Genomic DNA, 123241 nt, shown 5'->3' with positions numbered 1-123241 from the left:
TTCTGCGCGCATCTTGTATTGCTAGGTTATGATCTCCTGGTACATACGTAGAGCTATGGGTACCTTATTGGAATGGTAAATAAACTTAAATTAATGAATGCCCACAAACATCATCACGCATTTATCCCTAAAAGAAGTACAGAGGCGCAACCAAGGCACCCACTTTTCCCTAAGTATGTTCCGTCCCATGATGTGATAGGGGGTGAGCCTATCGCCATATCGGACACAAGTTTCAGACTCCAAGCTGATACTGAGCAAAAAAACCCAAATATCACTTAGCCCGACCTGGGATTTGAACCCAGGACCTCAGAGCGCTGTCATACCGATTAATGGAGGTAGATGTTAATTAAATGGTAGTCAGTAGCTAGACTATTTTTAATCAAATTATCTTCTAACACTGAAGTTTTTAGACAAGGCCTTTTTCGAAAGTTGAACTCTAAGCCACAAAGGACATTATTAGTTATTAACCCGTCATGACTTGTCAAAATTTTATTTTCAAATATGTACAGGTAGCTGAATGTTTGCCGCCAAACATTGACAGCTACGCGTGTGACGGAAAAATAACCTTATTATGTAGTATATAAGGTTATAATCCCGTGACACACGCAAATGTCATGTAGCTGTCTTGGCTCGCCGGCGAGCCACGAGAGACCAAGATGGTGAGTTCTACCTACAATTTGAACCATGAAACTCTTATGTTCAACTTATGAGTTTCTATGAATCTAGAGAAAAACACAGGTTTTTTAAACGTGTTCATAGTCGACCCAGTTTCCACAGTTTCCAGTTTGCAAGTGAAATATGGGTCGAGCAAAATTCCAGGAAATATCCACTTCTTATTTACTAAACTTTCCTTTGTTTCAAATTCTTAGAAGTGCATCCTGTATTATATTTAGTATTAAATAGTATCAAAAATATTTTAGTATATTTAGTTGTATACGAAAACTTGCAGACACCGAGATCATAGTCAGGTTTAAATCTATTAAAAATTTATTTTAAATCAATTTCAGTTTCGAAAAAATCAATGGGATTTTAGCTTTTGAGTAATAAAAAGTATATAAAAATTTCAGTCTTAGTTATAAACTTATTTTTGTGTTAAGAGGTGGTTGAGAATTGCTTAAATGGCTGTCAAAAACATCACCGCTTCCTGTTTATGTCAAATGTATACAAGTGGTTCGAAAAAATGATGGAAGGTACAAGGAATTGCCAACGGTTCCCTCTGACCATTATTTCTGGAGCTCCAACATCAATATTTTATCGACAAAACTCTTATTACTGACTAACGAGAGCAAACATTATAATTCTACTGTTATCTCAATTCTTAACTTTGCATTAAACCGTGATTCATATTATATATTTGAAAAATTCTTTAGTAAAGTTTATTCAAATTAATTTTCTTTTTTCGTAGTCAATGGTGTGTTTTTATTTTTTTTTAGTATGTAACTTGATATTTATTTTACAGTATTATACATTTTAATATTGTTTTACTTTGATATTAATTTTGAAAGAACTCTCCTAAATATTATATAGGTACCTCAAGTCTTAATTATAATCACAAAACACAGAGTTACTGGCGACCTCCAAATTTTCATTATCTTGGTAATTATTTTAGAAATGCATCAGTACTCTTCTGCAGTTTTAATTTATAAAATAAAACACAAACAAATATGGGAACTGACAAAAACAGAAACAAATACATATATAGATTATATATCAACTTTTCACAGTCTCAACTTCCGACAATGTTTTTTTTACATCCGCATCAACAACTACACCTATTTTATGTTCCATGTAGTAAGATCTTCCTTGCCCCCCTCTGTTTGTATGTAAACATGGCTATTACGGGGGAGTAACGCTTGATACGGTGGTTCAAATTAAGTTAGTGTTTAGATATAACGGTGGTAATGGGCTGGGGGTTGTTTTTGCTTTATGTCGCGTGAAATTTTATTGTCGCGCACGCGGCTGTCTGCGCCGCGCCGGCCCCTAACCATACTGTCGTCGACTTTCATGTTAGAATTGTAATAGTTTTGCTGTTCTGATTGCCTAATATAGCTTTTTAAACAAACACACATCACGCATTTATCCCCGAAAAGGTATGCAGAGGCGGAACCAGGGCATTCACTTTTCGCCAAGTATGTTCCGTCCCATGATGTGTGAGCCTATCGTCATATCAGGCACGAATTCCAGACTCCGGGCTGATACTGAGCAGATAAACGCAAATACCACTTTTCCCGACCCGGGATTCATGCATCTTATAAAAAAGATAATATGATTAATTATATTTCGTTTATGGATTTAACCAAGATATGGATTAAGATGTCCGTTTCAGGCGAAATCAAAATGCAAAGATGATGAAAACATAATTTATTTCATAATGAAAATAGACGGCATTAACTTCATTACAACAATGAATTTTATCCATGCCGCTTGCAGTAATACTGACAAAATCTCTTGTATTTGCTTAGCATTATCCAAATGAGACAGAAGCGGCTTCGCCGGACGTCTAACTTGGTAAATGAGAGCCGTACTAAGCAAACAGAGGAAGATACCGGAGGGCAAACATGTAACCTCCGCTCCGGACCGGACGCGTCCGGCTTGTCAACTGAGGGATCTATTTATTTAAGATTGTTATCTTTATTATTGCTAAATTGATGTCGGGATCATCTTTATTATAATGTAGTCGAGATGTTACAAACCTTTTTTTTATTCATTTTCTACTTTGTGTAATAAAGGTTGACAGTTGGTTAAAGTTCTGTACACGGAGTTACCTCCAATGAGTCTTTTGAAAACTTTCGAGGCTATTTAGGGTGAATATTTTGTAGTAGGTATGTGATCACAATGATTGTGATACTTTTTATAGAAATAAAGATGTGTTCTAGAATTACTGATTTGTCTCTTGGCTATTGATTCAATTCCTTTAATCAGAACATATTAAGGCATAAGGGTTATATACCCATATGTAGTACTATATTACATTATGCTTAACTATAAATTCGTTGAGGTTTTGCATTCGAAATTTTGTCGTAGAATAAATAAATGTCTGATCTGGAAAGAATCACATCTACCCGCGTTCAGTCGTGAATTACTTCAATATACTTATCATTTCAATAATGACGCAGCATCGTAGAAAATAGTTAGTTATCGCTAGCACTCGATTAGAAACGTTTCCCAGCACTCGCCCAAGGGACGCCGTTCCATCAACGTCCTGATCCTTGCAGCTTTGGATCAGCATTATGTGCGGAATTAAATGTCATTGTGCCGTGATTGCCAATGACTGGTGGGTTTTTTGCAGATAGAATAGCGAGTGTTTGGTTCGCGCTTGATTGCTTTTTGGTGTGCAAGTCAGATATAACATATTATATTGTTGGTGGTAGGATATATTTTATATCCGTCCGAATAGCCACCAACGTATACAAGGTGTTACACCCGCGATAGTGTCCAACGTAAGTGTGTCGCATTCCGAGATCAGCCTGTGTATAATAATATATAATAATATCAGCCCTGTATTATATACTTGCCCACTGGTGCACGGGCCTCCTCTACTACTGAGAGGGATTAGGCGTTAGTCCACCACGCTGGCCTAGTGCGGATTGGCTGACTTCACACACCTTCGAAATTCCTATAGAAAAATTCTCAGGTGTGCAGGTTTCCTCACGATGATTTCCTTCACCGTCAAAGCGAACGATAAATTCACAAAGAATACACACATGATTTTAGAAAAGTCAGAGGTGTGTGCCCTTGGGATTTGAAACTGCGGACATTCGTCTCGGCAGTCCGTTCCACACCCAACTAGGCTATCGTCGCTTCAGCCTGTGTATATCTGGTTCCAACATGCTAGCATAATTGTGTCGACTGTCGAAAGGCTCTCTCTCGTCAGTCGACATTCTATTGGACCCCACGTTACATACCATCGAGTAGGTACAGTGGGTCACTTTGTCGTGCCTGAATAAAAAAACCATTCTATTGGATACACTTACTATCAGGTGCAGTGCGGTCATAAAAAAAATTGGTCGGTTAATAAAAAAAACATGATTAGTAAATCCCTATTAAAAGTAAAAAGCTTTGATATTAAAGTGTAATATGTCGAAAAACGTTTATTTTGGAATAGTTTTGATTTCTATTGTGATACTCTATGCTATAAATTTATTAAATTTCTTACCCCCATAAAGATTTAACTTGAGCAATAATAATAAAGATCACGCAATAAAACTATGCCTGTTACAAGCACATCCAATTAACATTATGAATGCTGAACGTTGTTATGAACAATGAAGACGGCCAACCCGTCAGAGTTCTTGGCTAATTTCACACAAGAGCGAGCGTTCACTTCCCCTCGACTTATGGGAAAAACTTGTTCAATCAGCGTAAGTAGCGATTTTCCGACCGGACCCCACCTCGTTTAAGAAATTAACGTGGATGCGGTATTTTAATAATATTGATTTTAATTATAATTTATTTTTTAGGTTTTTGAACGTTAAAGGTTTACTAATTTGTGTTATATCAGGTTTATGTATATTTGGGCTAGAGATTAACTATTTTGCAGCATACACAATATATACTTTTATGTAGCTAGTTTCTTAATGAATAATGTATTGTGAGACTTCATATAAAATGTAGATCGTGATTTGCTAGGGTTGATCCCGAACTAAACAAATTGGTGTAAATAGTTTTTCATTTCTCTTAACATGTGAATTACTTTGTTATTATTCGACGAACTTCGTTGTCACTGCTAATTACTTACGCTGCCAGTAAAATGCAGTAAAATTAATATATAATATTATATGAATACATAATTATCTCTAGAACTTAAACGTGACTAAATAATACTTTGATCACTTACATACGTAGTACTAGTGGATAAATACTTAAGGCCATAACAAATGCTTAAATTTGCAACTAACACTGTTTAGATAGACAATTTAATAAGAAATATTTTTGTAGTTTAAAATTATCAAAAAGACCTAAAATGTTTTTAATTATTCGTAAATCTTTGCATATTCCTGTAAAACGTGCGCCGCGCTGCCAAATAAAAGAATGTATAATGCTGTTTGCTCGAGGATGGGCCTTAATCTCTCTTAATATTAGTAGTTGAGGCCTAAAAGCTGCAGTCTCCCCTGTATGTAATAGACTATTATTATATATTTATTTAAAATAGAAATAACGCATCCACAAAAACTAGTTTCTCAGTTCCTAGATACGCAGGAACTTATTGAATTAAACGGTTGTCTGGTCTCGGGGTGTAAATAGCAGAACTAGAAGAATGAGAATTAATATCCGCCCGTACAAGACCCAATGATGCGGAATACAACTTGATTTTATTATATTGAAACTTTTCTATTTGTAGGTACTTAAAGTATGTACCTAATATGTAGACAATAGTGCAATCAACTATCTTGCAGATGTTTTTTGCACACGATTGTTCCGGATCGACCAGGGCCCTTATTCTCTATGCCACACGTTACTTTGATAGTGCGTAACACGCACGTAACGCAACGCGTCACGTTTAGGACTATAGAATTTGGCATACAGAATACCATTTTAAGCACATTTCACGAAGATAACATGACACGGCCGCGTTACACGTTTATGCTGTCATACAGAATAAGGGCCCAGGTCGGTATGACTATCTCACGAAACAGGCGTAAAATTATATTTTGCTGTTGCGTTTCTACGATCAATAATTGTGGGAGGTGCGACAAACTTTATCGTCCTTTCCACCTCTGATTACTGGATGAGTTTTAGAGCAGTTGAAATTATCTACAAATGAGTGATTCACTTTACTTATTGGTAAACAATATATTTTTACATAAAAAAAAAAAATAAACTTTTACAATTACAAAATGTAACTGACTGACAATGATCAATATCTCAGTCAGCATGACGACCATGAATGCTTCAAAGTCTTCGAAACGCCGGAAGTAAATTAAAATATAAAAAACCGAGACAAAATCCGAAAACTGGTTTTATTTTGATGTCTTATATTCGCGTAAACATATAAATCATTAAATATTCTCATACCAGTCTAGGGCCTTATCCTCTATACGATATATTTGGACAATAAGTAACGAGCACATAGCACACCGCGTCGCGTTTAAGACAATAGAAATTGGCGAATAGAATACCTTTCCACGCTAATTTCACAAAGATAACGTAACACGGCCGTGTTACGAGTTTACACTGTCATAGAGAATAGGGTCCTTATGAAACCATTCAGGTCTACAATTTCTTTTCTACCCCCGCCAGTATCATTCTGTTCAGGCTATTCAGTTTTACTCTAAATGGTAAATTAATGTCCAGCATAAAAGTTCAAATAGGCTGTTCAATATTTTATGACGCTGTAAAAATTATAACAGCTGTAATGTGTGCATGTAATGGAATTACGTAAAATTATTTTATTTGCTCAAATTTAATTATAGCAGGAAATTATCCTGATATTTCATTTTTATTGCCTCATAAAGGCCTGGAGGCTAACGTAGTTCTAAATCATCTGCTAATATTTATATATAACACCACATGCGTGAATTTTGTTTTATGATAATGCATTATGGTAAAACTTCTTCAATTTGCTTGTTTGGCGTATTTCAAATGATTAATAATTGAAATTCTATAAAATACCTTAATTATTTGAAATCAAGTTTTATGTAAGTATTTATTAATACAAAGGATTATAAAATGTTCCTATATAGAGTATTATTTGATTTCGGGGGTATCAGCAGTGCAGTTGAAGCAGCATTCAGAACCTACAGAATATGACAAACTATAAATGTTCCCCATCACATCTAACAATACTCCAATCAATAGAAATTCAAAATACATGTTTTGGCGCATGACAAGGGGCCGAGGCGGATGTCTTAAGTGGCATGGAAAGGGCTGGGGCGGCCCAGGATATTTATATACCCAATACATCCGCCAACTTGCTAACTCGACAACTTTCTCAAGGGTTTCCGTCTTATGACGAGATCCTCTTGGGATGGTCACGGTATGTTTCACACGCGATGCCTTTTTGTTAACTCATTTTTTGTAAGGTTTGTCAAATGAATTATTCTATAATAGAAAGACAAGTTTTCTATAAATATATTTCCAGTATATTTTTGGTTTTAGTTAGAAAATGTATCTTCAATATAAAGTCATTTATACAGGGCATTTTGATTTGCTTTAATAAATGAAACCGTATACTCGACTCTACTTTTGGTAACAGCGATGCCAAAAATATCTAACGAATATTTTCGCCAAAATCCCGATTTTAATTTTTAATTTTTGGTCATTTTATAGTTTAGTGCGTATATAGCGTGTGTGTATTTTTGACGGGAAATGCGATGTTGCAACTGCGACAAATTCTTTTAGAGTAGTAGTGAGGCATTAGGTTGTGTAGAATTGAAATTAATTTTTATTGATATTAATTGTATTCATAAATTACCCTTTTTATTTTCAATCTACGGAGTGAGTAACTTATTGTAAAGTATTATTTTTAAGATATATGTGGTTTCATTTAGTACCGCATTGTTAAAATGACCTCGTATATTCTGGATATTTTTACATGGTAGATGTCAAGGAGCTACCATAACCATTGTCTGTTTTATGGAATTAACTAAAGGTCGTATTAATGAATGCAACTCAGTTTTACTCTCAAGTTCGACATCAGCTGAAAAGCTGTCAAACAAAGATTGGCGTCATAATATAGTCGCGATTAATAATTCCATATTAACATCACCTCAAATGATATTTTAAATCACAATATGTGACATATTTTAATAGTTGACTTTTGTTTACGTAGCGGCGCCGACTCAGCGAAGAACAATCTCTTAAGTGACAGTTTAAACCTGATTTCTTAAATAGTTCAATACATTAAATGTCTACTTGAAATCGTGCTCAAAGCTGAGATTGATTGATACGGTTCCTAAAGTCCGAGCAGTTGTAAGGCCCTAATCATACATACTATAAAATTACCGAATCTAAAATCCACTTTTGCCTTAAAATTTTCCTCGTTAAACTAAGTCCCCAGAACCATGTAGAGTTATAAATCAAGAAAGTCAAACGAACAGCATTCAACTAATTAATATAAGGTGTTTACACAGCATTAGTTGGGTATTACAACTGTCGTCGATAATTAGGAAACTACGTACGGCTAACTGGAGAATATAATGTTATAAGGGTATTCCTAAATTATGATTAACGAATATTTCCGAATATTAAGTACTCAGTTCTGTTAGTTTTATATCCATCAATATTATATTATTTAGTAAATTGATTAATATTGAAACCATTTTCTTATCAAACATTAAAATCCGTCCAGTCAGCCACTTAACTAACTGAACTAATGCAAAACTTAATATCGGTTACTTTTGTGGTTTTATTTGTTTTCCTCTTCCAAAAAAAATACAGAGGATTTACTTAAATTTGTGCAAAGAAAAATAATTAATTAAAATGAACGCGTAGGCCTACAAGCGATTTGAAGTTTTGATTTATTGAGCATTCATTTATTTAAATGAATTTGAATTTAGAATTTGATCAAAATTATCTTTTATAAATGTATCATTACTTTTACACAATCATTTACAGGTACAACCTGTAAGCGATTTCAATATAGATAGTTACTTGCTACTATATGTAATGTACATAGAGTCGATACCATATGAAGGGTACACGTGTTCGGAATGCAAAGCATGGCGCTTCGATCAACACCCTGGCATATTTGTGTACGGGGTGATCATATTGCACCATAACTGTATAGGTAGGTGTGCCGTGTTGGATTGACAGCTCCATTTAATAGTTTGTTGTATGTTATGGTGTGTTGGAAGAGTGAAGGTGTAGTGATTTTGATCATGAAATTGTACTCGAAGTTTCATGGTAGTGGAAAACGTGTACGTTTCGTTTACGTGTATATTGTTTTTCATATCATACCTAAAAATAATGGAAAGAAGTAATGGAAAATAAAATATTGTAAACCACTATTCAATCAACTTTATTATATTCGTCGCATTTGACAGATCTAAAAGAATTATTTTAAAATAGGTATTCCTTTTGAATTTGTTTTTCCTACTCGAATATGCCATCAGTTCCCCTAGAATTTAAACCGATATTTCCAAATTTTACAAAGTAATCTATACATTCTTATATTTCAGGAAGAAAGCTGTTATGACTCAAAAGCGAAATAACAAGCGATAGCTGCGAATGCGAAGTATCCGATGGCGAAGTTCGTCCGCAGCCGGCCTGCGTGTCGCGCCATGATCACGCTAATATCGTGTGTCGGACGCCTTACAATGCCACGATGTGGAATGTTAGTTTAAGTTTATTATATTTCGGATGCTTTGATCTTTGTATTTATTATTTTTGTTATAGTATTTATTATTGCTTGTAATGTGACTTTAAGTTATCATGTTTTTATTAATACATACATTCATAGATGAATACATAAGTTGTATTTGTATGTTGTTATCGTTGATCGTGTGTATTTTTAATCAAAAATTGAATTATCAATAAATATATATTTTTTAATTACTGACTTAGAGGCTGAAATGTAAGTAACTAAAAATTAATTGCAGACACTATGAAGCTAAAAACCATCGTCCAGTTGGTCGAAACCTTCATAAATACGTAGCAATAAACACCACAAACAATCGCTTTAAACTTTTCATTATAGCACGTATGTATAACTAAATATCTGAATACATTCATCAAGCGCCATCATGTAATTTGGCGACACAATAATCCGATAGGAATGCGATAATAATGATAATGGCATTGATGAGGCGACGCCGGCGACAGAATCCGGGGGCGCGTGCCTCCCGCCAGCTATCTTAGATATGCACCGAGCGCTACCGGGAATTCAGACGACGTGTCTTTGACTGTAGGTACGTTATGTTTTGTAATTGGTTGTTTTTGTTAGGTTTATGTTCTGCTTGTAGTAATTAGGCTGTAACATGTTTACACAATAAGTGTAGTAAGTGTACCTAAATTATATCGAAGAGGATCAGGGATAGTAGAAGAAGAAGTATTAAGTAATTACAAGAAGCGAGGTTTTTGTTATGAATAATTAAATTTTGTTCTTGTTTTACCATAATATAAAACAGCGCCGGGGATATAACTTGTACCAATTGCTTGTAACAGTTTTGGCGTGGTTTACGGTTGATATTGATTCTTGCAAAATTATTGACAAAAATAAATTATGTTTGCGAAAGTCCTTTAAATGAATGTATAGAAAATGTTCTATGATACGTTTTTACATGTTACTTAACGTAGAAAATCCGGTGGCAAGATTTCAAACTATATTACTATTTTTCGCAACCTCTTCAAAGTAAAACAAACTCCGTCCACGACCAACATGGTTAATTATTATTTCAGCTATTTCCATATAACCAGTTATACTTAGTTCACACATGCATTAGGCATTAAAATCCGTAGACATATGCATGAATATGCAGATGTCTGCACTGGACTGGTGTGAATAAATAATTAAAACGTAAGCAGGCTTAAGAGCTCACTGAGTTGGGCACCGGACCATTGCAGACGCCACCGAGAGCTGTCCAATGTTTCAGCCATTTATTGCTAGAATATGTCTTAATTATTACAGGGCTATAGAGGTATTTTTGATTAAAAGTGATACATAAGGTTTTGATACATTTCTTTTTGTTTAATTGAGTAACATTTCAATTCAAGGTACCTATTTCTAGAGAATTGAACCCGCCGAAGAAGATATTTGACGATATAGCGCATCGACGTCGAAGTCAGTAATATAACTTAGTTACTAAGTCTTATGTTAATGTACTAGTAATAAACTAAGGAATCATATTATGGAAAATTAAGGGCGTTATTAAGTTATGTTTTAATTATTGATTAACATTGGCAGTCATTTGCCACCATCATGATTAATTTTCTAATAGGCAATAAGTGACAAATGAATATAATTTACTTGAAAAGAAATAATAGGGTTAAATTCGCTATAGACTATTCCTTTTTATGTGCAATCTTGAAACTAATTTAGATTTTTTTATTGAAAACACCAGACGAGAATGTTTACAGTCTCCCAGACAGACAACCTTTTTATCCTCTAAGAAACCTTGAAGAAAAATGTAAAACAGTCCGTATACAGCCTTTCTTTACTTACGACGCAAAAAATCTAAAGAAAATCGCTTCCTTCCTTGATCCTATAAGAAGTAGATGCAAAAAACCTAAACTCCAAAGCTATGCAAATGTGCAAAGGTCTTGAGGGTCGGGCGGCCTGCCTCTAAGCGTAAAACGGGGGGGGGGGGGGGGGGGAGTGACTGGACATGAAGCAAGGAAATAAAATGTCGTTTTCACCCGACAATCCTTTAATAGCAATCGAACTATGTGAAACATTTTAAACATGTATCCGATATATTTTGTAAGGTTTTAAAACTTCGGTGTTGGTTTTTATGTTTTGGGAAACGTTAGGTTCGTAAATAAATTTATTTTTAACCAGTGTTAAAGTACTTTGTGAAGATGTATTTTTTATTTATATATTTTTAATACGAGCACGGCAATGTGTTGGTAAGTGGAGTGGAGTCCAATACAATGTCGACTGACGAGAGAGAGAGAGAGATTACTCCTCGACAGTCGTCACAATTATGCCGGCCTGTTGGAACCGGATATACACAGGCTGATACCGGAACATGACACTCTTACGTGGGCCATTATGGCGCATTTTAACACATTGTGTACGGTGGTTGCTGTTTTGGTTGTATTAAATGATACAAGGAAATACATCACATAATGTATAAACAATTTTCTTACTGATTCGAATAGTAACTACTCGATTATTACTATTATTAACAACTATAGTCTCGTAGAGCCATTATACATAATATTGCGTCACTGTATTTGAAACTGTAAAAGGATAAAGTAATATGAAACAATGTCTGTAAATTAATAAAATATTTCTAAATAGTTAAAATAAGTGTTTTATTTAGTTGCTGTGCATTTAAATAAGAATGATTATTTCCATTATTCATGATAAATAGTGGCCCGTAGTCACTATTTACTTATAAATATGAATAAAATTCTATACTATATAGAATCAATTCACACCAAATAAAAAACAATAACTTATAAATAATATTTGATAAGTTTCCCGTTGATGGTCCCTGAGCAACTACTCGCAAGCGTGCCGGGGCTAGGGCTGCCACGCACTAAATCATCCGAGGGACATAACTCACACGCATGCTTGGGTATTTATCATTTCTTTGTCAACCCTACTGATTTATGTGTAAGGTATGAGAGCCTTAAACCCCTGGGACGGTTAATCTTATCTCGTCGTCATATTTATTCGTCATTGGAGCGGTTTTAATTAACTTGTTTTGGGATAAATAAATGTCATTAAAATTAGTACTAAATGGTTTAGAAGATTACTGTGAAATATTTGCTAATAAATCCAATAAGGTCGTAATTGTAAAAGAAATCCCTCACAGGTATATATATTAAAGTTGTAGAATTTATTCTCTAATGAATTTTTATTTCCTTAATACTATGTATACCTAACCATTATTATATATACACAAATAACACAACTATGTAAAAACCACACATCACATTGTTAGATCACTAGCTATGTTACGAACTAGATCCTTATGTAATTTCATTGAGCAAAGGAGTTTGAAAATTCATCTCCTAGAAGGTGTAAATCGCATGGACAAACGGCTACTTCTTTATAAATTTTGTGTCAATGAATAATTAAAGCTGACCCCAGAACATGTCTGATTAAGGCGAATCTAAATTAATTATTTTTAAGCAAAGCAAGTTTATATAAACTTTTCTATTAATTAATGCTATAAGATCCCAGGTTCGGTTCGTAATTTAATACTTTGTTGTTCGATTAATTAGTAAGGGCTGATATGAAAAGTAGCTTCGCGAGTTTGTTGACTTTAATAAGCGAACTTCTGTGCGAAACGTCTTTTTGACTCAAACTTGGCCTCTTTGATGAGGGGCTGCGATTAGAAGAACGCCTTAGTAACGTATCTATTCATATTGCTATATTGAAAAGAGAAGATTTTCATTACGGTATAACGAAAACAGGTAGCTATAAATGATACAACGGAAATACATAAATAGTTGCGAAATGGTACGAACGATTTGCATTTTAGTTTGTAGTTGAGATACACTGAATTTAATTTCCAAGTAAAAATATTATGTTTATTAATTCTAATACATGATACACACGGCCAATGTAATTTTGACCCTCCAGATAAGGTTCTAGGTTTCTCGATATTTTATTCATAGACTGTATATTTACCTAACATTGGGTACAAATTACAATGTCGCGCTACTATGCCGTGCAAAACAATTTAGCATATGATAAAATTGTGACACACACAGTGATAGCTGAAAATAGGCTAGATTTATGTAAGAACGCTACGCAATGTATAAATTGCATTGCTTGAAGATAAGGCGTGTTCACATAGATGTGTATCGCGTGGTGTCAAGCGTTGTCCGAGAGATTGTGCGATACACGCGCTCTCACGACCCTAAGCTATTTTTTTACAGAAGACTTGAAATATATATCACGCTTTTGAATTTGTCTTATTCGTTTGGTTGAGTTGTTTAACATTTGCGCGTATTATCGTTAATGTTTTTCATCCCGATATAGCCAGCCTAATTATTTGGTTGTTAGAGAATAAATAATATGTCAATATTATAACGCATACTAACAAAATACATGAGTTTATGACGCAACAAGAACCTGACCTAACATAGAGATTTTATAACAGTATTAAAAAGTATCTGAGCGCATATTTAAACGGATAATGATTTTTCTTATCATGTCGTAGAGATCTTATCTCATCATACAATTTCAACAATATGTAAGTAGTTAAAATTTAACTTCAGTTAAATATTGCACACAAAATATTATTGCCTTCTGTACAAAATTATTTTGTAGGCACGCGGCCGGTCGCATAAATCATACGCGCCCCTTACATGCGCGCCCTCGGGCTCAACTGATCCCGTCTTAATATACTCGTGAAAAAGTAACCCGATCCTTCGCCGGACAACGAAATACACTTTACACGTTCGGAAGGACGCGGCGATTTTTCCCCTCGCTGTGGACGTACCTTTCCCTGAAGAGTTTTGTATTGATGAAAAAGTTTAGCATTCGCATTTTTAATATGATGGAGACAATAGTAAGCGCGAGCTATTGATAGTAAACGCGATTGTTTGTACTTCACAGTAGTAAACCTAGAGAGGACTTAAGTTTTGTCTTACTTATGTTTAGAGTTACACAGTAGTAAACCTAGAGCGGACTTAATTTTTTTCATACTTATATTCAGATGTCAAAGATTGATAATGTCTATTTAGTATTTCACTGGTTGTAATAGCCATCAAAGTGGACTATGGTTGGTGCTGCTGCGTGGCGGCAGAATTAGATATAGTAAAGATCTACCCAAACTTAGTTGGGTAAACGAGAGACCTATCTAGCGTATCAGTTTGTACACGTATACTAGACTTTGTCACATTACCTATGTACGTATATTTATATTTTCTATCAGCTTGTGCTCGTTTATCGTGGAAAAGATTTTCCAGGATAAAAGACCCGCTATATATTTTATCGTGATAAAAAGTAGCATGTGTATTATTCCTAGTTGCAAACTTCATTCAGATGCGTTTATTTGGACGAGATTATGTAACAAACATTCAAACTTTCACATTTAATGTTAGTATAGAGATTATAAATACGTAAATGTTTTGTATATACGTGAATTCAGTTTCTGTTATCATTTAACAATTTTCATAAAGCTCTCATTAAATTCACCGCTGGTCGGTTAAATTATTTAGATAGTTGTTATGAAGTAAATCCTGCAGAATTAATATCGGCCGTAATCGCTACTTCGGCGATTGCTATCAAATATGCACGTGGATATAATTATTGTGCAGCATTTAATAAATGACCTACTTTTACGAGGATTAATGCAGAATCATTAAATAGGGTAAAAACTTTGTTCATTTGAGATATACAAAACGCGTTAACTATTAAATAACGTTATGGTGGTTACCTTTTTGCCTTCTATAGACGAGAAAATAATATAATGAATTGAATTTCGAACACCAACGACACTAAAGATTATGATTGGAAGTAATATGTAGATATATGTACTTACATTAATACCCATATATTTAAAGGAAAGGATGAGATAAGTGAATCGCCCTATTGACCTCCAACATATGTTGCTATTAGGAAATGAATAGATGCAAATACTGATATTATTTTTAATTTTTTTTCATAAGGAGAACAAATATTCTATACTTTACCATTCAAGACACCTACCGTGAACAATCGATAAGTCAAACAATCTGCAACAAAAGAGTATTCCACAATCCTTTGCCACGACGTTTGTTACGCAGACTGCTCACCCGGAGGCGACAATAAATCAACTCTCGAGGAAATTGCCGACGGCGAGCGAGGGGCAAGAGGACGGGGGAGCGGCAGCAACTCCGGGGGGAGGCGATTTAATTAAATCTTGCATCGAACTCCTGAGGCCTGCCGCGTGGCCTAACGAACGACCATTGTATTTAAATAGTGTGGACGTTGACTTTTTGTTCCAATCTCGGATGAATAGGTCGGTCGAATTAGGCGTTGTACTATTGGATAAACATCTGGATTTTGTTTTGGAAATTTGTACGTTTAGGATGTTTATTGCAGTTGTGATATAGTACACGTTACAGATTTTAAATTATTTCCTTAGAATATTCATCATGATTTGGCAGAAACTCATGCCTGTATCCTTCATGAGGTAAGAAGATGAAGGAATATCGGTGCTAGATTTTGTTTGAGAACGGGAAGAAGATATTATAATTTTACGTTGATTAAGTTAGAATTTGAAATAAGATACAAGTAATGCTTTGTATATTTACTAGTGAAGCTTCTATTCTATTTTCAATGAACTTAAATCTTTTCTCAGTTAAAACGTCTTTTAATTGTATAAAGATATGGATGTTGCCGTCTTCTCTGTAGGATTAATAGGTATTTAAAGTGGCGATAGTTTACCTAGAACTGCCGAGATGGAGGTAAAACATTCAATCCCATTTCAAGGGCATAAAGCTTTAACTTTTACGTCGTTGCTTGAATATTTATTGTCATTTAACGTTAATGTTTTACGATAAATAAACTGCAAGTGTTAATGATAATGCATATCCATGAGTTATCTTTAAAACTATCGAAGGTGTGTCAATCATACCTCCGATAATATACCGTCCTCATTAAGCCATTACAAAATAAGTGCTTTAAGTTTCAACTTCTAAGTAGAGAATATATGTTTAATAAAATACAACAATACTGCTTCATTCTTCATGTTTATACAAAGGCTACTGGTTACGGCAGCGTGAACTCGCAAAATGTACAATGTATTTAAACAAGTTAATTGTTCAAGAATGAGACTCAAGCATAATGAAGCTCCTTTAGTCTTAAGCCTCAACCACACCTTCCATAATATATCATAATAAAATTATAATTGGTCCATAGAAATAAAGGTGGCTTTACAACCGCGCTAAACGCTCTCTTCAATTGCTCGTAATTCATTTGGGTGTAAATAAATAACACTTTATTACAACCTCCAAAATATAACTTCTTATTACTAATAAGGGGTGCGTTTGCGTGAAGCGAGAGGGTTAATTCTTACTCTTAATATAAATTATAACGCTAGTCATAAAAGATTGTGGGTAGGCGTTTGTAAGACCAGAGAAAATAGAATAATTTGTAGTACTTAGATATCCGTATCTATACTAATCTCGTATATAAAAATAGATTTTACAGGATCTATGATAATGGAATGGCTTACTAAACTAGTAGATTCAAATTACCGTGAATTAACGGGTTTTGGATTTGGGGTACCAAAAGACTAGAGTGTGTGGTATGGCGATAGTCTTTAAGGATATGAATTTGGAGACGTGTGGCTGCACAAGTTGCGTTTCTGACTCTATTTTGTATTCATAGTTCATAGTACGTACTCTCATTATTTTCATTCATAACGATGCAAACCTACAAAAGTGTTAGATTTGTTTTAATAGAAAAATTTAAGTATCAGATAATAAAAAAGGTATTGTCATACCAATTTCCTCCGCCAAACTATACAAATATTGCTTTGCTACATCGATATTCATAATTTATGGAGGAGTAAAAGGTAAATATGTACTAGAGAGGGCTGCCGCGGGTCCCTCTGTGCCCTCTAATGAATTGTTAATGCGCACTCAAATCACAATAAGAAAACGTTTGAATGTGGAATGTGAGTGCGTATGCGTTGTGCGGAAACGAAATGTTTTATATGAAGTCGATTAATAGAGAAAGTTCAAAATGCCAGATTTTAAAACAATTATCTGAGATTTAAAGATTTTTCTCATGTTTGCTCAGGGTTCGAGAATTGTATAAGTTGACGTATATAGTTATATTTGTGTTATTAGAACATTTACTAAACAGCTATTTAAAGTTGTTCTGAGGAAAAAATATTTTTCTCAGAACAACTTTAAATAGCTGTTTAGTATATTTATATATATATTTATTATAAACAGAAATATAATATTACTAAACAGCTATTTAAAGTTGTTCTGAGAAAAATATTTTCCGAGACAAAAGTAGCCTACAAAGCTCCGGAGTAATGTCGCACTCTTAATAAAATAATGACCTATTTCAAAATTGTTAATTTGTGGCAGTCGTCGGAAAACTAATTTTTGTATGCAAACTTTTTTTTTAAGTTGCTATAAAATTGAGCTTATTAAAGGTAGGTAAAAAATGAAACCTATAGCATGAAAAAAAAGAGAAAAAACTAAAAGGACGCAAACAGAAATTGGTTGTTTGACGATTCCCACAAAATGAAAATTTTGTAATGGGTCATTATTTTATTAAGAGTGCGATGTAGTTTCATAATAGTGAAAGAGTTGTCAAAATCGGTTTAGTAGTTCTAGAGATTACCCCTACAAACATACTCACAAACTTTTCCTCTTTATAATATTAGTATATATTACCTAGTCAACGTTATGCCTATATGCAAATAATATATTTAAGTTAATGTCCTGAATTTAATATTTAGACTAGTTTACTTTATGATTAGAGAATTGAAACGCTTTAATCTACTGTTTCTACAGAAATGGTTGGATAACATATCCAAACAAAAGTTCCACTTCAACGCTAAATATACTATTCTGCTCGATTGATATTGGTCTACATGCCTAATAAAAAATATTATCATGCTTATGTATCCGAAGGGGTAAGCACATCCGCAAAAAACAATTATAATATATTGCGTACTGTGTTTCACACCATTAGGTATATAATTTAAATATATTTTACAAAGATTTAAGATGTATCGTCGTAGTTACTCTATATCTTTAAATGCGCGGCATGAAAGGCGAACTTGTTTGACTATAAAAACTTAAATATTTATCCAAAGAGCTGGGATGTAGGTATATAAAACTTGAAGTTTAATAAAACTTTCATTTTATTTTTCATAACCCACCTTAGTTAAAAACTTGACTACGTAAATGGGTATCTCAACTAGGAATTTATACAAACCTTTCTAAGAATACCCGATTTACTTAATTTTACGAAAAATTTTGGCGGAAATACTAATGATAGACCTACTATATACCAACTTGATATTATTTTGATGGTTGTATATAGTTATAGTTTGTTCTTTATATTTACATAGAAATGTGACGCCGTATTGTAAAATATTACTTATTATTACTTTATTCTTAGTAAATTGTAATGTGATGTGATTAAAATTTCAATTCTACTAGTAGTGTACAGGGTCATTTTTACATTGCGTTACTGAATGAAACTACATATTCATCTTTATCTTTGCTAACATTGTGACAAAAATCATTCATGAATAATAAATACTTTCGCGAAATATGACGGTTTTAATTTTCTGATTTTTGTATCATTTTGTAGTTTAGTGATATGCGTGTAAGTGTATTTTTGAATGAAAATATGATGTTGCCGCTCCGTTAAATTCTCTTCACGTAGTAGAAGTGGCCTTAAAGCATATAAAATTAAAATTACTTTTAAATTTGTTCGTTATTTAAACTTCTTTATTTTACATCTATGGTTACAGCCTATGGTAAAGTTTTGTTTCTAGAACATAAGTATGAGTATATGGTTTCATTTATTTATTCAATGTCAAAATGACCTTAAAGCGCCGATAGCCTAGTTGGGTGTGGAACGGACTGCCGAGACGAATGTCCGCAGGTTCAAATCCCAAGGACACACCTCTGACTTTTCTTTGTGAATTATCGCTTGCTTTAACGGTGAAGGAAAACATCAGTCTACCAACCCGCACTAGGCCAGCGTGGTGGACTAAGGCCTATTCCCTCTCAGTAGTGGAGGAGGCCCGTGCCCAACAGTGGGACATTATAATACAGGGCTGATATTATATTATATAAAATGACCTTGTATTTTAGAAGCACCAGTGTAGTTGTTTCAAGTTCGACTCCCAGTCAGGTAAAGTAATATAGCATTTTCTTATAAGGTTAGCCTTTTACTTGGAAATTAACATAGCTCTGCTAAATGTGACCACGTCTGCCTATTCTTGAAATGAGAAAAAAAGTGATGCTTTATTCGATAGTTTTGTTAGAGGTTGTGATAAAATATAGCATTGGTGAAGGGTCCATATAACCCGATTTCTGCCAGCTTCCCTTTATGAAGAGTTTAATCAGTTCCCTTATATAAAAAAGCTTACCTTTCGTCACTGATAAATAGTTACTTTTTGATACAATATTTTTAATCTAATAAAACGAAGCTTGCACTCCGTATTTGTGAAGGTGTTTATTCCATAAAGAACAGTGACCGTGTTCTCGGAAGTGTCGAGTTTTTTCAGGTGTCCGACCGCCATCGATCCGCTGCGGTTTCAGACGCGCCACTTAATGAAATAGAAATTGGCGACCTCTCGAAGACAAACTTCTAACCCTCGCCCGTCCTTGTCCCTCGACGGGCATTCGCGCACTCAAGTGCCGCGAGAGAGGGACAAAATATATTTATACAAAGTCAAAGACGGCTGCCGAGTGGGACGGCTGTATTCATTATGAATATAATGCGGTCGCGGTTGTGTCCGTGCGTGTGGACCGCCGCGTCTGTGTGCACCTTCCATTACGCGGTCGAATCAATATTTCATCTTCGTCAATTGCGATGACCATCTAACTTTGCAAGTGCTTAATGTATTGTCAATTTCTTAACAGGTTCTGTTTTGGTTGATAAATAGTCCGTTAAAATTAAATTTAAATTTAGAACACTTTATATGTATAATGATGTTCAGCTACACTCGTACTACGTTGTGGCCAGTTTTGACCCGATGACGGTTTCTTAAATATAAATCGAAGCCGTCAACAATCATCAGTTGTTTTAAAAAAAGAACATCACGATCGATGACGTGAACGTAACGTCTCGCGTTGTGGTTGGCTTGCGGTTTTATGGGCGTGGTTTGTGGTCATATTTACGACCTGCCATTGGTCGAACACCTGACCTTTGCGGTTAGCTGTGCGGTTTCTAAGATTTTCACCCTTGGAAAAATGGATATAGGAAAGTATATCGCTGGGAAAGCGGTGATTGGTCGGTTAATTTTGCGGTTAACCGCGACACGCTATTTGTTAAGATCGTAATGGGTTGTGATTGTGCGGTGCGATATCGTCGCCCCAATTGGTGAGATCCGACATTGTCGTTGGTCGCGCTATCGACGCGTTAGTGGCCGCAGCGGTTAGTGCCAACCGCCCAGCTTATTTCTTGCCTTAAAATAAAATATTTTGACATAAGTTATATCTATCACTAAAAGATAATAATTGAGAATATTCGCAACAGCTAAAACTATATTCTAACAAAAACATTAATTTTTAGATACATATATTATTTATAATTACTACCGCAATTATTAAGAATTATTTAAAAAGCTCTTTTTTATTTTATTAGAGCCATAACGCAATCTTAATAAACTATCAAACTACACTATCTAACTAATTCCATAAAGTATATAAAAAGTTACAAGCGCCCTCTCACGGCGCTCCCGTGAACCGCTACGTAACTATTTTTACAGAACTCCTTCGAGTGCAAACCTTTTAGCTTTCTTCGCGTTCTTAAGAAAGGAAACTCCTTCTAAGAAGTTTACGTACGTTCTCATCGCACGCACACATCTGCGAGTCAAGTCCCCTAAGGAAGGGGACGCTTGTACGCGTGACAAAACGACCAAAGGTTTCACTTAGCGCAATGTTATACGATCTTTCGGTTTCGAGCCCCTTTTTCCATGGCTACGTAACGTGAAAAGGTATTTTGTACGTAAATATTAGGTAACACTTACGCCCTTTTGATATTCTGTGCTATCCGCCGGCACGGAATGAAAAAGCATTTTTGTTGATAAAACGCAAAAAGAAATGAACACAATTTCTTTAAAAATAAAGTCCATATTCGTTTGTAGCTTAAAGAGACATAGCACAGACAGCGATTCAGTATATTTTTGGCAACTTTTAAACGGCCGCGTGTGGGTGAGCGTACGTACGTGCGAATAAAAAGTGTGTGTTAAAAGTGGCGCTAGTGTGCACAGTTATTACCACCGCCAAGAGATGGCGTTAGTTGTCTGCGGTTTGGTCCAAGGCGAACCGAGCAAATTAAACGCGGTTGAGAAGTTACAAGTAGTATAACTTTTTGATATTAGTTATAGTTTCGAATATAAAACTGTTTGAATAGGGATAAGTGTGGCTTCGAAAAAAATAATTTACTTACTATTGTTTATTTAGTACTTTTTGTAGATTTTTTACGGGAGACGCAGCGTAGGCCGACCTCCCACGAGATGGACCGACGACCTGGTGAGGGTCACCGGAGTCCGATGGATGAGGGCGGCCCAGAACGGGTCCCTATGGCGCTCAATGGGGGAGGCCAATGTCCAGCAGTGGATGATTCCCGGCTGAAATAATGATGATGATGCATGTTTTATGTTTCCTAAATTTCTTTTGAAACCTATTTATTTTCTATCCATGAATATTTATTTACATACTTTTGTTAATAAGCCGACTGTCGCCATGCAAGTAGACATAACCAGGAATAAGATAATGAGCGATTAAAAATGTCCTTTGGTGATAATAATAGTGAACATAACTTTAAACGATAGTTTAGTCCATAATGAACATCTCATATTCCCGGTTCTATTACGGCTTAATAGCCCTTGACATCGAGTAGGGATGCTTAAAACTCAAGGCCTTGGGGGAAAACTAATGGGAACTAAGACTTCGTTATGCTCTAAAGGATTTTTAGTTAGACATTTGAAGTTGGAAATAGTTTTATAGTTAACTGGATTCAAGTATATTCTTAGTAAAGACTTCTTGGAACAGTCTGTACTTCTTTCTTTTTGGGCACATATAGAATTTGTCTATGTGTCGAAAATTTTATTTATATATTGTTTCAGATTAATATATTGTCTTTGTTAGGAATTTACGAGAATTTTGGTTTTACAAAACTAAAATCCGAAAGGTAACTTTTTCAAGAATCTAAATATTTTTTGGTGCAGGATTTGAACACGCGGCCTTTCGTTTACTATGCGGCTTATTTCCCGTTACGCAACGAATGCTTTTATACATTTAGCAAGTAGAGTAGTATAGTTGCAGTATGTATGAATATTGTTGTTTGGGTCTAGTAACAGCATATTTAAATTGTGAAAATAGGGAAGTCCTGGGTTTGATTCCCAGATCGAGTAAACACAAAATGGCTTTTTTCCATTTCAAAACTGTCCGGAATTAAAATTACATTTTTCTTTGGTAAAATTACTTTCACATTTTTTTATTTGTCAAGCTTATTCCGGCGAATTATTTAACTACACTGAACCCTTAAAAAATTATTCAAATAAGAGTATTATTTGTCTGCCTTCAAAAGGTTTTTGTTTTTTTTTAAAGTTAAAATTAATTAAATGTCAATTGTTATTATTAGGGCCAATTTCGCAAGTTTCAAGTAAATTTTATTTAACAGTTATCGTATGTAGCTAGTGCCCCTTTTTATTACCATTTATTTGGGAGCATAGACTAGAATGTGACTTTTGTATTTGGTCGGTTTATACATTTCTGTAAAGTGTAGCATTTTCTCAGAAGTAGACTTAATTTTTTGATATAAAAATAGTAAATTTCAATGAATACTGATTAGGGTTGGCCCTTGATATATTTAATTAAGGATGTAAAGCGGCGTTCACACTGAATGGGAATATTTTAATTATCACCGCCCCCAAGCGTAAATTTCCCACGGCTGCGATAAAGAATAAACATTGGCATTGTCTTAAACCCCGCTAAGAATTAGTGCCGTGCAGGGTTGGCGCTTCTAAGTTTTTTATATGCAGGCTTTTACGATGTATGTGGCGCAATGTTTTTGCATTTTATTATTACTGATTTCATAAATGTTCGGGAATAAGAATAGAATTTCCTGTTTTTTTATTTTTCAGCTGGCTTACCGTCCGGGTGATTAGGAATTTTATTTTAACTTTTAAAGTTAGTTCATATTGAAAAAAAACAAACTTAAAATTAATACATTATGTATAACTTCTTGGGCTTTCTTCAACAGAGAATATACCACCAGCCACATCCTTTAAAATAAAAAAAAAACTCGTACTAAATATAAATTATACTTTCACTATTCTATCTCTAATAATACTTGTACTCACCTTAGATACAATAAAAAACACACTGAAGTTATCAATCTGTTTTTTTTATCGCAGACAAAAAACGCTTTTTTGCTAATAGAAGAATGAGTGGAATGGTTATATTGGTTTCACCAGTATTCCGACCCAATGTGCTCGGGAAGAAGTGACAACCCTACAGCAGTGCCGGTTGAAGTAGTCGGCCGGTCTCCCGGGGGCCATTACGCGGTGGCGGCTGATTACCGGCCCGCCTTGATTTCAACCCTTCCTCGCTTCCATTGCGTCGTTACTGCCTTTCACGTTAACAGATGATTTTTATTCGACACCCGTTTATGGGTTGTAAGACGCGCTTTTCTCATGTCAATTGAACACAGTATAATTTTGATAAATTGTTATATTTAAGTTGTAAGTATATTATATTTTAAATTAATTGGTAATCATTTAAAAGACTTAGTTATATTTAAATTAAATGATTATAGTTTTTACCAACATTTACTAAAATGGTGATAAGTTATGATGCTCTAACAATATGTCTGTGTTGTATTGTCCAATACGACATGTTATTTGCCCTAGTGTCAAAACTCGGAACTATATCCGAAGCACGCAACATTTCACCGCGATAGAGTCGAGTCCACTGTCTATTATTTTTTTGTTGACGTTGTTAAACTGGTGAATTCTATATATCATTTTGTTTAATTTTAAATACAAGGTTATGTGATGTTTATAAGCGCATTGGAGTCGCATTCGCTACAAAATGTATAGAGAAAGTGTTTTGCAACTACTAATCTTAAAAATACACAATGCTCCAACGATGCCATGGAGTCTTAAATAATCTTTATTAGTAACAGGATCCATTGGTATAAAAATTTGCATAAATTGCTGATTTTCTTGCAGTGCAGATCTTAATGTCTTCAAAAACATTATGGACAATCTCCTAAGAAAGTTTTTTTATAGCTACAGCGGTTAAGGTAGCTACCCTTGCTACCTCATCGAAATAACCCACCCTGTATATCTTAACAAATAGTAAACTAAATCACTGATTAGAAAGTTGTTATTAAATTTTTATTCGTAATAAAATTCATATTTTTTGGTAACGTATATATTTTCCATATTTATAAAACTTAAATTGCAATTAAAATCTTGCATCATTAAAAAAATCCCACGTAAATCTACACTAACGTTAAGTAGATACTTTGGCAGGAACTTTCCACGTAAAATAACAATAGAGGGAATCCTTTAATGACGGTAGATAGACACTGTAAAACATAGCGCCGCGTAATGTGACCAGTGAGAAATAAATAGTCCAGAAAATTACCGCCCCACCCCGCCTCCACGCCGGCTTTATATCATTAAGCCTGAACGTAACGCGAAATGCATATTGTTCTGAATTTGTTTTCTAATCGAATTTGATTTTAGAAGGTTGGTAACACCGTTGTTGCTGAGATATTGTTATTTAAATTTCGAAATCAATAAGTATTCTTTGATAAGAATTTCCTTAAATGAAAACGCAGACTTAATTTATTTTCATTTCATCTGACCCTTTCTTTCTTGTGTCAAATAACATAACATGATCCTCAGTTTAACTATTCCTGATCAATTATAATATATTATTATTAATTGAAAAAGTCTATTTCCAAGGTTTAGGGCCGTACCATACATCGATATAGACTGTGAATGTGTTCTAAAACATACGAGTATTATTATGTAGTTGCTTTCTGTCTACTGACAGCGTTAATTAACTAAGATTAAAAAGTCATGGGTTTGATTCCTAGCGAGTAATACTCTGTAGACAATATAACTCCCTATTGGACTGGACTGAAATCCTCGAAGATATTGTAGAAATTAATCTAAATCCTAATTATAACATTCTTGAAAGATCTGCTCTGTATATGTACCCTTCCACACGTATGCTCAAAAGTAACAAAGCGAAAATGATTATAGACAAAGCAGTAAGTTGACTAATTACATTCATTAGACGCGAACGGCTTGAACAATGACGTCGCAGACAAACGATTTGTACTCCTTTATTGCAATAATTGGCGTCTTCGTGCAAACAAAAGTACAGAGAACATAATTAAAAGGGTCCGCCAGTATGAAAGGCAGATAATCACGCATGCATTCGCGAATGATTCAATATAATAACGTGGAGAGTTTACATTCGAAATTAGTGTTAGATGATTGTCTTCCATAGAATTTTAAAACAAAATTCTACTGAATATTTTGGAAGCAATTTGCAGTACATCAAAATCTAGTTTAGTTTATTTGTATTTTAATTTCCTTTATTCTAAATGATTTGGTAGATGGCTATCTTGACAAGTAAACCAGGAAAATAGGTCAAACTTTGTTTACATTATATTCAATTATTTTTTAAAATAAATATTATTACTAACACGGGGCCATTTGAAGATTTTGATAACTTCTTAACGTAACATGGATACTTCATACTGTATTATTGTTTGTATAATAAGTCAGCGAACGAACAGATGGGTCACCTGTATGCGCTCTCCAGCGTCTTAAAGGAACAGAGATTAGGAAAGAGTGGCGTTCTTTGAACTTCCAGATGTCTTACTTACTACACAAAATGAAAATCAAGCAATGATGCAGCACGTCGTTTTTCTCTGACATTCGGACAGACTCTTGAAACTTCTAGACAAAAAAAATCTATATCACGCGTCTTGGCTGTACCATTAGCTCTTATGATTATTAGCATCCGCTAAATCCTTAGTTTAAAACCTAGCTTCAGCGTATTTTGATTTCCGTGGTTCGTGTCAAATTCGTCACCAAATCTTGAACAATGTTCGCTTCAATTGTTTTCCAACGTTTCCAAACAACGTGACAACTCTTAAAAAATCTAAACTTCCAGCATCGTATAAGTACAGAAGTCTAGCACGACGCGTGTTCAAAGCGCCCGGTGACACGCTACAAATGAAGCTTCACAATTAAGGCGGGTACACACGGGTAGGCACGGCGCATTTGCCGGTGTCACGTACCGACCGCCTCGCACTTAATTTCGCCCGAGGGGGGGTGCGGCGGTGGGGGGCGAGTGCGGGGTGCGGTGCGGTTTTAAATTACGCCCAGTCCCCCCACGATTGCAGTTCGACAGCGCCCGTCTAGTGCACGGCTGTTTAGTTAATGTTAGATCGGTGTGATAGGTCTGTTAGAAGATTTAATTTTAAATTCAGCGGCGCCGTCATCTCGCCTTCTCAGATCTCCATAAAATATGTATTACTTACTCTTATTACGTGCAGGTGTTGTCAGTACTTTTAGTGCAGTGAGGTCGCAGGATAATTCGTAGAGGTTTTGAATATAGAAGTGTATTGCATAATAGTAAATAAGCGGTGGTAATTGCATATTGCTCATAAATGAGCATAAGCACGCTTATTTTAAGGAAATCACACAGTATAAAAGACGACTGTAGTTTTAAAGAGGGCATCGGAGTTACAACTTATTTTCTTTGTAATAAGGGACTTACATAGAACACTTTGTGGTTATCGAATTGAATTTTGAATATCTGACGCCACTGTTTAAACATTTACTAGGCGGCCCGGCGCCCGTCTATTCGGATAGTTCGTTGATGATCTGGTGCGGAATTTGTATAGGAAGTTTGTTTGCGCCTCGAGATTTACAACCGTCACGCCGGACGATTTATTGTCTTGGAATTGTGCTACCGACTTTTTATAGTTTTACTGTAATGAGTGGCGCTGTTGACTCTATCTTAAGATATAATGTATGGATCTAAACTGCCTGAGAAGCGAGACGTTCAGGATTAACTAACATATCATCACGCCTTTTCTTTTAAGTGCTATAGATTATATATCGTCACGCTATGACCAATAGGAGCGGAGCAGTAATGAAACATGTTGCAAAAACGGGAAAAATTTATTAGTTTTGAGAGCTTCTGTTGCGTGCGCTGCGTAAACGGTTAAAGTTATGCAACAATAATGTATGAGGGGATTGTTCCTCTTAAAAAGTTCTACAAAGATATATCATAAAACAAAGTCCCCCGCTGCATCGGTCTGCCCGAACGTGTTAAACTCAAAAACTACCCAACCTATTAGGATAAAATTTGGTATGGAGACAGTTTGAGACCCTGGGAAGAACATAGGCTCCCGGGAAAATATAGCGTGACTTTTATAACGGAAATCTTTAGCCCGAAAAACTTTATAACGCGGGCGGAGCCGCGGGCAAAAGCTAATGCATAATAAACTTATATATTTTTCGCATTAATATTATCACTTGAGTACAACACTATATTAGTTTGAACCGAGAGAGGCATTCGAGTCGACCACGCAATGTGCACGGCCGAGCTAGACAAATGACCTGATAAAGTTCGCACAGAGCTAAGACTACTGCAGAAATCTATGGCGCATACAATTTACGTCTTCTAACTAACCAATACATATATTAGAATAGTAAGGGTTTGAGATATCTGAGTTATAGGGATTTGTTTAATGTAATAATATTAAGTTATAAAATTTGTTCCTTCGTAGAAGTATCGCTGCTATCTAGAGGTAAGTTTCGGATATCGTTGGCTATCATAAGGTTCTATGTTATATTAGACTAGGTTTTGCTTGCGGTTTAGCCCGCGTGAACGAGTTTTCCTGGATATTTTTTTTTCTGACTTACCTCATATGTATATTATGACAAAATTATACAAAATCATTATAAATTGTAGCCAGTGTGTTATTCTGATGTATAACTAATATTATTGTAAAGTTTCATCCAAATCCGTTCAGTAGTTTTTTCGTGAAAGAGGAACAAACATACATCCTTCCTCACAAACTGTCGCATTTATAATATTATCAGGATGTGCAAATTCAGTTATATTTAATTACACATATAGTGGTAGGGTGATCCTGTCGTGAAAAACGTCAACATCGCCAGTTATGTCATTATATGCAAACATTAGTTTGCGTATTCTACTCGTTTAGCTAAAAGTATACAAACATTAACACCTAATAGTTTTTATTACCATCCAAAACACAAACCGATTACATAAACGGCGAGCCGACGGTATATAATTTAGACACAATAAGCCATGCACGCACGCTGCGAGCGTTTCAGCCCAAAATGCTGGCGTATTTAATGCTAAAAATCAATAATTAAGCGATGTATGTAATTAATACGATGTTCGGTCCGCGCCGCGTCCCGCATGCATTATACAGGGCGGCTAAAATGCACACCGGCTGCATTATGAAAATGACGCGATGATAAGCCCCCGCCACGCACCACCCTGTATAGGTCTTTTAAATGCTTATTATTGATCTGGTTTGGTCCTGTATGTTTATTGAATTAATAGATACTTAGTGACTGGTTTGCTCTGATTTGGAACTTAGTAGTTAAGACGAACTAAGCTACGAAAACTTTTGATAATAGGGGAGTGAGGAGAGGGTGCAAAGAACGAACGAAGTTGTATTGATTAAGTACGCAGTTTTTTTTTATTTTAGAAAACTACTTTCCGTTTGCAATATTATATAATATATAGGTATAATACTTTTAAAGTAATATTATACACCTCCAAGTTTGCACGTACTAGCCGCTTCTCTAACGGAAATTACGCACCTTAATATAAGAGGCAAGAGCACTCTTATATGAATTTCATGTATTATATGAAAACATTAAGAATTATTAATTACATGTTATTATATTAAGAGGATCTAAATTGTCGCGAATGTCATAAAATTTTAGTTCATGACTTCAAGACATCTTAATTGTAAACTGTTCAGAACACAACAAAACATACCATACCAATTATGGTTTTTTGGTTTTTAATTAAGTAAGGAATTATCCTTACTTTAAGAATTAGTAAGGGCCAAAATCTTAACTAGTCTATAACATTAGAATATAATTAAAATCTCAAGTAGAGCTCTATTTTAGAGCAACTTAAAAAATAAGATTATAATCCATACTTTTTCCTGCAAAATCTTTATACCAGTCATTGTCTATTGCTTCTATCTTGTCTATAGCTGCTATCATCAGTTTCCTGTTTTTCCTCTACCCGACTCTTATAACTACATGCCATCATACACCCGATATGTACGGGGTGTATCGTTATCAGGCAGACACAGTTTGTGTAGTAGTTTTCGCTCGACGAAGCGCGAAATTATTGATTGTTGTAATTAATTGCAAACATTGAACGGATAAAATGAATAATAACTTTATACTCGAACGTTCATTTTAAATGCGGTGCTGGTTGTTGTTTTATGTTAGATTGCTTTGTTCAATCGATTGAGGTCGGTGAGGCCGCATGTTATTGGAATCGTTCTAATGTGACCTTAATTTATCGGTTTTGTGCCTTGGTATTTCATTGCGAAGTCAGTGGTTTGTAGTTTGTTATTGTTTAATGGGGATTCTTTAGTTGGTACTTATGAAGATTCTAAGAATGTTTAACTATTTTTATAACATTTAACGAGAGAATTCAATTTTTATACGTTTGGGGCATAAGTACTTTAATCATAAAGTGGTAAAATATCCACTTTGTGATCAAAGGACTTATGTTTCGTGACATAGTAACGGTTTTGGAGTACTAAAGAAATATTATTTTTATTATAAGTCTACATTCATTATCTTAAAAGCTCGCTTTAAGAAAGACAATTCGCTCAGTGTTCAGCCTTGTACTATTAAACATGGAATTAAGTGCGAGCAAAAGAATAGTATCAAATAATATTGATTATTTTATTTTATTTAAAAAATATTATTATAATAAAAAAAAATATTGCTATAGTATAATTTAATTATGTCGTCTTGTAGTCTGGCGTATACTATTTATTTAGTACCGAAGGGTCTGGAATTCGAGTCCCAGAATTGTCAGGAAGGTCAAAGTTTAGACCAGTAGGCGATCGAAATAATTAAGCTTCCTAAATGTCTTCTCTAAAATTAACTTTACCTACGCATGTATAAGGTACATACTTGAAAGAACGCGCAAGGTTTTTTATGACCAATTAACCATCAACTACCAATTCCATACTCGACTCAATAAATCTTACAAAATCTCGAATCAAAACCCAATCTCCGTAAACAGCCGTTCTTACCAAAGCAGTGCGAATTCATCGCCGTTCAAACGCATTTGCATACAAATTCATCAGACGTAGTGCCTTACTAATCCTCATTAATTACTTGTCAATTTTAAATCTCATTGTAGTCGTTAAAATCGGTCTGGCATCGATTTTTCCCGCTCCGTGCCATGGTGGACTCGCATATATTATTCCCCGCTGCGGTGACAATTACTTCTACTTTTAGCTGGCAAATTAAGTTCGTGTGACGTTGTTTAGGATTTTTTTTGTAGTTTTATTGGTAATACATTGGCTGTGCTTGAGTTTCTTGATGTTGATTGTAAATGTAAATAAACTCGAAGTGAAACTTTGATATTCCAAAAATGTTTGCGTTCTATCATATCAAAGGGCGAGAATGTTGTGATCTAAAAGTTCCCCCTTATCTTGCTCTGGCGGAGTACATATGCTTAACGATCGTGATATTTTCTATTAGTATATTACTTGTCAGTAATTGGTAATTTTTATGATTCGCTCGCTAAGTAACAGGCAAAAACTACCATAGGTAAAATGCTTGCCAGCTAATGTTATCGTTTAGATCACCTTGATTGCGCATATGTTTACAAAGATCCAAAAAAAGTCTTGCGATTAACCATAAATAAACAAGTGACAGATTTCAATACCATTAAAACAACAGACAATATATTTCAACTGTTAAGAGTTTGTAATGATACCAACTTTACAAATGATTAACAACCTTATGCACATACTAAATATTTAACGTTCTACGTTATTAGCTCAAGAGTTTCTAATTGTACCAGCTCTACAAATTATTAATAACCTTATTCACATAATATATATTTAAAATTCTACTTTATTAAATATAAAATAGAATACTAATAAAAAATTACTTAATTATCCTAAAATTAACGCAATGATGGTGTTTGTACACGGGCAGTGGGCGTGCGTCCGTCTGTCCATCGTATCGCATTGGCGCAAATTAATGAGGGTGGGATATTTATTTCAGAGTTTCGTTTGCCGCTGCCAAAATATCACATCTCGGTTACTATACACACCGTAACACCAGGCCTATATCCTCTAAAGGGTCAGCAGCCGTTCAAAAGTCAACCACATATTGCATGCTGCAAAACGATATCGAATCTAAAGGTAACAATTTTCCTTAATTGAGTTATTTGCGTTATCGGTTTAAGGCTTACAAAATCTATTTAAGGAACTATAAGTACGTTATGAAGTACTAAGTTTGTGTATGAGGGCTATCAGGATAGCTATTCACACTCGATTGAGTGCGTTTGTTACTAACAAACGCGAGATTAAGACTGGCATGATTTAGTTTGAGTATTACAATAATTTACATCTAACTTTGATATAATTAGCATTAAAAACTTGCGTAAATGCAAGAATGCAGACGACTCTATTTCATACGCAAACGCATTCAAAGTTACGCATACAAAAACTGACGCAAACCGTTGCTAAATGTAGAAATCATACAGTGGCCTCCCTGCTTACAACCCATATACGTTGCCACTAGACCAAGCAGACATGATTGCTGGAAAGTGATAGAAATTAAAATGAAAGTATTTTTAGATTTCATCGCGGTTTTTATGTTTTAATTTTCTTCGTTGACCAGTTCGTAGTTTATCGTCAGTCCATTGGTCTATTACCCACGACATTTAGAACTAGGCTGGTGGTGACGTTAACGAATGTGTGTATTATGCAGGAAACTTACCTCCTTTTCTTACCGTATTCTTCGATTGATTACTGCTCTACGTTGTATTGTTAATACCAAAATGAGTAGCTTCCTTTGCAACTTAAATACCAAAAGGTCCCAAAATAATATTCCAAAAAACGCGACAAGTAAATAGATATCATTTAATTTTGATGATTATAATAAATCCGCAAAATAGTTTTATTTAATGTCTAACATTCGCGTAAACATAAGAAATTATAATGGAGACCTATTTAAAAATTGGGTTCAATATCTGAGGGCCACTTCTATGTATTCCTGCAAGTTTTTAAACAATTATATCCACGTTCTCGGTGAGCAGTGCAGCGATGTTGAGCAGTCACAAGGCCCGTACAAGCCCATTGTATATATAATGATTTTTTACCTCGTATAACAAAACTATGGAACCAATTGCCGCCAGCAGCATTCCCGGACAGAGACGACTTTGTGACCTTCAAAAAAAGTGCGTATTCCCAATTATAAAGCCTGCTAATCACTATACTCCCTGGTATTGCAGATCGTCATGGGCGGTGATCATCTACTATCAGGTTTATTTTTTTTATTGCTTTGAATGACGGGACTGGCTTGCCGTTCGCGTGATGGTAAGCGATGCGACCGCCCATAAACATTAGAAACATCATCCAATACCGTGAATTACAAAGTATTGTTTAGTTCGCCTGCGTTCGCCATCCTGAGACGTGAGATGTTCAGTCTCATTATGTCCAGTTACACTGGCTACCTTGTCCTTCAATTAGGTGAAGCGTATGCTAGTGTGCCCTACTTCCCATAAAAAATATGTATTGGAATTACAAATATAGGTGCCAGTAATGAGCTCGTTAAGTTTTGATGTTTGTGGTTAGTTGTACGCACCGCTGTCCATAACGTGTTTACAAATACGCAGAAAAGGTACGATTTAATGATATGGTTGAGGATTTAGGTTACGACCTGGCTAATTGGTATTGGTACAGTGATTTCATGTAATTGTTTTTTTTGTAATATTTTAAATTTAAATTAAAAATTGTTATAATTTTTTTAACTCTGGTCTTTTAAGAAAGTTTTTATTCTTAACTGTGTAGACATAGATCGATGCAATGAGTTTTAAATTTGTAAGTATAACTTTAATTGCAAGTAATTAATTGCATTATGAATTTAGCTGTTTCTAAAACCCTGTAATAGCATCACCAACTACAGAAAGACATAAGGATAATATAATTTCTTACTTTTTTCTTTAATTGATGTGGTAAAGTTAATAGAGGTTTTTAAAGTATTTTAGTTAAAATTTAACATGAATAATATTCAATTCCCACCCACATGTCGATGACAGTGTTTCCTTCTTTATTACCATTAATTATTACAATGGCTGTATTACCATCATGTTACGTTATTTTGGTAATTGTAGACAAAATTAACCATCGAATATTTTACAGGAAATTCGGGTCTGAGTTTCGAACTCTGAATCCATATAACCGTAAGCTGTTAAACCAATGAGGTCATATATTAATTAACGCGAATCCAGTTTTTCGTTTAATTAGCGCATAGGTGCCGTGGGATGGTATAAAACTACAATTACTTTCGTATATTTTATTTAATGTAAAATGAATTTCTCTACCCTCAACAGAAATAATTGCCACGACAAGCTGTAATAAATCGGTTGCTATGCAAGTTAAATTTGTTATTTTAACATAAGTACATTTAATATTGCACGATAATCAGGTAAAACAATCGATCCGTCGCTCGTATTAGCGAATATTTTATAACTTAAATTAGACATTTATAGCAAATAAATTGTTTATATGCGATTAGTACGACGGATTTAAATTGTCGAGACAAGATAATGTGCCAAATAATTATTGTTATTGTTTTTTGTTTTGGTTCTAAAATCTAAATTTAATTCTGTCTGGACAAATCCCGATATTGATAAAATTGGCATTTTTTTATGTATTTACATGTATTTACTCGATCGTATACGATTCTTTGAAAATTGTTTTACAATAGTAATAACTTTTATTTCGAAATAACAAGAAATTCTTGACTTGGTAAAACACAACTAACGTCGCTTGTAAAGATTGTTTTGTTGGTTGTGGAAATTCTTATGTAATATCTCTTTTTTAATCATGGCACGGTATAAAATCATTAGTTGTAACTTTATCGCACATTATCCTGTCTCCACAAATAACAAAACTTGCTTAAACTGTATTAAATAAATTGCAAACGATAATACATTAACACAACATATTGAACATTATTGACGAATATCTAAATTTGTATCTACACCTGGACACGTCGTATAACAGATACCTATACTTACAACTATTATGTATACATCTACTCAACTTTAATTGCACGTCCGTTGCACTTTACAAGATGCATTTTTACAACAAATTATATTCACAGGTTATTTACATTTTTTATTATACCAAAGACAAAGGAAACATGAATGCATCTATCGACAAAAATTTGTAGTTTTTCAAATAACTTCATGTTTCTAAATGTCGCGTTTCAAACTCAACGAATTAAGGACACATCGAAACATAAATGGTTACGATACATATTTTACACATGACACTTTTGACATTCACCTCAAAATTAGCATAATTTCGGACGGGAGCGAACTTCATAAAACGAAATTTCACTAATCGATATCATTCGTATTTCGTATATTACACAACAATCACGTATCGTCGAAAATCTATTTCGTTGCAACATTTTATTTATCGATATATGACAACTCCTTTCTTTTTCGGATTGCACTTCGTGTAATTTAACAATCGATTTCGAATCTAATAGTCAGTTAATCGATTTTCCTTAGTCATTAAGAAAGAAGCGTCACATTGTTTTTAGTAGGGTCGCCACACGGTGTTGCTGTCCGGTTGAGGGTTGCCTCGTTGTCCGAGGTTGTTCACCCGGCCATCTTCACCCCTGGCCGCGGCCGCCGCACAAGAGTTCCCACCACCAAGCAATAAATCCTGTCCGTTCCCATGCTGTCTATGGTTGTTAGTCGTCGACGAAATCTGATCCATCATCGTCTGCAGTTCGTTGTGATGGTTCTGAGTCGAATGTATAGAATTTGAATGTAACGGATGGAAATTGTGCGTTTGATTCGCCGCCGTGTACAATTGGCTGTATAGTAAGCTCGCAGGCAGCACCGGATATAGTGAATTGTTGCAGTTGCTAGTACCGTACGAGGAGTTTTGCGATCCCATTAGTGAGGGGAAGTTTGAACTGTTCGAGTGATTGTGGCCGATGTTTGTCGATGTGTTTGAAGTGAGCAGATCGTCCTGCACCGGTGATTCGGGTTGCGAGCTGTTGTCGCTAAGAGAGCGCGGGCCTGTTGACAGACTGTAGTCAGTGTTGTTGTTGTAGCGTGGCAGCAGGGTGCCGTGGTGAGAGGGGGACGAGCCCACCAGCCCCGACAGTTGCTGGTCTAAGTCCACGCCTGTCGTGTCCGGTAGAACTGTACAAGAGAAATTGAGATTAATTTTAAGCACAATAAAATGTAAGTTTCATTACATTTAAACACAGTAAACATTTAGCGCTCTATTTTCGGTCATTTGTTTCCGACCGTTCCCGAAATAACAAAACTATTGACAAACGACAGCATTTTAGTGTGGTTTAATGCGGCAATATATTTTTCGTTGCATCAGGCATGCATAGGCGATAAATTCATCGCGTCGGCGTGTCAGTGCCGATGTAAATTATAATGAGGGCGGGTTGTAGACGGGCGTGTGCGTCGCCCGTCAGTACGACACCAAAGTACTATTAATTAATTTTCATGACCTTAATTTCCAAAAAAACATACAAAAGTCAAGCACAGTACTTTTTATCTATCACAGAAATGTTTGATTTAATAAATTAAAAGTTTATAGCAACAATACTAACTTGCTTGGCATGGCGACGAATTTGATAAATTAAAATTGACTAGCAAGAAAACGTAATATTATTCTGTCGTCTACAAAATAACATCCAAAATTTCTTGGCATCCCTAATCTAAGGATGTAAGTCGTAAACATTTGGTAAATTTAATTTCACCTTACTGGTTAGTGTGCTGCAGCCTGCCGTAATAAACTGTAATGATTAATCATTATGGAATGTTTACGACATATTTATTACACGCGTGACTTAACTGCATAATGCATTCGAACGCGTCATATTTATAAAAGTTGTTTTCCACATTGTTTTAAAACCAATAGTGCTAATAAAATGTATAATTGCGTAGGTGTGACCGCGTGATGAGGTTTGTTAGTTATTTTTCTTACTTTTTGATACTATGTATGTATATATCGCAATTGTAATCAAAAGATTTTATTAGTGTGCTTATTTCAACAATTTTCAAACCACCAATAGGGTTTTCAGATTGGCTTAACAATTGCAACCCTTCGGTAATAACGAGGACCGCCGCTGTAATGTGCTCTTTGAAGCATGAAGGGACTCGAAATTTTAATCAATGACAGGCCGACATGATATTATTACTGGCTGATATCTATTGCAAATCAAATTAGAAAAAATATATTCGAATTAAGAATTAAACAGGCTAAATACTATAACGCTATACAGCTTCTTTAGAATGCCTCAAAATACGCGACTCGAAGTCAATGTGGTTTAATTTTAATGTTTGTAATCGATCAAAAGACCAATGCGTCAATCACGTGTTAATCTCTCAACCAGTCCCAATAAAACGACACGAAGTTGCGTTTTTTGCCACATTTCAAATACACAGCACTTTCGAAACATGCTTACGCTCACGTTTTTATACTGACCGGGTAGCTAGAAGCGAAATTATTTCAACACGGCTTATAAAACTTATTTTCGTACGATACTATATATTGTCCGTGGCAAGTTTATAAAATTTAAAAAAAAATAATGGAATGTGGTTATTTCAAAACCTATAATATCTGAACTGAATTTTGTGTAGGTGCTTAATTAAAAATACTAATTTTAAGAACTCGTCCTGAAAATCGACCTTACACAGAGTTCACAGAAAAAGTACCACTGATACTAAATCAAACATAATATTTTTTTTTATTCCGACTCCTAACTTATGTTATCCTATCTACAAATCTAGTTTTGAGATCCCAGGCCTCGGCTCCATAGGCTACCACTAAACTAAAAGCCTAATAATTTTAATTATACATTTTTTTTCTGTAGAACCGACGGTGGCCGTTATGATTGTTTAAGCCTCATTTAAACGGATCAATAATTGCTAGCAATTATTGCACGCAACTGATAGCAATAATTGATTTGAATATCTGTCAAAGGCACATCTACATTAAAGCAGGCGCGAATTGGCAACATATGTTAAAATGGAATTCAATAAATGCGTAGCATTATTGCTAGTTATAATTGATCTGTGTTAATGAAGTATGCGGCCAGGAATAAACATTATAACGTGAACTTACAATTATTGCACGCAATCCGCACTAGGCCAGCGTGGTGGACTAAGCCCTCTCAGTAGTAGAGGAGGCCCGTGCTCAGCAGTGGGCAAGTATATAATACAGGGCTGATATTATTTTTATTATTTTATATATATACGTGAACTTATCAGTTATGTACTGAACTATATTAATCTAGTCTAGAGCTCCTGGAGGTACATTTGTCAGAGAGCGGGACTGCACGCGCCGGTGCATTATTGTACCGGAAAATGGAAGCGTGATTTCGATTGGCAACGTTTCCGCTGGCTGCGTGTCGTGTAGTCGGAATTGTGAAGGGTTATAGGTTTTTAGATCCTAACTGGAGGTAATAAGATTCATTAATGTTATCCTGACTAATAATATCATGTATGTTAACAAAATATAGCATTTTAATTACCGTTATTATTTTTTAAAATTTATTTTGTCGTTAAATAATTCGAAAACTAAAACGTTTTACCATTAAAATTCGGTAGCCTATAATATAACTTATCATGTTAAGGCGAAAGTTCGACTTTGAAATAAAATATCTGTTTTTAAGTTTAATTTTATACAATATACTGCAAAACTGTTCTGGAATAATTACTTCCTTTATGTATGAAAAACCTCGATACTAAGTTCTTTTTTAGTTTTACAAAACTGATAGTACACAGTAGAGAGTTTATAAGAGTAAAATAATTATATTATGTTCATTTACAAAAGTAAACAAACTTCTTGGTGTGAATACAACATGAAAATGAAAAATATTTTTATTTAACACAAAAGATCTTACGCGTAATGAATATACAAAGTATGCAATTTTACAGTAAAGTACGAATTGAATCAATGTATTGACAACGGTCCCACACTAGACAAGCCTGTATCGTGGGGTCCAGTGGGATCACTCAGAAGTGATTTTTATCACAATAGACTTCAACAATGTATACAATATCTAGATTTTGGCATAATAACTATTATTGCCTACGGGAAATCGGTGACGATTAGACGAGCGACTAGCCCGCGTTGTTATTAATAAGTTAGAAAACAAATAGCATTACCATATCAAGCAACAAGGATCAAAGAAGTTTCAATACCTGTATTATTAGCAGTAAAGTCTTGCGTAGGCGTCTGATCAGGTACAGTCCCAGCAAAGCCCAGCGCTGGGGGGTTGAATTGGGAGGCGGCAGGGGCGGCACACGACGGCAAGTAGGCCGGATACGCGCCCGCGCTGCCGTACCCCCAGTGCGAGTTACTCGAACTCAGCCCGAACTGGCTCATGTCTAGAGATAAGATGGTATGTTAAAACAATATTCATAGACACAAGCACACACACACACATACACATACACACAAACGCAATATATACATGCTCACTATCTTGAGCATAATAAGAGACTGAGATTTCTTTGTACCGTTCTTTTTATTTATATAAAGGTTTATGCATCTTTATCACACGTACATCTTGCCTTCTTCCCTATTGGAGGCGTTAGAAGTGTCATTAAGTACATAGACATTTATGTAATAAGGAGTCTGTTTCCATAACAATAAGCTTTTACAAAATCTTTAGTTAATATTTATTGCAAGTCAAATTATAAAAGGGTACAAGATTGAATATCACATAGTGGATTTAGGAAGAAATAATCAGCATCGGCTTCGTAAAGCGTCGATTCTTTCACGAATAATTAGATGAACATTTGTCTCTCACCGGCTGATTTATTTTTGATTTAAAGAACACAGTTTTTAGTGTAGACACGAATATTTCAAAAAATACTTTTAAAACTTGAGGTAGCTATTGTTAAACTCTATTAACGTTTTGCTTTGTTATTACCTTATTGGTCTAATTATAATTTAACAAAATTACCGCAGACTGCTATTTAAGATCGGTTACACAGCTTAAATATAGCGGTGAAATACCCGATATTCGACTCTAGAATAAATTAGATTATAGGTATTGGATTTATTAGCGGACTATTCAATCTGTCAAAACCGTTTAGTTGAAAATAAATAAAGAGATAAAATTAAATATTTGGACCTCAAATTAGATTTACTGTGATTACAAAAAATAAGAAAGATTTCGATCCAAAACTCAGCAATAATGATTAAATGATCATGGCTAATTATAATGTAATGATTAAACGGTTCGTGTGAGTAGATCCGGCACTCGTTCTCATTGCGACATGCAGAAATGCTAATAAAAACAATACTCCACTTATAAAAATATCAAGTGCCACCGTACGTGCCAACGCGTCGGCCGCGCGGCGCGCTCTGCGTGCACTTTATTTTTTCCACAGCATTACCGACTTTTATTTTTCGGTATCACGGTTCCGTTTTTGGCCGGCGATCGGCTGAGTCGGTTTTTATACGATACGCGCGCCCGCCGCGTCGATTTGTGAATGTTTTTTTCCCGTTTTGAGCCGCATGAGTTGTTTTGGGGTAGCCGTGGATTTTAGCGGGCTCGCTGGATGCTTGTTCTATTGCGTCCGCAGTCAGCTTTCAGTCGGATTCTCTTTTTGGACGACCCTGATTGAATCCGCGCTCTAGTGAACATAGTTTAGCATATCGCTGCACGGTTTGGTGACTCATTCACTTTTTAACTGCGAGTGCTCGGCTCATGTTACATCGTTGCGTTGACACATTTTGATTAGGATTTGTCGTATTGTTTCATTGTTTGTAATGGATTCGTTTGTTCTCTACTGATAGAGGTTTTATAACGGTTTGTTTTAGTTAAATCGTCGACATAGTTTGTGATCAATTACATATATATCCCGTTAATATACCTAACTAGGCAAGCTCTTCATAGTTTCTTATATTCATAATTACAAAGATTTATGATAGCTAATAATTGATTTTTCTATACAATTAAAAATATACACCATTTTTCTTTAGGCAATAAATAGACTAAATGACATTGAAATACTCACTTTGGCACGTGGTGATGGGAGGCATCCTGAACCCCCCGAGCGGGTCCGGCGGGAAGGGGAACGGCCGCTGACCGAACGCGAAGTGGAACTGCTGCTGCTGCCCTAGGAGCGACAACACTACATCAGTACGATACAAGCTGTCCTTAGCCTATAGCATTAGGTATGGCATAAACAACGTAAGGCATATCCTAATGTATATTTACATCCGTCGAAGCAACGAACACTGTATACAAAGTCTAAAAGTCAAAAAAGTCCATGTATGCCTCCTGATAATTATATTCTACATATACTCTAAAGAAATGGAAGCCGGCAGGAATCGAGTCATATGGATCCTTCCCCACTGATGCCTTCCAGGATCAGGTAGTAATTGGATCCGAAAAGACTGGTATAATTGTATGACTGGTAAGGCATGATTTCTCCTTAGTCGATACTTTATCGAGACGACACTTACCATAACGTGCACTTTGGTGTGCCCGTATTAACTCTTGGTCTCTCGTGAATCGCCGGCGAGCCAAGACAGCTACATGACATTTGCGTGTGTCACGGGATTATAACCTTATATACTACATATATACTACATAATAAGGTTATTTTTCCGTCACACGCGTAGCTGTCAATGTTTGCCGGCAAACATTCAGCTACCTCACGGGTTAAAATAAGAAAAGCAATTAGGGAGGTTGACATAATTGTGCCAATCGTCAATACAACATCCCTTGCTAGTGTGGCTCTTGGTCATTACCTTAATGACATTTCAATGGGAAAATAAACGAATATGATATAGTTACTAGCTTTTGCTCACGGCTTCGCCCGCGTGAAGGAGTTTTCCGGATTAAAAGTTTAGCTAAAAAAGTATTCGGTTTAGTTATATTTATGGCTCATTATTTTGGTAAAATAAAATGTCGATTGGTGAAAAATGCTTATCCCTCGACAGTCAATACAATCATGCATGTTGCAACCTGATATACACAGGATGCTCCCAAAACGTGACACACTTACGTGGGCCACTTTAGCGCGTTTAAACGCCTTTTGTACGGTGAGCGCTATCCGGGCGGATACAAAATATATCCTACCAACAGCAAACTACATATTCAAAAAGTAATCAACTTAGACAACACCCATTAACGTCTAGGGGTGATGCTCAGAATGAGGTTACATCAGAAAATGAAGGCTATTCAAGATAATTTTGTATGCTTTGGCAACTAGGTGTTAAAGACAACTGACCTATCACATCTTTCTGCCGCTTATAACAAACATAGTAATTTATATACCAACACATAAATAGTCCTGATACTAAAGTATAAGTATTATAACTCGGTAATAGGAACAAGGAACCAGTCGTACCCAAATCCGAAACAAAATATATTAAAGTACCTCTTATTCATCTTCATCTCAGTACAGAGATCGAAGAGCGGAATATCTTTACACTACCTATTAACTTTATGAGTTTAGCTTATTGTTTCATTATTCTAATTAATCTAATATATAATAATATCAGCCTTGTATTATATACTGTCCCATTGCATTCTCAGATATACAGGTTTCATTTAATACACAAAAGAATACCTACACTCTACAATAATTATGGAAAAGTCAGAGGTGTGTGCCCTTGGGTTTTGAAACTGCGGACATTCGTCTCGGCAATGGGTTCCACTCCCAACTAGGCTATCACCGCTTGAATTAATCTAATTGGGATTCATCTTTTTGAAAATAATATTGTTACTGTTCTTATGCCAGTAAGCAACCAAAGGTCTAATAGAATGTGCGTTTTACTTCCAAGTTTTCATCTTACACCACTACTCTACTGTTTAATAATATATTTCCTATTATGCAAGTTAACTATACATATTTATTACCGGAGCCTTACTTTTCGTTTTTACATCATTATCCCGATACATTGGATCAGACTATACTTCAAACAATTCATATGAGCAATCTAGCTATCTTCCACTACAAATGTTTAACAGCCCCTTTCAAATCCCACACATGTATAGGAAGTAGATCGTTTCTCGACAGCGCCCTTCGATTTGTCCCAGACACTCGATAATTCATTGACACTTGCGCGACACCCGCCCCTAGCGAGAGCATGTGTTCGAATTAGTGACGTGGATTCCACAATCGAGTTTGCATCGGCCCTCTTTGCTCCCAAGGTATCGATGTATTGTGACTTCTAAAGTTGTAACGTTTATTGTTGTTGCTATTTACCTTACGAATATAGTATTTTTAATGAAAATTTACATAGTAGCATTATTAGCGCCATCATGATTAAAATTAATTTTAAATAAACTTTTTAAATGGTGACAGTTTTTATGCAAGAATGTATTTTTTTTTATTTGTTGTTATGTTGTTGTGGAGTCTGTCAATCATCAATCCGTACGTAGCCAACGTGATGGACTAAGGCGTAATCCCTCTCAGTAGTAGAGGAGGCCCGTGCTCAGCAGGACAGTATATAAAATAGGCTCGATATGCTTATTATTTTAAGTTATTTAGTTTTGGTATTACTAAAGTTATGACATCTCGTACCGCAGCAAATTATTACCTTGTTATTTATTATTTACAACTCAATGTTATCACATACTATTAATAATTGGTTAGGTCACTTCATGTGTGGTGATTTTAAAAGCCACGACTTAAACTTACGCTCCAAGACATATTTTAATCACAAGACTTTCTTATAACAATCTACGTAATTCTACGCATACGGTATTATCTAACCCAATTACATTTCTGGTGTGTCGGTAGGCGCGGGAGATTGCAAATTATTCAAGTGACATGGCCACATTGTTCTACACCACTTCACGACATAGATGTATAGGGATCGCTGAGCTACGAAGTCTTATTTCACAATAACTAATTTTGCTCTTGGTAGGATATATTTTATATCCGCCTGGTACCACTGTACTCAAGGTGTTCAAACGCGCAATAGTGGTCCACTTAAGTGGGTCGCGTTGCGGAATCAGCTTCCGTATATGTGGTTCCAATAGGCCGGCATAATTGTGCCGACTGCCGAGGGGTAATCATCTCTCGTCAGTTGACATTCTATTGGATCTCATTCCACTTATCATCAGGTGTAGTAGGGTCAGTTTAACGTGCATCTATAAAAAAACCTCTGAATTCAGTTTACACATGAGTTAATGACACGACGAGCAATTTAATGGGAATGTAATTGTAAGTTCAGGTGGTGTTCGTGTTATGTTTATTAACATAAGAGTTAATTGTTCGTTTCCTTAGTCGATTAGCTACAAAATGATCTAGTTGTTCGCCTGATAGTACTGCGCATACATAATTGCATCCCTCTTAACTTTATATTAGAGCCCTGTATAACACTGAACTGCGCTTACCACGCCTTACAATTCTCAGGAATTAAATGCGACAATTTCATTTAACCCGTAGGCTTGAGGACAATAAGGCTTGAAGAGTGCTTGACGGCAGGAAATGAACCTACTCAGAAGAACTCTAACATATGAAAATCCTACTACTTATTAATGTAGGAGTAGACTATAAATTTGTTATAGTATGTATTAAAAAAAACTGGACAGTCTTTTTACACTCAGCTAAGCATCCTTGCTTAAAGCTCTTCTGGAATGAAATTACGACCATTGTTGAAGCAAACAGTGTCTGGATGTATTTAAAATCAATACCCCCAAAAACCCATTCTCAAATTTAAGAGGTGTAATTGACAAATGTACGCACACAAAGATGGCCGATCGGACGCACTGAGACGATTACATGTACGCACACATTGAAAGTAAATTGATTAGGGTTGCTTCCTCAAATTTTTGTTTAAGTATTTTTGTTCACTTTTATGTATTAATGAGTACGTTAAGGTAGCCTGTGTTTCTCTGAAGTTAATAATTTGTTTTGTATAGAGAAATAAATTATGTTATTAAAAGTGACTCCCAATTCCACACTTTTTTATTCTATGTCGCCATAAACTTTTTTTTGCGTAGCATACACTACGTACTTATATTAATGTTAGCCCGAATAGCAGACCTAAATGATAAAATTATATGCAACGATCCTAAAATCGCACTAGATGACCTGGTTATGACTCAGAAACCGAAATCGAAATATTTAGTCCTATGCGGAAATATTGTAAATAAGTTGTCATAATTTTTAAAAGCTACTTGAGAGCGTCAACCACATTTCAATCAACTTTTTTCACCAAGAGTAGATTTTTAGTAGCGAATTTTACACAGAGTCGCATTGGTCAGTTTAAAAAAGGACAACTCGACAACCCTAATAAGCACACATGCTCCATTCCCGTACTCCCATGCCGGCTCGAGTGTATAAATCAACGGCGCAACAATTACACACTTTCATGGCAAGTTGGAATTAGAAACTGTCATTTGCACCGTTCGAGGGGCCCTGCCGAAGGGGTTGGGGGGTCGCTGCCCCCCACATTGGGAGGGAAAAATAGGGTGCGGCAAAGGGCTACTGTAGACCTGATTAAAGGATTACACAGACGGGGTCCGGTCTAGTTAGATTTATTATTCCAAGTATTTTCACTAGTTAGCTGTGCTTTAGTATAATGTGCTTGTTCGCTTCACGACGCAAACTTAATTGGCAGACGGACTTGTTTTTATATAGTTATGCTTGATGTATGTTCAGAGGTTTCATGTTTTATGGCACTTTCATCCATAATAATCAGAATAATATTCCGCAAGCCAAGAGATATCTATCTTGAGACCAGTCTTTAAAGACCCGTGGATTCAAATATCTAACTAGTTACATTTTTGAATCTATTTGGATGTTTTGTAGTGTTCAAAAGGTACAGTAAAACTTATTAATACTTGCGGGAAAAAATTAAAAATAAAAATAATTATGAGTTATTCTTTAGGTTTTAGAATTAAAAAAAAAGAAACCAAATAATTGTGAGGAGATATTTCCCACATTAAATATAACGTTGGTACTCGGTTGGTGCAGAAAATATAATTAATGAAGATATCAACGTTAAAACATTAATAATTTTCGTTTCCCTTTAACAAATTATCTTGAATATTTGAATAGTTTGCAAGCTGGCCGTTTTCTATAAAAAAAAGCGCTGCCTCAAAGAGTAAAACAAAACTCTTTTCCATAAACTGTTAACGGCCATTTAGTCACGCCACACATAATAAATTTTTCCATTGGTCAAAATCTTAGCAAAAGTCTCTGATTATAATATTAAAAAAATATAATTTACTCATCTTCTATATTAAAATACTAACCAGCCAGTCATTCATAACATCAAATAAAAAGGTTTCATTCACCCCCACGCTATACAACAGTCAATATTAGCCCCATATGTTCCATTATTTATTATTTAATAACTTTATAACCTCTAAATACGTGAGACAATGTAGATACTCGAGTTATGGACTAAGTTAGCGTATGAAGTAAACAATGAGCGGCCAGGCGTAAACAATCGAACTTATTGCCTTATTCGGCGCTTAGTGCAGTTGCTTTGAAGTAGTACAACTCTACAAAACGCGTATTATAGATGTAAATTATTTTTAGTTAGTTATTGCGTGATGATGAATTAATAATAATGTACTTCTGTTTTTGATTTAAAGTTTGGACCAAATAAAATACAATGCAATCGTACCTGCTCAAAGACACAAATAGAAGTAAACATTACTTATAAGGAATATTCAGGTTACTTCTAATATATGAAGTTGTTATTTACTATATTCTCTAAACTTCAAATCTGAGACACCGTCACAACACTACCACGGACGTTAGCGCCAGTGGCCTGGGTGGTCCGCGGCATGCGCGCGCGCACCAAAATAACCAGCTATCGCTGCCTTAAGAAAAACATCGTTAATAGTCCGGCGATTATTAAATTGTAAGCTACTGCACAGCCCGACTATAAAACGAACCACCCACCCGGCGCACGAAAATAGGGCTCCGTAGGGCAAGGTACAATGTGTTCACACGTATTTTACAGCCTAGTGACTGTTCGAGACTTATACTTTAGTTAGTGTGATTTTAATTTTTTTGCTCTAACCGCAAGTTTCTTCATGAAATGAAAAAGTAGAAGGTAAAGCTAAAGTAAAAGCAATAAGAGTTACCACAACAGAAATATCATTTGCAAATACAAATTATTGCACAAATACTATTTTTAATGAATTTAAAAATATTTTTTTATTGCTTTTAATGGCGAGACGAGCTCGCCTTTCCCGTGATGGTAAGCGATGGGTGGATGGATGGATGATGTTTGTACTGTTTATGGGCGACCGCCCATACACATAGAAACATCATCAAACCCAGAAATTTCAAAATATTCTTTGGTATTCCTTTGCGCTCGCCATCCCAAGACATGAGGAGTTAAGTCTTATTAGGTCCAGTAGTTACACTACCTACAATGTCCTTCAAATCGGAACACAACATTGACTACACACTGCTGCTTGACGGCAGATAAGATAAGAAGTTGATATTGCGGTGGTACCTACCCAGGTGTACTCTCACATATGAAAGACCTACCATCAGCAAATGTACCACCAGTAAGTATGATATGAATTTAGATCATTTGCACTAGTATTTCAAGACTTAAAAGGACTCTTCCGCTGATACCGATTATATGTGTTGGCTTATTTTTTTTTACTGTTGAATTTTATATAATACTTACATATCAAAATATCTATATTCTAGAATGTGAATGAGACCCATCCCAGACAAATTTTGGAGTTCAGCCTGGTACGCAGAAGATATTATAGGGCACAAGTGCATGCGCAACACACAGGTGCATTCTCTGTTCCTTCACAATCAATCCGACATAACGACACGAGAAATTACGCACAGTACCAACGGCTTTTCGTGGTACGGGTTTATCACACCGCTAACTTTCGGATTCTGAACTGCGACTGAGTATTTTTTAGGATAGAAAAACCTAGTCAAAATTATTTTGGACTAACTGTAGCTTTGAACCCAATACCTCAGCGCCATAGTCGTGCTCACACTACGGTGCTGATGTCCTGGGTCCTGGGTCCACAAAAACAAAACTTTTAAATGCCATTTTATCGTTGTTGTCTAAACTTTTATGAATATGCTAATCATCTTTTGTGAGATGATAGCAATTTTAGCAGAAGCATCTTCTCAATATTATTATCCAATTCTTTTAAAAAAATGTCACAAAGTATAGACGCTCTCTAACAAGCGGTTACTAAATTATGATTTATTATATAATATTAATTAGTTTCAAGGCACAGGCTCAGCCTAATGTGAGAACCTCTGGCATTTATCTTCTGTACCTTAATTTTATTTAAACATGTTTTTTTTTCACTTTGTCATTTCTAAAAGATGATTAGCAAATCACAAAAGTTTAGCATTATCACCTCATCTCCTTACGTATTTAAAACATCTCAAACTTGAAACATAAACTAAAACTCAACAACGGATTTCCTGCACGAGATTTAGATACAACGCATAGATTTTCATGTTAACACGCGTCGGAACTTTGAATTAAATAATTTATCGCCCCCGTAGAGGCTCAAGGCATAATAAATCAATATGCAGGGCATGCATACGCGCCAACGGGGTGGTTAGGTCGGTACCCCCCCCCCCCTCCTTCCACCGCACTCCGCAGGCCCTTTCTTGACTAATTAATTAAACAACCGATTCATTACAGCAGCCTCCTTTGTGCCCTCACATTCGTCTAGCGAGAAAGAGGTACGGATAGCATTAGGATACCCATTAATTGTGTTACGTGCAATTTTAATCCAAATATGTGGTTTAAATCGAGTTAGAAGAAATTAAGGGGCCTTATCTATTTGTTTGGTTTTTAAATTATATTCACTATTATCGAGTTTGCTTAGTGGTACTCTGTATATGTAAGATCTGGCGAAATTAGAAGCAATTATACAAAGTGAAATTAGAAGCAATTATACAAGAGGTATTAAAACCCGCCATAGTGGCCAACGTAAGTGCGTCGCGTGCCAGGATCAGCCTGTGTATCCAATTCCAATAGGCCGGCATAATTGTGTCGACTGTCGAGGGGTAATCATCTCTCGTCAGTTGAAATACTATTGGACTCCACTCAATTTCCCACCAGGTTCAGTGAGGTCACTTTACCGTGCCCACATAAGAAATAATAACAAAAAATATATGCACTGTGGTTGATGATAAAAAACGGTATATGAGGGTAATTCAAATAAGTTTAATATTTATTATGAAAGACAATTGTTTATCGAAACGTTTAGTACAAAACAAAACCATGGTCAACGCGAATATTGTTAATAACAATTATTTATATAAATCCTAAAGTCCATCCATTCTAAATAAATCTATAATAAAATAAGTTAATTTATTTGAAGAGTAAATCCGAATTCAAAATCCAAATAGTATTTAAATGAAATCCTCTTGTCAGTCTAACGGTACTGAACCCTTTTGATCATGAAAGGCCGGCACTATCCCGCGCTTGCAATTATTTTAATTTCTTCCACGGGTTAAGGATTGATAGAACATTAGATGTTATTCCGAAGTATAGGACCCGGCATTTGTCAGATGTAGATCCTCGCAATTTGTCAATGTCGACTCAATGTTAAATCCGTGGTATGTAACGTAAACATAAAGAGACGAACCTTACTAATGTTTATTCTTGATATGCTAATATTCACATTAAAAACATGCAAATCATGATGTTGAAAAAATATGTAGTATTTAGATTGATGTTTTGCTATTCCACGGTAGATTAAGAAACCATAACATAAGCGCAAAATTTTCGTATGACAATCGTCCCAATGTCCACTCTAAATAATCTTAGAACTATGTGAAGGCTCCAATACCTATGGGGGTAAGAACTTTCCTTTCCCGAATCCGTTTTTTTTAAGCCGGTGGCAAATCTTTATTCCTTTGGAACAACAATGATTTACATTACATAATCTACTTGTTTAATTGACTTATCCAATAAAATAAACGCAAAAGACAATTGAGTTGCCCGAGACTGGAATTTGTCCAATATGTGACGAGTGGGAACAGGCATGTAAAGCAAACCTTTTACCTTTTAGAATTGAAAATAAAACTTGAGAAACTGTGACTTGTACACCCTAACCTATATTTTTAAACATATTTCTCGAGATTTATTACATAAAAACTAGATAAACCTGTTGACAAATGTTTTCCAATAATCACCTTTTAAACGTGGCCTTAAGAATTTCGCCCCTCACCGTCGGCTTCACGGTACATGAACCCAAAAAGATGGGGCAGCTATTCTCGCAAATTATTAATAAATTACGTTCATTAGGCGGCTGTTTTCAAATGTTTTGCGGTCGCCCTCGTTTGTTTCAGAGTATTTCCAAATTTTCAACCTTTGATGTTTTAGGTTTGTATTATATTAAAATAGTTTGAAACGGCGCCATTTTAATTGGCAACAATTATGTTTCGCTTTGTATTTTGGAGTTGCGTTACATTTTGTTCTCGCCTTAGATGATGCATGCATATAATATGGAGATATGGCGTTGATATTTAAAAAACCTATACAGGTTTATTTTGTTTTAAGTACGTAATACGGTATATATACGTGCCTATAGTAGTATTTACCTAATATTAGTTTCGATAGTCGCTGTTGGGTGTTAAAGATGTCGCGCAGACGCTATAATTTTTTAGCGGAGAAACACTATCCTAGTATGAAATTGACAGTTATGGCTGAAGTACTATCACAAATGTCAAATTGAAGGCAGCAACTAGTCGATGGTGCTGGTGGAAGAATATACAATATGTAAAACCCACCTTAGTGGCCTACGTAAGCGTGTCACGTTCCGGGATCAGCCTTATTAAACCCAGTTTTGAACTGACCGATATGATTGTCGAATTGACTTGCGAGGGTGGATTTTCATCAATCGACATTCCGTCTAAATTTCATTTCGTTTACAAACAGGTGGTGTAGCGTCACTTTGCCATATAAAAAAGGTAAGTCGTAATTTATTCGTATTTTTTTAAAACAGTCTTACAAGCTTCTACATGCTCAAACATATATACCGTTTATCATTGTTAATTAAATTATCACTGTTAATTCCTTCTTCATTTGAAATGTAACCTTAATGACAAGTTCCAAGTAACTAATTTACCTTTTTCCTGACCAACCGTCCATGAATAATAAATACTAAGGATTGCCAGTCTGGCTAATTACTTAGCAAAGGATGTTCTATAGCTTGATGATCGCACAATTATGCCGGTCTAGATTATCGCTTCTCCGAATTTATGAAGGGAGGGTATAATTGCAAATTGCTGTAACGGCTAGTTATAATAATTTAACTAATATTCATCATAAGACATATATAAGTTTGGCTAATTTCAAAGTAATTTGTAACCTGAATAAGTGTTGACCAAAAAGCCGAGCGCAAAGCCATTGTACCTATTACATTTAAATTTACTTTAATTACCGACATGTTCAGAATACCCAGTAACACGAATTTGAAAAGTAAGTACAAATGTTTCAACCTATTTCATAATTGTTTGCGCTGAATATTGACTGAGCAATGACTATGAGTATTTGATATATTACGGATTGATGGATGGTTGGATACAATAGATGCGCAAATTTAAAGAAAACAAAAGAAACTGTTACATAGATGATGCTACAAGTTTTTTGTTATTGGAAAAGTTATAATTAATAATAAAGTACAAATATTGGTCGTCGAAAATCCCCATCACTGCACTTTGTCACATTTGGAATTTGTACACAAGATTTAAGTCTATTGTGGTAGCTATTCCTACTACCAAGCAGCAGCGTCCATGTACTTTAGTAATGTGCTTTATAGAACATTATAGCCAGTGTAACTACATGGAATTGTGAGCCTTAATATCTTATGGCCGAGAGTGATATCATCATCAAGCGCTATAGAGTTCCACGCAGCACTTTGTAGTTCAAACTTCTGTACGAAGTTGCTATTGTTTATGGTCGTTCGTAACGTTTACAATAAGTAGAGTGACATGCTCTTCTCGTTATTTAATCGCAAATAATAAGAAATGTGAAACCAATAACTTATGAACTGACTTGATCGAAACGAATATTTCTATGTTAATGATAGTAAGAAAGAAAGTAAGAAAGCGAAGTAAAGCGGCGATAGCGTAGTTGGTTGTGGAACGGACTGCCGAGACGAATGTCCGCAGGTTCAAATATCAAGGGCACACACTTCTGATTTTTCTAAAAAGATTATGTGTGTATTCTTTGTGAATTATCGCTTGCTTTAACGGTGAAGGAAAACATCGTGAGGAAACCTGCATACCTGATAAGTTCTCTACAGGACTTTCGAGGCTGTGTGATGTCTACCAATCCGCACTAGGCCAGCGTGGTGGACTAAGGCCTAATCCTTCTCAGTAGTAGAGGAGGCCCGTGCCCAACAGTGGGACAGTACATAATACAGGGCTGATATTATTATTATTATTGATAGTAAGAAGATACACTAACTGGTCTTAGACCGCGGCTCCCTGGGCCCGTCCACCGTCACCTTGATGGCCTTGTTGTAAGTGGTGACTTGCGGCGGCGTCGTCGATATCGTTATCGTTAACGTAAACGATTTGCCTGAAACAAACAAACGTATTGTTAATATTGTTTTATGTACGTACATTTTGTGAGTAATTTTATTTTTTTAAATTAAAATTATTTAATAACTTTTCAGATATCGTTTTTGAATGTCTTTTTTAACAAATACAGTTTTTCTAAATTACGATATATATTACACTTAGTAATATTGTATTAATTTATAAAATCATTCTACAGTATATGATAAAAAATATATACAGTTTGAATCTTTACAAAGTTTTAAATTTCTTATCCAGTACTAGTAGATATGTTAAGCAGATACAGATATTCATGACACTGCGCTGGCGCATCGTCGCGCGTTGAGGGTTGGTTGTATGTAAACTTATATGTTAATATTGTCATGTGAATATACGCTCCTCTCGATTTCACAAATTTTACGTTATAGATTATTCATGAAAAATATTTTCTTCAAACCCATATAAAAGACAAACTTACAATCTTTACAAATGGATCCACGAGCTGAAGCGAACATGTTTGAGATTTTCCGAAATAATTTTTACATAAACCCCATATTTATTCAATAAAACAATTCGCCATGACTGCATCAAAGCGATTTAAATAATAATGGCAAACTAAAATATTTTTGTACAAACTTTTCACTCAGAGTGTAAGCGATAAATTGAATCTGCGGTCGATTCTCTTTTCGGCGAGTGCCCACTTTTTGTAGTTCGATTTTGATCACTTGTTCGAAAAGTTAAAAATTTATTGCCGGTTCGTTTTCAATTTGTTTGTCGAATGAATATTCTGTTACGCAGTAGACGTCACCTATCCGCGACAAAAATGATTGTCAGCGCGAAATTGTTTTACTCACACAACAACAAACAATACCGAGACCATTTGTATTAATTTTACAGCAAGTAGCGATCAAAGCGAGTGGCCATCGCCTACATTACTTGTTATCAAACATCGAACGTATAAAACAAGCACTCGAACGAAACAATCTCATTGGAACGTGTAGTGTGTAAAAGAGCAACTCATCGGCAACATATCAGAGCGCGTCACAAACAGCGCGCCGACCACTTCATCACGGCGTAACGCCGCCAGTAAAAAAACATTCCCATCTGCGGAAAAACCACAGTTAATATTAAATGACCGTCCGTCAAAGCTGTATTGTATAGCGCTTTGCCGGCCGCTCGCTGCGGGATGCAGCCAATACCGATTTTGTGATTTTTCCGCCGTCCGCCTCCGCCCCCCGGCCGACTCCCTGTATGGGGGCGCGCGGGAGAATGACATGTAAGCTTTAATGGGCCCCGGAGCGGCACGCCGCCGGCTACACGCGAAAAAACTGAAAAAAGCCTCATTCATACGTGATTTCATGTGTAGGCTACTTTCTGCGGGCTCAGCGGTGGCGCTCGTTAAAAATGGACGCCGTACACGCAGCCAGCTTGTTGCGGCCTATCGGAGTTTATTAACGTGAGCACCGACGCTTGCACCGCGTTGTACTAACAAGTGTTTTCGTCGCTTCCCGCACGGGCTGACCGCCTAGCTCATTCATTACTTACATCATTTGGGAGATGCGTTTAGATTGATGGATCTACCAAAGCCGTCTGTTTGTTAACCATTAACACTCGGCCTGCGCGATTTCGATGTACAAAGCTATTCAACATATATGTGGAGGTCATTAATTCGTCTAATGACAAGGTTTTGATTATTTTGCTCGACGTAAAATAAAGTCTCTATCAGCTAGTGAAGACAAAGACATTAATTATTTAATTTTTTGTCATATTTAAATATGTTTCAGTAACAATTAATAGGTATTATAAATTTCTGACAGAGTTCAACTAAATACGTACCTACTATAATGATAAAAGTATATTGGCATATGACAAACTAGCGAATACTATATCTGCATACGAACTTCGTGCTATTAGGATCTGAGATAAAATGTTTGTTAGGATGAAGCCTTGTTAATATAACATGATTAAGCCGAGATAAAAAAAATGCCTTATACATTGCGATCTATGACCTTGTCTATAGCTAAATGTCATCTAAAACCATTCAGTGGTTACTACGTTGACACACAAACTTCCAGTTATAACACCAGTAAGATCCCATTATATTTATGCAGTTATCAAATAGCATTTAACGTTCCAAAAAGCAAAACCCAACACAAGACACGATAACAGACAGGCGAGGACGGTGCCAGCCGCCGCGTGCCACCGGCCCATCGGCGAGCCTAAATAAATAACCCTACTTAATGTAGCGGGCACACGATATCAGCGCCGCTTTTTACGAGCTCCTGCTTGTCGCGTTTGACAGGGGAAGTTTTGCTTAGGTGTTGGACTGTTTAGGGTTAACGGTTTGAAGTGTCTTATTCTGTTTCCGATTTTATTTTTGGGGGTTAAAATAATATCTGGATTACCAAATTTAAAGCTTTTATGTTTGGCAAGTTTTCGTAGGCTTGGGGTGAGTTTATTAGAGATAAGGAACTAAATGCTCATTTGCTATATTAATTTGTGTAGAGAAATGTTTGATATTAGGAGATTTACAAATAACTCAATTTAATGTAGCGGGCACACGATATCAACGCCGCTTTTTACGAGCTCCTGCTTGTCGCGTTTGACAGGGGAAGTTTTGCTTAGGTGTTGGACTGTTTAGGGTTAACGGTTTGAAGTGTCTTATTCTGTTTCCGATTTTATTTTGATTGAGGGTTAAGTTTAATATTTAGCTGACATATTATGTTAACAGCTTTACTTTTTTATGTTCTGGAATCATTTTCAAGATTTTGGTATTTTTTTTACAAGAGGGGAAGTAATGTGTTACTATAGGTCTAAAAATATTTCGATTGAAATTAATACAATGACGATATATATTTTATGTAGGGCATTTTTTCAGGGTCAGATAAAATTTATCCATCAAATTAATTAATTAAATATACATGCTAGAAAAATTTACAGCTCTAATAAATACGACCACCATTTTTAAATACTTTATTTTATATTTTTTTCCTATTAATAAATTTTAACTGAATGAAAAATCAGCTCTTAAAATAGACAGAGCTATGAAAAAAAAACTATTAATGACATGTTAAGCGACGAATTTTTACGAGCTCACTTTTTGCCTGCCGCGTTTGAATTGATAATTGACATTGAATAAAGTTGTTTTACGTGCCTATTTAGGGTTATAAAAACTATATCTGTAGAGCTAAACATGAGTTGAAAGGACATTTGGATCCTACGTGTGTATTAGCCTCGGCAAAACGTAACTATATTAACAAATCAATCTCAACTTTCAACAAAATCTCAAGTAGACATTTAATTTACGGAACTCTTTAATGAAGCAAGCTTAAGCAGTGATTTAAGAGCTTGCACTGAGCTAATTCGGCGCTGTTATATACATAAAACTCAGCTGTCACACTTCGCCACATATTGTGACTTACAATATAATTTAAGCTGACGGTAATATGGGTTTATTATATAGGACAGGGGTGGCCAACTTGGTAAGACCCAAGATCTACTTTTCACTGATGATACTCTGTGCGATCTACCAAGCTACCAACATCTAAAAATCTTAACTGAAACAACATAGTTCAGTGCACAATTTATTATTATTTTGATTAAAAAATTATACAAGACGATGCGTGCAGCAGTTAGTTATTAGGTATGTTGCGCGATCTATTCTACGTATTTATATTTTTGCCTTACCACGATCGACTGGACTTGTTGTCGCGATCGACCAGTCGATCGCGATCGACCGGTTGGCCATCCCTGATATAGGGACTATCTTAAGATGCCGACCTTAATTTGACACCGTCTTATCTGATATCGCACTTCAGAGCGAAACTTATATATTTGTATATAGAAACTGAGTTGCATCTAATACGGCCTCTAGTCGCGCCTCTGTCTAACCCTTCAAGTTGAGTTGACATAACCTTTTACCATAACCTACATACTTGAGAGTTAGAATAATTTCGAAAATATGGAAAATCTATCAACCCTAATTGTCTTGGATAGAAGCCCTAACACCTTTATTATTAGAGAACCCTTATGCTCAGCAATAGTACAGTTATTACGATAATATCAACAAAACGTACTCGATCAATAATAAAAATAAATTAATTTTAAGCTATTGTCGGAAATCTGTCTCGATTATTTTTAAAAATATATAAATTCATTCAAAATTAAATTTAATGTTAACAGTATATAGAATTTATTTTTGTATAAAAACGATTTACAAAAACAACACCGCCGAATCTAGCGGCCTGATGATGTAGTGCCGTTTTACGAAATCGCTGCTGGCGGCGCTGGCATTGATAGGGTTAGGTTGGCCTTAGGCGATAACACGATTGTTAACGGTTAACTGTTCTGAATTTTATTTATTTGAATCGCATACGGGTTAAAATAATTCAGTTTTAAAATCACCGTCTATTTGTTCGTATTGTTTGTACTAAATTAACTTTTTGTTACCATGTCTCTTTTACGTATAGAGACATAGTATTTCTTTATAAATATGCATATGGTGTTGAGCTTTGGATTTTTTTAGTAGTATATATTAATTTGTGATAATATTGTTAAATGTATGTTTAGTTGTAACAACGATGAATTTGCGTGAAACTACATAATATTTTTTCATTTATTTTCCATTTCGTTGAGAAAAAATACACAGCCTTATGAATAAATATCAAAATGAAAATCATATAGTTTCTTTAATTGACAAAAATAATTAAAGGACATTGTTTTGTGCCTGATATAATTTCAGTTCCATATTCAATTTGAAACATTCCTTAAGTACACATACACTTCACACCACATAGGAAGCTAAACTAACTTAAATCCGCGCGTTTTTTTTATTGAGAATCATTTTTTTTCTTTGCACGAAATAATTTGCTTCTATTTTATTTTTCTAAAGAGAAAAAAAATGTTGATAAGAAAAAAAAGTGTATAAGCGTTTTGAATTTGTTACTTTGTTATTTGACTGTATAGTCCACAAAAGTAGCTGAACAATTGCAAAATTTCAAAACTCCTCTATGAATTAACTTCAATCGAAATATATTTTTTCTTTATCTAAAATAAAACCTTTTAAGTCTATATTATTAAATAGAAAAAGATTCCAGGAGAAAACAAAAGTTTAAAGACGATTTGAAATTTTGAATTTGTTCAGTTATTTTTGTTGCTGACTATACGTCCTATTAAAAGTCTGCAAAACTTTATTATCTAGACTTCTACACAGCTTAATAACAAGACGAGTATGTTTCTTGATTGCACGATGTTCTTCAACGTCTCTGTTTGGGATGTCGCCTGGTAATATCTGGCCCTAATATTCAGAAATTTAATATTTCACTAACTTTAATACTATTTTAAGTTACTAATTCTCCGAGACATTATCGTCTGTATATTTGGCGAGAATATTTTGCTTTGTTATTAGTGTTATTACAATTGAACTGTGTGTTGAATTAGTCGTAAAAAGTGTTAATTTTTTAAATTCTTTAGGAATAGTAAAATAGTGTTAGATTATTATTACGACAATTTAAAAAGGCTTTCTGTCTTTATACAAACATAGCTACGTATAAATAACATTGTTAAGAATGAATAATAACAAAAAAATAGATTACCGATTGTTTATTTTTCGTCTTAATTATTTAATATACAAAAGAATATTCAAAAATAGCGTTTTCCAGAATCGAGGCCACACATAATGAATGCAATTAATAGAGCCGTCTCGTAAGTGTAGTCACATTGCCAACCCATTGTGCCACTTTAACTTCGGCGACGCTTCCTATGCGTCATCAATAATGAGGATATTCCTCTTTAATGGCTATTAAATATTATTGGAGTTGCAAATCAAAGTTTATACACATTAATAAAATTGTTATATGCACGTTTAATCATCCGAATTATTTTTGTGAAAACGTTGCAATCTATTTTCTTTTTCGATAAGGGAGGTTTAGATGTCATATTATGTATTCTATATTGGAGATTTATATACTTTTTTGATCATTGCTTAATCTTCCTATAGTATTTACTTTTTGACAACTATATCATTTGGTTTACGAAGAAAGGACTAAAACAATGTTTTATTCAATTGTTGAATAAAAACAACAATCTCAAAGTATAGACAATATAATAGCACTCGCCGTTCACATCATTAGAACATTATTTACCGTAAATAATAAATTATATTGATGTGATTACTTTCTAACGTAGAAACCATTTGTATATTTTAAATAAATAAATAAAATAATATTATGAAAACTTACGTGAGACATATTAAATAATTCGAAAGTAATACGGTTTTACTCATGTGTACTACTACTAATAATAATAATATCAGCCCTGTATTATATACTTGCCCACTGCTGAGCACTGGCCTCCTCTACTACTGAGAAGGGATTAGGCCTTAGTCCACCACGCTGGCCTAGTGCGGATTGGTAGACTTCAAACACCTTCGAAATTCTTATAGAGAACTTCTCAGATGTACAGGTTTCCTCACGATGTTTTCCTTCACCGTCAAAGCAAACGATAAATTCACAAAGAATACACACATGATTTTTTAGAAAAGTCAGAGGTGTATGCCCTTGGGATTTGAACCTGCGGACATTCGTCTCGGCAGTCCGTTCCACACCCAACTAGGCTATCGCCGCTTACTACTACTACTACTACTACTAAATAAATAAAATCCCAAGATCGTAAAGCCCGGTCCACACTACGCCGTCGGCAAGCTGGCGGCGGCGACATTCCCTTAATAGCTGGATGCAATCCAATTTGACAGCTGTCAAATACACTCGTCGTCGTGTCGCAGTCGCAGCGATTACTAAGCGATGTCGGACGTAACAACCAGCTAATGCCCCGCGCGCTAATTGACTGAATTAATATGCCGACATGAGGTATTTGCAAGACTGATTTGGTGTTATGTGTAAGGTAGAGGTATTGATTTGAGTGTTCGGTTGAATGGATGCGAAGTGAAAGTTATATTTTCATAGTAAACGGTTTACAATTAATCTTGAAGTGACCTGGATGATGTGATCATGACAACCTGTTTTATAATGAGCTAATACGGGTGCATAGATTAGCTTAAGAAATGTGAATTTGGAAGGGTTTTTAATTAATTAAGCCGTAGGCCATCTTTTAAAAAATCATATCAGGGATACTGCTATCTTACATAGATTAACTAACTTAGTTCAGAGTGGAAGGCTTTCGGAGACGAATGTCGGCAGGTTCAAAACCCAATCTGACATCACATATCTGAATTTTCTAAGGTTATGTGTGTATTCTTTGAATGATAATATCTTGCTTTAATGGTGGAAACCATCATGAGAACCGTCACACCTGAGAAATTCTCCATATTATTTCAAAGGTATGTGAAGTCTGCCAAACCGCACTAGGCCAGCGTCGTAGAGTAAATTTCTCACTAAAAGAGGAGAGACGTGCCCAGCTGTGGGACAGCATATAAAACAGGGTTGATATTATTATATAACTTATAAAAGCATTCCTTATATATCTATAGATATAAACTTATAAAAATATTCCTTATAATAGATATAAATAAGTGACGAGAATAGCAAAAAGCTCGCCCAATGGTAAACACCACGACTGCGCATAAAAATACTATCTAGATTCTAGAACTTTGTCTACTGAAACACTATTATGCACTCGTTACCCTGAGAAGTTTGGTGTTAAGACTCTTAATGCCCAGTAATTACAGGCTATAATGCCACACAAATAGCATTTTATAAATTCTGTAAGGCGTACGTGGTTCACAATATTGACAGTATGTTTCATAATAAGGTTACGGACCCATAAAACCTAACGAACTCGGAACTACATCTCGCGTTATTTGTGAGTCACAATTTTTGGTTTCTATTGATATGTGATAAACTTGGCTGGCTCATTATCATAAGATAGTATAGTAATTTTTACTTATGTTGGAAAAACGAAATTTAAAATTTTCATGTTCCCTTTATTTATCTTTCCGGGAAGATTGGTGATTCTTATTAAAAATAAAACAGAATTACGAGATATATACATAGATAATTCAATATATGGATAAACTATAACAAAACCTTGTAAATAGTGAGCCAGCGACTTATCAATTAATCATTTTGTTACAAGGTTAACGATGTATTATTTCGCCAATACTTAGAAGGAACATCAAAAACCTAACACGGAAACACTTTAATCTTCGTCGGATTCATTTCAAAAACCATTATCCAAACAAGGTCGGTTTATAGAGCGTGTTTGAGATGCGTGACGCCGCAAAGCATAGTTACGCAACTTGCGGATTGTGCTGTTAGCGCAACTACCCCGAAACCAAGGGGCGACCGTAAATGAAATGGTAGTTTTCCATCGCGGCTAACCGGGTGCCCGAGTGGCCGGGCGGCGGGCCGGCGGGTCCGGTAGGTTTACCGGAGCTCGCTGCGGCCACGTTATGGTTGACAAGGTCTATTATGGGTGACGTGCGTGGGGCTGCCGTCTGCAATGTTTGCGTGTTGCTTTGCCGATCGGATTTCGGTTTGTGTTTTGGTTTTAATCTGCTTGATAAGGTTTCGTGCTATTTTTATGAGGTTAAAGGATATAAATTTAGAAACATTGACACTCAGACTTGATTTGATAAGTTGAAAATCAATGTTAATGAGTCAAATGTTATGTTATCCTACCCAACATAGAGAGCGTGCTTACAGATTAAACTGACTGATCTTTGTTTTTTGGTCTGAATACATTGCCAAAGCATTAAATAAAATCGAGAATAAATAAGAAATTTGTAATTAAAGTCAGAGACAGTAAAATGGCACATCGGCACTAACAAGTCACAGCCTGGAGCGGGATCAAACGGAAACCCATAAAGCGTGCGCGTACGATAATTAAACCGTCCCGTACATTCGTCTCGCACGCACCGCAATATGTTCAAATAAAGAACTCTTCAAAGGAGAATTTTTTATTCAAACGGCTGCGAGACCGCAGGCAGCGCGCGCCCCGCCTCCACGGAAGAAGTCGTTTTCCCGACATTTTCCATTGGCTGGCGTACGAGAAGGCGGGTCGCTTCTTCTTAGCTCGACTCGAGACTAACTTTTCATTTGCACAGCACTAAAATATAGCTCAGGATTAAAGCGTTACGTGGAACTTCGGCTTGCGGTTTTATACTAGACGCCTTTTTTGTTCGGCCAGCCTAAGTAATATGCAGTAGATCTTCAATTTCCATTAATAGCTTATGCGATGTTCTCAAGGGATTAAGATTTGTGTTTACTTAGATGTTGGTGTTGGGATTGCTTACTCCGTCTTTCATTAACTTTGGTTAGCTTACGTCGGTGAATATGCCGTGAAGTTCGTCTATTTTCTTTTATGTGAAAAGGTTTGCTTATTAATTATATTGATTAATAACCTAAGATAACAGTTAATTAATGGTTGAGACTTGAGAGGCTTGACCATTTTATGTTAGTTACCATCATCGGTAACGATTTTTGTGTGATTAATTTTTATTTATTTAAATGGGTGATATATGATACAATATGTGTTAGATCACCGTGCGTTCGAGTTTGGTATTTTTGATTACACTAACAAGTCGTTGACCTGGTGACAAACTTTACGACGATCACAAATGTTTAATATTACTTAGATGACAAAAATCAGCACAGCTTTGAACTACATAAAAGCAGTCGTATAAAAATATTTAGAATAGTAAAATTGTGGGGCGCACTTATCGCTATGTCGGGCACTAATTCTAAACAGCAGCCTTTAAGGTCCGTATTAGTAGACGCAACTCAGTTTCGCTCTGAAGTGCGATATCAGCTAAGACGCTGTCTAATTGAACATACAATTTCGAAAAGGGCACATCTCATAAATATCATATCTAGATCTATATAAAGAAATGTATATACAATAACAAATAACAACAAAACCTGTAATTTTTTATTGCTAATTGTCATCACTATTTAATAAACCCATATTAAAAACTTTGGTGCAATTCTGTAAAAACCTCAGAACAAGAACAAGCATCGTTCTGAGGTAAAAACACAGGGTGAATGACTTCGACGTCTCGAGTGAGATTATGACAATGCCAGTGTCTATCAAAATTTTGTTTACAGAATACCGATTAGCATGATGTAACATCTCACTAATGAGTAACTGAGTGTACTTCGCTTTACCGACTTTGGCACCTTATGGTACTAGTATAGATTTCAGTGCGATTTCAGAAGTGAGCTCGATAGTGAGATCTTACAGAATAGCATAACTAATTCAATAATATTTGAAGTCACCATATGTTACAGATTTTGACAGTTGACTTTTGTTTACTACACAGTGCTGACTCAGCTGAGAAGAAACTCTTAAATGGAAGCTTAGTCTTGGCTTATCAAATAGTTATATACATTAAATGTCTCTTAAGATTTTACTCAAGGGTGAGATTGATTTATTAATATGGTCCTAGCTGAAATGAAAATACAAAAAAAAAACAGCCAGGAATTTAAGTACATAATATAACTTTAATATAGAAATATGACGATTAAAATTACTGTCTTAGCTATAAGACTATAAAAACATATATAGCATCACGCCTTTTCCTCTTTTAAGGGGTAGATAGAGAAGAAGGGCAAACGAATTCTCTGGGGTTTGATATGGCTTCGTCATAATCATTTTTTAATAGTTCATAAAATTTTACTGTAATTTAATTACTGTGGCCTAGCAATTAAGTATATTACAGTAAAATTCGAATGTCTCAGGATGACGAGCGCATTGGAGTGCCTTGCACTTTTTTGTAATTAAGGTCTGTATCATTTTGCAACCGTTTTTGGGCGGTTGTATTGCTTACCATCAGGCTTACCATCAGACGGGCGGCATTCTTGTCTAGTCAATCTACTGCAATAAAAAAATACATAGTACTTTAACTTATAGGTACTTCTATGTATTATTATTTCTTCTTTTTATACCCGGGTAGGTAGTTGCAGCGATCTCTCTTTGGAGATTTAATAGGGTTATCAAATCCCCAAAGAGAGATCGCTGCAACTCAAGTTGTATAAAGGATTTAACTCAGTTATACATTAAAACCAGACGCATACTTAATTTAAATTACCTTCAAAAGGTATAGGCTCCGGTAAAAATACGAACCAATTGCCTTACATGTGCTTGAATACAAGTATCTCCCGCCTACAACTAATATACGCTGGCGCATCCACGAGACTAAGTATGCAACTATTATCACTAATGAACATAGACTGATAATTATAATTTTATTTAACTTTCCATTTTGTCATATTAATATATTTTTTAAGCTTTATATTATGTCAAACATTTTATAGCAACAGCAATTTAGATCCAAGGTGAAATACACATGAAGTGGCAAACCGCCATAACACTACTGTGGATTTGATTTGATAGTTGAGCGTATTTACATTTAATTAACTCTGTACATCGCATTACGTCGACGAATTTTGTAATATTGAACTAGATTTTCTGGTAAAACGACGCGTGCGCCTATAATTATGTATTGTACTACATATGCCACTTCGTAGATGTGACCTGCGCCGTGGTAGTGGTTCTTATGGAAGAACTCGATATCTTGCTTCTAATTTTCATTCAGCCATTGCATTGTCAGTGGAGTTGGGTCCATATAGAGTGTCGACTGACAAGAAATGTCAGCCGACAGTATTATACCGGTCTGTTGAAACAGAATAGACACAGGCTGAACCCGAAATGTAACGGGCTTACGTGGCTACTATGGCGAACTATACACCTTGTGTATGGTAGTCGCTATCAGGGCGTATACAAGTGTCATACCACCAGCTCATTATAGTGAGATTTTCCGTGGTCAACACTTCCCCCTTCCTTTTCTACTCTAATTGTTTGAATCTGGCAGAGTTGCAATGGAGATCTCTTAAATTCAGGCGCCACTTAATTGAATAGCTTTAAGCATATTATGCTATTAAAAATGTGCAGAGAAATATTGATCCGTGTTATAAAACTATAGTTTTAATTTCGTACTTACCTATGTCAAATGATTAAAACAGGTAGTTTTTAATAAGGTCACTTTTGTAATCTTTGTGTTTGTAGGTAAGTAATTCATCTCTGTATTAAAAGTAATATTTTTTAAATTAGATATTTCTTGCAAACCTTTTTTTGAATGCAGCAATGACAACTTAATTGTCTGCCTTTGGAACTCTTCATACTTTACACAATCACAGACAGTTCACAGAGTTATGGCTCCATTTGTTTTCTTTAACAAAAGGCTAATTTAAAAATAATAGGAAACATGTGCGATTTAGGTCGGCTATCTGAATAATTTTTCCATTGCTATTGCATAACATCGTTTAAAAATGCTTTGGGTGTTCCTTTGCAAAATTGTGGTGATTTTGCTAGTGTAATAATAAATATTATAGAGGCTCTAGGACGCAATGCTGTGTAAAACCGCCTAATGGATTTCTGTGAGTTTTGACACTGATGGATTATTTCCCTGAATAATATGCGATGGAATTTGACACTCTGAAAGTTCATCACGAGGACGGAGCAATACCGCTTCATAATATTTTTAGTAAGAACGATTTCTATACAGAAAATTACCTCAGGAAATATTAATTTATTTTGAACACAGTAAGTTTTTCAATATATTATTTATCATCGCTGTTTCAATTCTATATAGTAAAAAAGGATTTGGATAATTCTTACTAATATAAATTTGTCTATTAAATTATAATAAATAAAATGATACATAATAATAATCTAATTCGAAATAAGAATGAATGAATCCCTCCTAGCCAAATTTCGGCCACGGCGGCTGAGATCAGCCAGGTACACAGGAGATATTATAGCGCACAAGTGTGTGCGCAATACGCAGGTGCACTCTCTGTTCCTTCACTCTCATAGTTCGGTGAGACGGCGATCCGACATGACCGGAAAGAGGTTTTACGTGCTTTCCGAGGCACGGGGGTATCACACCGCCAACTTCCTGACTCCGAGCTGCGACTGAGTAATTTTTAAGATGGAAAAACCCAGTCACAATAATTTTGGCCTGCCCGGGATTCGAACCCAGGACCTCAGCGCGGTAGTTGTACTTGTACCGTGTCCCGAAATAAGAATAAACACTTATACCAAAGATTAGAATAAAGTAAAATCGATGGTTTAAATTACGTTTTGTAAAATTAACAATACGCTCAATGGAATACTTAAAGCGTGTACCTACAACCTGTGGATCAGAAGTCCCAGGTTCAATTTCCACGTCCAACAAAAATGTGTAAGGTTTCCTAAAGAAATTGGCCCGGGGCTGGAACCCACAAAAGGGTTTGACGTCAAACCGACGGCCGGTTATAAAGGATGAGCCAAACTTTTTCTACAATATGCTTGAATAAATATGTTGCGCAGACGCCACATTCGAATGGAATAAGAATTTAAAGGAGATTGAAAAATATTTTGTTACCAGACTAGACTTTCTATGTTCTTACTCCAACGGCCTATATTCTAAATCCACTAAATTATAGAAAGATATAAACCATGACTATCATAGTTGTTTCTCAAACCTATCATCCTTCACGGGGTATTACGCTATAAAATTCAAGCGAAGTAGACACATTCGAAGTTTATTAACAAAGCACCTGGGAAAATGCACTCTATGCTTCTTCAGTGTTACCAAACTGACAATAAATTACTGTTCAAACCACTAGAAACCACTGAGTCTGATTTTCTGGATAGCGTTTTTTTGCAGTAGTTTTTTTCGACATTTTTGACGACCTCATCCCACTATTTTAAGCAGCAATAGCTGTATTATGTGACAAAATGTGTATGTTTTAATGATTTTACGTCTCTCGTATAAACTGTTCTAATACATACCAGTTACTAAAACTAATATTTTTCCGCTAAAACGCAGGTCTAACAGATCAGTTATGTGGTAAATCCACTAAGTTGGCAGCTCTGTTTTATCATATTCCATCACTTCGCTGTGGGCCCAGTACGTGTTGTAAGAAAGGCACCGCGCTGTTCGCGCACATGTCATGGGGCAATTAGAATTAGGCTTAAATAAATATAGCTCATAGAAATGCTGTAAGGCTCATACTGCGTGACGCTATAGCCAATTGGTAAAAGGTTATAATGTAACTGGTCACAATAATTTTCCTTAGAGGCCCGATGGGATTTTATATACAGGGTTATTTCGATATTGCAATAAATAAAACGTTAATAAATGTTTTACGTCTGCTAATATTGTGCCAAAATCATAGGTAGTAGGTATATTAATCATAGTAGGTATATTATTAATTAAAATGATTTTTATTGATATTAATTTTGTTTGAAACTTACACTTTTTATTTTACATCTATGGCTCGAGTATAGACGCGCGGGGGGGGGGGGGGGGCTTCATATCAAATAGCGGAACCTGCTAAAAAAAGTATAATTGTGAAAAATAGTATAATTGTGTCGACTGACGAGGGATAATTATTAACCAGAAATCAACAATTATTATGCGACAAAGCACATTTAATATGGTCAATGTCTTTGGTAAGTGATTAGTTCACAAACATTAAACAAACAAACAAACCAACAGACAAATATTAAAAAAAAAATTGTCACGAACATTAAGCATACGAACGCACCGACGGCCAAATATTAAAAAAAAAACTATTGTATTCGATCTTTTATATAGTCCCCGCGTCTCTCAGATTATTTTTTTTAAATATATGATGTGCAGACACGGAAAGTCTACAAATTTATTGTTTGTGTTAATAGATGACTTATGTTATATAGGTAGATAGATACCTATAATACACATACATACACTCACGCCTATATCTCGAAGGGATAAGCAGAGGTGGAATTGGTGCCACTACTTTCCGCCGTGTTTATTCCGTTCCATAATTTGATAGGGGCAAACCTATCGCCATATCGGGCACAAATTCCAGTCCCCGGCTGATACTGTGTAGAAAAACCTAATATCACTTTGCCTGACCCGGGAATCGAACACAAGACCTCAGCACTACAGTTGTACCGTGTTTCAACAAGGCCACCGAGGCACTCATAATAGTCTATACCTATAATATATTGTTATTTACGTGACTACACTCTGTTTTCATTTGTTTTACAAAATAAAAGTAAGAATGGAGAAATGGTATGATATATGAGGTCCTATATATCACCTAGGATACCTTCGCGATCAAATCTAACTTTATCTGAATCTTAGATCAGCGGATAAGGTTATATTTTCCTTAACATGAAAATTTGAGGGAAGCATTATGCCCAACGGTGGGATATTTGACAATTAAATACATGGTGAATCAATGAAGTTAAACTTATCTTTTATTGTGTTTGTTATTGTCAGGTGAAGGTTCTTATGAAAGAAGAAAAACAAAAAATTGCACGGAAAATTAGAAAATTTAAGAAAACTTGACGACAATATTAATTTTACATAACTGTCAGTGGTTTGAAATAATTGTCAGCGATCGACAGAATGCGCGCGTGCATACATAGTTAAGACAGGGCAACGTCTGTCGGGTCAACTAGTAAATATTATAAATGAAAAAGTTTGTGACTACGTTCTGATCTTCGAAAGTTAGTTGAAATTATACATTAAAACCGCTGAACCAATTCTGATGAAATTGAGCATACAGGTAGACAAGGCACCACATTAAATAATTGTGCTACTTTTCATCCCGGAATAGGCTTACACCTAGTAAAATATATATTAATACGTGAAACTTTCTACCCCTTTTTAAGAATATGACGCAGACGGAGGTATATGAAATTTCGTACTGTTAAAGTCATCGATATATATGTACTACGTACTAGATTTGGCGTTCTGAATATTCACTGTGTTCAACTAAATTGACCTACAATCCATTCAAACTGACTTTAGTATGGTCAATATTGACAGGTTGTGGTTGTGTACTGAGTGGTGCTCATGATATAAAAACTCGAGTCTAAATGTAAACCTGGATTTGAATATAAAATATGACTAATAAGGTAAATAAGTAAAATTATGTGTTGTTCAAGTGAATAACAGTAAGGTTTTGGTTGCTATTTTAGTTTAGATTTTGAACAAATAGTTTATATAGACGTTCGTGTCTATAGAATATAATTCAATGTTTAAGTTTACATGGAGAAAAAAAGAAAACCAATATTTTTAATATAATACGGATAAAAAATACATTTAATTTGCGTTAGACACAGGTTTATACTCTTTTGTTTATGGTTAAAGTCTGTGATCAAATTTAGAAGAATTTTGTATCACTACATTTAAAACAATGTATGTAGAAGAATATTATTATTAATACTGAAAACTATACTACTTAAATTATTTTGAAGTATATGTGGCAATACTAGAAATAAATTAAAAAAAAAAATAAGTTGTGTAAAAGTCTGATAATTTGTTTCGATATGTTTTTTTTTCTCCTAACATATTTAACCACGTTATGTATTTTTTCTTAATTATGATAAGTTTAAATTATTTTATTTGTAACAGCTTACTATAAATGTTACATTTATGGTTTATATTTCGTCAACATAAAATATGTTATTGGCCGTCGGAATTAGAATTATAAAAAAAATAAATTTAATTTATAATAACACCGATTCATTAACAAACGTCTCAAAATTAAGTTAAATCAAATTTAACAACAATTTAATTGCAAGGTTAGTTAAGTTGCGGTTCGTTTTTTCCGTAAACGCGATTAAAGGTACGAAACTCGGCAAAGTTCAGCGGGCCATTTTATTTGTTTGCAAAAAGTAAACTTTCTTAGAAAGGGCGGGCGGGACATCCCGTTGGGCGGAAATGGCCGCCCAAATCTCCCGCCCTTCTTATTTGACATTCACTTTACTTCCTTAACTTTGCGGGAAAAGTTTCTAATACTTACCGATGTCACTTTACTTTGGATTAACTTGACAACACGTTTAAATGTTTTCATTGCGTATTTAGCGAGTTCTAAGAACAATCAATTTGTTTGTTTGGCACGGTTTGATTTTTGTTTTATTTTGTAAGAATGTTTTGCTGCGGTGCCGCGTTAGATCGAAATTATTTTTCGCTTTTTTTTAAAAACTTTTAATACATATTTAAATCTTAAATTTGTTTAAATTATATATTTTGAATAAAACTTATTGGATTAATGAACAGTATAAGGGAAATCAGATTTATAACACTATAATTCAGTCGTATAACTGCACCTTCAGCACTCACCGCGACCGCTGCGGCCGACGAATCTCAAATCGTTGAACTTTGCCACCTGATTTTTCATCACCGCAGAACTGTTCCTTAACTCCGCGCAGCAGTTCTCGTCGTTGCCGGCGCGCACTGTGACCAACGTGCCGTCGCCGACGTCGCCCAGCGCCACCACCTTGAACGCCACCGGCAACGTCTTATTGGACCGCCAGTGCGGCGGCAGTACTGTGCAAACAAAATGGGGGCTGCCGGTCCTCACGAGCTCCCCAGGATGCTCCGACAAGAAGTCCCCCAGGGTCCGCTCAGCCAAGATATCCGACGTCATCTTGGTGTAGGTCTCGTGGAGCAGCGTGGAGCTGGTGTCGGGCGACACGGCGCCGCTGCTCGCGCCCGTCAGGTGCATCCTCGACACCCGCGCGCGCTGCGTGCTGCACATAGAGTCCACTGTGTCGGCACCACCGCTACATGTCACTGCACACTGCACCTCGCCGGTGTTCACCGCGCCCGCACATCGTCCTCACTCGCGGCACTCATCATCACGCGTGACCAGGACTCACTCCCGGTCCACTGTCGCTCCCGCTTCCGACAAACGAGGATGACGACAAGTGACAACTCGTTGCTAGGGAACGCGCGCGTGGCCACTTGACGCGGTGACGTCACGGGCGGCCTTGCCACACTTTTTTCCCCGGTGAATGAAAAGTTCGGCGGCGGGCGGGCGAGGGATGAGAGGGGCCGATTTTTTCCGGCGTAGAGGGGTGGCTCCCCCGTACGCGGCGAAAAACTTTTCCCTAGTTTTCACTGACGGCGGCACTTTTTGCGCGGCGCGTATTTACGCGACGAACGCACGCACGTCCCTCTCACTTTCAACTCGGTCGGTGAGTTCTTTTTTTAGTTATTTACAGTTCGGTTTTGAGATTTGTTTCGTCAGTTGAGGTCGGCGCGTGTTCGCGCGTGGGGTGCAAGCGCGATGCGTGCGCCCGGGATCGCGGCCGTAGTGCGACTCGTGGCGCACGGCACTCGGTGCGAGTGGTTCAGGCCGCCCTCGCAGCGTTCAGCGTTCGCTTGCGGTGACCGCACGCGGTGGCTATTAATACGCGCCGTACGTCCGCGCCCGTCGACTTCGGACAAAGTTTCGCGGGCGAGTCGGTGCGGCTCCGCGGCAGCGGCGGCGGCGAGCGAGAGGCGGCGACGGCGCGGGCGCGGCGGGCGGCGGAGCGCACTTTGCGGTCGGGGTGGGTTGGGTTTAAAGCCGCCGAAGGATAAAACATACAAATAAACACGTGTTCGCGCCGGCGCGAGCGAGAAGTGCGCCGCTCACAGCAGTGCAAGAGGGACAGAGCACTGCTCTTGCGGCATTTAGCAGCCGCTCAGCTCGGTGGTGACTCGCCCGCCGCCGCCGCCGCCAACGCCGCCGACGCCGACGCCACCGCCGCCACCAACGCCACCGCCGCCACCGCTGTTGATACAGCCACCGTCACCAATTCACTTGCGGCATTTCAACTTGTAATTGTTCTATTTAGTACCATGGAACGTGCGAAGTGCGCCAACTAATTAATTTTAGCAACTAAATAATAAACATGTGAGATGTGATATTATGTGGAATAAAAACAAATATTTTGTAACATTTATCTTTTACTTTTTAATGCAAAGTAGGCAATAACACCACAGTTAATCACCGCAATAAAATATGAAAAGTCTTGTGTACAAAATCTAAACTTTAACTAACTGTCGCGTCGCGTCATATTGAAAATCTCTGAGAGTTTATCACAATGTATAGTTGTGGTGGTAGGTAGAGTGTAGGTGTGTGGGGCCGGCTCGGGGAAGGGTTTGAAATAGATCGAGTTAACGAAGCCTGTTAAGTGTTGCCGGGGCGACCGTATCTCAAATCTGCTTACGAGATAAGTCTAGGTTTAGCACATATTAATACAGACTGGCAGCCGGGGCTGGAAATAACTTCACACGTATCCGCAACTTTCACACAACATGTAAATAACGTTAAAATTTACTTTACAATTTATACAGGGAGTATAAGAAACTTTTCAATTTTGAAGGTGAATTAAAAAACTATTTGATTTAATTCTATAAATTAATTGTTTTTTTTTTTTCAAAATAACGAATATAGTATATAATAATTATATCTTCATCTAGAAAAGGGGTTCTTTCAATTTCAATTTAAAAATAGTATTATTTTTACTTCCATTGATACTGTTTTGACATAGACTTTAATACGTTTAAGTAAATTCATAAAAACAAAACTTCAAAGTATGTACATTGTACAAGGGTCCTAGACGTAATAATACCAAAATATTTTCAACACTCTTTTAAAAACACAGTAAACATTTTTAACAATACAAAATTAAAACAATAAACGACATAATGACGTGTTTTTACATCATTCATAATCGCGTGGTACACCCGCGTGACAACACTCAATAACTTTCTTACAATTCGAGGCGCATTTCACACCCTAATCTCTTTTAATAGATCTTATTACAATAGTAATAAGAGTGAAGAGATGTCGTGTGACCTGTGAACCATTAGAGTCCAGTGCAGCTGTGGATTTCACATGATACTTCCCATAGTCTCTCGCGTAGAGCTTTCGTATGTAATGACTAACATTTTATGGCTAGCACATTTTGTTGGTGTTATAGATCAGTCACCGGATTTAAACATAATTTTTGAGCGGCGATAGCCTAGTTGGGTGTGGAACGGACTGCCGAGATGAATGTCCGCAGGTTCAAATCCCAAGGGCACACACCTCTGACTTTTCAAAAAAATCAGGTGTGTATTCTTTGTGAATTTATCGTTCGCTTTAACGGTGAAGGAAAACATCGTGAGGAAACCTGCACATCCGAGAAGTTCTCTATAGGAATTTCGAAAGTGTGTGAAGTCTACCAATCCGCACTAGGCCAGCGTGGCGACTAAGGCCTAATCCCTCTCAGTAGTAGAGGAGGCCCGTGCTCAGCAGTGGGCATAATACAGGGCTGATATTATTATTATATTGTTTAGAGTTGGAGAGATTTAACTTATAGATTTTTCATATGAATCCTATGATAGTCTTTCAATTATCTTGTTATGAATAATAGCAAAAGGTTTTTTTTATATACTTGCACGGCCATGTGATCCCACTGCACCTGATGGTAAATGCAGAGAGGTCCAATAGAATGTCGACTGAAGAGATATGATTACCCCTCGGTAGTCGGTACAATTATGCCGGCCTGTTGGAACTGGATATACACAGGCTGATCCCGGAACGCGACACACTTACGTGCGCCACTATGGTGGATTTCAACATCTTGTGTACGATAGTCGCGATCCGAGCATACCACAATGTACTACCGCGTTAAGTGCGTAAATTCGCCGAGATCAACCATACTAAACTTCTTAATATGAAATTATGAATGACCGCTTCAAACGCATGGCTAAGTTCACTCCCGTTTTCCCAAAATCAATTTATCACTCCAGTTAATTCAACATATTCATAAAATGATCTGGATACGCAGCGCATTAACTAGTTTTTATAAGAGTATTTGGCTTTAAACATATATTAATTGCTAATTTCGAAAAAAATCAGCTCAGCCAGGTAGGTTTTATTCCAAGCCCAGACTTTTACACGATCAAAGTCACAAACAGAACCTATATCAAAAAACTGAAGCAGTGTTTCAAAAGGCCGCTGTACCGCTAAATTCCGAATGAATACGTATATACAAAAAACAAGACCTCAAAGGTCCATCGTAATAAAGCTATGCAGATAGGTCGGTCCGCTGAGCAAATATTGATTGTAGCCCCCTTACAACACGAAATCAAACCTTTTATTTAAGTCCGTGCACACAGAGGGCTCATTGTTTGCGAGGGCCAAGGGCCGAGGGAGATAGTTCAACAACCCTTCCCGGTGACCACTAGATGTGCACATTTTAATGAGATTAGACATTTATGCAGAAAATGCCTTCTTAGAAGGTTAAAGACCCTAAATGTCTGCATAGTTGCTGTCGATACTCATAAGGGTGGCACATATTAATTAGCTTTTATGTTTTTTTACCGATACATAAAATTGCTTTTAGGAAAGTTTATGATGAAAGGTATCACTAAATTGACAATTAGTGGAAAGTGATCCTTATGACCATATAAATGTTTAGTTTTCAGGCTAAAGAAAATCAAGAAAGCCTGTTCTAAGCGATATTATCTGTCTGTAAGATATCAATCTATCACATTATATTAAAATAATATATTCACAAATAAACAGTGACTATAATAAAAAGTCAACATTCAAAATTACGTGTGTACTCTATCTTAAAAGCATAGTGCTGTTCTCTTCCTCCACCGTACCATTAGGGCAACTAAAATTTATTTTAACAATTTTAATATTAAAACGAAAGAGCATAAATATTCAGAAGCTGCAATCCGGTGTAACAAAAGGGCAATGTAAGCTCGGTAAGCAGACGGGCATTTAACCAACAGATTGCAATAAACATAGCGTAGTGGACGCGTAGCCCACTGCTACGCTGGACACAGCTTGACTACGGGGAACAGGCGCGCCCGTAGAGTCGAACAAATGAGTAACGCGAGACTCGCTACAAAATTTATATATGTTAACGTTGAATAACACCAATAAAAGTGGACTATTCCAAAAGCTTCTTAAATAAAGATTAATAAAAACAACTTTGTATTTATTGTTTTTCTATGTTGAGCGACATTTTTTTTTTTAATCTTTATTTATTTCGAGGTTTTTATCCAGCTAGGATATGCCAACCCCATTGAGCGACATTTATGATCTAAGGAAGTGACATATGATAGTGATCAGGGCTTTACTGAAATATCACGAGCGAATGTTAAATAATGGATAATAAGGTCATTAGAATATAAGCTAATGGTAAACTATTTTGTGAATTAGTTATGATACCTATAGATCTTATTTATAAAATGATCTTAAAGCTACCGTAATCACTGTAATAGGGTATCTTTGGCAAATATTTTTTACATTTAGAGTATATCTTTTGCTTGTTTCTTAATTTTCTTCCACGTTTCGGAGTATAATAAATGTAGATTTTTTTTTTAAGTTATCTAGCAACTAAGCCCCAGTCTCTTTGATGGTGTGCAACAGCCTATAATTTTTTTTCTTCGCTAATACATAATTGTGTGTACCATATTAACATGCTACCCTTGTGCCGTAGATCATCAACTAATCTTAACATTGTCAAACAGTATTGTCTTATTAGACAAGAGCCGTTGAGTTACGAAAAAAAATATTGTCAAAATATAAATATTAATTTAAACACTGAGACGACTCCACGCCACGCCGTGGTCAAGTTTCTAGCCGATCCGACCGTCCGTCGCCCTCGTTAGAGAAGCTCAAATTAATGCAGGCCATTCTCCCACTGACGCCGCCCAGTTGTTCTTAAATCTAATTACCATGGCCGATGCTGCCCGCTCCCGCTTGCCGCTTGCGCCTACCTCACGGACACGCACTGATTAATTAGTCCAGGTACCCCTAGTTTTACTCTTTAATCGTGAAAGCTGTTAAATTTTCTTTATGTATTGGTAATTCTTTAGACTTTCAGCGTAATAAAAACCGTAAGTTAGAACAGTCCGTCAGTCAACAGAATGTTATATGAAAAGAAAAAAATATAATATTCAGCGATCATTTTTTAACTTTTAGTTACCATTTCACACACGTATCGTGGCGTAATAATATCCTAGGCATAATCGCATATAAAAATTACTGTCTGAATAACAAGTATGAAGGCAAAGATTCTGAAATGGCATCGCGTGCTGCGTTCGAAATGTTCGCTCTCGTAATGTGTACAGGTATCAGAATACACGAAGCTTACGTTCTTATTACTACTTATATGAGAAGTACCATCTACTTTACACCTCGTAAAACTATGTAATAGTTGAAAACGACTACCGCGCCTTTACAGGCAAACTCAAGTCAGCCTTATGATAAGACAAAAGTGACACTCTTACCAAGTGTCAAATAGGTGGTGGAATACATCCTCCGAAACATAAGGTACATTGATTGCGCTATCAAATTGTTTTCACACTATGTAGCGAGACCATACATACATCCAAAACTATTGTGACGGAGCGTTTAAATGTTCTCGAAAGGGAAATTGGGTGATGTCCATTGAATCTGAGGTCAATTGAACCACCCTATTAAATTCCAAGGGCATTAATCCTGTGAATAGAAGAGAGTCACTTGTATGTACAATCTATGTAACAATTGGCCGTACCTATTATAAAATTATATTTATTAATAAATCATAAAACATTCTCAAAAACTATTTAAATTTTTATCATGAACTATATTTTATTATTCACTAAATCTATTAACCTACTAACTTAACATAAAAATAATAAAACAATGCGATCGAACTTTCTCAATGTTTAAGCTGAAATCATAAAACATAACAATGCAATAAAAAGTGTTCGCAGATCTCCATTTTGTGGTAAAACAGCATTTTACATGTTATTCAATTCGTTTTCTTAGAACGGTGCGATCTTGCTGGTTGTAAAATATATTTTACATCTTGTTTTATTACCTCGTCGATGGCTGACCAATTAAATAATGAGAAATAGGGAGGGGAGCTCAAAAAAGATATTAAGGGCTTATATTATCTCGTAGGTTAAGCGCGGGAGATTAAAAAGTGACAAAACTCTTACCATTCACCGACTAAATGTGTACTTTTCAATGGTAGAATAACTTTATATGGAATTTTCCACTTAATGTAGGTTTTCTCCTTAGATATTATACATGTATAGGTATGCCATTCGAACGTTTGATGTTTTTGGAAGACAAGTTATAGAAAATATGATAATGTAAGTTCCATTTTTATCTAAAAAATTTATGTTAAGTATTTAGTTTGTCCTTAATCTTGCACACTATTCACCTTACAGAAGGTAAGCAGCAGTAAGCTGTAAATCAACGTTGCTTTTCAGTGATACAGTGGTAGTAGATACTTGGTTTATTTGGGGAAGGATAGTTGTGTCCGCCCGGACTGGGATCACCGCAAACGAAGTTTAAAATACGCCGTAGTCTTTTAGTTAGTCTCTTAGATTTCTTATGTTCATACACATGTTAGACAAGATGTTTATTTGATAGTGAAATGTTCTCGCCGTCCGCCCCGTGACCATGACGGCTGCAGTCTTCGAAATATTGGGATAAATTTAAAAAACAATTTAAGCGACGATAGCCCAGTTGGGCGTGGAACGGTCTGCCGAGACGAATGTCCGCAGGCTCAAATCACAAGGACACACACCTCTGACTTTTCTAAAAAATCATGTGTGTATTCTTTATGAATTTATCGTTCGCTTTAACGGCGAAGGAAAACATCGTGAGGAAACCTGCACAACTGAGAAGTTCCTCTATAGGAATTTCGAAGGTGTGTGAAGTCTACCAATCCGCACTAGGCCAGCGTGGTGGACTAAGGCCTAATCCCTCTCAGTAGTAGAGGAGGCCCGTGCTCAGCAGTGGGCAAGTATATAATACAGGGCTGATAATATTATTAAAAACAAAAACCGTGGTAAAGTCTGAAAATTAGTTTTATTCCGATATCCGCCATAGTGGCTCACGAAAGTGTACCATGTTCTAGGATCAGCCTATGTATATTCGGTTTCAAACAGGCTCATCTAATCGTGTCGACTAGATCGCTAGTCGACTGATGAGAGATGATTTCACATCGGTGAAATCATCTCTCATCAGTCGACTTTCTATTTAGACTCTACTCTTACTAGGTGCAGTGAGGTCACTTTGCCATACTCGTATAAAAAAACTACCACGGTAGAGCCGACCCATTCATGTCATAGACAAATATGTCTCCAGTTCTACTATTCTTGACGACTTATCAGAAGGTACTGTTATTATATAATAATAATAATAATAATATCAGCCCTGTATTATATACTTGCCCACTGCTGAGCACGGGCCTCCTCTACTACTGAGAGGCCTTAGTCCACCACGCTGGCCCAATGCGGATTGGTAGACTTCACACAGCCTCGAAATTCCTATAGAGGACTTCTCAGATATGCAGGTTTCCTCACGATGTTTCCCTTCCCCATTAAAGCAAGCGATAATTTACAAAGAATACACACATAATTTTTTAGAATAATCAGAGGTGTGTGCCCTTGGGATTTGAACCTGCGGACATTCGTCTCGGCAGACCGTTCCACAACCAACTAAGCTATCGCCGCTACTTTGCCATACTCGTATAAAAAACTACCACGGTAGAGCCGACCCATTCATGTCGTAGACAAATATATCACCGGCTCTACCAGTCTTGACGACTTATCCCACAGAAGGATGCTGTTATTAATCTTACCAATATTACAAATAATAATTTCTGTGATGTTTGAATGTTTATTACAATGAATTGCGGTACAGTATATTGTATATACAGTTTGATTTCGTAAAATGTTTAAAGCGAGCAACATCTAGTAATAAACGAAACGCAATTATATAATAAAATATTTACCCCTACTGTTGGGCAGAGCGAAGTGAATAGCCGTTTGGGTCCTGCGCGAACTTTTTAAACTTCCACAAACATGTGAGGGCGCGCCGCTAAAATACAAGTTGTTGGCGAGTTTAGAATTGTTTCAACGAAAAAAGAACTTTAATTTCTACATTTTAAAACAAAAGTCGGATGGGATAATGGCATGGACGTGTTCTAGCGCTTGACAAATATACTTTGATGAAAATTTTGTTGTCCGTGAGCGCTCGTTTGTGAAATATCTTTCTTGTGACTGACAAAGAAAACTGATATATCTAGGTATCCTGATATATATATCATATCATATAGTCTTTTGTAAAATGTAGCTAAATACTAATAAAGGTTTTTTATGAATCCTTTGAAGGGGGTTTTATAAGTATAGTTACTAATGTATCTCAAAATGTATGAAGACGCAGCGGGTATTTTATACTGTTGCTCGGAAACAAATATAAATGAATTTAATAAATTTGTTTCATTTAAATTCGAGTTAGGAATACTAACATAATTTATTCAACCACCTTTTTCTTATACGAAAACAGAATTCTGAATATCCAATAAGAGAGACCAATAAAAGAATTCGTCAGTATACTCACAATTAATGTATATGTATATAACTACGAGTACCTACGCATAACAGCGCGCCTTTGCAGAATGCCTCACATCGCTTCTTGGTGGATGGAATGCAGGTGCAGACAAAAAGTACCTCGGAGCCGGCTTCAAACGGAAGGGTCACCGGTCTCGCACTTCACACTCGTTAACAGGAACAGCGGCTCCCAAACTGTCACTTTTATCTAATTATATTTTTTTTTTTCAGCACGAAATTGAGAATACCTGATGGTAAATACAGAGATAATATTAACCATCGTCATACGTAATTTATACTGCGAGTTATCGTTTATGCGATTAATAAAGAGAGAGATCTTGAAGAGCAAATAAAATATGATAAGAGAATCGCTTATTGGAAAATAGTATGTGTAGAATACAATTGCTATATCGCTGGCTTACTATTATAAAGTCCTATCGGAATTTTTGTGATAGAAAATGAAATCTAAAATTTGCATGTCGGTAATAATTGGAGAAGGCAATAATTCATGGCTCCCTCTTTATTCTTTGGAGGGATATTTGAAATTTTTACTGACAAAAACATACAATTATGTTAAATATATAATATAATTTGTGAAATACAACAGATAACCTTGTAACGGTAAGCCAGCGATATCTTTGTTGTAGAACAAATACCTTTCGTTTTCTACTCTCGACAAACATAACAGTTATCACTGTATATTTTTTCATTTAATTCATTACTGATTGAACTTTGAGAACCCTACCGACTTGCTATATAAATGTACGCGGTGCCCGCTGAGGCTTAGTTGCCTAATGAAAATGAGCCCTTTCTTCCGACCGGACCCCGGACAAGCTGACCCCCGGACAAGCCCGAGGATCCTTAATGCGGGCCCCGTGTGTTTTAAATGAAAATCGCACTTGCAATTTATGTGAAAGGGTTAGCATTGTTCCCGATTCGTGTTTTATGTGTACCGTTGCTAATTTTAAACGATTTCAGACAGCAGGCGTCCTTTGGGGTTTTTATTGTGGTATTTTGTCTAGATGTCACTTTGTCAACTTTGACAATACCGCTTTGATGATCAATAATCTGATGACAACGAGCATTACATTATTAGTCCTTATTATCTTTCGATAAATCAGCATCTAGCAGTAACTTGAGCTATGCGAGTCTCGAAAATAAATTTGTAAAAATATTAAATCTAATATTTTATCACCACAGATTTCAGTTAATTATGAACAAAAAATATATAAAAGTACACACATATTAATAGTTATTGTTTAAATAAATGGCTAAAAAAATCATAATACTCTTAACAAAATTAAAACATACAAAACCAACAAAACTTTGTTCAAATCGGCAACTTTGTAACTCTGATAGAAAACTAATTAGCCCGGGCGTGGAGCGTTTTACAAGTCTAATTACAAATTCCAATTAGATATTTGGCGATGTTGCCTTTAAATTCTCTGAGGTCCAAACAATAATTGTTATCGGTGGCCACCCAAGCGCGCGCCTTTGATTCCTCTGCCGAGTGCCGACCCTCGGACGCCCGGCCGACCCTTCAGCTTGAAGACGGCGCGGATATCTTTTTGATGTAACCACTTCCGACAGTAAAGTACGTATGTTAATGCTTGTACAGTTATAGGGTGCTTTGATTTCTTCCTTAAACATTTACACAATTGTTTTTAAAGTCGACAAAATGATTTAATTTTAGGTATAGGTTAGGAGAAGCTTTCGATGGAGATTGTTAGAATTTAAATTATATCACGGACATAATTTTGTTTATAATGTGGGTAGGTAACGACTTCTGCGCTCAAGTAAATGTACTTGTCACAGCTTTTGAAATCAATAAGTAATATAAGTAGGTACTATCCAATAATAATTGAAAATATGCTTTACATATAGAATTTTTCATTAACTATTATAATTAAATATATGCTATGATGTCAATTTTAACGTTAATACGTAATAATAAATTAATTAACAATAGCTTGTATACCCTCCTTGCAGTCTTATTTTAATAGAACTATTCCCTAACCTCTACTATGAACGCACATTCTCGTAGGAAGAGTTAGATAGTGCGTAATCATTTGACCACATTTTACAAGCGAACGAATCGGGCCGCATTTCACTATATAATATGTTAACATCCGTGTACATGTGGCCACATAAGTTTAATAAATAGATATCCAAAATCGATTACAAACTATATGATCCTAATCAATAACAAATAATATAATAATTCTTCTTAGATTGGAGTTATTATTTCTATCAAGAATTCTAATATACATATTATACACATGTCTTATTGGAATAATATAACTAATCGGAATATAAAATTATAACGCCAATGAATTACTATTGATAAGTACTTGCTGATTTTATTCATCAGACATTTTAGCTTCACCGGTCCTTTACATTAGATCAAATGCGTAACAATTTCGGAGTATTAAATATGTTTGGAGTTGGACGCATCCGAGAGGGTAGACGTAAAGTTCAGATTTCTAAGGAATGTCTAAAAGGTAACAATTGACAGCCCACTTAATTTTAAAATCTTTATAAAAATTTAATGCAAAGATATAATACCTTTGAATAAATTGCAAGATATCATTACATTATTATAAAATTTAATAATGAAAGAACTAACGAAAAATCGTAATATGTTATTACATTACAAAACAAAATTAAAATATGGAGGATGGACCTTGTCAGGAACCGGGCTCTGCCGGGTCACCTTACCTTACAAATCCACTAAACGTATGTTTACCACAAAATTAACTGCTCAAATAAATGCTCAAGAAAGTTGCAGTCGCCTGTACTTTTTCTAATTCAAGACTGTTTATTGAATTAAAACGCATTAAGTTAGTTAATACGTGCATCAAACGTTATTCCGCTTTGTGAAAGGAACTGGACGTAAAATAAATAAACTGTTAACGAATCTCAGTGAAATGATCGCTTGAGATACATAAAACGTTAATAAAACTTTAATAATCACTTTAAAGTAATTCGAATCGTGAGTATACCGCAATGTTTTTGTAAATCTTTTTTTTTACGATAGATGTTGCTCACGGCTGCGCTCGTATGACTTTTCCGGGATAAAAGGTCCCTATATATAAATTCAACAGACGATTTCCAAATTTCAACAGTTTCTACGCGTTTACCTCTATTTACTCAAAAATCTAAACACCTGAACAAAGTTTCGCAATTATAATATTATTAAACTTGCGCAGTTTCTGGCTGAAGCAGAGAGTGCCAGAAATATTATAGAGCAAAATAGGTTTATCAAATCGACAATATACAAAATGCTTCTTTAAACTAACACCATGTGCTGGTGATATGTTATTTAGATAATTCTAAACAAAGCATTGAATAAAAATTCAGTATGAGCCATTTACAATACAAAATACGAATTAAGTAGAATGTGAATAATACAGTGTATACAACGCGTGATCTTTGTCAAATTACTCCCTTCCTAAACATGAAATGCAGAATATAAACAACATACAACTTATCATTAACGAGATTGCTATCAGGTTTATCATACGTTCTATGCAAATATCCAAGAGGCTGTGCAAAACTCACTTGCCATATCATAGAGAGGAGCCAATTGAGCAACCATTATCATTCAGTACCCTCAAAAGATCCTATTCGATGCATAAAACAATCTATATTCAACTTAACTGTGCATTGCTAAGAGTTATATTCGATTGGAGAGGTAGACTGACTTAAGAGTGCACAGTAAGCATTGATAAGTTTGTGAATTTGCATAAGATGCTGTCATGTTCTTAGAAGGGTTAAAATCTCAAGGGCTTTCCCTGATCCAGGAGGCTTATTCTGATAATTATTTCAATTGTTTATGCCTGTCGACGGTGCATTTAGATAGCGTATTATAGTTTGTTGGAGTGTTGTCTTCATTAGGAAAGCTGTTCGGCTGACAGCCAGTGATCTATGGAGAGGGTACCGAATAACCGATATTACTAAATGGAATGGATCTTTGAAGGATTGCGCATTTCTATGGATTTGGGGTATTTTAAACACATTGGGAAATTGCAGTTTTTTGTATTATGGCTAGGAAATTTAATTGAATGCCTCGGTAGCGTAGTTTGAAACGTGGTGAAGTTTGTTGTGAAATCTCGGGTTCGATCCCCGGGTCGATTAAGAAATATTTTTTTTTATTTCTTGTCTGGAGTGTGGAATTATTCTCAGTAAAATGGCAAATATAGGTGACATCCTCCTCTACTTACCCCTGAATAGAGAAAAAAGTGTTAGGTTATAGCATATTTATATTTCTGAATAATCGTCGTAGAGCATACGAGTACAAACAATTGTTTAAATCCTTTACGCGGGAAATAAAAGCTCATCTTTTTAAGCTTTCGACTTCAATGCCAAAACTGTTAAATTTTGAAAGGTGTCATGTTTTTTGAAATGAAATCAGTCAATAAACCTTATTAATATTATATCTAACTAGCTGACCCGACAGACGTTGTCCCGTCTTAACTATGAATTTGCATCGCATTTTCTGTCAATCGATGAGAGTTATTTCAAACAATTGACAGTTACATAAAATTAATATTATCGTTAAGTTTTCTTAGATTTTCTAATTTTCCGCGCAATTTTTGGAATTTTTCCTTTCATAAGAACCTTCTCCTGACAATAACAAATACAACAAAAAAAAAAGTGAAATCGGGCCAGCCGTTCACGCGTGATAGCGTGACCAAGGGAAATAGGGATTTATTTTTATATATATAGATAAGCAATCGCTCGCTGTTTAAAGCGAGTATAGTATTCCCACAACAAACGTTGCTAAAACACTGTAAGACGCTAGGCGCCGTCTATTTAGAAAATTTTGATTAAGTAATTCCATTATTTCCCAGGGTAGTAAATTACCAGGATAGTAGGTAGCCGATATGTTAATCCAAGACATTGTCTACCTAAGCGCCAAATTTAATGTAAATCCGTCTAGTTGTTTCTATGTTTACTTCTATGAAACGTACAAACATGCAACAATATAAATATTTTAGTTTGATATTTAATTTACTTGCACTACCACAAGACGACCTAGTATCTCCCCTGTTGTTAAGCACCACGCCCGCTCATTAACAGTAGCACCACCATATAATATGTCGAATTCTAAAACGCTATATATACATTTTAACACTTAGTATTATATACTCTTTATACTATTATCACATTTGTGATAATATAAAATAAATAATAAGATCAGCCTTGCATTATATACTGTCCCACTGCAGGTACGGGCCTCCTCTACTACTGAGAGAGATTAGGCCTTATTACATCACGCTAACCTAGTGCGGATTGGTAGACTTCACACACCCTCAAAATTCCTATAGAGAACTTCTCAGACATGCAGGTTTCCTCACGATGTTTTCATTCAGTGTTAAAGCAAGCGATAATTCACAAAGAATACACAATTCATTTTAGAAAAGTCAGAGGTGTGCACCCTTGGGATTCAAACCTGCGGACATTCGTCTTGGTAGTCCGTTCCACATCCATCTAGGCTATCACCGCTAAGTACATTTATGACATTTAAAAAAATCATGGACTAAATTTTATGTCTCTAGAGCCACTAAACCTACACGATATCTTAAAAACGTGGCTGCCAGACTTCAAGACACTGTGAGCTCATGCTGCGTAGATCGGACCACCAATAGCTGAAAAACTTAAAAAGTTGTATAATTGTAAAATGTAGGTAGATATTGTAACTTTGACTTTGCGTATTAACAACACCTCAGTCCCCCCCGTGACCATGAAGGCTGCAAAGTCTTCGAAACGGCGAGAGAAAAAGTAAAAATATTAAATCCGCGATAAAATCCGAAACATAGCTTAATTTTAATGTCTAACATTCGCGTAAACATAAAAAATCATTATACACGATATCTGTTAGTGTTAACTATAGTAATTATAAGAAATAAGGTAGTCAGACGAATATCGGTACTAAGATCGTAATACTCTTACAAGTAATCCTTTCATGATTTGGAACACACACATGTCTCGTCTAATGAATTGTTGCCCCTCGCTTCATTAGACGGCAGTCGATTGCTCAAAAGTTAAATATGAGAAGCCTCCCTAATAATGTCTCATTATTGTTCGGAATTAAAATTAAGTGAAGCATGTGCGTTTGTTTGGAAGTATGTAATAAGATCTATACTTATATATGATAGATAATAAGAACAATATCGATTGAATTTTGTAACAGAGCTGACACATACTTCTGACGATCGTTGTGGGGAACATCTCTCATAATTAACTTTACATTTACCTTTACTAACACGTACATTCTTCCAGGAAGAACTTTTACCGTATAGATTTTTTATAGTGGATCGGAACGGGACGTTGATAAGTTTTTTTATATTGAATTAATTTTTTATTTTCTTTATCTTTAAGTATCGACGATTGAAAAACTAATTGACTTTACCAACATTTGTTTCATAAAATTAACTAGGTTAAAAAAACATAGAAAAAAGTGCTGCTTTTAAATATGTATGTAACCTAGTGTCGCCCAAATGTTGCTTAAGTCGATTAGCCTTTGATCCATCGATACAAACTCTTATGTTTTTTTTACTTTCCGCCGTGTGTATTCTGTCCCATGAAGTGATAGAGAGCGATCGCAATGTCGGGCACAAATTTTAGAGTCTAGGTTAATATTGAGTAGAAAACCTTCAGTTTTGCCCGACCCGGGACCGAAACCAAGACCTCAGCACTACAGTGGGACCTTAATACAACTGCATCACCGACGCATTAATCTTTAACTTATTATAATTTTTTATATATTTTTTATTATTTAATAAAAACAATTTCGTCATGATGAAAACAAGTATCACACATCAATTGGCGTTCTATAATTATATATTATTTAATCCGACTTAAAATATAGTGCCTATCTTTCAAATTTATACGAATTTAACACGACAATGTTCCTTAACCTCAGTATTTCAAACAAATTCCTAAAAATCTTGACAAAACTAGCTAAATAGAAAATAATACATTCTCTCATCACAAATAGACCTTAACACAAGTAAATTTAACACAGACATAACTTAATATATGCGTGATAAAGCAGAAATCTCGTCCCGATCCGACCCCAGCCTTAGGGCCTCTTCAAGAACGGTTTAATTAACTTAATAAATACACACTCCATTTCATTAAGCGCATACGTCAAATATTATGAAAGGCTATACGATGACTTATTCGAACAATGTGTCTGCCAACCTTAGGTATTTAGATATTCAATGTTATGTAATAACTAATTGTTAATTATTATTTAACCTACAGAGTGTTCTCTCTAAATAGGTGTAAGAGTGATTACTTTAAACAATGATTATAATATTTATTGATAATCTAGGAAATGTTCTTGTAAAGGTTCTTTTAAATGTATTTAACAAGTATTTGATCAATAGTTTAAAGCATTTAAAAAGGAAGACTTTGTTAGTGTGATCCCTGTCCCTTTTTTGATTAATTTTCTTTCCTGTTTACATTTAATCAGGTGTGTGATGTAAATATATTACTAGCAATTATTCCCGCACCATACCTAAATCTAAACATCGAATACCAAAAAAGAAACTATTGCCATATTGAAATAAAACTATTTTCGAACCGTCAACAGTTAAAAATTATAAAAAAAAAAAATTGTAAAATGTAGCTAAATATTTTAACTTTCATTTTTAGGATGACTAACACCTCAGTCCTCCCCGTGACTACGAAGACTGTAGTATTCGAAACGCCGGGAGACATTATAATATAAACACCGCGATAAAATACGCAAAAAAGTTTATTTCAATGTCTAACATTCGCGTAAATATGAAAATCAGTTGCCATATTGTAACGACCATTCCGACATCTCTGCCCACTGATTTAGCGAAAACATTCAGCGTCATATTACGGCAGACAGCATGGCACCGAGTTTTTGCCGTTTGAACAAACAGTGGCGTGGAATGATACAAGGCGACATGTGAGTGCCACGCGCTTGCCCATGTGTCAGTTTTTGTTGACCTCGTGGGCGATATCAGTTGGCTTTGATACGTTTTTTTCTCTGACGTGTGACCGTTCCGCCAGGAAGTGGTTTCTTCGGTATTAAAACGTCTTATGTAATATAGTGGAATATTAGAGGTTTTAAAAAATATTTTCAGAATGGAATTTAGGACGTATAGTGTCGATTGTAGGCAGACATTATTTTCATTACGCAGTACAATAATATGTTGTTTTTTATGAACTTCTAATCAATGAGTAGTTGTCGTAATTTTCATTAAATTATTGTTTAAATAATTATGAATTAACTATTATCCTGAGACAATAAAAACTACTTTTATATAGTAGATGACAAGCGGTCTTCACATTCTACGGATTTCAATACACATATTTTGTTAAAATCATGACAAACAAAATTAAAAAGGGTAAGCAAATAATTTTAATACGAACTAACAAACGCAACATTCCCGCGATGACGCAAACAACAAAACCGTAACGAGTCCCACTCCGGCCCATTAAATAAAACGATTACATACAAAACCTAACTGCTCTTCAAACAACATCCGGCCGAAATTACTCCGAAACACGGGTAAACATCATCATTGTAACACGTGTAATTTCGCGTTCACCGGTCATTACTTTTGACCGGCTCGACTCGGCGGTCCCCGGTTCACCCGGCTCGCCCGGCTCTACCGGTCCGCCCACGTTGAATAATTGAGCGCCGCGTGAGAGATGGACTCGCGAAAATATGAAATGATCCTGTCTGTAGATTTGGGTTACCCGGATATTTGGCTTATGTGTAAATAAGTGCTGTTTAATTCGTCACAAGCCGGTTTAAGCGTCTAAATGTTACAGGAAATACGGTTGGTATTTTCAAATGTATGTAGGTGTTGTTTAGGTTGTATTTAGACTGAGTTTAAGTAGTCACTTACCTAGCAATTATGCAGTTATTTTAGTGTAAGTGGTAAATTTTTGTGTCGCTTCAAATTCACTTATTAATTAAAACCTTACTGGGTATACTCCAAAACAAATGAAAGTCATATAATACGAAATCTATAAAATATAATATTTTTACATTACCTCTTAATAACAAAAATAGCCAACAATGTAACCTTTGTGTACACAGGACTGCGATGTAGCTAATGACATCATGTAAGATATAATTACATAAACGGACACACGAAAATAAATCAAGGAAGTAGAGACCCAAACGACGTACTCAAAAAAAGTGTGTTAATCCCGCGCGATAAAAACACGTTAAACAAATCCGTGCACACGTCGAGACCAAACCGGGAAGTGAACCCGACACCGCGACCGCGGCCCACCAACGAACCTTCCTCGCAGAGAGTTTTTGTTGCGCCACTAAATTTATAGTTCCGGCCACCTAACTGGACACGTGGGTAAATATAGAACGCCCTAACCAAAATTAAAAAGTATTTTATACATAGGTCTTCTATATTGTTTATAATGTGCCTGCGTTTATGAAATAGTGACAAAGATATATTAAAATAATGCTTTATCTTAGTTATTACTTGAATATTATATTTTCTGCTCAGTATCAGCTCGGAGTCTGGAATTTGTGCCCTATATGGCGATAGGCTCGCCCACTATCACATCAAGGGACGGAACACAGTTGGCGAAAAGTGGGTTCCTGGTTGCGCCTCTGCATACCCCTTCGGGGATACATGCGTGATGTTGTGTGTATTACTTTAATAAATACGGTGATACTTGAATAAGTCCGTGAAGATGTTTGTTACAAGGGTTAAGTCGATTTCAAATATACTGTCTTTTCTACGTTTAGAACCACTTGCAACATCTTTTTATTGCGGAGAAAATTCCTTATTACAACCGCCTAGTCTTGGTGGGGGACGACTGAGAACAAATTGCAACATATAGGAATTTAAAATATAAAGCACTCATTTGTGCTATCAGTCATATATAATCATATCAACCCTGTATTATATTATACTGTACCACTGCTTGGCACCGGCCTCCTACTACTGATAGGCACAAGGCCTAAACATAGATATACTTACTTGAGATTATTGATTATCAATTTATTTCACGTAAGGAAGAAAATAACGTCTTTTATGCCCTTCTTTTTCGTGTATATTCGATAACTAAAAGCCGGGCAGCGGTATATATATAGGCATTTCTATTACGATTTGCCTAAAACTGGATCTCCTCAGAGGGGTTGGCGTTAGAAAGGGAGGTAAATCATTTTTGCAACATGTTTACTATACTGTTATTGAACAGGTCCTAATTAGGCAAAAAAATCCTGGGAGAAAGGAAGTCAATCGAATCAAGGTTTAATCATCACACCATTTAATCATATTATATTAAGTTAGACATAATTACAAAGAAATAAAAAGAACTGTCATTAAAAGAAAATTTACCACATACATACTTAATGATTTTGTTACGTTTATGCGACTGTTATAAATCGAAATAAAACCAGTTTAGGGATTTTATCGCAGTTTTTTGTCTTTTTAATTTTCTTCAGATCTTTTGAAAACTTTGCAGCCTGCATCGTCACGAGCCAGGACGGACAATTACAATGTAATGACATGTAATAATGACAATGCAAAGAAAATTAAAATACAAGAAACCGCGACAAATCCGAAAGCTAGCCTTAAGTATTTACTTGTAAATAATTATAGTACCTACCGTGGTTTGGGAAATAATTATCATTTAATTTGGATTCCCTCAGGGAAAAGGTGATTTTCATTAGTGTTTTTGCATGAAAAGTGTTTTTCAGTATAAATATTCTTAATTTATTTTTTAATTACTATATATTCAAAAACGAATCTAAATTAATACTCCTTTTAAGTTATAAAACGCATACGTTGTGTTAATTTCATACATTTAGTACAAGAAAACTACACACAAAATAACTTATCAGGGAAATACCAATCCCTTCTAACAAATACTTTCACGTCGAATACAAATACTATATACTAATATAATACTGGTTACTAACATAATATCATTTATAATTCTTAAAAACAATAAAGCCCTTAATACCACAGCTATAACGACTAAAATACTATCCCTAGTCCCACACTGTTGTATAAAGCAAGCGCGGGTGGCGGGAGACTTGTGGAGTTATCGCAAATAAAAAAGCTCGTAGCGCCCTCCCCGTGCGGCGGAAATACGTGAAAGCTCCGTGAGCTTATGAAGAAAGCTCTGTAGTTCAGCCCATTTCGGCTAGGTGGCGGTGTTCTAATGCAATTATTCACTGTTTTTATTTTTTCAAATGTTTTGGCAAATCCAAAATTAGTACTAGTAAACATTTTTGATCAGCTATATGTATAAACATAATGTGTCATTTACCTTTTTCATTCTTGTAATATTTATAATATTTAAGAATATTGGTTAGATTAGTTAAACACTAATTATTAACATTTATTGATAAGAAGTGCGGAGCTTGTAATAGGCTGCACAAAGATTATGCAACGACAAAAAAAAAAAAATAATAATCATACCATTAATTTATTATATCTTGTAACTAGATACTAACCACGAAATGTTTGTTTTACTATTTTTTATATATTTCTTATTCAGAGAGACAAAATATTATTTAAGACTAAAAAAAGTTTCAAAACAAATTTGAAACTTAAATAAACAACTTCACTATACAAGATGAGGAAAATTTTATATACTAAACTCATGTAAAGTACAGACATATTATTACATAAGTAATAGTTACTGAACGCGAAATAATTAGTTGTTGGTCGTTTTATATTTTATTCGCTAGTGGACGCGCTAAAAACTGGCCATGCATAATTACCTCCCGCGAGGATCGGCTCAGTGACACGGAACAAGGCTCTACGTGGAGTTGACTTACTGCTATAGTTTTTGTTTTACTATAATACTTTAAATTTGATTTTGGGACATTTCTTGTTGAAGGTTTATTCCAGCGTTATTCTTTAAATTTTATAAATTGACTTATATTAAGATGTTTAATTTATTGGTTAATAACACGAAAGACCATAATTATTTTAAGACGGTAAACATGCGCACAATGGCCCGACTTTTTACGGGCTAAGTGCGGAAAAAGGAGCCCATAACCATACCATAACGGTAAACATAGGAAAAATTTGGTATATTTTATTTAGCCGCATTATAATTTGTGATTGTAAAAATAAAAGTAATATATATTACTTAATTTAAATACAATTTGAAAAAAATAATCAAAATTTGTACTTTACACTCTGATGAAATATAAATAAACTTTGTGATTAATATCACAGTAGTGATTTTTAATACGTTTTTTTTGCGTGAAGCGGAAAAAAATCATATTAGATATTAATGCAAATGTTGCAAAAAATACATACATAAAAATAAAGTGCTAAATACTTTACTAGTAAGTAACTTCCAATTAATATTGTTGGAAATATAAAATTTTGCAAGAAATAAATCGATAAACAAGTTAAAAGGGAAAAAATTGTTATGAACAAAAATTTACATAGAAAGTAGATATCACGAATAAATATAAAACTAAATCGTTTATCGCTCATTAAAATAATCTAAATTTAAATTTAGAAAAATATTAATTGAATTACCTATTACAGATAGTATTGTACGTATATTATAGGTAATACCATATCTACGACAGATTAATATAAATTTGTTACACAAGTCTTATTCCCAACACAAATGTTTAAAAAAGATAATAAAGCATAAAACTTTTCGACTCTACACCCGCCTCTGTCGGTGACGCGACTCTTTTATATGCGTTTGCCAGTGAATTACAACGACAGCCCTGTAGCCAGTGAAAAACTGTTTTAAACAGATACTCATGCGCTTTATGTACTACCTAACTACATGAGTTATATGTGTTTGTAACTACTGTATTATGTTGTTTTTGGACGTCAAATCCGGTGTTTTGTTTTTGCCTTTTTAGTTTTGTAGCATGATTGATTGTTCCAGGTTACCCATAGGATTGAAAATGCGAAACATTGTGGCAATTCAGATTTATGACTGATACTGATTTTGAATATGAGTGAGAATTAGTATATTAAAACTAAATGTTAAATTCATTCTTAATTACTATTATAGAACTCCATAGAAGCATCTATATGACGGGACACTGGGGCCATTTACTTGAAACTTGAAATATATACCATATCAGTAAATTTCTGGGATAAAAAGCAGTCTATAATATGTTAGTCCAGGATACCGTCTGTCTATGGTCCAAATTTTCGGAAGATAGTTGCCACCAGGGAAGCAGTTGATCATAAAACAATTACAAAACTAGTATGTGCTACATGTGTGTAAGAAGTTTGTTACACCAACTTAAATTGGATTAGATATAATGAGATAATGTAGAAGATGCCCAGCGTAGTAAAGATGCTGATATTTTATCAATATTTTAGCTAAATTAGTAACAAAATATAAAAAAGAGCCATTGCAGTGTTTTAAGTTATTCTTGATTTAGTTAAAATCAAATATATTTATTATCTATTCATAAAATATATAGAAATTCAAAACGTATTCACATCTACTCTGTTACAGTTAATATTTTAATAGAAAAGTTCATTCTTAATATTATTTTCAAGAGTCCATTATTTCTGAAACTGGAGTTTTCGAGTTTTATTCTGAAGTTTTCTGGAAAAAGAATTAAGAAGAATGATTTTGTCATCTATAACAAGCTATAAATATCAGCAATGAGTATTAAATCATTTCTTTATAAATTTAAATTACTTATTATTATTAAGTATTTCAGAGTATAAGAATATAAGTCAAGTATTAATATGTAATTCCTGCTTCCTACTGTTTACTTCAAACTATGTATAAATTCTAAAGAACGTATCGTTTAAATCCACACAATCATAATGAAGTATCAAACAAATCCATAAACCGCGCTTCAATATTAGTTTTACACGGGCAAAATAAATGAAAAATAACCGAAACGCGAGTTATAAAATTCATAAAAATATAGAAACGCCGCTGGCCGCGATTGTAACCAAATTACTCTATAGGCAGGGCGAACGTTCATTAGCTCTGTTTGTCGAAGGCTTTTACATCCATACGGATAGAGTTATACCCGGACTATTAAATCAACGCAGTGGCCGGGGTGGGCAAATACGCTTGCTGTCTGTTTGTGAAGGTTTGCCTTGATTATAATTACTGTCATGATTTTAGATCATTATAAATCGCGTGGTCGGAATGCCTCATTGGTGTAGTTGATGCGCGGTTGATTTACTACTATGATGTCACGTGGTTCGATGTCGGGTCGGGCAGTGATAGTCGGACTTCGAGCTATTAACTGGTCAGTAATAGCCCGGAGTCTATAACTTGTGTCTGATATGGTAATAGTTTCGCCCCTGTCACGCCATAGGACAGAAAAGTCAACACATATGATGAAAAGAAAGTATTCTAGTTGCAACTCTACCTACACCTTCGGCAATAAAGGTGTGATGTATTTGTTTTTGTAGATTTAACATTACATTTGATAAAATATATTTAAGGAACAACCAAGTGTGAGTTCGATTTAGGCATCGAGGGATCTGTGTGTTTATTAACATTTTTAGTTTCGTAATTGTGGATATCAGTCAATGCCACACATTTTCTGAAAATATTTCAGTCATCACTTATTACAACATAAGATATTCTTATTAAAATTGGATAGACGACTTGACATTAGCACAGTAATAGAGTTCTGTAAATAGAATTTAATAATGTAGGGAACCGTAAAAAATGTTTTTCTTACTTGAAGGCTAACAATATTAATTTATACAAAATATGATATCATATACATATGTATAATACATCTCAAGTATTTTAAATTCTTGTAAATAGAAAACAAGAGTACTTCGAAACATTATAAGAATTATAACCTCTCACAGCTTTTACTTCATAATATATTATGGTGACATGTTTACGCGTAGTTAAGTAGTGTAGAATATATTATCACGCCGCATTCGAACCCCCTCCATGACAAGAGAATGCAATCAACGACAGCTATTTTTGAACCAAACTCATTTATTTTTACTGTAGCTTTGTTTACTACAAGCCAATATGCGTTCTGCTTCTATATTGTTGGGCTCCGGCTAACTTTAATAGACTCTGTTGTTCACTGAACGTTAAAATTCTCTCCAAACACGGTTTGACGAGACTATACGAGAAAATATTGCACAGAACATGCACCATCCATATCAGGAAACATTTCACAGTTTCGTAAAATCCAACACAAAAATACCAACAGGAAAATCCCGCGTCTATTGACACGCGAAATAGAAAAATCTGGATGGTTTAAAAAAACGTACACGAAGAATTTTTATTCGAACAGACCACGTACAACCGAACACAGACGCACCGCAAACCCGAAAACCTACATACGTCCGATTTTGCAAAAATAAACAAACAGAATCGTGTGCAGTCGAGCTAAATCGATACCACCATCGAACGATTCAGCCGACAAACTTTTGTAATACGACCACCGAACGTTGCGCTGATCCGAACAAACTTCTGCTACGAAACTAAATATGGCTAAATACACCGACAAAAGAAAATATTACTCGCATTCAAAACCAAAGAGCGTGATATCTCGAGGAGCCGTTTTTGGCAGAAATATCCCCAAAAGTAGGTTAGTAATTCGGGTAGCAACAATAGAGATGGTTGAACAATGGCACGCATCCGATACGCTATTACACGGTGGATATAATTAGTTATGGTGTATGGATTTAGATTTTGTTGTTGCGATAATTTTTGTGAATGCGCTGAATAAACATCTGCTCGAGATTTGTGTAACGACAAGCGAGAACGCATTCAAATGTCATGTAGAAAACTGATCCGCTCGCAACAATGACGCCCAAGAAATGGTCAGCGAAGTATTTAGCAATGTAGCAGTTTCTAAACTATTTTATATTTTAAAGAAATTAGATGCAACTGAAATTAAAACTAAAAAGTCACTTTGCATGCCGTTTTCATTAAAGTTGAAGTTCAAGTGTGCACGTTTTAACGTGCGTAAAAGTTTATAGCATACAATTAAAAACCTGCAATATTTTTTAAAACTAAGGACTAGTACTATTTTGTTTTTATTGAAGCATATTATGACCCTATTGGAGAACTTTTCTGCAATTCCTTACAAACAAACTGGGCCGTGTATATGTGCATAATCACAATCAAACAAATAAAACCCGTAACATAATTTACATACGTATTAATTTTAAATGTGTTGAATATTAATTAATCATACTGGCTGTTGTCGACATTCAATATGAATAAAAAGCAAAAAGTGTTGACATTGATAGCGGCACCGTGGCGCGTATGATCCCGTGACCTTCGTCATCCTGACAGATTAGTACATCAGTATTTGCGAAGTGAAGCGATTATTAAAATTCTACAGATGTCTGATGCATTTCAATTTAACGGAATTTCGGCGTTTTTGCATTCGGCCAGCATGTTAAGGTTTAATTTGTGTGTAATCATAGAACCGTAAGATTAGTATAGAAGTGTTGGTATGTATTTCGGGGCATGAATTCATATTTTTTTAATCCATTCAAATAAAAAAATATATCTATCACAAATGTATTGAAATGTACTACTCTTACAGGACTGAGCTTTTTCGACTAATGAGTCAAACCTTTTCGAACATTATGTTAATTTACATTTATAATTTATCATTCTGGCAAATATGGCTCACATAAATTCATTTTTAAAACATATCAACTACTCAAAGTGATTTCATTTATCATGAATTTGTTTATTCATCGTGAATTTAAGTGAAAATTGACAATTAAAACACATGTAGCCTCAAAAAGTAAAAAAATCGAATTGAACCTGAGACTTCCGCATTGACAACTTTTTGTAACTCAATTATCCTATCAGTGCTATCCACCATTTTTTATTATTTTATGCGAGAAAATCTACGAGGCGTACTACGTTTCTTTATTTTGATCTATTAAAGTAATTTTATACAAAAAAACATTTAAAAATTGCACGTTATGATACTTTATATTGAATTGAAGATTAATATATTACCTATGAAGGTAATATTTTATTTTATTTCGACAATTAATACATTAACAAACACAGCTTCAATCAGTATATTTAAATGAAACATAAAAAAAAAGCAATTAACGGAAGAATTACGAACCTAAGTACTTCATAGAAATCGTATTAAATCCCATAAAGTTTCCGAGTAAAATCCGATGTAACTAAAGTGGTAGTATCGGAAAATACTCTTCTAAAACTTCCACAAAAGCCTCAGATTAAGCAATCGTTTCTGGGCGGGCGTAGTTTTTTCCCAATATACACTAGGCTTCGTTATCTATGCTATAAACTCGCGGCACACTGCCTACCACTCGGCGGATGATCGGGTTTTCAGTTTCGCTTTTTTAGTTGACCACATGAAAATCCAGTTAGATTTTTTTTTCATCTAGATATTTGACTGGTAACGGAATTTAGATTTTTCTGTTTTGCTTTCCGATGCGTTTTGACTAATATTTGCGAGTTGATTTTTGTTATGAAAGTGTGCGGTTAACTAGCTAACTACCGAACTCTGTGTGTTTTATATAAGTGATAGCAGGCAGATGTTGGTGGTTATTTCCTTTTTTTATTGCTTTAAATGACGAGACCAGCTTGCCGTTTGCCTGGTGGTAACCGATACGACCGCCCATAAACAGTAGAAACATCATCCAACACTTTGAATTACAAAGTATAATAATATCAGCCCTGTATTATATACTTGCCCACTGCTGAGCACGGGCCTCCTCTACTACTGAGAGGGAATGGAATGAATTACAAAGTACTGTTTGGTATTCCACTGCGCTCGCCATCCTAAGACATGATATATTAAGTCTTATTATGTCCAGTAGTTACACTTGCTACAATGTTCTTCAAGCCAGAACACAACAGTGACTACACACTGCTGCTGGAGTGCAGAAGTAGTCATTACGGTGGTACCTACCCAGGCAGACTCTCACATATGAGAGATCACCGCTTCCTTAATAGTAAGCGTCACAACTGCCCAAAGACATACCACCCGTATTATAAAATACACGCTTTTTACTGAGCCATTGGCTATCATAACCTCATAACGTCTACTAATAATTATAATTTGCTTCAAATCAGATCATAATAATGCTAGCACAATGCAACGTATCGAAATAGAAATTACCATATCTTCCTAAACAAAAACTCCTATCATCTGGTATAAAATAAAGCAAAGAAAACCCTGCATAAAAAAGGGGGAATTACCTCGATCATTTGGCCCGTAAGTAGCTCGATCTCGTCTCGGGGGATCATAGCGATGCGGGCGGAGCGGTCGCGGGCACCCACGCAGACGCGACCGGCTCCTGACCTTATCGCCGCAGATAGCAACTTTGTCAGACGCCTTCAATGCGATGGCTCTGCCGTGCTCCATTTGCTTCAACATTATGTTAACGTGCGGGATTTTATATTAGATTTTTTTGGTGATGGCGGAGGTATCTTTTTTTTCTTTTTTAGTAAAATGAATGTGGAAAGGCATTTAAAGGTCTTAACGACAGTGGTACCAGTGGTATTAAAATCTCTGCATGTAATTGTAATGTAATGTATTACAATATAATTATAAGAAAATAAAAGTCGACTTTTTCACCTATAAAAGCATAACATTAATCAATTTTAGACACACCACTAGTGAACTTCCTGAATAATAAGAATTCAAAGCTTCCAAAACCTGTGTAATCCGTAAATATATTTTTATAGAGTCTGTCTCTACATCTGAGAAATACTATAAGTAATATAATGGGCTTTCGATCTAAACAATAAGTTATAAATATTTTTAATGTAGTATTATACAGCGATACCTCGAATGACATGAAATATAAACATCAAGCACTTCTGAATAAAACACAATAAAAACATATTTGCATACACAGAAATACTTCAGGAAATGCATTGAACCCACACGGCACAACGGTCGGCCAAACGGAGCGTGTAATTTCCAGTTTATGGGGTCATTAGGCGGCAGCAGGCCGATACAGTTTTTGTTTAAACGCATCACAATTAACCCGTGAAACGATAATCGATTCTTGTAGACGCGAGCACTTCGTGTCCGTTTGTCTTCGTGCCTGTCGGCTGTCAAGAGAGGGAAGTGAGTTTGGCTTTTATGTATGTATAGCTTTGTCATTCAGAATTATTGTGTTGAAAATGTTATTAAAAGCCAGGTTAGAAATAGCATAAAGGATGAGAATTGTTATATAGAATTTAACAGAGTACAATTATAATAACACTTGCAGATATAAAGTCATTACGCATTATGATACTTATCCGTATATATCTCAAGATTATTATCTTATCTTGCTTCTTACTAATATAAATGCGAAACTATGTGAAAAATTTTAGGGTTTTGTGTATTTGTTATAAATAAATGAACGAAATTGCATGAAATAAATATTAACAAATAATTTTATCTCGATAATTATGTTTCATGGCAAATAATGCAATTTTTATATCAGATATTTTAAATAGATGTTATATTCAATAATAAATTTGAAAGTTTGTAAAGACATTTACATCACGCCTTTATTTATAAAAGGATAGGCAGATATTCAACCAGGGCACCCATTTTTCACCAAGTGTGTTCCATTCCAAAATCTAATGGGAGAAGCCCATCGATATGTAGACATTTTCTTTAATCAACACAAAAAACACAATTGGATGAAAAGCACACAATAGTATAATATTGTACTCAAGTATATGTACTTCTTTTTGTCCCTGCAAGTGCTTCTTCAGATTTTAATTCGGAATGAAGCACAATAAAACCTTGGAAATAATAAGTATTCAAACTAGTTATAATTATGCGACTCTCAAATCATTTACTATCTTTATACTACTGAATAAATATAACATCGTAAATTATATATTTACATTATATATAAACAAAAGTACTCCCTATCCATCGAGACGCCACACGATTATCTTCATGAAATCAGCGGAAACGTTCAATCACGCTCGCACTTTTTCCTTTACTGTAGACAGATAAGGTTCTTAGAACATGTGGGGGCTGGGGAGGATCGGGAAGTGGCATTTGGCACGGGCAATTGACGCCACTGATAGGATCTTGAGCTGAGTTAGCAGATATAAAGGCTAGGAGGCAGTGAGCGCGAGTGACAAGTACGAAAGAATATTGAGAGTTTATTCGATTATTTATCTTGATTTAGACATTTACAGTTAAAAGTAACATTTTCAAATATTTCTCATAAATATACAGGAAATAAGTTAAAATATTTTTTGAAATAAAATCCTTAGCATCGATTCACATACAACACAACAAACAAACAATCTAAATGAGTAAGTACTAAGCACTTAATTTTCTTTTGTAAATTCATGAAATAATGAGTTATTTGTTTTATTTTTGTTGTTTTAGAAATATAATTGTAATTTGTTATAAATATAATTGTAAATTGTATAATTACAAATCATGTAATTTTCTAACACTATAAATTTGTTATGACAATTTCTTTATCATTTTAACAAAATTCTTCCCGGTTTAATAAAATGGTTAGCCTAAATCGCGGTAAATAAATCTAAGTAATTACACCAAGAATGAAAAACACATACACTCCATAACCTGATTGCGCTCGTCATGCGTTTTTAACTTTCGTTTATGACTTTTAGGCTTCATAATATTCAGTTATTATATTAATACTTATATATAATAAATACAGTTTTAAATACCACAGCCTGACTCCTAGACTATGGATAATGCGAGCGAGCGCGGTGCGGTGTCGGCTTCCCGCGACACCGCTTCCGATACACTTGACTGATATACGCCAATACCACGCCCGGCTTTTATAAACCAACTTTATATACTTTACTTTATATACTTTGCTGTATTATTATATCTAGCGATGGATTATTTAAAGTGATTTTTTTAACAGTTTGTAACACTATTGTTTTAAAATTATTATTAATTTTAAGGCGACATGTTACTACAGGGATTTTGAAAGAAAATTAATACAGCTAAACAGATTTATATGCAAACTAAGTATGAATCCATTATGAATCCATTAAGCTATAAAAAGTCTAAAATTGTTTAGATACGTGGCTGCTAGCACAATAGCATTCACAGAAACAATAATATACAGACAAGCAATTAAAAAAAATAATCATTCACTGCTCTTTAAAATATAATATCATATAAAAATTAACCCATCACAAAAACAGTCAAGGGCACACCAGATTCTAAACTTTTACATTGACATGACACCCACAAAAAAAACTAAAACAGCAGGTTGATTATTAAACGTTGTTAATTACTCGAAGGATCAACAGCTGACATCTATCAAGTTAAAACGGCTTATCCACCTGTTAAGGTTGTATATCACGGGCATGCGTTTTATTTGTTTAAACCCATATTAGGGTAAACGCCATTAGGTTAGCCACAGGAGATGCAGTTTATGTCTTTATTAGACTTTTTATTTCATTGTAAAAGATGCCTTAATGTTTTACAGCTGACGATTTGACACGTACTGTGATGGATATCTAGAGGAAAAATTAATTTGTTAGTATTTGTGACGCAGAATGAGTTTGCCGAGAAACAAAACAATACAGGTTCGATCTCCGCACTAAGAAATGTGAGTGTGTGATTCGAAATTTGTTGTGGACCTGAGTGTTGTGGGATCGAAGTCCCGTGTAATCCCTAATCTCCACGATATAAGACTTATCTGAGTGGGGACTGTATGTGGTCCATGTATATACTGTACAATACATCTAAAATATTTTTTTGTTCGGAAGAAATATATTATTTAGAGCGAGAAGTCATAACACTTGAACGCTAAATATCATTCATGAAAATAGTTTATTTAAATATTATAAATTACATTACACCATTATACAATTAAATGATGAGATGCTTATATCAAACACACGCTTACATGCCATACGTCTACTGTCAACATGTATAAACACGACATTATTTAGACATTATAATTCAGGTGCCATTACCGCGGCTGTATGAAACAAAAGAGGCGTGTAGATTCGACACTCCTAATCAAGATAATTAAGGGCCGCGCGAAACAAAAGTCCCGCTCAAAGGAGGCACGTCACACGGCGACGGGTACAATGACGCGGCGGGGAGCAGCGCCGGCGGCCGCGTGCGCCCACATTAACATAGGGTTGGCACAAGTCACATTTTGAATTTAATTTCAGTTATAAATGTTTGAGGAAAAATAATTGAAAGAGGAAACGAATAAGACCGTCAAGAAGATGGGTCGATGATATTAGAGACACAGCTGGAGATAAATGGCATACAAAAGCTAGTGACAGATAACTATGGAAAGAACTAGAGGAGGCCTTTACGCTATAAAAGGGGTTCTCATTTTATTTAAATTAAAGTAAGATTAGTGTGTTAAATTATTAAAAAAATAAATTTAATGGAAAAAAAAATAATCATATTATAAATCCAATGGTAATATTTAAAATCTAATTGAAAAAAGGCATGAACTTAACATAAATGTAAAACTGTACGCAAAAAAAATGAGAAATAAAGATGCTTATTTATTTATTATAAATGTTTGACTACCTACCACGCCACTACAACTCCTGCAAACCAGCATCGCTAGTGGTGTAGCAATGTGTGCATTTCCTGTCACCGAGCGGTGAAGCTCAGCGAATCTCTGAGAGCCAAAATTTCAACGTAGCGTATCTAACACTAACCTGTCTGTATCCAACAACGAAAGTAATCAAATAGAAACAGGAATAGGAAACATGAGTTTCCCATTTTCCTCCATAGTAAAGCAGGACACGAAATATAGACATAAGCAAATATTTTACTTGAAATACCTACAGTGACGTCAATAACTAAAAAAAACAGCTGTAAGACACCACGGATAAAAAATTGACATTGAAAATAAAATTGAAAATATTCCTAAGCATTCCCCATTATCAGTTTTAATAAATAACTACCCAGGTATTGTAATGCCATATAATTTTTCATTCAAAATTCAAGAGAATATTACAATAATTTTTAATAATCATAACTTAACACTTTGCAATTCTGGTTTGGTTATTAAGTTTTATATATTAATAATAATTGTATGTAAACTCTCATCAATTTTGGTAAATTATAGTTTACTGCAACGTTCGTGAAATTCTAAGTATGTCTAACCTTTTCATTATTCGGTATTTATTTCGTGACAACCCTTAATAGGAATTCCGCTCAGCATATGAAGCTCACAGAACCACGCAACACATACGGAACCATTGACATTAGGGGTGTCAGCGCGTTCGCGCAGGCCGGTTTTGTTGGTGGCCGCCGAAGCGGAAACGGTGCATTGTGACAACCCTCGCGGGACGCACGTCGGCCGATAACATGCCGATTTATTTGCACTACATATCCAAATATAAACTTATTCTTCTTGTCTTGAGTGATGGTTCTAATGCGGAACTGTGCTGTGACGTTTGACATTGATTTGTGACAGCTGAAGTTCATACATAAAGGTCCTACATTAGCATTTTCAAAATAATACACGTGATTTTATCCCTTTATCAATATTCGACTCACTGCCTCATAACTTAAGTACTTTTTTAAAATATTAAAAAAAATACATCATGTATAATTATTGTGATAAAAAAATATTTTACTGAAGTCAGTTCTTTTAAAATCAAATAAAATTATTCATACCACCACCCAATTTCACATTTTCTATAAATTTAAAACTCACTTCAATCTACAAAAGGGCAGACAGAACTTTAAAAATATTTCTTTCATTTTGATAACCCCTGCAAATACATTAGTGTAGGAAATGTCGATACAGCCGCGCGTCAGATCCAAAAACAATAGCGGCAGATACAATGAGAGCGCCGGGCGGAAACAGCGCGTCTCTTAGCTTATGAACACGAGATGAGAGTACCGGTCGGCTCTACAACACCTCTGCCACATACACGTATAACACAAATGTGCTTCTTTCTATGTAACAATTCTGAGATTCTGGTATGAGAATCAGGTTTTACTATAGTAGCATGAATTTAATATTGTCTTTGTATATAGGTTATAAAAATAATGGTGTTCATATATCCATTTCTTATCAATATTATTTTATGATCACAAAAGTTACGGAAAAAACTCGTTATTTGACTTCCTTGTGACTGGCCGATAGTTATGTGGCAAAAACCATTATTAAGACATATTTCCAATGCTTCCAGGCTTTATCCAGCAATGATTAAACATAGTCATATCCAATCTTATGTTGGCGCATAACGTACGCGTTGTAAACAAGTAACCCCTTAGTTACATCCGGTGACTTGTAACATAAAATATATTTTAATCCATATATTATCAAAATAACGCGCACCACGACAAAAGAACACTTCAATGCAACCGTGAGAGAATTATTACTAAAAAAGTATCGTAAACAATAATAAAATTACGGTTCCACGCGTCTATTTAACAATATTACACAATTCTATCCTACAATAAAATCTCGAAAAATCGATTACTTTTTTAATAAAAAAAATAGCGAGGGGAACTCAGGGTAAAACGGCGCGGCAGTTAAAAAGCGCGGATGTGAACATTTGTACCAATAATTTGGCCCGCAAGCCCATGGGGTGAGCCACGGCTGCTGTTGAAAGAATGATACATCATCAGACCAATAATAAATCACACATGATTCAATTAGAAAAATAAAGCGGGCGGGCGAGCGGAAAGCGTAGATTGTCACAGCCGTAGCGACGCATTTGTAGGGTAATTTGACGCTTTGTGTTGCGTCATCAATCAACTGCAATTAACAATGGCAACTTGATGTTGGACGCTGGATACGGTTGGGAGATACTCTTTGATGATAAACCATAATTCTATGTGTTTACTTAAAATTTTTAAGATTTGAGCGTCATTTTAGTTTGATTTCATAAATATGAGTAACACTTACACAAGGTAATTTTAATATTTCGTTGATAAGTGAAACAATATATTTGTCCACTTGAAAACAACACTGTACCAATATCATTTTCTGTACACTAGTTTTATATTGTATACTATTTATTGCTCGCGGCTTAGCCCGCGTGAAAGGTCTTTCCCGTTACAAAAGTCCCAAAACATTGTAATCCCAGCGCCATTATTTAAAAATAGACAAAAAATATTAGCTTATGTTTTATATACAGGACATGGTCTATCCGTTTGCCAAATATCATCGAAATCCGTTCAGTTATTTCTGCGTATGCTTCTAAAAAACATTTTCAGAAACTTTCACATTTATTATATTTGTAAGGAGTAAAATAATCCTTTTAACTTGATAGTAATATCTATAACAAATAAACGCAAAAGTGTGTGAAGATTTAACATGTGCTGATTTCAGTTAGATGAACATTGGACATTTATATAAGAACTAAGTTCTAAATGTACATAAAATTTATATATAACCTAACTTTTATAGATTCAATCATATGTAATTGAACTATATACTTTCAGTACTAATCTGCAAAATTCCGTTTATATACTCATTACTCCTTTGATATGGATACTTAGTATTCGTAAGTTAAAAAATACTTGCGTTATCATCCTAATAGACACAAACATAGTATCTCAATGTACCACAATATTTTTAATAAAATTGTATAAACACAAAACCCAATAAAGCCGCATTTTTTATCATTTTTCCCTCGTCAAAGCCAAACTGCCGGTTTAATACTGCCGTTTTAACACATGAGCTTTCGGCGCACTCAATAACTCATTGCCAAAATATAACAGTGTGGAGGGGTGAGTGGGCGCGCGGTGACGCCGTGTCACGTGCCAGTAATGAGTTCCACTCGCCCCCACTCTCCCCGCCGCTCTTACTATGGAATTTCACACATACACCGCGCATACTTTTGATTATTTGGATTTATGACGTCACATTTTTTCGATAGGCACGCCAATTCTCTTTCCATATTAGCAAACAATTCGGGTAGTCCATTTTGCAGTACACCGAAATACCTGTTTTAAAGGGTTACGGATAATATTTCATTGTTGAGTAAAATTATGGACGTAAAAAATGCGTGATTTCATAATTTTGATCTTGAATAAATATAAGTATTTAGAAAAGTGTATTCATCTAAAAAATAAAAGTTTTTTCTTTACTTTTTGTAACAACACAATTGGTAATCCCATTTGAACAGCCATTACTTATATCTCTTTAAATAATTATAATATCCCTAGTCGAAAGAGTATCAATACGTAATCCAAATCATTTATGCGCAAGAGCTTTTAGATATTCCTTTAACTTACTCTAATTAAGCCATAACCTTTGAATCGAAATAATCCTTTAATTTGCTTCCTGTATTGCATTATAAGTTAACGCGTACAACAGAACATTTGTACGACGCATCCGCGGCCGCTTACCGGATTTACTCTATTTGCACAATACTTATTACCCCTAGGGCAGACGGATAGAGCTATATTTCTAATAGACATGTCTGAAAGAACTCTCTCTGACTGCCTCGGTGGCGTAGTTGTATTGCACGTCCGGTACAATAGCGCTCTGAGGTCCTGGGTTCGAATCCCGGGTCGGGCAAAGTGATATTTGGGTTTTTCTGCTCAGTATCAGCCTGGAGTCTGGAATTTGTGCCCGATATGGCGATAGGCTCGCCCCCTATCACATCATGGGACGGAACATCCTTGGCGAAAAGTGGGTGCCCTAGTTGCGCCTCTGCATACCCCTTCGGGGATAAAATGCGTGATGTTATGTATGTATGTATGTATGTCTGAAAGAATTTATTATGTTCTTTAAGGTAGGAATAGGACTTTATAATTGAAGATTAAATGATTTTAATTTGGATACATGTTTTGAACAACTAAATTCAAATAGACAATTTTAGTAAGTTAATTGTTATACAGCATACAGCATAAAATAAAATTACAGTGTCTCCACAAATATTATATACCTAAAAGAACAGGGTAAAATTAGTACGTGAGTGAATGAAAAAAATAATCTATTCTGTAATAAAATATAGGAACATGACCGTATAATAAAGTGCTTTCTTATTATGTTTAATATTTATTCGTTTTTGTCTTATAGTGTTATAAATAAAGGAAACTGATTAATTTTTGACCGACTGAAAAAACTTTATTTCTTATGAGCCATTCCGAACACTCACTGTGTTCAACCGAAGTGTATTGCAATCTGGTATTGGTTGTTATTTTATTAATAATGTATTTAAACCGCTTTAGCGATGCATGTTTAAAAAGTTTGGTTAGACGACGAATTATATTTTAGCGCTGCAGCGAACTTTAGTTTTAACTCCAGATTTTGAACAAATAGTTTATATGGACGTTCGTATCTATAGAATATACATCAATGTTATGAATATCATTTATTTTCATATTTTTTGTACCAATTCTTACTTTTCTCAAACAATAATCCCAAGTCGCCTCTACACATTCCTATATCTACACACCAACCGGAAAGGCTTCCCTTAAATTTCAAGTGACCAATTATAGAGTTACATACGGTCTTTACCTCATATGAGCGCAATCGAGAATCCAAGCTTTGTTAGGAAACGTTTAGCAACATTGTGGCCCGGTCAGCGGGGCGCCTTGATTCAACTAAATGGATTCATTGTGATAGTGTAACGTATGTTTGAGATAAGTGTCAATAATACTTGAATGATTATTGAATGATTTCAAGCTGAGATTTCAAGTTCGGATTTGTAGAGTCGCTTTTAAGATGTGATTATCGTTATTTTAGTTCATAAAACCTTATTATTTCATATAAACATTGAAACATGGCATTAATTTTTGTGATTTAATATTTTTGAGACAGGTATCTCAATTGTATGGTAGCTATTAGGAATCAATAATCCTTCATAACAAATGTTAAATCATATTATGATAATTGGTATATCAACTTGATTTTGTATAATTTTATAATATTTAATGTTTTCTAATGAGGATAATTTATATATTAGCTAGATCGATAGCAGATGAGGAGAATAAAATGGGTCAACATCACAACACATCATCACATTTTAAAATTTCGTTGCAACTGAAAATTGATCACGGACGTCCTGTCGCAGATTTAAACAGTAAGTTAAAAGTGTTTTACATATATATTTTACAACACCATCAAACATTCAGAATAGAGGAGACTGTTATAAAACCAAATCTGTTTTTCTGAAATAAGCTTGAATAAGTGTATAGCGCCAATTTCAGATTAGAATGGAATAAGTACAGGTTTGTAGGGTTAGCATACATAATTGTATATTCCTTCACATGCGGTCATTACTATACACTAAGTCCGGTCACAAGAAACTTAACCCTCCAAAAACAATCAACCGTTCGATATTTAAAAAACAACATTTGGTTGCAATTAAGCGATTGTAACAGTTACGATTAACCCTTCACGTGGGCTGAGCAAAGCGGTTACTTCCGGCCGGCGGGCGCGCCGATTATGTTGTGCCTACCCGCTCATTTGGCCACACGTGAACGCTTGCACACCGTGACGATGGATTGTTTATTCTCATGAGAAACGGATTAAATAGGTACATACATAACATCACGCATTTTATCCCCGAAGGGGTATGCAGAGGCGCAACTATGGCACCCACTTTTCGCCAAGTATGTTCCGTCCCATGATGTGATAGGGGGCGAGCCTATCGCCATATCGGGCACAAATTCCAGACTCCGGGCTGATACTGAGCAGAAAAACCCAAATATCACTTCGCCCGACCCGGGATTCGAACCCAGGACCTCAGAGCGCTATTGTACCGGACGTGCAATACAACTGCGCCACCGAGGCAGTCAAATTAAATAAATCAGTCAGGATTAAATAGGTGCAATGAAAAAATCTGTGTGACTTGGTCTCTTGTATCGAATAGTCCGTTTGGGTTAGTCCTGCGTTCAAATGTTTGCAAGCATTGTTATCTCTCGCTGTTATATCTGAGGGTCAGCAGCGCATTGTGATGTCTCATCATACGTTATAATTTCATATTCTTGGTGAATTTACGAAGATGGTGCCGGGAATCTAATTGATAATTGAAGAAAACCCGTAAAAATATACAGCTAACACATATAATAATTATTATTGTAATTTAGTACATCGCAGGTAAAAATGCGTAGTATCCGAAACAAGACATTTAAAACTAATTATCTTTATTCAATACTTTTTAATATTCAACATGTTTATATTTAAAAATAATTTAAAAGCAGGTAATAATCACATTTACGGAGCATAAACACTAATTAACTTACCTTCAACGAAATAATATGTTGAAACGAAAAATAAATTGTTACTCTAAGCGTGTCGATGACTCTTTTCATTCGCGGATTGAGAGCTAAAGATTTTTTTTCCGCGAGGCATTGACAGAAGCCCCTTGAATGTAACAACCGAAAAGTCGGTGAGCATCTAACAAAAGGGCTAACAATGGCCAATGCCAATGTTTGGGCCAAAATAAAAGGCCGTCTAAGAAACGCAGGGTATTGTGCGCAGGCGCATTGTGCTTTGGGCTTGCACAAACCGCCCGGTAGCCGTCGGTGCCGCGTTCAAAGAATGCCGTGTTTGCCTACAATATTATTTTTATTGCTGTAATTGAGTGAAATTCTATGACGGTCTCCTGTGAGAACTACCCTTGGTTTAGACTTTCTAATTTTTTAACGTTTTTATATTAACGTGTCTATTAGTTCTTACCATTAATCGGACATAATAAAAATTGTTATTAATATTAAAATTAACTCTTCTCTGCAAGCAAGCAAGTTGTGTTGCTATTTTTCTTAACTTATCCTAATTTTCAACAAATTCTACATATTTTAAGTGTATTTCCAAGACCCAATAAACATAAAAGTGGGGCGATGTTGCCTTGTTATTTTAAAAAATCATGAAAATACAAATATCGGTAAAACATACTATACGTCTTATAATAATAATAATAATATAATATAATCAGCACCGTATTATATACTGTCCCACTGCTGCGCACGGTTCGCCTCAACTACTAAGAGGGATTAGGCTTTAGGCCACTACGCTGGCCGAATGGATTGGTGATTTCACACACCCTCAAAATTCCTATAGAGAACTTCTCTGAAATGTAAGTTTCCTCACAATTTTTTCCTTTATATATAAGTATGCCCTTGAGATTTGAAACTGCAGACATTCGTTCAAATTCGCACGACAATCCGTTCCGCACCAAACTAGGCTATAAGCTTTATACAAATCAAACTTTATCTTTATGCTTATGAGCCGTAACATGATTTCGGCCTAGTCAACTAATGCGCCAGCTTTCAATTACCACTGCAGCATGTAACTTGAGCAATTTCTGTAATCATATAATGTTTTTATGTCCTACAAATTCAATGAAATGTATCTTCCTAAAACATAAACTCTTTGAATACTTTATGTCTAATATATTATTTTAACACTACTATCGCATAAGTAAGGAGGCATAATCTGCCTCGAGAACAACTTATAATGATTCTATAATACAATATATTTTAATATTATGTACAGGCAAATAATTACTTAAACAAATTAAAATAATTTTTAATTTTAATTTTACCTGCAAACTAGCAATAACAAACAACAATATTTGCGAATATCTAGCCTCATAAAACCCTATTTAAAAGGCATACCATAAAATCATTCCCCAAAAACCCGCTATATTCCACAATAAAACCATATACCTAATAAAATTTACAACTCTACAATATTCGCAAACATTTCGGATCATAAAAACCTGTGCGTATACAACTTGCAACCATCGGGTAGTTCTAAACCCATTACCGACAATGGCCAAATTGGCCTTTCCATGCTAATAGTGTAGCTACAATAGAGATAAGATGGTCAAAAAAGCCGACGCGCTCTGGCTCTATAAAACCAAGCCGGTAAAATTAAAACAATAGGTTGTTTGGATGTTTGGGACATTGTTTATTGTAGACAGTAAAGTAAGGCGGTAATGTAAGGATTGATAAACTTTAAGCTTTTTAATAAGGTAATAAAATAAATATAACATTAGTTTTATGTTAGGATTTATAAATCTTTCAAAAACTTTATTTTAGTTAAAAATGCTTTTTTAGTATTATAATAATAAGTATTTTATTCTTTTTATATTGTAGAAAAAAACACAGTTTGGACAAATCATACCTGTAATGGGTTCAGTTTGTCTAAAATTAATTGATTTAAATTTTAAGGTTATGTAATTGCTTTAAAATTTAAAATATAATTTCTAGCTAAAACAGAAACAAAACAACATAAAACGGGAAACAGAAACGTCATTCTAAAAAAAAAGATGTGTATTTAAAACAATAAATAATAATATCAATAACACACAATTTCAATAAAGAACAAATTTATTCCGCGAGAATAGCGCGTGAAACTTCGGCTGCGGCGCGGCGTCGGAAAGCGCGGGAAACTGTGTGGAACTTGTAAAGTTTCCCGGCCCGCCCGCCGTGCCGCCCCGCCGTGCTCTCGCTCGCACGCACTGTCTCGCTCGCACGCGGCCCGCGGTGAGCCGCATGTGGCCGCGCTTTGTTCCGTATCTTGCGCTCGGAAGTTTGCGTTGACTTCTTATGGCTGGATTTTGGATAGGTATTGTTTTATTTAGTTATCCGCTGTTATATATTAAATTGTATTCATTGAATACTTACTTGTTGTGATAAAATAACATTGTTGGTAAAATCTACGTAAAGTACGCATAGAAATAAGGTTGTAGAGTTTCATTTGAAAACACATTTTTTAAGCTGTTTATGTATTTTACTTAAACAAAGAAGGGTTTAATTTTATAAATTAATTTGGGATATAGTCAACAGCTTATTGCAATAATTTTTGATTGACGCCGAAATATCTAAAGCATTCAATTAACAAGACTAACAAAAAAAAACAATTGACGAACTGACAAATTACAATTATTTCTATGAAGGTATGTCATCAAACCGAATATGTTACGCCAAATCCAATGCGAGCGAAATTCTTCGCGTGCCTGAACGAAAATGAAGTGTCCCCCAGCACGCCGCTCCACCAGCTCCCGCCGACTCCAAACATGAAAATCATAATTTTTCATGAGCTCGTTGATAGGTTTTCGCACCGGCCGCGGTTTCCCGCCGCCCCGCGGCCTAATTACCGCCGCCTCGCGATACGTCACCGCGGTGATTCAAAAAAATCCACCCATCCCTCTCCCACGAGGCGGCGGAGCGCGGCGGCGTCCCACTCCGGCGAGCATTTTTATAAAAACGCAGAGACCGACCGCGGCCGTCCCGCTCGTTCCCGCCGCAGGACCGCATCGCCCGCACCCTTCGTCTCCTTCCCGCTTTTTACGAGACGTAGGGGCCGCCACCCGGGTGGGGGCGGCGACCGCGCGAACGCAAAATATTGACCATCGGAAAAAGTCGCGTCGTATCACAGTCATCAGTCGAAACGGAGTTGTGGCGAGCACGCGTCCCCCGGCGCTCCTTCGGTGCGCGTCGTCAGTCTTCGGCTTGCGGTGAGGCCGGCTCGCGCGGCCCTCTATTTTTCCGAGTCCCCCGCCCGGCGTCTTGCCGTCCGCGCCCAACAAGTGGTGTAGACGCCGCGAGAGCTCACACGGCGTCTCGCGCCCGCACTTCGCACAACTTTTCGAGCGCTCCGGGAACACGCGACCTTTCGCCGCGAGTTTTGAATTAGATCGCGTGTTTTGAAACTTTTGCAAGAGTGTTTAGAGACTATAGTGGCGTGTCAAAGGACTACGGTGGCGTGTCGACAATCGGTGCGTTGTTCGTTGAGGGTAGACTGAAGTCGATGCACCTCCCGCACGCGAGCCCTCCGGCCCCGAGTATGGCTGACGTTTACTCGCACATCCATGAGTACTACCGGCAGAGCCACGGCGAGCTGGTTCAGACCGGCTCCCCGGCGGTGCTGTGCTCCGTGCTGCCGGGACACTGGAGGTCCAACAAGTCGCTGCCCGTGGCTTTCAAAGTGGTGGCTTTGGATGACGTGCAAGACGGAACTCTGGTCACGATCAAGGCTGGGAACGATGAGAACGTGATGGCGGAGCTGAGGAACTGTACTGCTGTGATGAAGAACCAAGTGGCAAAGTTCAATGACCTGAGGTTCGTGGGTCGCAGTGGACGCGGCAAGTCCTTCACGCTCACCATCACCATCAGCACATTCCCAAGCCAAGTCGCGACCTACTCCAAAGCGATAAAGGTCACTGTAGATGGACCAAGAGAACCAAGAACTAAGCAAAGTAAGTTACAAACAATTTTTCACTATTCTTAGTTTGCCAAGCGGTTTTTAGAACTAATTATATATAGACTTAAAGCCTATTTTTTAATTTATTAACAGAGTAGTGTCATAAAAGTTAACTTCATTTAGAATTTTTAGTTTTTATAACTCGTCAACATCTTTTCTTCAATTTATTTTTATAGTAACAATACTGATGAATTCGGAAGAAATAATATGATATTATTTTAAATGTTACAAATATAATATTATCAGTAATCAATATCTAATAAAAGTTTAAAAAAAAACTTACTGAATACCTACAATATAATAATAACAATTAATCTTAATAATAACTTAAATATCTTAAATTTTTTTATTTAAAATATAACAACAAAATCTTGAAAAGCTCTCGCATTTCCATAGCCTTCGAACACGCAACACAATTCAGTAAATAATATGTTTAGTTTTAGTATAATAATTATATTATATTAACACAAGTAGGTAGGGTAACTCAAGTACCTACACGACTTAATTCGCGTATCATTAATAATCAACATATAAAAAAAGTACAATCCGTCACAAAAGTACCTCAACAAATTAAAAACTTCAGAATGCCTCTTCAAATGTGCAATCCAGTTATTAATTTTTGTTTATCTCAAATAGAGTAAACCCTGTTTTTTGTGAAGAAAAAACATTAGTTAATACGAAGATAAAAGTTTCAAGGTGATTTAAAATAATTAATATATTCAGCTACTTCTATGACTGGCTGTCCAATCCTCGCAAAATAGATATTATAATAATGAATATGGTTTAAAAAGCCCCTAAAATTCTCGAATATCCGTAGACATAAACTTATGTAATCAATATTTGTTAATAAAAATAAAATAATCTCAACTAAAACACGCTCAAACTGTCTTAACTCGTAACAGTCAAACCCGTGACGTCATCAAATGATAATATGTCAGATTCCGTGACACGAAACAGACTATACGGAAGCCCACACGTCTCTAGGTCTAACATTATATCAACAATAAAAACGTTTATAGACAGTTTGTAGGATTCCATGACGACAATTATATTTTATTGACCATTCGGAACACATTCTACAGTTCGGTTAGATAAATAATAATAAATACTATACGTAATTTATTTCTAAATATCGTGTTAGATTTTGTTTGCATATTATAAAATATATACACTATAATATGTAAGCACTCATTATTATATTCATATTTAACAAAAAATAAAATTAATGAAGACATATTAAGTGCATTTAAGTTATATTCATTTATTACATTAAATAACATAATTCGGTAAATTTTAATGATGCTCTACAATGGTCTTCATACGCAAAAGAAATGTCTTTTGCGTATGAAGACAATTTTGATTACCATTAATTTAGCCTACCTGTGTATTTGTTCTACAACTACTATAAACTACTATTAACATGAAAACAATAGACTACATAAAGAGAAAGAAATAATTACGGAAGTAATTTCAAGACCTAAATCATCCCCACTATTTGCGCCTTACATTAACTGCATCTATTTAATAGTCCTAATTCCACAATGAATATAAAAACAGAAAGTTCAAAATATAATTCGCCGGGTGCGCGCGCGCTTTGCCACTGGCCCACCGCCAACCCGCAGGCCCGAGGCCGATTTTGCGGCACCGCGGCATTCAACCACATTCAAACCATTTTATTTCTGAATCACATATATTAAGTACGTTTTTTTACCCACAACGCACGGGTGCCAAACATCAAAGCAGTATGTTGTACATATATTAAATAGCTACAAATTGTTTATCAAACTATTAGATTATTATTTTGAAGATTTATACTACGAACAACATGAAGAGCGATCAAAGATTTAAAAAAATATATAAAATAAACAAAAAGATTCCAAACATCCTCAACAATTAGGCAGATACCGTTAATAAAATTCATATTCAAACTCGACCCGAAATTAACATCTGTCCAATTGCATCCGAACAGCGGACGTGTGAAACATTGAATCACGAAGACATTAATTGCCTACTCAGTTTAATCTTCCAACTACACGAAGAATTACAGCTTAGAGATTCTCCCTCCGAAAATAACTACGATTGTTGTCTGCTTTTATGAGTGTAAGAATTAACGTTTGAGTGTGCGTTATGTTTTGACGTGGGGTTTATAAATGTTTATTGGTGTTTATAACGCGAACATGCTTTAAACTAACGATTCTGGTACTTAAATGTATTTCGACGGGCGCGTTTATCTTAACATTTCCAAAAATGTTTGACAGTTTAGCGAGACGGTAAAGTTGAAAGGCTTAGCACTTATCAATTAACGTAAACAGAGCTTAATAAATTCCGGTAGTATATTCAATTAATAAAGATTTCTCATTCCGTCATTAAAAATTAAAGTTTGATGAACTCAAATTGTAATAAATTATCTTTACATTTCGAAAAAATCAATAAAAATAATCTCTAACATCTGTACTACAATAATAAAGGATGAGACGGCTACAAAACTGAAAACCTGACAAAGCAAATGACATATTCGTGCGAGCAATCAAAACGGTTGTCCATAAAGCTTTGACACCACATATCTATTTTGGACCGACTGCGTGCACAGAGAGGCGTCTGTATAAACAAACGGTTGCGCCCAAACTTCGGCCAATAATAAAAAGACAGTATGCGGAAAAACTAACATCCTCGGCCGATAAACATCAAAGGCACGGAGCTAATAAAGCGATCAATGGCGCACCGGCTTAATGGCCGTGTTACGGCGCACTAATTAACTTGTAGTGAGTAAAATAACCTTAGATTTAGCTTGTTATAAAAATGAACTGAATTGCTTTCCGACTTTGACGTGGTTAAACAAAAGATATTTTAGTTTTCGGCTGTTTACCGTCGACATTCTCTGGCTGTTAATTTTTTTACCTAGGCACATGGTGTTTTGAACGACGGCGCTAACTTAAAATTAGGCGTTCTAGATAATTAAATGTTTAGTATTTGCTACGTTATCTTGATAGTTCGTATTCACTAGTATTTATATAAAATCTGGCGTTTGCAAAATAATTACGTGTCACAGTACATTCTAGCAAATTAGCAGCGTCAAAGTAATACAAGTACTTTCGTAAAACTTCCGCTTAAAATATAAATGTAATCCCTGAGATGTCAACGATATACAGTTGAACAAGTTTTTGCGAGTCATAAGTCAGAACGTTCTGGAAGTTCGAGGCAAATGAAACAATCGTCGTGTTTAATATGCGGCACTTGCAGTTCCAGCGGTTACCAAGTTTCATGGTGCGGCGTCGGCCGCGTAACAGATGTAAACAATCTCGGGCCGCGTCGTAAACTCCCGTTTGATCTCCCCGCCCCCGGGCCCCGGCGCCTCTAAAATATGGATTTTATGTCCTTGCTAGCTGCTAAAATACCACATCCATACCCAGGGACCCTCATAACCACCCGACTTGTGCTATGATCTCGCAAAGTTTCCATTAGTTAAAAAGTTCTGAGTTTTTTAGGTTGCGAGGATCTTGTTTAGCAACCTACTTTCGGTACCGCATTGGGTAATTAAAAAATGTATAAGTTATTCAAATTATTCAATAATTGCTTCGATTGGAACGCATACTAAGTATGACAATTCCACTTTTGTCTGCCTTTACGAAGATTCAGCCGTGTAGGTGTTGTCAGTATTCTGTTACACTATACTTGCAGCCGTATTCACATAAATAATTTCTTCCACAATCCCAAATCAACCATTCTAAAAAGTTCAACGACTTCCGTGATATCTCCTATTACATCCACATTTCTTTGCCTCACTGCATTAATCACAAACTCTGGCTCAATTTTTAATCATTGCCCAAGCTGTAAATCAACTACAATATGAACAATTAAGCATAGACACTATAAATGCGGTGTCCGTTATAGGATACCGTCGCCACCCCGCCCGAATTATGAGCCATAACTCTGATTCCATTTATTTAACGCTCGTCTCATCCACATTAATTTACGAGTGACACGCGGATCGCATCTCATCTCATCGAGTTATTTAATGCCCATTTTGACACTTACGCGCCGTATCTTTCATGTGTTTATCGTGGAAGTGGTACGGATTCGGCCGCGACGCCTTTGCCCCGCGCCACATTCTTAAACCATTGTAAATTTTTAGGTCGTCCGTGATTAACAGCGACAGAAATAGTTTTATTGATTTAGACGTTGTTTGCCGCTACACGACGTTTATAATTTTATTTGTATTCGGACAGATTAGTGTTCGATGTGATGGGATTCATATGTTTTTCCGTTGCGAAATGTTATACTTCTACCGGCTGTAAGGCAATATTAGTAATTAACTCTATTTGAAGCTAAAAATGGCAAATGATTCACAAATACAACATATAACAGTTACTCCCATTATTCATTCATAATCATGAAGCATAACCCTTGCATCGGGATAATAGAATTTAATTGAATGGTGGCATTAACAAATGGAGCATCCCGTTTCCGAGTTCCACATTTAACTTATTATCGCGGCATGATGGCGGAGCGTTCCTCGGGATCGGTGCGTGACAGCGCTGCAGCGCGACGGGCCATCCATCACGCTCTTAATTTAAAACACCCGCGATTTGGGTAACTCACGGAACACTCGCTAATCGCTCCACTGAAGGGTTACAGTCTCCCAAATAAATTGTTTCGTAAACTCTCAGCTCGTAACGAAAACATCGTGAAAAACAAAAGAAACACGACGTGCTTAGAACGCGCTAAAATAAGGCGAAACAATAACAAACACAAATTAAAGAGTCGCTAAGAAGTCGCGTACACAAAGTTCAAAACGATGAAGATGAAGTGATCGTAAACAGTTTAATCATGTAATAAAATTCTAATACACCTAATCGCGTATATTGTGATGAGTCGCGATTGGGTTAAAGGCCCAGTAAAATGTCGAAAATAGACGTCGGCCGTGTCTTCAGTAGGCTATCGATTAAACAAATAAAAAAGCGTTTCGCTATGAAAGGCGAAAGGCCACGTGACGGCGGAGGGTCGTAAAAGCGTATGGCACAGAGGAGCCGGCTAACTGCAGTAGTAAACTGGCTCGTTTTGTATACAGAACCCTTGTTATAGTCGGTGACGGTAAACAGAGCGGGGCCCGTGTGTCGCCGCCTTTACGGCTCGCTTTTGTGAGTTTAGTACTTGCGGACGTGGCTCAAGACAAGCGACCTCCGCCGGTCATTACTTATCAATACTCGTATCTAGTATATACATAATTTTAAATAATATAGTACCTATATCTAACGTCAAAACAACTACTTAATAAACTTAAAATAGTACTGGTTTGACGAAATCGGTTCAATAAGCTATGAATTTCGGTTGATTTATATCAATTTATGCGACACATTAAGTTAAGATTTCTTGTCTCTTCATGTTACTTATGATCTATTTACTTACAGATTACGGGTATGGTCATCCAGGAGCCTTCAGTCCGTTCCTTCTAAATCCCGGCTGGTTGGACGCGGCATACCTCAACTACGCTTGGGCGGACTACTTCAGGCCGCCGCAGATGAGAGACCAGGCGTCACTTGTTAAAGGTACCGTATCCATTTTATTTTAAACCATTATGTTCCAGAAACAGGTGGCATTACTATCGACAACGTTTTAAGAAGAAGAAACCCTATAAATAAATCAATAATCCATTAATGAGTCCAATTTGTCAAAATTCAAAATCCAAAATCAACGTACATTCAGCATTTGTTAATTTAAAAATTCCCGTTTTAACAAACAACACTCAAAAACATGTTGCTCGCAACAGAGCCACCCCTCAAGGCCGTACAACGCAAAAGCGGCTCAAATAAAAGGAACAGCTCTTGAGCTGTGCAAAACAACAGCGGCCCGACCGAGGCATAACCACCCGCCGAAGTCCGCTCGTCGGGGGCAAGTGGGGGTGCCCAGAAAATGGGTAAAAAAGCATCGCCTTCACGTTCGAGAGAGCGTGGAGTCAATTTTATTCCAATGTAGGCAACCGCGCCACCAGCTACTTTTTGTTTCCGACGTTGAAACGCGAGGAGCAATGTACTCAAACACCTACGGACTTTTATTAAACCTACGTAGGCGGACACTTTTCAGCTGCTATTTATGAGAATCCCGTTCACTTTTTTAAACTCACGCTGCGTTATATTATGAATAAAATAGATATAATTCACTCTGAACGATCCTCAAAATATTGCAAATTAAAGAAATCCACCAAGCATCAAATTGTATCGGTGGCATCTTAGTGATAGAATTGTCTTCCTTATTTTAAAAAGTGTTTGATTTTATAACACTACTGTAAGAAGTCAAGGTTCGTTTACGAAATAAGTGAATGCTAATTAAAAATAACAAGCAAAGCAAAACAGAATCAAATTCAACGATCAGAAATCACCTCAATCAGGCGCGACGGCGATATTGGCCCCCACCTCACCAAATTACCCCCTAGTTACAACCCTCCCACCCTCGCTGCCTTTTAAAGTGGTCTGCGCACTGCCACTGCTGCAAACAGAAAAAGTGCAAAAGAGAAATGTACGTAGCACCACCTCCGAGCTCTTTGTGGCCCAATCTGCGCCTCCGTCGTGTCCTTTTTATATGCAGGCTTCTCTTACACGCTATCGAGAATCAAAGCTTGTACAGCAAGAACTTTTTGAACACTGTTGCTAATGAAAATTTCACGTTACGAGCCCTCTTTGTCCGAGAGTGCGGAGATAGGTGTGCTTCCTTATCGCGATCGAGCCGGCTTTGTGAGAGCACACGTGCTTGCAGCGGCACCGCGCGCGTGTCCTGCATCCGTAATGCGCGACACACGGCCGTCTCCGCCGCTCAACTCACGAGACACCCGGCAACCGTCGCAAAGAACCTACTACATCGTGTTCTGATAAATAAATATTGCACCCTCGCCCTCCCGATATCGCACTAAAAAAACATCCCTTTCGGTGATGCCGCCTTTAAACGCCTACAGATTGTACATTATCCTTAGTACGATTATGCACCCCGTTGTTCGGGGAATCGACAGAGTGCCCGCGCGCCCTGGGCTATCCCGAGGGACCCGTCTTTCATATTACGTAACATTACGTTAGCAACTAGACGTTTCAATATAGCAAAATATGTTGTATCTTCTATGTAATAATCTTCATTTTCTTTATTAACAGGTGGAGCGACGCCTATAACTACACCGCCGGTGACGATACCAGGAGCAGAACTGTTCCCATTTCCACCGGCGATGGCAAATCTTCCACCGGCTGGACTTATCCCTCCACCTGGAGCATTTTTACCACCGAATGGACTATTGCCTTTCGGTCCGCATCCAGCCGACCTAGCATTAAAATCTTTACCTCCAGAATTATCTTTGAAGAATGGAATGAACCCTTACGACGCTTTAAGACACTTACAAAGCAACGTTTCTTCAATGGACACTTCGAGCGCGAGACTATCGCCGACGAGCAGCAGACAAAGCGGCAGTCCAAGAAGTATCGCGAACGCGAGTCCAGACAGATCGAAAGCAGATTCCAAATCGGAAGCGAACTCGATGCACGAAGCGACTATCTCCGATGAGTCTGACGAGGAGCCTATAGAAGTGGTGAAGTCTGCATTCCACCCGACGAGACCGGCGAACGTGGAGTTACAAGAGATGAAACGTGTCCAAGCGGCGGACTCGACCGTGGCCGACCGACCCCGTATTCGCAACGAATTAAAAGCGCCGTCGCAGCGAACTACCAGAGTGTTGTCAACAAGCCCCACGTCAACCAAAATTGCGAACGGTACGATATCAACTCATAAATCAGTGTGGCGGCCATATTGACATTAACTGTGCCAGTGTTCGTAGTTTAGTAGCAGCACCTGAACGGGTGCGTTGACATGTGATAATACAATGAGCTTGTAAATACTATAGGTATAATTGAGATACATTTTAAAAGATATTTATTGTTAGAGTTATGTAGACATTAATAGCTGACGTAGATTATAGTGCAGCGTATTGTAAATGTTGAATTTGTTATTTTATTGCATACGTGTTCGCGCTTGATGATATAAATATGTTTATATGTAGCATTAAAACGCTCTTGTTCGATTATAAATGTAAAAAGTATAAATGAAATATAAGTTCACGAAAAACGACTGATTAATTTAAACAGCTAAGTGAATACACCGTGTAATATTGTAAATAATGTAAAGATATTTATTAATACGACGAGAAATGTACAATAAATATATAATACGCTGTATAATTAAATTGTAAATATGTATTTAGAGATGTCAATATAAAAGAATGATTCTGAGAAATTAATCTTGACTCTTGTGCTTTTATTTTACAACTCCTGAGAAACAAATTCAAATTTATTTTTTCTGTGCTAACCATATACATATGTTTTTATCTAATCCACCTACTACGCCACTTTAGTCTCCTGACAGACCAATTTAGTAAAATATATTATCATAGTTTCGATTTTTAAAAATAAATTAAGCTCTGTCTCGCTTCCCATAAAATAATTTAATTTAATTCTTTCTATTAAATAATCAATAAAGGAGAGGTTACTCAAATAAGCCTTATTTTTATGATATATAAAAACATTTTATTAACCCTGTACAATAAAATATTGACGGAAGATTCACATACAAATCTGTCGTAACAACGAGGACAAGCGTCCACAACGTGCAGCGCACGTGTCAGTTTTGTTACTCCAGTACAAACACGCTGTTATTGTTTTTGTCATCGTAAAGACACGTACAATATAAACTTAAAACAAATGACATAAGAGTGAACCATTTTTCCAACATGATATACTTCCAAAATTATTGGGCTAAATTTATTTAGAAAGTTGTTTTTGCTTATTCATTTCATTTCATTCATTTTTACTAAAAATATTTATTTATTATGCTTTTGCTTATTAGGCAATTATATTTAGTCGTAACTGTATCGCTTTTCGAGTAGTCAGATTAATACGCCTGTACAGTGAACGACATAAAAGTGAAAACATTTCTTTAACAAAAATTACAAACTACAACGATGGGCGATTTACCCATATAAACATAAAACTATGTAGAGATAGCCACACAAGCTGAAAATTAAATACATAAAAATGCTTTATCAAATTAAAAGCATTATCTCCAATCGAAATATTATTTTTCTTTATTTATAGTAAATGGAGTTTGTATTAGAAAAATAACGATTATTAATACGGTAACAAAAGTATAAAGATAATTGGAAATTTTGAATTAGTTCAACTACTTTTGTGTCAAATCGTACGTAAATTTATTAATTTGAATCACACATGAAAGTAAAAAAACATTGTGGGTGTCATATAATAATTTAGTATAGGAGTATTAAACGCCTGAACAATGAACATTCTGCTCCTGCACAGTGCGTTGTAATTCTTATAGACTTTAGCATGTTATAGTAATAAATATTAATAATACAGTCCCTGTATATACTGCCTACCGCTGAGCAAAGGCCTCTTCTACCACTGCGAGGGTTTAAGCCTTAGTCCACCATGTCCAGTGCGTATTGGCAGATTTCACATACCTTCAAAATTGTTATAGAGAATTCTCAGGTATATAGGCATCCTCACGATGTTTTAAAGACGTAACTTTAAAAAGTTAGAGGTATGGACGTTTGTCTCAGCAGGCAGTTCCATTCCCAATTAGGTTCATGCAGTTTTGTAATGTTATAAGGCAACAAAGATCTATCATATTAAATCAGAATATGTTGCATCCTTCATTTCCCGTGTCACCAATAGCTCTCTAAATATCTATAACAAAGAACCCAAAAAAAAAACAATATAACTAAAATAGTAATTTTTACTGGGTAATTAATGAGCACGGGTGTCGACGTGGCGAGTATTCCACGCATCGACTGCGATGTGGACGCTATCAATTGTGTTTGCGCCCGAGCTGATCCGGTTAGCTGATTGCAGCCTCCTGGCCCGCCCCGCCGCGGTGAGCCGCCCGCTCCTCAAACATACCGCCGTGGATCTGTGTAATGCTGGATCGGAATTTATAATTTATAATATTAGTGAAATTGAAGTGGTATCTTTGTGTTGGAAGTTTGAAGCTATTAACTTCATCTTCAGAAGTCTACAAAGAATCTTTGGTACTAACTTATTGGAAATAGAACTCAAAGATTTTGACCTTAAGAATCGATGAGCCTACGCGTATTCTAATCTCACCCGAAGTGCGCTTTTCCGATCAAAAAGTCTAAAATAAATATATCTCCCATCATGAATTAAATACAGTAGTTCTCTTAACATATTTACAGTTTAAGAAGTACTGAGGGATTAAACAATGCAATTAAATCAGATCTTAGTATACTTCAGTTGCTATCCCTGTTCCAGAACATACTTTTTTTGATATCACTATAATTTCATCGACATATATAATTTTTCATGAACATAAAAACATCGCATATCATTAAAACATTTATAGCCAAATACATTCGCATATACTCTTTTCTGAACGCAAACACAAGTGCAAAAAAAAAAAAGAAATTACAAACTGTCCAATCCAGACCCAGCGCGTTCATGAATTTCAGTGAATAGAGGTTCCTCATTATGTCGAGCTTTGATTCGCATCTACCAGGCGTCGGGCTTATGATTCGCTTTTTGGTGAACACCAGACTACCTACATAATTCTGTATAATGCACGACCATCCTATTTGGTCGTATTAAAAACCTGTGGCCAGACGGCCGACCTCGCGTCAGTGAGTGTATTTTGAATTTGAAATTTTGTTTGAGCGAACGAGTCGGTGTTTCAATGCACGAGTGATTACAGTATGCTGATGCAGCGCTCTATATTGTATATCTACAAATACGTTTTTAAAACCATCGGGCTTGCGTTAATCTTCCTACCTTTGTGTGTGATCAAAACTTATGGATAGGGACAGCGTTTCGCAAATGATGTCTGAAGATTTGTCCCGGCATGTAGTTTAACATTTTTAAACGTGATTAACTGAATTAATGTTTTATATTTTGATTATCAATCTTCAATAAACTAATAGATCCTTTTTGGACATATTTGATTTTTTTATTATTAAATGGTAGTCCTTAACAAGTATGAAACCACGTCATAGGAAAACCATGTGAAGTAACAACTTGCAGTTGCGTTTCATATGGTGAGTGATATTTCCAAGTGATATTAAAGAGGACCAATCCGTTTCCTCTCGTTTTAAATCCCTATTCCTTAAAACTGATACCGTCAACGCATCCATAAATCTGCAAGAACTGTTGGAATTTATTGACCATTTAATATCAGATGATCTACTTGATCATTTGCCAGCCTGTGCTATAAAAATATTTAAGGTACAGAATTTGTGACCGGGTTGATCACTGTTTATAATTACATATGTATACTGCTAATTTTGTAGCTTAAAAATGGAGTGAATGAGGAAGCAGTAGCAATGATACTTAATTTTACTTTTCTAATCCAAATTTTAAACGTCTATTCCACCTTCTTTAGAACCTTTAGAATACTTTGATTAGCGATCCAAATATCAAGATAGTAAAATTCTAGGCGAAGTAGATTGCTGGCCATATCAGTGAAACAAAAGTGAATGAAAGATGGATAGAGCAATCGATGAGACATCATAAATCTTGTCGAAATTTCTGTATATTGGCATAAATCGAGATTACATACTGTAGGCGAAACGGGTTTTAATTGCAGTAGTGCCATACAGCATACTCTTGCTAGATAAAAATATGTTCAGATATAAAATAAGGCATAATTGCAAATATTTCCAACATATTTCAAGTATGAGCTTAAATACAAATCGTGGAAATAAATTTCAATGGATATAAAATTCATCAGCGAGTGAATGGCATAAAAGAAATATTAATTTTTTCTTGATATATAAACTAAGGATTATTAATTATTCAGGGAACGAAACATCGAAAAGCCAGGA

The 123241-nt window shown here is 35.7% G+C and overlaps 2 protein-coding genes across 3 annotated transcripts; one reads left to right on the top strand and one right to left on the bottom strand.

Annotated features, from left to right (window-relative positions):
- Nucleotides 1–33911: 33911 nt before the first annotated feature.
- On the bottom strand, nucleotides 33912–70349 carry LOC115440233 (runt-related transcription factor 3). 2 transcript variants are annotated; one of them, XM_030164450.2, is made up of 5 exons: nucleotides 69233–70349; nucleotides 52019–52132; nucleotides 40636–40752; nucleotides 38809–38994; nucleotides 33912–35784 (listed from the first exon to the last, which is right to left on the bottom strand). In XM_030164450.2, the coding sequence occupies exons 1-5, from the start codon at nucleotides 69648–69650 to the stop codon at nucleotides 35168–35170; spliced, it is 1452 nt and encodes a 483-aa protein (XP_030020310.1). In that variant the 5' UTR covers nucleotides 69651–70349; the 3' UTR covers nucleotides 33912–35167. The 2 variants fall into 2 exon arrangements, with proteins under 2 accessions (XP_030020310.1, XP_030020311.1); XM_030164451.2 differs by having other exon boundaries at nucleotides 40636–40737.
- Nucleotides 70350–110571: 40222 nt separating this feature from the next.
- On the top strand, nucleotides 110572–119492 carry LOC115440236 (segmentation protein Runt). Its single transcript, XM_030164453.2, has 3 exons — nucleotides 110572–111361; nucleotides 116775–116912; nucleotides 118503–119492. Exons 1-3 carry the CDS (start codon nucleotides 110914–110916, stop codon nucleotides 119150–119152), a joined length of 1236 nt encoding a protein of 411 aa, XP_030020313.1. The 5' UTR covers nucleotides 110572–110913; the 3' UTR covers nucleotides 119153–119492.
- The last annotated feature ends 3749 nt before the right edge of the window (nucleotides 119493–123241 follow it).

This window comes from Manduca sexta, chromosome 10 (genome assembly GCF_014839805.1).
Source record: "Manduca sexta isolate Smith_Timp_Sample1 chromosome 10, JHU_Msex_v1.0, whole genome shotgun sequence".
In the NCBI taxonomy this organism is placed as follows: domain Eukaryota; kingdom Metazoa; phylum Arthropoda; class Insecta; order Lepidoptera; family Sphingidae; genus Manduca; species Manduca sexta.
Note: the sequence above shows the minus strand (reverse complement) of the source record. Positions and strands in the feature narration are given on the sequence as shown.

What these genes read in the sequence shown, in the direction of transcription:
- LOC115440236 (XM_030164453.2), top strand. Translation starts at nt 110,914, where the DNA reads ATGCACCTCCCGCACGCGAGCCCTCCGGCCCCGAGTATGGCTGACGTT. An exon ending in AGAACCAAGAACTAAGCAAA is followed by an intron (nt 111,362 to 116,774) that starts GTAAGTTACAAA and finishes ATTTACTTACAG; the next exon opens with ATTACGGGTATGGTCATCCA. An exon ending in CCAGGCGTCACTTGTTAAAG is followed by an intron (nt 116,913 to 118,502) that starts GTACCGTATCCA and finishes CTTTATTAACAG; the next exon opens with GTGGAGCGACGCCTATAACT.
- LOC115440233 (XM_030164450.2), bottom strand. Translation starts at nt 69,650, where the DNA reads ATGTGCAGCACGCAGCGCGCGCGGGTGTCGAGGATGCACCTGACGGGC. An exon ending in TCCCATCACCACGTGCCAAA is followed by an intron (nt 38,995 to 40,635) that starts GTGAGTATTTCA and finishes TCTTATCTCTAG; the next exon opens with ACATGAGCCAGTTCGGGCTG. An exon ending in CTTTACTGCTAATAATACAG is followed by an intron (nt 35,785 to 38,808) that starts GTATTGAAACTT and finishes TCTCTTGTACAG; the next exon opens with TTCTACCGGACACGACAGGC.